Genomic DNA, 117,855 nt, shown 5'->3' on the forward strand with positions numbered 1-117,855 from the left:
CAAGGAAAATGCTTCAGGCTACTGCTGGCTCTCAGGCTAAAGCTAGCTGGACTCGCCCATCTGCTCCTTCGGGGAAAAGGAGCATTTTAGTTTATCTATCAAAATTATATTGGGCTCTATGCTCTAGGCTTAGGCATTGGAGCGTCAGCACGCTTGAGTCATATGCAGTCTCTTGTACTCTCGTTTTGGTAACTGTAAAGGTGTAGGCCTACTTTTCTCCACTCAGAAACTTGTTCAGGAATCAAAAGAAGAAATCCTAGACTCAGGCAGATAAGAGGAGTGGGTAATTGCATTGGTATTGGTAAAATCCCATTTCCATCCCTGTTACTGTGGTAATAAATCAAATGAGAACTGGGTAATTTTCTCTTAACAGTATTTTCTTGAGTTGCCTGCTCGTACATTTCTCAGAGCAGGCAGGAAGGCATGTCCACTTAATTTAGACAATCTAGGTTTCTAATATTTTTGCACATTGTGCAAATTGTTTATTGTGAATTAATTGTATACATCTGGACGCTGCTGTGTGTTATGCTGCACGCACACCAAAGGATAATTGGACCTATTTGGGCTCATATTCACCTCTCCCACATTCAGGCAGCGTTGGGGATTTGAGGCTGATTATCTGCTCCAATCAGGGGCGGTCCCAGTCAGCTATACTAGGGTGGGCTGGTAGAGGGTGGACAACTTGGGGAGTATATACAGCATGTAGCACACACCAATTAATAAACAGACAAAACAACATAGCCAACTATTAACTGTCACACAATTTAGCCATGTCAAGATAAGACTTGAAGACATGATGCAACACAACAGTGTGAATAACGAACACATGAGAATCAACGCAACAAAAACATAACGCATCATAGAAGTAATCTAGCGAGAATTTTTCAACTTCTAGAGCCAAAAAGAAATTCTCACGGCACGTTTCCAATTTCCAGTAATGTTAATGAGGAAATTCCTTTGTAGCTGCTTAGAACCCTGCTAGCTGTCGGTTAAAGAGGACGTGGTTCTCAGTTTTTTATGAAGAGTGCTGTGGATTTGGTGATAGAATCTGAGCCTGCAGAGGGAGACGTCTCTGCTACATGAGGGTCGAGGATTGTCATGCTGTCTGCCACAGCAATGTTTTCCATCTTCCTGGAAAACCTGGACTGAACCCATAATCGCTCTTTATGAATGTATGGCGAAATGTAGTATGGCTTCTTTTGTGAGAGCGGGAGAGCAGCAGCAGGCAGTACAGAGAGAGTGACCGGGGAAGGAGGACAGACAGCAAAACAAACTACCAACAACTGATGCCAGACATGAAGCCTGGGTATTCCTGTTTATTTGTATCGATACTCTGAGCAACAAAAACGGTCTGTCTGAGCTGATGCGGTGATATCTTACACACTGAGTCCAGAGAAATTGATACAAACTCAACTGGTTCTGTAAATAGAACATGACTACTACAAGAAGGTGAGCGACGCCCCAAGAGGGCTGTTGGCTGTCCCACTAATCAGAAGCTAGAAACTATGGCAATGTTCTATCCCATTTTCTCATTGACTGAAAAAAAATTAATTTCATTCAATTTTTTCTTTGCTTTTGATTTGACTGGCAAGGCATACATTTGGGTCCAAAAGATCCTGTGGTATAATGAGATTAAACAAAAAAATTAATGTTGGAGTCTCAAATGTTTGACTTACAACTTTTAAAATCCCGTAGTGTGGAAGGAACAGTGGTGATGGAATACTGAGCGTTATCTACTATGTTCCTCGAGCTGACTGACAGGTACAAGAGGTAGACGACAGATGTCAAGGGGAGGGGAGTTACAGATCGCCATTAGCCTTCACTTCCTGTCTGTGAGATTCTTTTGAGGGCTGAAGTGCTATAAAGGTCTAAGAACAAATATGTCTGCAAGAACATCTTATGAAAGACACCCTTTGTGCACATAACGTTAGCCTGTAGCAGTGGCTAGCATTACCCCCATCTGAGAGGAACAATCGAATCCCAATTCTATTCAACCTCGCGCTTCTAAATATGTCAGCCATGCTCCTTCCCTCTTCAGCCTCCATCATGACTTCAACAACATGTCCTCCTCTTTTTCCGCATTTCTAAGCAAAACACTGCACACACAAGCGCAACCACTTTACACCAAATGTCCATCTCCATTTCTTTAGATCCGCACCGGATCGTGTGAGATGAAGACTCTCTGGAGGAGCTTCTCAGAACAGCAAGTGTGTGCTCCTGCATCTTTGTACTGACTGACTGTGTGATTAAGAATCACTTTAAAACTGTTCTAATGTCTGTTGGCTCCCAGGTTTTTTAAAATCAGCAGAGATTTGTAAGTCCTCCAGAGTCAGCAGGCATTCAATGCAACTGTTTGCTGACGCACACACCGACATTTACCAACACATGTTAAGACATTGCTCATCAGTCCACACATTGTCTAAACCCCTCTGTCTTTTGTCTCCGTAAGACACATTAGCACATTCTCTCTCTCGCTCTTGCTGACACACACAAACACACACACACACACACACACACACACACACACACACCAGAGCCCCCCCCCCCCCCCCCCCTCGAGTTTGCTAATGCAAGCTAACCTCTAATGGCCGGTCAGTCTCCGTTTATCAAACACAAACAGAAACAAGAGCTCTCCCACTAATCACCTACTCCCAGGTATAAAATTAGCTCTTATCTCCTACAATGTTTCTCAGAACAAACACACTGGCAGGAGATCTGCTGGACCGGTGACACCGACAAGAATAAAAGAGGTGCTGATCCAACCTTAACAACCACACACCTACACAAACAACTGGTGTCAATAAAGGTCTGTCTCCGCTGGGCGCGCTCCTGAAAGCCCTCAGCTAGCAGCATCTGACAGTGTGGCTTTCATCAAGCACTTTAACACTTCGGTTGCAATGACACCAAATATCCACACAAGTAAAAATACCGGCACAAGCTAGAGCAGGCCTACTTCCTACTGGTCCTGTCTGGCTAAACTTAAAAGGCTTTGGGTGAATAATGGTGGGTCAGATTAGTTTAGTAGCAGCATAAGACTCCCCTACCGAATCATACATGCTTGACACTGAGGTCACATGGACTGAGTGCATCTTGAGCTTCAAAAGAAGAACCCTTCAGACTCTGGAGGCCTTACAGCAACATCTCAGCACCATGGAAGGACTTAAAAGGAACATTACACCATTTTGACTGTTACATGTTTGATTTTGGCAGCTGATGTTTGTCTTGTATGTTCCGCCTTTCCTCAGATATAAGTGGACAACGAAGTAAAGAAACAGGGAGCACTGGAAAGACGTTCAGCACCTCATCACCAAGCTGGCATTTGTGGCACAGTGTAAAAATGACACACACAACGTGCAAGTGTCCTTGAATAGGACTCTGAACCCAAACCCTGCCTGGCAGCCTCCACCACCATCTTTGTGTCAGAGGGGCAACTCTTTAAAGGAGCTAAAGTAGAGAGCAAGTAGAGTAGTGATGAAGCCATGACCCAGCAAAGATGCTGCGACGGTGTCACGAAGAACGAAGCACCTTAACTTGAATGTTCCAACCTCCAGGAGAGGGGAACCGCGGTTTCAACCCAGGGTTCTTAAAGTGGGGTCTTTAATGGGGCAGTTTAATTTAATCTTTATTTTGAAAGCCTCCCATAAGAATTTAAACAAGAAATGTTTCTGATTTATTTTCTCCTGATGAAGGTCTAGCACAGTAACATCATAAATAAATATTACATTGCAATGTGGACAGTTTTCAGGAGCCATTTTCGCAACTGTTTTGTCCAGAGCCTCTCTTCCGTACCTGTCTCACCTCATAGATGTCCAGAGTGTGCCTTGTTACCAAATACAAGAGACCAGCTACGGCATCACGGAGCTTACCTTTCCAGATATAATCTTAATTTTGTTTTTTAAATGTCCGTCTTTTGATATTTTTTTGTAATATTTACATCAACTTTTTTTTGTTTTGCCAATTTACATGTATTTTTTGGCGAAATAAAATCTTGAGAGTGAACAATGTGTATTTTTGCGGGTTGTGTGTGCGACGCTGCATCAGATTCCCTCAGTTTAAATGAACCTGAACTGAAACACATCTAGTTAATGATCCCTACATCTACGCAAACTCTAAAGCAACTCGAATAACTCTCAATAATTCCGACAGTGTGTTGCTTCCCAGGCGGGTAATGTTCAGGGATGGAACTGTTAACACCTTGATTGTCTAAGTAGATTGGAAGAAGCTTTATATCCGTCATTTCTGATGCTAATGAGTGTCTTTACCTCCGCGTTGAAGCCGGCGTCATCCTCCGCTCCACGCGCCCCGAGCGCGCACAGCCACAGCGCGAGGAGGGTCCGTCTCCAGAGCAACCGGAGGCAGCTGTCCCGCGAGGAGGAGGTGGCGGCGGCCATGGCTCCCTGTTTCACTCAAGTCCCGGTGTTACCAGCGAAGACGTTATGTCGTCCCTACGTTAGCGCAGCGTTGCTTTGTTTAAACAAAAAACAAAACAAAACAAAAAAACGGTAACAGACTAGAAGGATGCGCCCTCAGCAGCTCGCGCTCATCCCGGGCTCCAGTGTCGCATTACCGGTCAGAGCACCGTTAAAAACTCCATAAATGACAGCGACCTGCCTCCTCTCATCCGCCAGGTACTCTTTCGTTGCCTGGGCTCGTCGAATCAAAACCAGACCCGCTGCCTAGCTGGTCACCTTAAAAAGTAAAAAAGTAAACAATTAGCACGATCATCTAGCGATAATACCACCGAAGCGCAATTCAATTCACCCTGAGAAAGTTGGATAAACTACAAAAACCAACAACCCTGGAGCAGCGGCGAGCAATGAGGACAAAGTTCACCGCACTTGTCGACCTCATTCAGCGGGAGTCGCGTACACGCCGGCCGGTGGTTCCACGCACCGCGACGGTCAACGGAACGCAGCCCTCTGAATCCAGTTGTTCCGTTTCCCCCCGGGAGGATTTTCTTCCCGGAAGTCGCCGCTCAGAGATTTACTTATCTGTCCTGTCCCAAAGTCCGAGTGGCTCGGTGTTTTATCCTCCAGGAGCAGGACGGGTAGTGCTCGGCTGACTGTGTGTGTGTGTGTATGTGTGTGTGTGTGTGTGTGTGTCGATGTCTAACGTGGAGATGCTCGTGTCAAGTAGGGATTCACGGAAACCTCATGTTCCCGGTTGCCTTTCAAAATAAAGGCACGGTTGCGCTGCACAATGATCACATTAGGGCTGAGCAATTTGGGAACAACTTTAACTGATATTGCAATATCGATTATCGCCGTGTCATTATTGAATACATTTAAATTGATAAAAAAAAATGTTAGTTTGTGACAGTATTATTTTTACTCAAGTATTGAGGTGCAGTGTCAATGTATATAAGCTTCATCTGAGACTATTTCAGAGGCATTTGAACTTTGACCCCACTGAATTTATCTAAACCCAAAAGTTTGTGGTTACTTTGGAAAAAAGGGGAGTTTGCACACTGACGTGCTGAAACCTGATGATGTATGATGACAATTGAAGCCTGCCTGTATCGTTATCAGAGCACTCCACCTGAAAATGAACATGAGAGGTCAATGATTCTTCCTCTATTTCTCGCTCTTAACACAGAAACATCGCACATAAATGTGTATTTTTACTTTGCTGCTTAAGTAAACTCAAAATCAAATTCTTCTCTACTGATTTTATCAGCATATATTGCACCTCCTGCCATATGAATATTGCACTGGACCGTATTACAATTTTACTGACATTTTAATATGTTGCTGCACCTTAATGATTTAACTCAGTTTCTATGAATCAGATGTCAGAGATTCTGCTTTCATTCTCATTTAATATTTCCACATTGTCCTCTTAACAGTAAAAAAAAGAAAGAGAAAAAAAACATTAAAATATACGGTTATGAAACATTGCATAAAAGCCAAACTGAACAGATGTGTTTCCAACTGATTAATTGATTTGTAATTATTCGATCAATGTGTTAATTTAAAAGTAAAAACCAATGCCAAACTTACAAATTTATCTTTACATTTTATTTTGAAGGCGAAGCTTTGAAGGATCTGTATTGTCTTTCTGTGTCGACTTGATGGAGCTGATGGAGGTGGAGGTGAAGGTAGGGAAGGAGATGTCAAGTCAGCCCGGTCTCTCTCTCTCTCTCTCTCTCTCTCTCTCTCTCTCTCTCTCTCTCTCTCTCTCTCTCTCACACACACACACACACACACACACACACACACAGACGCACACACACACACACAGGAAGCATTAATAGGAAGTGAGATATTAAACTTGCAGAGTGTGTGAGAAGGTGAACATACACTCACTACTCATTAACCACAGTTTGCACTGTTAGTTCACTTTTGTGGCTGCAAGTTTTGTCCCGACACCCACACATGAACGCAGTGGTGTAAGGAAGAAGTGAGTAGGTTTATGTCAAGGTAGCTGTACCTGAGTGTTTTAGGGGACTTTACATTCACTCCACTACATTTCAAAGGAAAAAAAATATTTTTTCCCTCTTCATTTACTTGAACTCATCACGTGCTAGTGACTTTGAAGGGAAATACTTTGTCCTGAAAACATGGTTCAAACCTTGAATCCAAGCAACTCAGGAGGGGATCCTGATTATGAAAGAAAAAGCACACAACCATAACTGATACATAATCACACACTCAGACATTTGTTTTAAATTATATTAAACCAAATTTGCACTGTAAATTCTGCAACCAATGTTTTTCTTCTTTTCTGCTGTTATTATTGTTACTGTTGTTGGGGTTTTTTTTTTTGCTATTGTTATTTTTGTGTCGTCGTCCCCCCCGGTCTTCCCTATCCTGTCCCTGTTCTCTCTTCCTTTCCACTCCTGAGCCTCAGTCCGGTAGCTTAATCAATGAACCAATACCATTCCAAATAAAGTTAAACACAGATGGCGATAGGAGGAGTTTATCAGATTCCTCCTTTGCAGAGTAAAACTGCTTCAGTACAACAAGGCACCAGGAATGTCGATACTGCTGCTGAGCAGGACAGGTTTAAAAAGAAATGAAAGAAAGAAAACATGTGGATGTCTGGACAAAGTTCAGTGGACAATAGAAACGTAGCGGTGCTGATGGAGTACCTTGTTGACGAGCAAACAGCTGGCTCTTGGGAACCTGGGACTATTTCTTGCCCACATGTGTGTTGTTGGCAGTGGAGCTCAACCACCTGTTTTGTGTTTGCTTGAAAAGTGGATGGGAGCAGTGGTAAATACCTGTGACTGAACAACCCAGGAGGAGACACGGATGCTGGTTAAACTCCTTCCCAGATCCAAGCCTGATGTTAGCAAGCAGGTTGACGGACTGAGAACTGCTAGAAATCCCTGGATGTTTGAAGCTCTGGCTCTGAGATGGAATGATTGAGATGAGAGTGAATGTCAAAATGACAGCTAGATTGAGTGACAGAGACGGCGGTCAGGACTCTGCCTGTGACAGTCCAGTCCAGAATTCTTCCTCTGAGTTCTGGATTTGTGCTTTGACTTTGATCTGAGAATTGTGGTTTTGATCTCTGTGAAGCGCACAAACAACGATGACAGTTTCCAGCTCACGATGCCTTTACATGTTTGATCTCAGAATTGTGTCTTTCGTTTCTTTCATTCTGGCAATTCTGACATAGTATGACATATTCTGACAGGGTATATAGAGAACACTCAGGCTCACCATCTCGTCATTCAAGTGGACTTGACTGAACAGTGGAACTCTGCAATTCGACCAGTGACTTGAAGATGTCTCGATGGAACAGGAGAAAGAGGAGGAAGACTAGAGGGCCAACCCCCTCAACCCAGGAGCCAGGGCCTGTCGAGGTGTCCGGGCCTGGAGCTCACACTGAGGAGCCTCAGCTGACAGCCACACGTCAGCAGGCTGAGGCGGTTGAGGTTGAGAATGTTGAGCCTCAGCCAGAGGAGCCTCAGTTCATCGCCACACCACCACAACCTGAGACACCCCGTGTGCAGCTGCAGAATCTGGACCAGACTGAAGAGGTTCTGGTCCAGGTCACTGAGGAGGAGCTTGATGACCTTGTGGAAAAAGCAAAACAGGAACAGTTCCATCTGTTCTCACTGCAGGTGGCGGCCCTGAACCTGGAGATTGAGCAGTTGAATGAACAGATCTGCGAAGTGCAGCGAGAGGCTGACATCAGGCTGGAGAGGGAGCGCGAGGAAGCTGCCCTCAGACTGGCCCAGGTTCAGATGGACCTGGAGAACAAGCTGAACCAGGATGTGCAGGACAAAATCGCTATCCTGAAGGAAACAATGAGCGTCAAAGAAGCTATGGAGGATATAATTGATGAGAACAAGGACCTGCTCCTGAATGTGTCGCTGGAAAACGAGGCCTTGCTCTGCGAGGTGAACCTGCTGAAGCAGCAGACCGACAACTACAAAAAGGAGGTGGAGCTCCAGATAGAAGAGGCTCTGGAGTTCAAATTCGAGTTATCCCAGAAAATGGACCGGACTCTGGCCCAGTTCGTGCAGGACAATGATAACATGAAGGCGGCGCTGGAACAGACGAACAGGGAGCTAAAACAGGAGAGAGAGACAACGTCCCGGCTGCTGGAGCGTCTCAGTGAGACTGAGAGGCTACTCCAAGACGCCCGGAAGAAGAAGTCTTCCAAAGTCAGAGGGTTTTTTACACGTCTGGGCAGAGCTCTGTCCAGGCCCTTCAGGTCCGGGACCCGGCTCAACAACGGTGAAAACTAATCAGTCTGTCTGCCCTTCCAGCTTTTATCCTGCTGTTTTCGATCATTTTTGCATGGACTGACACTAATTCTTGATTGCCAGTAAATAATTTTTTTGTAGTGTTTGACAAAATCACAAACAAAATTACATTATGGTAAAAAATACATTTATATACAAATTACAAGGATATTTAAATGATTATAGACCCATCAGTTCTCTACAGGGAGTAATGTGATGGGAAAACCTCCTACCTGAAATAAGAGTTATCGATCATGGATACATGACTGGCATCATACCAAACCAAACCGCAAAAATCTCTTGAGGATTTCGTGAATTGTTGATGGACCTCATCTTCTGCGGACGCATCCTCCTGACCAGTATGGCTGCCACAGCAGCACATTGCTCCTGGGAAATTCTACCTGTGGCCTCCTCTCCCTCCTCGGCCTGGCAGACTGAGCTGGTGTCCTCCGACTGACTGCAGCCTTCAGTCATGTAAGTTCCAGCTTTGCTTTTCTTGCTGTGATGGTCAAAAAAGTACCACAACAACCTGAGACGCCCCCGGAGCAGTTGCAGAATCTGGACCAGAGCGAAGAGGTTCTGGTCCAGGTCAAAGAGCGGGAGCATTGTTGCCTTGTTGAAGAAGCAAAAAAGGAGCAGTTCTATGTGTCCTCACTGCAAGTGGCAGCCCTGACCCTGGAGATTGAGCAGTTAAATAAACGGATCCAAGATGTGCAGCGAGAGCCTGACATCGGGCTGGAGAGGGAGCGCGAGGAAGCTGCCCTCAGACTGGCCCAGGTTCAGCTGGACCCGGGGAACAAGCTGAACCAGGGTGTTAAGGAGAAAATCGCCATCCTGAAGGAAACAATGAGCATCAAAGGAGCCATCAGGGACATGATGGACGAGAACAAGGACCTGCTCGTGAATGTGTCGCTGGAAATTGAGGCCTTGCACTGGGAAGGGAACCTGCTGAAGCAACAGACGGACAACTACAAAAAGGGGGTGGAGCTCCAGATAGAAGAGGCTCTGGAGTTCAAATACAAGTTATCCCAGAAAAAGGAAAAGGATCATTTTTGCTGTGACTGATACTTCGTCTGTGCCACAAACAGTACCAGCAGATTCTGTGCCACAAACAGTACCAGCAGATATCCCATGATGCTCGAGCCTGAACGGCACCTTTGACCTTTTTCAACATGACCAGAACAAAGAAGTTCTGGTACAAATGACAGAGCGGGAGCTTTGTTGCCTTGTGGAAGTAGCAGAAAAGCAGCAGGTCCATCTGCTTCATTGCCTGTTACAAACCAAACCACCTATAAATCACTTGAAAATCCAGCGATCTCTTGACGTTTCTTGAATTGTTGATGGACCTCATCTTCTGCGGACGCATCCTCCTGACCAGTATGGCTGCCACAGCAGCACATTGCTCCTGGGAAATTCTACCTGTGGCCTCCTCTCCCTCCTCGGCCTGGCAGACTGAGCTGGTGTCCTCCGACTGACTGCAGCCTTCAGTCATGTAAGTTCCAGCTTTGCTTTTCTTGCTGTGATGGTCAAAAAAGTACCACAACAACCTGAGACGCCCCCGGAGCAGCTGCAGAATCTGGACCAGAGCGAAGAGGTTCTGGTCCAGGTCAAAGAGCGGGAGCATTGTTGCCTTGTTGAAGAAGCAAAAAAGGAGCAGTTCTATGTGTCCTCACTGCAAGTGGCAGCCCTGACCCTGGAGATTGAGCAGTTAAATAAACGGATCCAAGATGTGCAGCGAGAGCCTAACATCGGGCTGGAGAGGGAGCGCGAGGAAGCTGCCCTCAGACTGGCCCAGGTTCAGCTGGACCCGGGGAACAAGCTGAACCAGGGTGTTAAGGAGAAAATCGCCATCCTGAAGGAAACAATGAGCATCAAAGGAGCCATCAGGGACATGATGGACGAGAACAAGGACCTGCTCGTGAATGTGTCGCTGGAAATTGAGGCCTTGCACTGGGAAGGGAACCTGCTGAAGCAACAGACGGACAACTACAAAAAGGGGGTGGAGCTCCAGATAGAAGAGGCTCTGGAGTTCAAATACAAGTTATCCCAGAAAAAGGAAAAGGATCATTTTTGCTGTGACTGATACTTCGTCTGTGCCACAAACAGTACCAGCAGATTCTGTGCCACAAACAGTACCAGCAGATATCCCATGATGCTCGAGCCTGAACGGCGCCTTTGACCTTTTTCAACATGACCAGAACAAAGAAGTTCTGGTACAAATGACAGAGCGGGAGCTTTGTTGCAGAAAAGCAGCAGGTCCATCTGCTTCATTGCCTGTAACAAACCAAACCACCTATAAATCACTTGAAAATCCAGCGATCTCTTGACGTTTCTTGAATTGTTGATGGACCTCATCTTCTGCGGACGCATCCTCCTGACCAGTATGGCTGCCACAGCAGCACATTGCTCCTGGGAAATTCTACCTGTGGCCTCCTCTCCCTCCTCGGCCTGGCAGACTGAGCTGGTGTCCTCCGACTGACTGCAGCCTTCAGTCATGTAAGTTCCAGCTTTGCTTTTCTTGCTGTGATGGTCAAAAAAGTACCACAACAACCTGAGACGCCCCCGGAGCAGCTGCAGAATCTGGACCAGAGCGAAGAGGTTCTGGTCCAGGTCAAAGAGCGGGAGCATTGTTGCCTTGTTGAAGAAGCAAAAAAGGAGCAGTTCTATGTGTCCTCACTGCAAGTGGCAGCCCTGACCCTGGAGATTGAGCAGTTAAATAAACGGATCCAAGATGTGCAGCGAGAGCCTAACATCGGGCTGGAGAGGGAGCGCGAGGAAGCTGCCCTCAGACTGGCCCAGGTTCAGCTGGACCCGGGGAACAAGCTGAACCAGGGTGTTAAGGAGAAAATCGCCATCCTGAAGGAAACAATGAGCATCAAAGGAGCCATCAGGGACATGATGGACGAGAACAAGGACCTGCTCGTGAATGTGTCGCTGGAAATTAAGGCCTTGCACTGGGAGGGGAACCTGCTGAAGCAACAGACGGACAACTACAAAAAGGGGGTGGAGCTCCAGATAGAAGAGGCTCTGGAGTTCAAATACAAGTTATCCCAGAAAAAGGAAAAGGATCATTTTTGCTGTGACTGATACTTCGTCTGTGCCACAAACAGTACCAGCAGATTCTGTGCCACAAACAGTACCAGCAAATATCCCATGATGCTCGAGCCTGAACGGCACCTTTGACCTTTTTCAACATGACCAGAACAAAGAAGTTCTGGTACAAATGACAGAGCGGGAGCTTTGTTGCAGAAAAGCAGCAGGTCCATCTGCTTCATTGCCTGTAACAAACCAAACCACCTATAAATCACTTGAAAATCCAGCGATCTCTTGACGTTTCTTGAATTGTTGATGGACCTCATCTTCTGCGGACGCATCCTCCTGACTAATATGGCTGCCACAGCAGCACATTGCTCCTGGGAAATTCTACCTGTGGCCTCCTCTCCCTCCTCGGCCTGGCAGACTGAGCTGGTGTCCTCCGACTGACTGCAGTCTTCAGTTATGCGATTTCCAGCTTTGCTTTTCTTGCTGTGAAAATGGCGGCAATGAAAATGGCTTACGAATGACCCCCTGCTGCACCAATCACCTGACCTTCGATTTCTCCGGTGGCCGCCTGATTGGTCGTTGCCTGCTGCAAAGTTGCGAACTCATCTAAAGGATGACAAAAACCCTGCAGGAGCCGATTCTTCTCACGTTTACAGGTGGAGGACAAACAATCTCCAGGAGAGACGGGAGAACTGCCTCACCACTGAATGCATCCATGCAGTGTGTCATGTAATAAATTATCTGTCTGCTAAATCCTCTCTCAAACGTCCTTTCTGCAGTTTCAGTGTCACCATGAAATACACATTTATGATTCTAGTAAATCAGATAAAAATGGCTTGAATCCATTATTCAATCAATCTGTTTTTTTCATTCATTAAAAGTGGAATTTTGATAATTGAAAAAAAAAGGAAAGAAAAAGCACTGCTTGCGCCCCCTCCTTCCAATGACATCAGTTCTCAGCGTCAACTCATTCCAGGTGAGCCTGGTTTTTGCGGTAAATACGGCCAGTCTTCACAGCAGACAGACGGCGGAGGATGCTCCCACTTCCTGACAGCTCCTCTCATTTCCTGCGTCTGTGAGTGATGGAGGCTGCAGAGAGACATGTCAGGATAATTAGATTCCTATCTGGGTCTGATCTAAGGAAGTAGCTGCCGCTGAGTTTTGGGGTCAGCTCACTGAGTTCTGTGGCCTGAGGTCACTGCGGGGGCAGGGGTTGTCTGAACACACACAAAGCTTGTGGTAAAACCTCGACCCAGTTGGCTTCCAACCTTTCCAGTCTGGCTGAATTGAGGTTGAGACATCAGGTGAACAGATTCAATGCCCACAATTGGACATTAAACTGGTCTGAGGACATTTTATAAACGTCAGCATTCAGTGTCTTGCAAGTGTCACAAACATTTGAACCAGCAGCAAAGGTACCAGCCTTTTGTTGGTGCTGTGCTGAGCCCATCATTATTATTTTGAATTTTATCAATAAAAATTGGACTGTGTGAACAAGAAACTGAAGTCTGGTGCTAGCTGGTCATTTGTGCATCTGTGGGGTTATCCAGTTTGATCATTCCCAAATAGATGATGCCAGAAAGTGTGGAAAATTGATGAAAATGTGCCTTACAAACTTTTATATTCAAATAAACTGAGGAGGAAAAAAAACGTGGCGGATCTCCAGAACACAAATGTTTACATCTAATGTTTGACGATGGATAATATTCTATGGTAAATGTTAACAGCGCTGTTCTCGTCCTTGATGATCATGTCTTCATTTAGGGAACAAGAAGGCGGCATTTTTTGCTGAGCGTGCGAGGTTCATGCTGGAAATCCCCATCCCACTAATTTAGCATGTCGCTGCTTCTGCTGACATATGAAAATTCTACATTTGCAAAAAAAAAAATACAGAGGCCCTTTTTTATCACCCAGCTTTTCCCGCTTTGTCATCAACACCTGCTGTGAGTGAGTCATGGTGCCTCCAGGTGAGGCGTGTGCGATGGTTCATCTATGGTTGGATCAAACCCTGGAGGCTGACACTCATCACCACCTGCCCACAGACCCATCATCCCAGGTCAGGAACTCCCACGCTAACAAATCCCCTCTGCAGGGTTTCATTCTTATCCTAATATTACTCCACAGTAAAGGAGAATCCAAAAAATTAAGCGTGACACAGAGGTATAAATAATCTATAACATATCATAGATTGATCCCATCCTATTTAATTCTGTGTATTTCATTTTATTCAAGCAGTCTAGCAGGGCCTTGTTTAGTGTCAGTCTCAATATTCCATGTTGACCACCTGGCTGGTGGGCCACCTGTGTGCCCAGCTAGTAAACCTACTGATGGATAAAACACACGCGCACAGTGCCATGTGCAGGGTCATGAGCCACAGGTGGGTCCATAAAGACAAATGAGTGAAAGAGTTACTAATTAAACAGCTGGCATGAGGTGCGGTTGGTGTGATGGTGAAAGCTCCAAACACCACCAGCACCACTTTGACTCCGCAGACTCAGGCTTTTTGTTTCTCCCATAACGTCACAAAAGAAAAGTGATTTCATCAGCTAATTTTCGTGCAAGTCACAAAAGCAACGTTTGTGTGTACGAGGTGCGTGATGGGCGGTACAGATGTTCTTGAGCTGAAACAGCTGTCTGAGTTGCCCGGAGACTCTGTTCTGCCCTTTGTATGTTCATATCTGCCCTGGCTGAGTCCTCTGGAGTGGGTCATTTGCATTTTACTGTCAAGAGTTTCACTTGTGCGCTGCTTCCCCCAGCTGGTGGAACAAGTACAATGCAACCAAATGGTGGTTGCATACAAACCTTCCTACTTCAAAGTATAGATATGCTTTTCAGTTCTTTCCAGATATTAGCTAGAACCATCTTCTCTCAAAATGGGGTTTCAGGTGTCCAGCCTTTTGTCTGTTGCAGCTTCCTCATCACAACATACATGCTTTATATGCAACTTCCCATAAAGCTCTTCTACTTCAGGCACTCTCGTTTTGCACTGTCATTCCGGTCTCATGGGTCACAGCAACATGCAAAGGTAAGTGGATGCTGTAGCTTCTACCTCGTAGAGAAATAAGGTAACGCAAATTAGTCACATCATCCTTGTGAAGATGTTACCATAAACTTTATTATTTGGTGTAATGTATCGTTCAAAGTACAATAACAGGAAACTAGATGCAGAAGTTCTTGATTCATTTCAATGATCGAGTCAAGGAAGGGTGTGAGGGTCTTAATTGAGTCATTAAATACTAAAAGTCAGGAAGTCATTTGACTTGTTTATGAATAAACTGATAAGATTTGATTAACATGTCCCCAAAGACAGCTTCCATGTCTGGGGAAGAGACAGCCAAGACCACCACCACCTTGGTCTGCCACCCAAACTGGACCCCTCTGGTTCCTCCTGTGGGTGGTGGGTCCACAGGGGGACAAACTCATGTTTCCACTCCAGGCTGGGCCCCGTCAGACCCCATGGACCAAGGCCCGACCAGGCACTCACCAATGGGCCCCTACCCCAAGGCCTGGCTTCAGGGTGGGGCCCCACTAACCCTTCATGGCTGGGTACACAGTCCTTGCCATCTCTGCCATGAAGGGTCTTTTGAACTGTTCTGTCTGGCCCTTTGCCTAGGACCAGGTCTGCCTTGGGTGATCCTACCAGGGGCAAAGGCCCCCCGACAGCATAGCTCCTAGGGCCCTTGAGCTACACAATGAGGTGACAGCTCCAGAAGGAGATAGGGTGAGAAGCTCGGAAGCTCGGTCACTCGCAATGGACTCAGAACCACTCCATGTTGGGAGTCATTTGAGGTGGTTGAGGCACCTGTTACTTTCTAGGCAGCACGGTGGAGCAGTGGTCCTCACTGTGGCAGGTAGAAGGTTGTGGGTGGAGCCCCAGCTGGAGCACAGGGTCTTTGTGTGGAGTCTGCATGTTCTCCCTGTGCCTGCATGGGTTCTCTGGCTTCCTCCCACAGTCAGAGAGGAGAGGGAGAAAATGGACAGTTTATAAATCCTTACCAGATATACAAACACTGATCTTAATGTAGAAATATTAATGCATTTATGAACAATCTGATAAGACTCTAATCCATCTGTTTCTTGAACAATAAAAGGCCCACCTTTTGTGTTAGTGATTTTTACAAGTGCTCTGGCCACAGTCTGTAAGTGGGCAGGCCCCAAAATGCAGACATGTATAATATTGACTAGTCAAAAGTTACAGACACAGGAACCTCAACATACCAATGGAAGGAAAAAACATAAGCAGCAAATCAAAGAGGTCAACAGGCCCAAGTCCTGGACAAAATCCAAGTATTAACAAAAGACAAAGTGCAAAAACAAAACTTACTCAAACCCACAGAGGCAACACCTAGAAACAACATGACTAACGCTCCAACACCAGACCTGGGACCACAGAGGTTAAATATGCTGGGGGAAATGAGACACAGGTGGTGCAATGAACACAGGTGAGACACCTGAGGTCATCACGGGAGGGAGCACAGGAAGACAGGACACCAACTACAAAAGAAAACGGGAACAAGACAAGGATCGTGACAGCTCCTCCAGGCCTGGAGGCTCTGTAGTCACTGACAACGCGAAACCAATGTGAAGGCAACGAGCCTTTGTACCAAGGCCCGTTCACACATCCAAGTGGAGCTGGGTCCAAACGGAACCTGGGTCTAAAGTGGGCTGCGCTCTTCCCATATGATCCCAGTTTGCTCAGCATCGAGACATGTTGGCTGGGTCCTCTGAGATTTTTGCCCTGCTAAATGTGTTGCTAGTTTACATTCTTTAATACATACATTTTGAAATTTTGAAGCATTTATATATATATATATATATATATATATATATATATATATATATATATATATATATATATATATATATATATACATATTGTCTTTTCTAGAAATGTTCATCAACTTGCATCATCCCTCTAAAAACAAGATATACATTCAAGGACATCTAAATCTAAAGTTAAATAACCTAAAATCTCACAAGTAACCAGTGCTTTAAAATCTGCTGTCTGCCGTTTCACGTTCAAGTCAATAAATGTGGGATTTCTCCTCTTTCTATTCAGCGTGTGTGTGTTAACGTGGTCGTGCTGCTTTGCAACTTAAACTTGATTCATGTTTTCTTTTTGTATTTGGTTCACAATTCAAAGTCTGTTGGTGAGGGACATTTTTACAATATTACATTTTTACAATAATATTTACAATAACATTTTTTTCTGTCGCTGAATGAATTTTCTTAAACTCACAGGATGAACTGGTGGCTCCGTTTCTGGTTTGTTGCGTCTTTGGCGTCTCTGAATCATACGCGGAACACTGAGAAGAAAAATCCGCAGGGGGAGGGAGGAAAGGGTCAGAACCAGGGAGGACTGGCGGGTCTAAGATTGGGCCGTTGTGGTAAAACAGGTAGGACGTTCCAACACATATAATTGATCACACAATTGTATAGATGTCTTATCAAATCATGAATGTACTTTACAGGCGTTTGGAATTTCGACGGTTGTATGGAAAATGTAAACAAAATATTGAAAAATGGAAACCAGCAGAAAGCCTTTGAGTAAGTATTTTCTTTAAAAAAAAGAAAAAAAAACGAAAAGAAAAAGCAGGATATTGCAAGGAATTGCTGAGGGTGAGCAGCAGGCAGGCCAGACATTCCTTGGTCCCAAGTTAATGATAAGATCATCATCATTATGAGAACCATGTTTTTTTCAGTATTCTTTTTCTTCTTCCTGACAAGAGTGATTGAGGACCTAGAAAAGACTCTGGAGCAAATGGAGGTGGATGAGACGACGCCCCTGTTGGCCGAAAACATGGTCGCTGTCCTGCACAAACCCAGAGGCCCCTTCAGAGTCCTTGAGTTTCATGCCAGTGACAGCGAGGTAAGAATTTATCTCAAATGAGTCCAGACATGCAGAGAGATCACGCAGCCTCGTCTGCGCCTGACAAACGCTGCACTGGCCTGTGACAGCGGTTCTCTTCCTCTTTTTGTGTTTCTGTCTCTGATGCAGGCAAAGCCAAACACACCTGTACGCAACAGCAAAGTAACCGTTCAGCTGCCGAGTGAGTTGAACCCAGACAGGAACAGCACCATTGTGTTCTGCATGATGACCTGGCCTCAGACCGAAGGGGTCAGAGACTACTCTTACTCTTTTGATGCAAAGTTTAGAGACAGAATTGAGGAGCTTCAGTCAAGAACAGCTTGTTTTTTTTTAACTGATTAGGATTTTGAAACGTAAAGACTCAATAGAATTGACTTGGGCTCCATTCTGGTTCACACCCGCTTGCACCAGGGATTCAACCCAGCTGTGTTCAAGAAGCGCTCTAACTCTGTTCAGCTGATGCTGAGTTTGAAAGATAAAAAAATAAATAAAAATACAAAAATAAATCACATTGGAATACATTGGAAACACCGTCGCTGTCCTCCGTGCTGCCACAGCTACCAAAAGGTCGTATACAAGTACGAGACACTTCACACTGGTGCCGTCTGGACAAACAGGAGTGCTTCTTTCCCGTGTGGCATTGATGTTCATGACGCACAAGAGGGAAATGACGGAAAACTCCTCGTCTCCTCAGAAAACAGGATCAATCGGCTTTCATTAGCAAGTTTATGTGGTGTAAAATTATTCTAGACATGCGCCCCTCCCATCACGTAATAACACCCTGCACCCCCTGAGGTGAGACCCAGCCGCCCTGAGAACTCGCGTCAGCCGTCTGTGCCCGCACAGCCTGGTTCTACCTTCGGCACCTCCAGCTGGTATAACTGGAAAATTTAGAGCTTCGCTTTCAGTCCCATGCTAAGGAAGTTAGCATTTTCTTGTTTCTCGTGCTAGCGTTTGATGAGAGGCACTAGCTCGGTTTGGATGCTAATAAATTGCAACTGTGGCCCACCGACCCAAACCATTTACTTAGAAGTCAGAACAAAGGTGACAGGAAATTTTGATTTTAGTCAATTTAAGTACTGAATACTGTCAAAGCTCCTGCTGCCAATTCCAATCATACCATTGGTTAAGAAGTTGTTAACACAGACCTTCAGAGAACTCGTGTTTTATTTGATTGACGTAGTATTTTAAGGGTGTCGCCTTACTTCAGCAGCAGGTCGGCGCTGGAGCTGAACCAGAGTGGACAGCAACTTGAATGATGTCACCATTCGCCGGCATGAATTAAATGCTGAAATGTTCACATTGCACCCGTTTTTGTGACTTTATTCCTGAAAAATAGTTCTGTAACAAGAAACAATATTTTAATGATTTATACCATAATTTTTTGACGCCTCACAGCGAAAAAAGTAAATGTTATGAAATGACAAAAGTTTTTAAAAACTGCACGGATAAAAAAGAGGAAGTGATTTAATTCCTCACACATAATATCCTCTGATGCAATGGCGCATGTAAGGGGAACAAACCATTGTGGCTCTATATTTTACCTACAAGCTCCAGCACTTCACTCCAGCATGTAAAAAAAGAATACAATATTGTAAAAGAACTTCAAACACGCCAAGGAAACCTCGACCAATCGCTTTTGACATTTTCTTGAATAAATGGTCGTATTAGTGGACTGAGTGTGTTGTGTGTTGTAGCCCTCAGGGGGAGCCTCCCAGGGTGAACTGTACGAGCGCAGACTGGTCGGCCTGAGCGTGAGGAGCAGGAGGATTTCAGGGTTACAGCAGCGTGTGAACATCACCATGAAGCTCACTACCAAAGTGAAAGTAACAAAAATCACACAGAACATTTACTGAAACTACTTTTTTTTTGTTTTTGCACCCACCAAATAGATAAACCTGAACTAACGTGGATTAAATCACGACAATGTAACCCTGTAATCAAACTTATCGTTGCATCACAGGACTCCCCAAATCCTGAATGTGTGTTCTTGAATTTTTCATCAAAAGGTGAGAAACTTACAAAAGGATAACTGTGAAATTTAGACATTAAATTCCTGAAGAGTGAGACTGTGTAATTTATTCTCATTTGTTTGCTGAATACGTGGGTTTGTGTGTGTGTGTGTGTGTGTGTGTGTGTGTGTGTGTGTGTGTGTGTGTGTGTGTGTGTGTGTGTGTGTGTGTGTGTGTGTGTGTGTGTGTCTGACTGGTCAGAGTACAGTTCTGATGGCTGTGAAACGCTGTGGGAGCCCCATCAGGGTCGAGTCACCTGCTCCTGCGACCACCTCACATACTTCGGTGTGCTCATGGTAGGACGGGACTTTTTCATCAAATATTGTCTGAGTGTGGAGTGACAGTCCCTGATGCTTCCTGAGATGTTGTCCTCTATGTGGAGGGTGAGACGCACGTTCACTCCCCCAACCATGGTTCAGATGTGACACAATCAACCAGCCTCTGACTTGACTTCACCCCTGGAGGCTGAAGAGGCTAACAGTCTATTTATTAGTGTCACAGTTGTAACACCAGAAGTCCACGTGATGTCGCTCTGTTGCTGCTTAACTTGAATGGGGTTTTCCATGCAGGGTGTGTGCTTGTAAAAGAGGACCCACACTGGTGCCGTCCTGGTACTTTTACTTAAATCGAGGGTCTAATTTCATGACAGACAGCAAAAGCAGAGCCTGACATTGAATCAGTAAAGTAAAAGATATTTAAAACTAATAAGAATAAGAGTTGTGTGGCTGACTTCATGAAGACAAAACATAATCCTGAATATTCACTTTTTAGTCCGTATTTGTCGTCAACAATTAATATGAATAAACATAGAAGGATAAACCTCAAATGTAGAAGTGATCATTATAGACAACTTCTTCTTATTATTATTATTATTATTATTATTATTAATCATTATTCTTATAATTCTACAATTCTACAATTTCATTTAGCAGACGCTTTTGTCCAAAGCGACGTACAACACAAGCAAGATTTTAGACCGGAGGGAAAAACTTCAGTCAGAATGACAAAGTGCAGTGTTTGATCCAGTGGTTTAGGACTCTTGTCTTTTAACTGTTGAATACTCAGGGGCGTTACTCTTCATTCTACTTTGGTCAATTTTGCACACAAGTATTAATCATAAACTGGTCGTAACATCAGAGTGCAGTATTGCCCCTGAAATGAAGTAGGATAGAACAACAACACATGCCAGTCTGTAGATCTGATGTCAGGAGGGCGCCAGTGAGGAGAAACCTCTGCGTGTCCTTCACAGACCTCAGCTTCTCTTTCACGAGCAAACCTGGAGGTGATGACGTACATCAGCCTCGCGGGCTGCAGCCTCTCCCTCCTCGCCCTCGTCGTCACCGTGCTGCTCTTCATCACTAAAAGGTGCGTCACTCTTCTTCAGGTGAGTCCAGCTGGGAGTCATAGAATCGACGCAGGCTTGATAAATGACACAAAACGATGCACAACCAGTGGTGGAAGAAGTTCACACTTCCCGGATAGAACTGCATGGAACTTAAACATGAAAAAGTCAAAGTACACAGCATGGCTGAGTATTCATCAGTGTCATGTTAAAATGGCACGTGTGTTCCGGTTAGAGTTGGAAACTCTACAGGTTAAAGTCCATCATCTTCATCAAGTAACTAGTGAGTGTTCGAATAAATGTAATGGAGTAAAAAGCACAATATGGTCTTTGAAGTTTTGTGGAATAAAAGAGAAAAAGACCGAAATACTCCAGTAAACTACCTTGACATTGTACTTAAGATCAGTTCTTGAGTAAAAATACTCTTGTTACGTTCCACTCCTGTTTACATGTCTTGGTCTGGTGCATCTTTAACACACGTACAATAAACAACGTGTTAACATGCAGCGGAGGCGTGTTCATATCATGATATTATTTTCTACATGTATCACTGTGGTGCAGCAGGATCCAAGTATTCTCCCCCGACATGGACAACAACCTGCTCAGCTTGGTCGGCTCCAGATGTCGCCATTATATTTCTAATTTTCTGGCATTTAATTTCCAATTAAAATAAATCAATTAAATTATTCTTATTCTTATTCTTATTATTACCCTTGCTATGTAAATGTTGATAATAATAATAATAATGATTAAAAACAATAATGATATTATAATGATATATTATTTCTTGTAAAGTTTCCCTGTTCAGACTTATTACTACTTCACATAAACTGGAAATACAAGTGATCCTTGAGTTTAAGTTCATGACAGATTTGTATAAAGTTTCTCAACTTGTTGCCTGACCAACAGAAGCATCAAGGCAGACGTGTCCATGCGGGTCCACGTGAGCCTCGCCGTCGCCCTGATCCTCCTCAACCTGCACTTCCTCCCCAGTCAGGCGGTGGCAGCCGGGTCCTCCACGGCGTTTTGTTTTTACATGGCGCTCTCTCTTCACTACTCACTGCTGGCCAGCTTCAGCTGGATGGCTCTGGAGAGTTTCCACCTCTACCTTCTGTTGGTCAGGGTCTTCAACATCTACATCAGAAGATACATGCTCAAGCTCAGCCTGGTGGGATGGAGTGAGTAGAGGCAACAAAGTACCGCACTGAGCTCTTGTGTTGTCTCTCTGCTGTATCGTACTGGGTTTGTTTTCTTTCTGTAGCATATAAATGGGTATAAAAGGAAGTTCTGGTTGAGCCCGCTCCTGAGAGGATCCATCTCTTCCCTCAGGTGTCCCCGCAGTCGTGGTGTCCCTGGTGGTCCTCGTTGACAGAGACGCGTACGGCCGCACCCCTCTCAGCTCGTTTGACCCCAACAGCACCACAATGTAAGAGAGAGCATGAGCAATAGTCATGCTGATCATTCGAGGTACACCCAGGACGGATTATTGGCATAAACAGAAGATAATATTAATAACTACATGATCATTAGTGTGTTCTATTTGCTTAGCTCTGAATGAGGCCTTCATATCATTTTAAAAACACCTCCTCTGAGCACTCAAAGGGAAAATGTAGCTTCCCTGAAGCTAAATATAAGATATGATATGATGTTATTTTTTTGTTGACTCTTCTACCCCCACACATGTAAAGGATTAGACCAGGGGTGGGCAACCGTGTGCCATGGAGGGCCGTGTGTATGCAGGTTCTCCTTCCAACCCAACACTTCAACAGGTGATTCCACTGATGAACACACCTTCAGCCACAGAGGAGTGTTAATGAGTGAGGTCACCTGTTAAAGTGTTGGGTTGGAAGGAAAACCTGCATACACACGGCCCTCCATGGCACACGGTTGCCCACCCCTGGATGAGACCATCAGAGGGCGCGATCTTCAGCTTCACCTCTAGATGTTACTCGACCCGAGACACCTTCCCCTCACTGACTCCCTCTGTTGGTAGATGCTATATATCCGACTCCACTGTGAAGATGGTGACCACCGTGGGTGTTTTCTGCTTCGTTTTTGCCTTTAACATGATTATGTTAGCGGTGACAGTCCAACGTGTCCTCAGGCTCCGCCACAGGAAAGAGGTACGATCATTCTGCGCTCTGAACCACTCTTACCCTTCAGTCTTCAACTGGTTTGCTGATATGATGATTTTTTAAACAAGTTGAATGGACACTGAATGCTGTAATGTCATAGGAAGCAGCTTTAGTGTGTGACGGGCCATAATGGTCACTGTGTTTTGCCAGTTTGGGCAGAATGATTGTGCCCGAGCCAAGAAAGACATCTTCACCCTGCTGGGAGTCACCACTCTGCTCGGCATCCCCTGGGGCCTGATCTTCTTCTCGTTCGGGGACCTGAGTGTTCCAGGCCTCTACCTCTTCAGCATCTTCAACTCACTGCAAGGTCTCCACAACCTACGAGCTCTACTCTGTGCTGATGTTACTGCAAACATGACGAACAAAGTTAGAGGAGGCAAACATATGCCGCGTAAACACAAATCTGAGGTTCATAGTCATAAGCTCTTTTTTGTTGCAGATATAGAGTCCTGCACAAATAAGGCCTGAAGTTTGGCATTGTGTCTGGTTCCCTTTGTCTCAAAATCTAGTGAAAATTTGGGGTTTTACAGTCAAACCCCTTAGATGGCCTGTGGTTAACGCTAGCTTAGAGCGCTATATCACCCAAAAAGTGTTGTTTACCTTTCAAGTACAAATAGGTGTCAAACTCAAAAAGATGTTTTTCACCTCCTTCATCCCCTCCTTGTGGATCCAGAATGCAGAAAGAGCCAGCCACGTCTATTGAGCTCGAAGCTATGACGGCTGACTGCTCGCAACAGCTGAACTCTCCAAAAATGTCCATGAAGGCTTCAGCTGGTTTCTTTGTGGTTTCAGCTCGATGAACAATAAGATGCAGATTGTACCGAGCGACAGAGGAGTGTCAACTGATGTTTGAAGACAGTTTCGCTGTTGTTAGCCATCATTCAACATTAGCTTCACGCTAAATAAATGCAGCTGGCTCTTTCTGCATTCTGGAGTCACAAAGAAGTGACACAGGCAGGAAAAACTTCTTCATGAGCTCAAGACAGATATTTGTGAGTTCTTGAAAGGCAATAAAAACACTTTCTGGGGGGAGTTTTGCTTTGAATTGAGGTGAAGTGTTTATGGCACTGCTATAAAGCAACAGCATGAACTTTTCTCCTGTTTTCATGTCATAAAATGACTGAGTGGATGTGTTACTATTTTATTCTATGGAGTATAAATATTATAAATACTCTGTGTGCCTTTGGGACACCAGTTTCTTACAAGTGGCTCAGTGAGACGGTGCATGTCATCACACTGAAAGCAAGAGAAGGGGATGAAGTCATCTGTCACATAGTTCATTCCTAGCATGATGTTAGCTTAGTTCTTCTTTGTACTTCAAGAATCATAAAAGTGCAGTGTGAGTCAAAGTTTTGTTTGCCACAGAGCGTCATTTTGGTCATGATGGAAAACCCCCGTGTAAAAGTCCCATTGGCTTTGCTAAGGAACCCAGGGCTATGCTAACTTCCTGTTACTCTGCTGTGCTAACATGTCTTCTCATTCATGATTGCATTTGCACCATGGGGTCCCTCTCGCCAGCACTCAGTCTGTCTTTCCTTTGACACATGCAGGTTTCTTCATCTTCTTGTGGTTTGTGATGTCTTTGAAAAAGACTGGAGGTTCATCTGCCAGGACCAGCAGTGACATACGTAGCACCAACAGCGAACCAGCAACCCAAAATGACCCGCGTGACTTCACCAGAGCCCGCCACGGGGAGCCACGCCACTCTCCATCAATCCCCACTGTAACGAACTTGGTTGCAGTTCTACCGGAATGCCACTGGGGGTGATAGCGGGCGAATGCAGAATGAATTGGGGTTTTTGGAGCTAGAAGGCTAAATTTGTCTCTTTCACCTAACTGTCGCTGAAAAGTCACACATTTTATTGTAGTATCAGCAACTTCATATTTATCTCACATTAAAAGTGAAGTTAGTTAGTACTTTTGTCCTTTCGATTTCTTTCAGGTTGGGTCGATGTTGGCCGTAACACGCTAACATTCTGCTAATGAATGCTGATTGGTCAGTGACGGACTTGCGAGTGATTACGACCAGAGATCCCGCTTGATGGCATCTGAAACAAGACCAGAACAGAAACAGGATCTTAAGGACTGTCTCGTAGAATTTAATATTTGTGTTCAATGCTCATTGTGTCAATATACGTGGTGCAATATTAAGACCTTGAAGAATACAATAGCTTCATGTCCCGCTCAATAGCACCGAACGTCAATTTTTGCCTTTTGAAATCAAAGAGAGAGACAGGAAATGCAACTGCTCTGCAGCTGTTGTCTCCTGTACGGGTTAAGGGCTGCGCCTGGGAGGGAAATGTATTGAATTTTTTAAAGGTCTTTTCAGAACAGATAAGGGAACTTAAAAAATGCAATATTTGGCAAAGGAACTGAATGCGTGTGAATCCAAATTTTCAAATTACTTGACAAAAGATGATATGCGGAGAAAAGTGGTTTGATGAGGGTTCAGCCCCATCCATCCTTCCATACATCCCTCCATCCATCCATCTTCCCCCTCTTCTCCTGTTGAGGGTGGTGGGGGTGGAGCCTATCCCAGCAGCCTTCCCCCTGGACAGGTCACCAGTCCATGGCAGGGCCAACACATAGAGACAGACAACCATTGGCTCTCCCAGCCACGCCTACGGTCAATTTAGAGTCTGGATCAACCTGGTCCCTCTTGATGTCTTTGGACTGTGGAGGAAGCTGGAGTACCAGAGAGAACCCAGCAGGAACAGGGAGAACATGGAGACTCACACAGAAAGACCCCGTGCTGCAGCCGGGGCTCCACCCACAACCTTCTTGGTGGGGGGCCACAGGGAGGACCACTGCTCCACTGGGCCGCCCAGGAAGTAACTGGAGAGTGGCACTAGAAGACATTCTGAGACTTCACTCAGCTGGATTTGAAAGCTGGATGCTTTATGGGCTCTGACATGATTTGTAGAGTCAAAATACTGGACCCGACACATTTTTCACAGCTGTTTGAGGGTTGAGACTTGGTTTTAGAGTTGAGGTTAGATTTAGGTCAGGGCTGGGCATGTTTATTTCAATTTTTCAGATATATTGAAGTTATATTAGCTGGAATGAGTCATACAGTACAAAAATAAATGAATGAAGAGAGATAAGAAAAAATGTAAATATTAACATGAGGTTAAAACATTTGAGGCTCAGGTCATGTGGCTGAGGTTTCACTTCCTGTGGAAACAGTTTGTGCCAGTGCTTGTGGACCAAGTGTCTTAATTCTTTTATTTTCTTGAGTGAAAAAGCGTCACATTTGAAAACTTCCTCTTTCTATTTGCAGTCTTTGACTCCAGGGAATATGCCACTGTACAATAAAGGCATAGAAAATAAAGTGTGCACTTCATTTCTTATTTTCAGTTTCCATGAGATAAATGTGCTGTAGTTCCGTTGACCTTAATGTTTGGAACTTGCTGACCAAAAAGTTGAATTAAAGGCAGTGTTTTCTCACATTTTTCCATGTGTCATGAGTGATTCTGAACGATAAATATGGCGCTCGCTATCTCAGTCAGCTTGGCACGGCAAGGACATTTCCAAAACCTCTCCTACAGACTTCAGTCATGATAGAAACCCTGAAGCCCTCATCAGTGAATCACTTCCTTTATTCAGGTTTGACCACATCCACCCTGCTAGCAACATGTGACACTGCAGATGTGAAACTCACTAACCACCTCACCGAGCGAGCTTCAAACTCAGGGAATCAAGCAGTGTGACACACGATGTGGGTGACCGTCTGTCTCATGTTGCACGTCTGGTTTTCTACAACCAAAGCTGATGGTGAGTTTTCCTCCCGTGTTTATTAATTCGGTGTGAGGTGAATCCAACTTTCAACTGTTGAGTGTTGTTTTTAACGAGATCCGTTTTGCTTGCTTGTAAGCGGTTTGTCTTCAACTCTTTACAGAATGCAGCTCTATCCTCGAGAAATGTGTCCAAAATACCATCCTCTCAACCAAGTAACTCACTCACTTCTGCTTTTTTTTGAGGGCAAATATCCATCTTCACCCGACTAAGATCGTCACCTTCTTCAAATAATCACCTCAGTCATTTTTTTGACCAAAAATGATATTTTTGCCTAAAATAACTCCTTTTGATGTTTTTTTCCACTCCAGTTTTTTTTTGTGTTTTCTGAAAAACTTGGCGATGCTTTTAAGAAGGTGACGAGGTGTGAAGTCATGAACTGCTGCTGAATGAGTGCTGAGATGACCAGGGATGCGCTGATATGAAGATTGTTGGCCGATATTTACTGATAAAGTTTAGAAAAAAAAATCGTATGTTATTCACATCTGATACTGAAAAACACCTGTAAAAATTGTGAATCGGGAAAAGGTGATGTTCTGTTACCAAAACGTTTGGAGCAGCCAAAAATCAACGTGGCACAATTTGTTGTGAATGTTTGGTGGTCCTGAGGGTCAAACCTCGACCAGGTTTCACAAACACAATGACATTTCAGACCAAGGAAAGAGCGAGAAAACAGCTTGAGCGTGATTGGACCGGTGGACGCCGCGTCCTCTTTCTGCTGCTAGTTGCTCTCAACCATGTTTTTGGATGAATTTTAAACTTTGTTTGATAGAATGGAGTCCAGTCAAGTCAGTTTTATTTGTCAAACCCCAACCAAAGTTCTCTCATGGCACTTTCCAAGTGGAGCAGGTCCAGCACCTCACTCCTTCAATGAACCTCCACCCAACAATTCTCCATCAGCAAGCACATCCTGCACCAGCGTGGAGGTGGAGAGTTACACCATAAGGGATTATTTTAACCAAGGACGTTCCTGTGATCGGTGGCGCAGGACGTTCTCATCGTGCCCGGCAATCGTCACCTATCAACCTGATGCCCGCAGGCTCGTCGGTCTCCAGACAGCAAAACAACCAATTACAGCAGTGACATCTCTGAATTTACTGGGCTTCAGTCCAATCACAAGAAGTTGGAAGTCCGTGCACGACCGCTGTTGAGAGCGTGGACTGCATGTGAAAATGTTGAGTGTAACTAGCAGCAGAAACAGGAAGTGATTTACAGCTGTCGCCAGGGTCTCAGTCCAATCACAAGCAAGTCACCCTGTAGGTGCGATGTTCCAACTGAGCTCAAGGAAATCATTTTCAAAGTCAAGCTAGCTTTAAAAATACAAACGCAAAGCTTTGCGTGTGTACTATAATCAAAGTAACAATACTTGAATACACGAGCACCCGGTATATCATTTAATGAGAGTCCAGGTTAACGGACTTTTGTAAAAAGTCTGGCTCTTATCTCTAATTACACCATCAAGGCTTTATGATGAATCCATGCAGACACGAGTGTCTGCGGGTAAACTCTCTTTCCGTGGAAGATCTTTTCAGTCAGCCAGAGGAGAGAATTCAGAGAGAGAAGAAACTGTAAAAAGTTGAGTGATAATGTGAAAAAGTAACGTCTTAAACTCAGCAGCTCACAAACAGTGTTTTTTAAAATACTCAGCTGGCAAAAGGGACGTAGAGTTTTCTGAACGGTAACTTAAAGATCACTAAGACAGCAGCCAGTGTTATTATCACATCCACCTTCATTCAGTTATCAAGAATTCTGTATAACCACACGCTTGGATTGTCGGCTCCCGTTTTTAGGTGTTATGAGGACAATATGGCATCCTGTACAATAAAAACTCGCCTTTGGTCAACACCTGGCTTCGTCTACAGGAAACTGAACACGTCTCAACATGTGAGGACTTTCTTTCTTGTCTGCTTCTCTTGTCTAATCATCATTCTGAAGTTGTTGAGTAATGTTGGACACTGAGAAATTATAGTCCTCCTTCACAAGACAGTGACAAGCAAGCTCGTACCCAGCAGACGGGACGGACTTGGACTACAAGGCTTCAAGCTCTCTGTTTGGTGTTGCCGCTTACTTTTTCTGACAGTCATTTCCTCTGCAAATTTCATCTGTAGAACTTCATTGCTATTCTTGCGCTCCCTACACAAACCACGGATCAGAGTCAAAACTGCTGGTGCACAGCACGCACACTCTAACAGAGAGCAAAGAGCACCAATGTTTGTCACATGAAAGACCCAGAAAATCCTTTCTGAAAGAAAACTGCACTCTTTAGTTGACTTTGTGTCCTTCCTGCCTGTCAAGAGGTTCACTTCTGGCCTTTTGAAGAGCAGTGCTGTTCTTTTGAGGCAACTAATGTGCCTCTGAAGGAACATTCTCTAGAAGTGCATCTCTAAGAACAGAAATGTTCTTTTCTGGCTGCTCCATTTACGTGTGTGGAAGCGGGAATAGAAAGTTTTACTGCTGAAAAATGTAAAACCACAAGAACAAAGGTACAGATTTATGAAAGAAAAGAAGAAAATACTCTCATATGAAAAACATAATTACCTTGTCGGACCGGATGTCTTTTAGGCCATGGAGAGTCCCGATCCTGCTCTCCAGTTTTACATCCCGTCTTCGGCTCTCCAGAGAATCAGAGGAGCTGGAGCTCAGGAGGAGGAGGAGGTGGAGCTAAGAGCCACTGTGCTCAACAGCACTCTCTTCAAGGTCAGTCGCTGCCACAGTCCATCCATCCATCATCACCCGTTTGTCCTGTTCAGGGAAGTCTCCCAGCAGAGACAGAGAGACGGAGCAGAGAAGGAAGCCCAAGCGCTCACATTCCAACCTGCATGCGTCCAATTAACCTAACGAGGGTTTCTGGTGTGTGGGAGTCTTCAGTCCCAGGAGTGCTCACACTTGTGTCGTATCACATGGCGATATGTCCTGATACATATCATAATGAGGGTTCCCTGCCCAGTCCTATCCCGTATCCTATGATTCACAACCTGCAGTGTTAATGAGATAAGCCTCGTTTACTGTTCCTCCTACTTCATAATTACAGCGGACAAGAAAGCTAGAGGTGAATGGGGAAGTTTCTCTGGTCGGACTCCAGTGTTGGCTTCTAGTTTCCCAATTTATACGCTGAGTTAATATGAAAATAAAAGAAGAGTTCATGCTATATATTTAATGTGGGTGCAATTCCATGCATTTTTAAAACTTCACCTCAAAGCCAAAAAAGTGTATTTTGCCCCTCGAGCTCTCCCTGAGAGGAGCCCTGGGCTGCTGGCGATGTTCCTCCCTCCTCAGCCTCATTCCAGCATGTCTTCCTCCTTTGATTGTTGTCGCAGCCGAGTTCCTCTCAGGGGAGGGGACGGGCGAGGAAGATCCTTCCTCACGAACCTGAGCCTCAAGGCGACGTTATGGGGAGTCAAGTGCTGTTTGTGAAGGCTGGGACCCATCGGGTCACAGACCTGCCACAGCCCATCATATTAACCTTCCTCTGCAGCAAACAGGTAGAGCAAACATTTGTTGAGAATCACAAAGCGCCATCATCCTCTCTCCTGAAGTTGATGTGATCCATGTTCCAGGTGAGCAGCGGGACTTGTGTGTTCTGGGAGGAGTTGGACGATGGATCAGGTGGGCTCCGCGCTGCAGGCCACCCCAACATTCACGTACCAAACCCAAACGATTAACACGGTTGTGTTTTCAGCTCGCTGGAGCACAGGAGGCTGTGAGACCTCGTACAATGGGGGCACGTTCACCTGTAGCTGCAACCACCTGAGTTTTTTTGCTGTGCTTGTGGTAAATTCTCCTTTTCTATCCAAGTGTTTTTATTTATTTATTTTTTTTATAATGCCCCATTTCCTGAAAATGCTTTTTCACCAATCCCATCTCTCCCTACCCAGTGGGCTACATACTCTGCCTGTAAGAGGTGTTTTCAAGCGTTTCTGCAAGACTTGCTTAGTTTGAAACTGTGCGTGTGTGTGTGTGTGTGTGTGTGTGTGTGTGTGTGTGTGTGTGTGTGTGTGTGTGTGTGTGTGTGTGGTGGGAGGCGCCTCCATCGCCCTGCTGAGCTGTAAACAAGTTTACATTCCCTTCACTGTGTCCTGTCCTCCACCAGAACCCAGAACTCCCCGTGAGTGAACAAAACGCTGCCAACCTCAGCTACATCACCTACGTTGGTTCGGCGCTCTCCGTCGTCTTCGCAGTCATCAGCTTCATCATCTACACTTGTCTTCAGTGAGTTCTTTTTTTTTAAAGCAATCTGGCTGTGTGACTATCATCATTTATTGTTGTGTCCAGGTTTCGGTGGGTAGGTTATCCTGTTAAAAAAGAATCCCTCATTCATGAAAAATTTCTTACCCACAAATTTGTTCTTAAACTCAATAGGAAACCCTCAGTTTAGTCTCAGACTGATCTGTAACGTTTGATTCTTCCCAAGCCGGGGTGGTGGCCTGCCTGCACCACCACACTAGCAAGAGTCTTATCCTGCGTAAGAGCAACTTTTATGCTTCGGAGCGTTTCACGAACAAGCCCCAAAGTTATACGTCTTGTTTGTCTGTGTCCCAGAACTGTGGGTCAAAGGTAGGTAGAAACTAACTCTAAATGCATCCAGAGTGTGAAGAGGACACATATCTGGGACAACACCCTGACTGTTACACAGTGCTTTTTTTCATTTTTCAAAACCCCATGTCAGTTCCAGTGTGTGGGATGGGGTGACCTCTCCCTGATAAGAAAGAGCTTAACAGCAGATTTTCACTGTTTCTGAGATCCATGCAGTTCTTTCTCTTATCTGGGTGTCGAGAAAGAGATAAGATAAGGCCAAATTCTGGGGTGAACCCAAGTGCACGACTCTGCAGCGAGGAGCAAGATTAACAACATTTATTGGCAAAGTACAAATGGAAGGTCACTCGTGGCGAGGAAAAGGGGCGAAGCTACAAACTCAAAATCACTCACAAAGAGGAGGATCTAGCGAGACAAAGGATCAATGATTCACAAAACTCAACCAGACAAGGATGGAGGCATGGCCTGGCTACGGTTGGTCTGAGGCGACGGGCATGGCGAACTAGCACAAGACAAAGGGAAACGCAGACTATAAATACACGAGGTGAAGGGAAACAGGTGGACACAATCAGGGCGGGGAAGACAATCAGACCAGCGGGAAACACACCAGGGGGAAGGGGAAGTTACCTGAAACGGGAGGAGAGTTAGAGTTCAAAATAAAATGGGAAATCACAAGACAACATAGACACGAGGCAAACAAAGACCACCACCAAGATTGCTTGGATATGACAGTGCTACTAATCATGGCCGACTTAGTCAGAGAGCACGAGGAGGGTCCCTGCTGGACACACCAGCATCCTGAACCCGAGCTCGGTGATGACTGGTGGTGATGGAATGATATGTGGATGACACCTGCTGAGTAATAAAATATCATAAGCGCTGATTATGAAAGACAATTTTACACTGCATGTGTTTCCTCTTCCAGCCGGAGGCGTCCAGAGAAAGCCATCAGCGTGCACTTGCACCTGACTGGGGCGCTGCTCTGCCTCCACATCAGCTTCCTGCTGGGAAGCTTCTGGGTGTGGAAGCTGAAGCGGGACCAGGAGGACTGGGTTTGTCAAGGACTGGGTCTCCTTCTGCACTGGTCCCTACTGGCCACCATCAGCTGGACAGCTGTGGAAGGGTTCCACCTTTACCTCCTGCTGGTCAGAGTCTTCAACATCTATGTCAGGAGATACCTGCTCAAGCTCAGCCTGGTGGGATGGGGTGAGACCAGCTTTGCCAATTAAGGAACCCTGTAATCTCTAAATGGGCTCTGCCAACATCTGATGGGTCCCAGCAGGTCATGGGTTTGCTACTGTGGCTATTTGGTGGGCCGGCCCCTCTGATGCCTCCCAGAACTGCCAAATTAGCCGGTCTAGGGCTGTTTGTATAGAGCTTTGAAAGCTCAGGGGTCATGATGAGGGCAGATTGTCAATGTAATGAAGCAGACAACTGGGGGCCAACAAGCTGAGGACCGGTTGTTAGTAGTCACTTCTTTTTGCCTTTTTTTTTTTTTTACACATACAGCAGACTCACAGCAATACGAGAAGTAATTCAGCCACATTTCTGTCCACGATTAACATCGTCTTTCACTCTGTGTTTCTTCTGAAGGCCAAAGCTCCTCAAATCTGACCACTTTGGAGCCAGAAATGACCATATTTGGACATGAGAGTAGAGGAACCACAGTGTCTCATGACTTGTCAGTTGTGTCTTAAGTAAAAACCCCCAGCTTGTCTTCAAGTTCACTCTACATTGGACCATGATTTCCAAAACTATCAGCGTGCTGTATTAAGGAAGACTTTAATGTATTAAAGAAGACAAATATTTACTGGGGACATAAAATCAAGCCAGGCGTAGACTCTTGTTCTCAAAGGCTCCTAAATGAATAGATTTAGTTTTTCATGTCGCCACCTGCTGGCCAGTATGAAGAATGAAGTTTAAGTGACTCATGAACCCAGAGGCTGCGTTCGTCACATGGCTGCCCAAACAATTCATCCGCACTTGTACAGTCAAAATAAGTTGTTATAGCACGGTGGTGGGAAAAGTCAGATCTGCTAACTGGAATTTGAATTAATAATTTGATCGCATGGCTCATCTTTTGTATTCTGAGACATGTCACTGAACATTTTAAAACATTCATCAGCTGCTCCTTTACAGTCAGTGTCCGGGGCGGTGGTGGGGGGTCCTTGAAGCTACAACAGGGACTTCTATTAATAATCTGAGAAGGTTTTGTCATCGGATTAGTTCACACCTCTGAGTGCAGGATGAGTTATCAAACAAGAAGAGAAGAGACTGGGATTTAAATGTAAAAGAAAATATTTGGTTCTGATATCGAGAGATGAATAAACAGTTAAAACCCAGGAGGGGACATGGGAAGAAGTGTTCTCAATCCAACTGGACCTTTTGTTGATCTTTTTTTGTTTGTTTTTTTTGCACTGAGTAAAAACTGCTGATGGAAGGAACCTGTCTCTGGTCTTCGCTTAGGTCTTCCCACTCTGACTGTGCTGGTTTGTGGGATTTCTGGTGCTTATGGGAAATACATTCCGAAGGACAGCAGCAACCGTAGTTCAACAGCTGAGATGTGAGAAACTGGAAAAGCGCAATAACAACTTTGCATTCCCTGCTGGTGCATATCGTAACTGTTTCTCCACAATAACCTGCAGATGCTGGATCAGCAGCCAGTTCCCACACAGACTGTTGGTCAGCTACGCCACAGCGGTGGCCTTCCCATGCCTGGTGGTGCTGTATAATTCCTGCATGCTGGGCTTGGTGGTGTTTAAGCTCTGGGCGCTGCGGGGAGGCAACAGCAACTGGAAGAATGGGAGCAGAGAGAACTGGAGCAGGCTCTGGAAGGATTGTGTGAGTGTGCTGGGCCTCAGCTGTGTGCTGGGGTTGCCATGGGGCTTAGCCATCACCACCTACATCTCCCTCGCCGGGGTCTACATCTTCACCATACTCAACTCGCTGCAAGGTCAGTGCTCGCTGGATCCTCCTCGCTCAGCTGATGTTGGAGGAGGATTTCACCTCTCCTTTGTCTCCTTGCAGGCGTATTTGTGTTCCTGTGGTCTGTTGCTTTGACCTGCAAGCCTCAGACAGACAGCAACTTCTCCAGCAGAGACCCTTCCTCACAGAACATGATGACCACCAGTTTCAATAGCTGAAAGAGAGAACACATGTTAAACTTAAAACCTATATTAGGTGTTTGCTGACCTTTGGATTCCAGAGATACAGTTTGCAGTTTTAGAAACACGCCATTTGTTTGGAAATTAGTTTATTGTCTGGGTGACACAGTGGAGCAGAGGTCATCACCGTGGCCCCCCAGCAAGCAGGTTGTGGGCGGAGCCTCGGCTGGAGCACGGGGTCTTTCTGTGTGAGTCTCCATGTTCTCCCTGTTCCTGCGTGGTTCTCTCCGGTACTCCAGCTTCCTCCATAGTCCAAAGACATCAAGAGGGGACCAGGTTAATCCGGACTCTAAATTGACCGTAGGCGTGGCTGGGAGAGCCAATGGTTGTCTGTCTATTTATAGTTATTTCACAATGAATGTCAAGCACCACCCTACTTCTATCCATGTAGGCAAAGCTTGTTTTGAAGAAAAAATGTGTTTGATTACTGAGGGCAGAGCTATGCTAATACTACCCATCCACAATCGTTCATCGTGCTAAGCTAACTAGCAGTCACTGGTCTCAGTGGGGCTCAGTTCATGAATGCAGCAGGAGATGAGGGTAACATCTTTAAATGTAAATAAAACAAACATCTGTTATATCTGGCTTTTATTTCGTGTTTTATAATTTTATAGGTTTTAGCTTCATATTATTTTCAATGGTCTCAACTATTTTATCATTTCTTTTTATGATCAATGTTAATTTTAGAATAAATAATTTATTTGTTCTAAATTTAATAACTATTATAGCCTGTTTCATTTTCATGCGGCTATTTCTAGCCCCTTATGTATGTTTTAATCAGATTTTATTGTTTTATTTGATTCGAGTCTTGACAATTTCTTTCCCCCTCTTTAATTGTTCATTTGGCTCCAAATCTATAAATATATTTTCACTTTCAATCTCTCCTGTTTCTTTAATCACTCATAAAGCACTAATGAACGCTCTATTTTTCTGGGCCGGTGCAAAAGCTCTATTGAAATGCAAGGAATAATTATTATTATTATTTACATTGTATTTCATTTCATTTTCTCTCATTTGCTTGTATTTTTTCTGCCAATCCATCTACCGAGCTATACTCCAGTCCTTTAGGTGGCAGTAGAACGTTTACATGCTGGTTGTCAACCACTTGTGAACGATGAAGAGGTAGAAGTTCTCGCGAGATCCGGGCACGTATATCTTGTCACAACGTCTCATGCCAGACTAGCTAGATCGACCCAGACCGAAGCAAAACATGGATCCAAACACAACAATCCTGCGGGTTAAGCGAAAACGGGGGACCGACCCCGCGGATGCTCTGCTGCTGGCATGCAAGCGTATCCGACCGGAGACCTCCCCGAGCGCGGGTGAGACCGTCCCGGAGCCCAGTGAAGCCGAGGTGGAAAACTCTGTCTTCAAACTCGTGGCCACCGTAGCGACACAGGTAAGAGGCCCGCTACCGCGGCCACGGTTTTGGCTAGTTGGCGCTCCTGGCTAACATTCTAACGTTCTTTAGCGCAGCTGGCGGTGTTTTATAATTCAACCATCTAACAAAACTGACTAGCTGATAACATTCTGAGCTATACAAACTGAAGTGGATTCTGTTTTTGTAGTCAAACGCGCCGAGTGCTAACTGTTGTTAGCACACAGCGCTCTGGCTCGTCATCGCCGTTTGCCAAACAGAGGAAAAACAGGACTTAGCCTTTTAAATCGTTAGCCAATACTGTTGATGTTGCACGTTCTTGCTACGTACGTTCAGGCCATTGATATAAGTTGACGTCATCCAAAATGAAATTTGTTATGTTGTGGCACCTGAAAACCAACATGTCCAGTTTGCTGGTCATAACTATGAAGGCCTCCTCGGTGATGTGTTTCTGTTAAATGAATGGTTTAACAAACCAGATTGATCTTAAATGCTGTGTCGCAGCTAACTGGACCATTTGAGTTGACGACCACACACCAACTAAGAGCTCAGTTTCACTTGCTGAACAAATCCAATCAAAGTCTTGGCTCATTTATCTGTTATAGTATAGGTTTTAAGATTGTTAAGCAATCCAGGATTATTTCTATGAATAAAGAGTTCAAATGTCACTGGAAGTCTCACCTGTTTTCTTCACACTAGGATGCTCCGGTTCAGACGCAGGTTCGACAGGCCCTGACTCGGCCTCGCATGGCCCATGCGTTGCGCCCCTCTGCTGCCAGTTCACAACGGATCATTGGGGACCTGCGTAGCACAAAGTGGAGCACCCGGAGGGAGGAACGCTACAGAATACTCTCTAGCCACCGTACAGGCCTGGCGAGCCCTGCCGAGGCTCTGAGCCCCCAGACAGAGGCTTCTGAGTGTGTGGGGGAAAATGGGAAAGTCCAGGACAAATGTTGGGGTCTTGGTGAGATCCAGGTGGTGGATCTGGTACACGAGGAAGACCAAGACAAGCCTGCTGGCAAGGTGAGTTGAATGGGATTGTTGCTGAATGGTTGACTGGGTTTTGTCAGGACACCTGCAGCTGTGATTGGAGGAACTTCTAACACCGAGCGCCTCCATAAACTCCAGCATCGAAGCTGAGATCTCCTGGGTAGAAGGATGTGGCGTGATGATTTATCAGGTAGAGCGGTGATTACCCCCCACCTCGTCCTCCCGACGTATACACACATGAACAGAAGTGAAGATGCACACTGCACCCTCACATGCAGAGGGCGCTACAGCCTGATACCCCACAGGCGCGGTGGTGTTGTGCTCTGACTGCGACTCTGATCACGTCCGTCCTCCACGCAGCTGCAGCTACGACTGGCAGCGTTTAATCTGTTGCGTTTTCTCGCCCAGCGTTAACATGCTCAGGTTCTGCTGGTGTGGTTGTTGTCTCCTGGTTTGTGTGTTTCTGTCTTGTATGTATGTCGCGATTGGGTCCCTTTTTTCTGTCGTGGCCCAGCAGTGTCTGGCATGAATTGGGTAATGAGTAAAATGTCCTCCGCTGGTCACATCGGTCCTCCTCATAGTAGACAGCTGGTCTCCTGGTTTAGAGGCAGGAAGAGGGTCCTGGCCTCCGTCGTGTCTCATTGTGATACAAATTTTTACCCTGTGACCTCGTCAAGTCTTAATAGCTGGCTAACTGGTTAACATGCATGTCCCGAGTGGCTCGTGGGTTTTATTTGCAGCCCCGCCCCCTGGGATTGACCAAAAATAAAACCAGACTTTGAAGCAACTGGTGTAACAATGTCAACTCACCATGGGAATTCTACCTTCAAATGGTTTTGATTTCAGCGTCAGATTTAATGGCGGTGTTGTTGTGTTGAATCTGTTACGTTTCCTCACTTGGCTTTGCTAGAACATCCGCATCACTACTGACTCCTCCTCTCGCTCTTCTTCTGCTGCAGGCGGCGTCCTCCGAGCCCGACGTGATTCTGTGCAACAACACAAAGATGTTGCGGGAGCGTCTGAGCATATCTGGAGACCCGGCGCCGGAGGAGAGGCGGGAGCACGACGACGACTACGTCTACGATCTTTACTACCAGGAAACACCCGGGTGGATCCAGGACATCCTCTCTGTCAGGGCCTACGCTGATGAGGGAGAACTGGTGTGTGTGGATGGATGGACGGACAGATGAATGAGTGCTGACTTCAGAGTGAGTGAGTGAATGAATTAATGGCTGAAGCCCAGAGTAGACATGATGATGTGTTAGGAATTTGCGTTTGATGTTCACAAGGAACTTTTTTAAATGATATGCAAGCATTGGCAGCTTCTGTGCTTCCTGTCCTCAGGCTGCCACTGTTCTGCATTCAGCAGCCTTGAATATAAACCATTGAAATGAAAAACGTCCCGCTAATGTTGACCAGATTAAAATAGTCAGTTTGTGGTTACCTTTTTTATTAGTTGCTGTAGTTTAAAATTAACATTGAATAATAATTATAAATAACGTCACTCTCATAGTTGAGGTGTCCCAGGGAAGCGGTTAGCCCAGAGCCTCAAGAATGTCGGCCATATTTGCTCCAGAGCTCATTTATGGCGGTAATCTTTCTAGCGTGACAACAAGACTTGCAGATTAATGGGTTGGTTTTAATCTCAGGTGCCCGAGCTTGTAGTTCACGAAGAGGAGGTGTATGAAGACGAGGATGATGAGAATGAGGAGGGTAACTGGAGGAATGACTACCCTGACGAGGAGAGCGGCAGCGACAGCGACCGGGAGGAGCGCTACGGTGGTACGTCTGATTTCTTTGTACACTCAGTCGCCAACGTCACATGAACTGGTGCAGCCACGATCAAGCAGTCCTCCCTTCAGTCCAGATCATGAAACCATTGGTTGTTCTTGTAAGTGGATGAACACGCTTTGATCAAGCAGCATGCCAGAGTGAACAGAGTCGCTGGCTGAGGGCAATAGCAACTCTACTACCATTGATTTGGTTTGAATTAGTTATAGGTTGACTCAAATAGCATCAATGGAACCCATTAAGCCGCCTAAGTGTGGTCCAAGACACAGGACAGGATGAATGTAAACTGCATGGTTAAGTACAGTTGGAATAAAGGACTTCCATGTCGGGTGTAGTCCCGGTCCCAGACATGACGGTGGCGGCCATCTTCAACTCTGAACTCTGTTGTTCGCCCTGGGAGACCCGGTGGACAGGTTGACACGTCCACCTGAGTATCATCTAAGCCGGACCATGATGGTGTTGTGCTGCTAACGTGTGTGTGTGTGTGTGTGTGTGTGTGTTTAGGTTACTGGGAGGAGGAGCACTCGTACAGCCGCAGGAGCTGGGAGCGCTACCAGAGGGAAGTGCTGCGTGGTGAAGATGAAGACGACGACGAAGATGGGACCAGATACGATTCTGATTGATCGTTTCCTGAACAGATGACCTGTCATACCCTCGTTACTGCTCAGGCGTCTGTGTGGGCGAGAGACGAGGACGGTGGGAGCCGCACCTGATTCTGAAATCTCAACGTGTAGCACTCAGATATCAGAATGAATTCCAACATTCCCTCGTGTTTTACGTGCCAAAATAAATTAGTCAACTACAAAGCATTTAGATCCCTGCAAACCCATCATGAGTGGAAGCCCCGCCCCCTCTCACCTACACAGACGCGGGAGTAGATGTCATTTCCAGCCGTTTGTTTTTTTTTTAATCTGTGGTGGAGTGAATTTGTGTGTGGGTGTTTCCTCTATGTGGATGTGTGGTAGAAATGTTGCACATTAGTGTGATGCACCTCGTACGCTTTGTGCTGTTAACACTTCTGTTGTGAGACGTCTCGGCCGCCCGCGGCTGCAGTTTAGGGTGTTTGCATTTTGTGCATGGTAGTGTGTGTCCATACAGTCGGTGTGTCTTAGACTTTTGCCTAATTTTAAAGCGATGTGTGTGGGGGTGTGTGTGTGTGTGTGTTTTTTTTTGGTCCAGGAACCCCCCTCTCCCCCACCTTTGGAAGCTGTTTCTCTTGAATGCTTGTTGAATTAAAGACTGTAAATATGTAGATGTGTATAAAAAAAAGCTTTCAAAATAAATGTAAAACATGGTCATTTATTCCTGCATGATTACAGTCCGACTGCTTCATTTGAGCCCTGCAGCAGTGAAGGGCCCAGAGAACCAAGCTGCAGGGTCCGCAGGTGGACCAGGTGTGCTGGTGTGGGAGACGCTGGGCTCCGGGTCTCAGACCTTCAGGTGGTTCTGGACTGATTGACAACTCAGGATCTGGAGGTTATCCATTCATATCAGAACCGACCAGCGATAATTTAAAGGTTTGATTCATTGAACATGGAGCCAATAGTAAATGAGTTTTATCACCTGAACAGATTTTCCTGTCAGGCTTTGAAGTAAACTTCCTCCAACATGCAGGTATACGTATATTTAATACATGTATTTTTAATACATTTCCATGATAAATATTTCAAAAACTTTTCCAGGCCTTGAAAATGACCATTTCCAAATTCCACAGTTGGTCATGACTGCGTGAACTCTTAACCAGTGACTGAGGGCACCGTTACCATGGAAATGTTTACAGAACTCATCACTGTCAGCCATTTTGTGTTTCTGGTAGAAAAGAAAAATGGAATACTTGATGTACACTAGAATATTATATATTAGTAGAGTTTTCTGATACTTTTGTACCTTTGACTCTTTGTTTTCCTTGAATTTTTTTTTCTGGGTTTCTGAGTAGCAGTGAAGTCACAGACTCAGCCAGTGTTGCTGAACATCTGTTGGCATTTGCGTAATCCCGAACGCCACTGAACATCTGGGGCGGACGACATGCAAATGAACTCAGATTTATAAATAAAAACATCAGCAAACAGTTTCCACCTTCGCCTGAACGCCTGCTGACATGGCAGTGAACAGTTCGACTGATGCTCTGGACTGGACCAGTAGTGGTGATGACGATGACGACGAACTCAAACAATCAAATCACATCTGTCAGTTCTTGAAATGGTCTCAAAAATAATCTCAGGTTCAAACGTGGCAATGAGAACGAAGAAGAAAACCAGAAGATGGCACAAAGATGACATCATCACACAGCAGCAGACCAAAACAACAGACTGGACCAAGAGACAACCGATTGGTCGCCGTGAAGAGGAAGTGCTCCCTGATTGGTTGAAGTTTAAGGCTGTCGATCGCGTAAAACTTTCTTCACGAACCCCCTCCCCCAACCCCACTCATGTCATAAGGCTCTGATGATGTTTTGATTAAACTCGATTTTATGGACTAAACCCATTCTCCTGGAGGACATCCCTAACCTGATCATTTATTGCATTTTATTCCTTATTCAGGCCAAATGACTTTAGTCCATATAATACTACTAATAAGTATATATCTCTAACCATGTCTGTTAGCGGCAGAATAACACAGTACATCGTGTCAAAGAGTGAAGACTGACAGCATGGAGTGGAACAGTACTGCATCATTGTTGCTGATTCCCAGCGTGAACTGCAGGTGAGTGGCAGCATCGTCTGAGTGGTAAACAACTTCTTAAAGCTCCAACAGTACTAAAAAAACATTCCTTTGTCCTCACAGAAGAATCCCTTTATCTGGTCCCTGGTGACTGAGCTGCAGGGGCTGCTGGGTAATGGAGTGTCTGAGCTGCTATTCGCTCTTGTCCAGCTCTGTCAGGACGCAGTAGCAGGAGTACTGGGTGAAGCGAGTCAGAGACCCTGCAGGAACAGACAACGTGTCAGCACAGAGATTTCTCCTCGCTTGGCTGAGTGCGTTTGCTTGGGTGCGTCAGATACACCCAAACATGGATGATATTAGCTTAGAGTTTAAAACAATACAGACATGACACCATCAACAACAGCTTACCGTACCAGCCGTACGCTCAGGAATCCATGAACACTTTGATTTGAGCTAAAAACTCACGCAGCAGCTTGGCGATGATGGGCGGTCGTTTGTACTCGGGGAGATGGACGCCGAGGAAGTAGACGGGTATCCCTGACAGGGCGATGGCGATGCCAATCAAAGAGTTGACAGTGTCGCTGTAGAGCGGCACAGCCACCAGGAAGATGGTGCATAGACAGAAGACCACCGGGTACAACAAGGACAGCTGCAGAGAGAGAGAATCCAGACATCACGTCTCCATGAATGAGGTCATTTCTCTGATATAATTGGGGCTCGGGCCACACAATCAGTATTTCTAGGTTTTTATACTTCATAGTGCAATTGAAGCACCCTCATGAAACAAAGCAGTGCCTGCAGTTTCATTCTTGTCAATGTGATGATGATCTGATTTGTTTCCATTGTGTTTCGAACCACTGACTGTAAATAAATAAAGAAGCCATGAGAGGGGTTCTGTGCAGTCCCGGGTGGAAGTAGCCCCAAAACACTGAATCCTTATAAATATAAGTACTACAATTACTACAATCATACACCAGCGTAGGAGTGTGAAAACTGCTGCTCTGCTCTTCTGGTTCCTTCTCCAGCAAGGCGGCTGGTTTCACCTTGAGAGGTCTGTGTCGGTCCGGCTCCTTCCAGCGGAGGTAGATCTGCCCGGCGATGGACAAACCCATGAAGAACCAGTAGCTGAAGCTGTAGTAGTTGATGAGCTGGAAGATGTCCTCCACCGTCAGGTAGATCAGCGACATGACGCACTACAAGTCAGACCGATTTAGAAAAACACGCAGTGTTTCACAGCGTTAGAACAGCAGATACAAATGAAAACGTATATAAACGTAGAGCAACTACAAGCCAGCTAGATGAAGAGAAGATTCGTGAGGATGCAGGACTACAAAAAGTGATCATGTATTTAACACGAGGTGTGGAGGTACATTGAAGAGCAGCGCAGGGATGGGAGTGAATCTCTGTATGTGGATCATGGACAGGGCGTCTGGAAGGTGACCCTCACGAGAACCCACGAAGAACAACCTGGACACAGCAAGCAGGAGAATGTCTGCTGATCTTCTACTGCAGGCAAACACCTGAGGGGAGGGTCTTCACACAGCACCAGGAGGGTTCTACCTGGATGCAGCTATGATGGAGGCGTTGAGACCTCCGTAGCAGGACAGAGCCACGGCGATGGGGATGGTCCAGCTCATCACGCCCAGAGTGTGATCAGCAAACGTCTGGATCGGACACACAAACGGGTAAACAACCACAATTTCATCCCTCTCACATACATACACACACTCCTCTCTCTCCCTCTCTCTCTCACACACACACACACACACACACTTCTCCATTCCTATGTTCTCGTGTACAGAGGACTACCACGGCCATAATCATAAATACATCAGGCAAGACACGCCCCCTCATTATCATACAGCTGAAGAAAGGCCTTTGATCCTGTAGTGACGGTGGTCTTCCATTGTGTTCTCACCACGGCCACAGCGTCGCTGGCCAGTATGGCACTCATGTCCAGAACGGCGTAGTAGGCCACATTGGCGAGGATGTAGATGATGGTGACGATGGGCATTGAGATGGCGATGGCCAGAGGCAGGTTCCTGTAACACGGGGAGGACGGTTATCACCAGGACGACTGACATCAGGTCTTCTAACTTTAAGATCCTTTCTAGTTCAAAGGAAGGAAACCTTTCAGGGTTTTTGATCTCCTCAGTGACGAAGTTGAGGGTGTCCCAGCCGGAGTAGGAGAAGAGGGCGGAGTAGAGCGCCAGCGCTATGTCCCCAGGGTCTCTGGAAGATCCCTGGAAGGCCGCTTCAAAGTTCGTGGTGTAACCTGTTGGAGAAACAACAGTTGAAGATCAACAGAAACCCACTCAGCACTGACGCCATCACGTTTTAACAATGACGATGTTTTGTTTGGTGTCTGTCCACCTGCTGAATGTAAGAATGGAATATTCACTCTCTCAGTTCGCTCTCTTGTATCTCCTGAGGGGAAGAACAACAATATACCGGTTCATTATAGAGATTCCATTAGAAAACAGCTGCCAGCTTCAGAAATGGAACTGACAGACATTTCCCACTGACGAGGAACAGGTTTACCCGTCCGCAGACCTCAGTTTGAGCCATTCAGATCTACGATCAATTTGTTCCGAACCTCCACCCTTGTGTGAAGACACCTCCTTCTCACAGTGTGGAGCTGGATGTGAGTGACGAGTCCACCGAGGAGCGTGAGAGACTGAAATGACTTGCTCCTGTTTTCATTGTCTTCAGTTGCTCTCGTCTACATGGAGCACCTGAGTGTCTCGTTACCAGGAGAACTTGGCTGGGTTCAGGACGAGAGGCGTCTGCCCACCAGTGATGCGACGGTTCAGGTCTGTAGATAAACTTTTCTAGCATCATTTAGAGGAACTGATAGTCGTCTGAGTCAGCAGAAGTTCCCCCACGGCACCTGCAACAGTTATGAAGGAACCATGTGTAAGCAGCATCACTCACCCTGGCACAGTTTGACGATGCCGGTGACGATGATGACGATGAGGGCTGCCACCTTGGCGTAGGTGAAAATGTCCTGCACGCGGGTGCCCCACTTCACGTAGGCGGAGTTGATGAATGTCAGCAGGCCTGCGGAGAGAGGAAGGCTGCATGGGTGTCCTATAGGCACAGTGAGCGCCGGGGGGCCCGCCCTCAGAGACACTTACATATACATGCAGCAGCGATGAGTCTGGCTGCCGCGTAGGGGGGTTCACATGTCGGGAAGAGTGGCTGCACCAGGTAATTGGCGAATGTGATGGCTATGACCGCCTGGCTGGTGGGCTCGATGATCAGCAGAGACGTCCACAGACGAATGAAGGCGATGAAGCCACCAAAGGACTCCAGGATGTAGGCATAAGACGCCCCTGATTTAGTGATAGTGGTGCCCAGCTCAGCGTAGCAGAGGGCCCCCACCACAGAGAACATGCCTCCGATGGCCCAAATGACCAGCGACAGCCCGTAAGAGGCGCTGTAGATCAGGACTCCCTTGGGGGAGACGAAGATGCCCGAGCCAATCATGTTCCCCACGATCAGGCTGATGCCATTGAGCAGCGAGATCTCCTTCTTCAGCTGCATGCTCTCCTTGGGTGGCTCCATGTCCTGGGAGGAGGGGCTGCCATTCATCATCTTCGAGTCTTCCAGGTCGGCCGTGGCAGGGGGGACGGCGGTTCGGGGCTGAACCACAGGGAACTGAGGACCGGCTGTGGTCCCTCTCTGGGAACCTGTGGAACAACCTGTCCAACACAAGGACAGACACTGAGCCAGAGTCATGACTGCTATTCAAGCTCCGACACATCAAAGGTAGCAGGCAGAGCCACTAGGAAACAGACAGAACATGTGACGCGAGAGCCTGATCACCGAAAGACTTTTTGATTCATAAAATGGCGCTGTTACCACAACAACAACTTCTGCCAGCCTTTGCTGCCAAACTGCCAGAGGTCCCTAAACTCGCATCAGTTATCATGGATTCCAATGAATTATTTGGAGTTAAAATGACAAGGATTCCCAGCAGGGCTGCATCCTGGCCTTGGACCTGGGACTAATTCACAATAATTAGGAGGAATAATGAGCTTTGTATCAAGTAGTTTGCAGAGATCCGTAGCACACAGCGTCAGCAGGCGGGAGATCTCCACAGTACCATATACTTCATCCAGACTGGGATTCTGACACACATTTTGTCTCGGCATAAAGAAACATATCAGCCACATCACACATCATCATTGTTGCGGCATTTCACAGGTTCACACTTCAGACAGAAACCCTCCCACCTCCACCCCCACTGCCAAATAACCTTCGGGCGAAGTGAATCAACGTTGGCCCTGAATCCACTTCAATACCCAACTGGAAAAAAAAAAAACACACCAGTCATTGTTTTGCCGACAGTTCAACTTGTGCTGTCGTCTCGCGGCGAGCTTCAATGTCAAACTCGAGTGAAGCGACGTGATATTCGATAAGGTGGAGGTCAGCCTCGCTCCAGCAGCTTCAGTTTGCCATGATGGCCGACAAAGAAAAGCACAAAATCTTTCTTCTGTTGACTTCTCCACTGGTTGCTGCTTCTGTCAGCTTCACACAGCTTTTTTTTTTTTTTTTTGAAGTCCAGGTTTGAATTTGGCACACGGCAAAGTTTAGTCCCTAGTAAATGGTTAAAGGCTGGCTGGCCTCTCACAGAAAAATCAATCAAACTTTCTCTATAAAATGCTTTTTATACATTTCATGCAACTCATAGTACTTTACATAAAAGAATAAAAACATTCCCTCAAACCCACAGCCCCTCACAGTTCACACACACACACACACACACACACACTGTTTCACTCATACACAAACTAGAATAGAGCTGAACCAGCCAAGAGGGCGAGAGAGCGCCATCAGAGGAGCTGCCTGCACCAGGAGCAGAGATCCAGGCATCGCCACCGGACACCGTCGCAGGACCCAGAGGAGAGATGAGTCACAGCCAACCACACACACACACACACACACACACACACACCTCTGTCCATTCAAGAACAGAACTCAAATCAGTTTAGCAGCTCTGTTTCTTGCCTCTCTCACGCGGTCGCATCACCACCTTTGATGTGGGGTTTTTATTTGCTTGTTTGTTTTTTTTAGGTTTTGTGAACCTTTCAATTCCTGACTGCCAAACTGAAGCTTTTGTTCACCTGATCACTTTATTTACTCCAGAACCAACTGTAAATGCTGCACGTTACACATATTCAGTCAGGACCACATAGGAAGGAAGAAAGCAACAAGCGTGATGAATATCTTTGGGAGAACAGACGGAAATCACACGCGACTCACCGGGGGAACCCCTCTCTCTGCTGATAGGCCAATCGGTGAATTGAACAACCATTGATCGTGACTGGGTGCCATTTTAAAAACTAGTTCGAAACTCATTGAGTGGGAGTAGCCATGGCCAGGTAAACAAAACAGAGCTCCTGGACGGAATGACCGAACAACCCACCTGTACACTGTAGAGTCCACAAAACATCCTGTATTCACACACACACACACACACACACACACACACACACACACACAAAATCTTGCCAGTGACATTTTTTTCCCCCACAGTTTGGACTCCCAGCGTTCTGAATTGTCATTTTTTTGTTTTCACCCTACAAGTAAAACTCATCAAAATGATGAAGGTGCAATTTTTCTGGGTTTCTGTATCAAACACAGATTTTCTTCTAAGGTCTGTAGAAGACGACGTGCAGGCAGGACGCAGCGCCGCAACATTTACTCTAGAATTATATTTTAACACATCATTGGCCTTTAACAAGTGTTGTGCCTTTAAAACCTCAGTGGGCGAAATTTGCAATTGAATTATGACTGAATGTGTTCAGCTCGAATAATCGCCACGCTCTGAAGCCTCCATGTCATCAAACAAACGCAAATTTGTCACAGGCGGGCATCTTTACGGAGCTGCAACAGGTAACCTATCCAGGGAAAATGAAACGATGACGATTATTTCTCTCCTTTCCAAGCAAAAACGTCTGATACTTGCTGATTCCAATCAAGACTGAAAAAAACACCTTGAATGTGCAGATTTTTCAAATTTCATAGATTAAGATTTGTCTATTTATGACTCGTGAACATAAACACCAATTTCACTGAAAATAATCATAAATTTCAGCCCTGCATTTGTTGTATCAATAGGCATCCATGCATGTGGAATATTTAATGTTAGGAAGATGGGAAAAATCTCTTTGGGCCCAAGCAGCAGTGACAGCAAAGCTCTCCGTCAGGGTTGATGTTTCCTGAATGTTCATCTCAATGCACATGTTCAGATCTGGGGTCAGTCAGAGCCTGAGGTTTGAGTCAAGTTACAGACAAACAGCCGGCAATGAACACCTGCCTCCCCGAGTCTGAGGCAACCCGGGATGAGCCGGTTCACATCGGGACGAATCTGCATATTTACTGATATTAACTGATACTACACGTGTGGGGGGTTGCCAGTACATGTTAAGCGAGATTATACGAAATCAAACATCTTCTTCAAAGAACCCGTACAAAGTCACATTCAACTACACTACTTCACTTCCGTATGGGATTTCAAAATAAAAGGTAGCATGTGTCTGGAGAGTTCGTATTTAAGGGAGGGGGGGGGGGTGCACGTTTTCTCACCTCAAACAGATTTTAATGAAGATGTGACACCAGTTATACACGTATAGAGAATAAAACTTCAATATTGTCGGTAGGGGGAAGTTAAAAGCAGAGCTCCATATGACAGAAGGACAATAGCTAAATTTGTATGTTTGCAACAGCAAGTGTGAAATCATTTTCTTTTCTCTTTTTGCTGTTAACATACAATTTAAAGCGGTCATAATCGTGCTTTCGGCACCACTTTGTCGTGGCTTTTCCCAAAACTTGCTAGCATCTTGGGAGTGTGTCAGGAAACGCTAGCTTGATTTATGTTAGCTAGTTCTTTGTTCTGACCCGCTACAGACCGTGACGTCACCCAGAGGAAGACTCGTCCACTTATCTGTTGACATTAATTTACAATATTGAATTACGCAAAGCAAAGAGTTTAAAATTGTGGCTTTCATTTTGAATGTGAGAGCCGCTCACCTCCGGTGTCATGTCCGCTAGCTGCGGTTAGCTTGCCGCGGCTACAATTAAACGCCACTTCCCTTTTGTCCGGCTTCTGTACACCTCCTCCTCCTCTGAGAAAACACGAATATCACCCCCGCTGGGGGGGAGAAACTGGCCTCGCTTGGATGGAATGCTAAGTCCCGGTCTTACCTGCGGTGGCAGCCTCCTGCTCGGTGGGTTTGACAGCCGGATGACACCGCTGGACGGGAGCGCATCAGCACCTGTAAACAACCGCCGCTGCTACCGCTCCGCGGAGGCGTCATGTGACGCTGCTGCGGTCTGCGGTGCGTCGCATGACTAAACAAAAGCATGTTTTATCGTCTTCCTGGAGGAGCAATAATGGACGTTTCTTCTCAAGTCCCCTGACTAACACGCCATCGACACCTGGTGATAAAATGCAACCTGGATCCGTTGCGTGAAACAAGCCGCCAATTATGTTTTAAAATATATCATTATCGTCTAATAATCTAGCGCTGGCTTATTTTAAAATTTGAGTCTGTTATGGTCTTTAGTTATCATTATCTTTATAATAATAATAATAATAATAATAATAATAATAATAATAATAATAATAATTATTATTATTATTATTAAAATACCTGGGGAGCACCATACCGCTACACTTCACTAATCACCAGTGCTGGGTTTTAGTACATTTGTAAGAATAAAATAGCAACAACAGTTCTTTTATAACAAAGATGCCAGAGAAAGATAAAAATATAGTTTGTCAACAAACAGATGTAACTTTTTCTCTCAATATTTTTAAGCTACAAAATAATTAATTTCCTAAATTAGTATACAATCCCTTATTTTATATTTTTGACGAGTTTTAATGTTGTGCCCATGAACTAAATATATATATATATGTATTCCTCTCTCTGTAGCCACCTCGGGGCTCATTCATATATATGAGCTTGTATTACTTCTGTCTTTAGTATTTGGTTGATTACTGTTTATGAATGTAATTGTACTTGTATTTTTATACCTGCTATTGTAAAGTGTTTTAATATTACAAAAAGTGCTAAAAAATAAAATGCATTGTGATGGTTATTATTATTGAAGAAAGCGACTCAAGCACTGTTGGTTCAAATGTACCTGCCAGGGATTTTTAGTGTGAAACCCCTCAGACACCTCCAGCCCTGAGTTTATTTTTGCTCTTTTCATTTCCTGGATTCCTGTTGGATCATGACTGTGTTGTTATTCCAAACAAGGCCGGCTACCAGCGGCACTGCTGATCGAGCCCTTCAGACTCTGTATGCAATACACAAAAAACAAGATCTGTCCAGTTAGTTTCTGACTTTGAAAAAATAGGGGAGGAAAATAAAATTCAGACAATTTGAGAGAGTGGCCCAGTAAATTAATTTGGCAGCCCAACTGAAACGTCATGTAATTCACCTGTGGTTCTGACCCGGTCTGAGAGGCTCAAATAAACTGCATCTCTGTAACCATAATCACATCTTTGTCTATGATGAGGTCCTTCATCGCTGCTGTCAGCTCCGTTCACTGAACCCCCCCCCCCCCACCCCCAAACTGTCTGGAGCCCCGTCTTACTTTGAAAAGCTCTGTTGGAGTGCTAGCTGTTTTAATAGTGCTTAGAGTAATCTCAGCATCGTTGAAAATCATGAGTTTTGTGTGTCAGGCGTGTGAAAAGCAGGCATGTAATTAGTGTGGTCCTGCGAGGGGCCGGGGTCGGAGGTCGCGGGCCCTCCAGCCCAATGTTTCATTAACATCTTAGTGAGGTGTTGGGGATAACGGCACAACACGTTTATACGCAAACACGTGCAGAAGAAGATAAACAAAATGTTTGCAGAGGCAAAGCAAACACTCCGATGTGCTGCTAATTCTTCTCAGGCGACTGGAGGTGGGGGTGGCTTCTGAGGACGATTCCTCACAGGCATAAAAAAAGTGACACGAGAGGCTTGTCCTCTGTCACTTGGATGTTTGAGACCTTTATTGTGTTTCTTGAGAGCTGTTTGGTGACAGCACAGCTCACTTCTGGTTTCAGGTCGACTGTAATCACATCTGCGTTGGCCGGCGGTGCAGAATAAATCCACGTAAGAGAGTAAAAATAAACTGAGTTGAATTTTACCAAGAGACTGTCGAGTCAGATTCCTCTGATGGCGGGTGAGCAGACATAGACAAGTCATTAACAAAACAAGCGTCACACCGGAGAACAACAAAGCTCCAGGGAGGAAACACGCCAGTGCAGATAAGGAGGGATGGTGCAGGAAAACACTCCAAACTGCTTTGCTTCGCTTGCACCGCCACACACACACACACACACACACACACACACTATTACACAAATACATGCAGGCCTTAGCTGCTTTTATACAAGGTTCTTTTTTTTATTAGTTATACTTTATTTGCATCGACACACAAAAAAACTCAGATATACACAATAATTCCAGTGACATCAAAGTTCACAAGTGAAAACAGAAAAGTGCAAAAACATCACAGTCTCTAAAAATCCACTTGAGCTCAGCGGCGATCGTAGAGTGATCAATTATACCAGCAGGAATCTGAAATCAACATTTGATCAGCGCACACTGTTACAGTTTAAAGGTGAAGCTAGAGCGGGTCCATCGCATCTGGTAATACCACTTTGTACCACAAGGTGGTAGCACAAACAGAGCACTTCTCCATCCTCATGGCGTCATGGAGGAAACCCATCCTGGCTCTTTGATACCAGTCAAAGTAAAGTATATTCCAGTGGGTTTAAAGAGGCAGATTAATGGCACAATCATGCTGCCCCCTGCTGGTTTGGCCTGTCTCATATTGCAGACATCTTTAACTTTAACTTCAATCTACCTTTCAGCTGAAATTAATTTTGGTCCATTTTGAACATTATTTTCGACTTTGTTATAAAATCCTCTTTTACACAATATTCAACAATTATTTACAGTACATACAAGCTTGTGTCTTCTGTTGTGCATACAACAATAAACCATGACAATCTCTCTGAGGCTTGTAAAAAAAGCATAAAAAGCCCCTTTCCACTGAATGAGGTTTTACAGGCATTTTTATAAAAAGGCTGAAAATCTAAAGTGCTACTTCAAAAAGCTACACAACAAAAGTGTACACTGAAAAACAACAACAATAAAAAGCTTATCTACAGTCCAAAGAACAGACAGCTTTGGAAGTGACCTTTCTTAGTATCAAAGAACCAATATCATCATATTTCTCTGTTTGGAAATGAAGATTTATCTCGTCTCTATCTTTCATTTCGAAATACCTGATAAAACTACTTCCCTTCTGTGACTAGAGCCAGTCTAGGTATTGTACAAATACAAGCTCCAGGCCTGTTTGATGATTTCCTGAGTGATGGCGTCCGTCATGATTCTCTACAGGGGACCAACTGGGTGTCTTGTTCCAGACACCACTAGGAACCTAGGACACGACACGGAAGGTCCTCGTATAAATGTGTGAGCGCGTCTACAGTCCGCCTAGCTCCGCTCCTGGGCCTGGAGCATGTGCTGTCTGGTGGAGCCGCAGCTGGTGCTGCCGAGACCTGAACCGCTGGCCTGTTTCCGCATCCAATCCAGCATGTAGAAGCGCAGCATCAGGAGGAAACCTGGACAGGAGACATAAGAGGAGTTGTTTTCCTTTTCTAGTCCACATTATCGTGATCATGAGGGTGGCGGTCTGTTATCAGTGGGAGTCGTCATCCTGATGTCATTATATGTGGGGGGGGGGTTCTGTGGAGGTCTGTACCAGACAGGATGTCCTCTGGGGTCTAGGATGAGTGATTTGTGGGCCGTGATGTCTCTACAGCACCACAGTAGCGGTATTTTTATATTCAACTTGCCTCGAGGAAAGGCCAAAGGTAAGAAATATGAAGCGTTCACCAGCCCTGTCAGGTCTCCAATGACCAACACTCTCTGGACCTCTGTGACAAGTCCAGGAACGTACGCTGACCCCAGCCAACAGGAGGCTCTTTGCTCTGCAGTGCCTGAAGGAACTGGACGACCACGACACTATAAAGCACAAAGGCTACCTGCATCTAGGACTGGGATCTAGGACTCCTGTCTGGCCCACTTCATTAGCAGCAGACCAGCTTAAAGGACTGGAAAACACGCAGAACAGGGCTTGTAAAGTCATTCTCTGCTGGAGGGCTGGTCGAGGCTCACTGCAGCCCTGGACCGTGACCTCCAGCTGGGAGCAGCACTCAACTGTGTCTGGACTGAAACACAAACTGCTCCAGTTCAACCTCAGAGTCTCACTGTTGGTGCGCTTCAAATGAGAAATAAAGACCCACGGCACACAAGCAGAGAAAGACAAAAACACTCGTGTTAAATAAATGTACAACTATTTCAATCATTTTTTTCTTATTTAGAATGATTAAATTGTTCATCATTTATTTAACACACTGGCATTATACTCTATAATATTTGCATTATTTGTTGACATTTGACACCCACAGAGCTCTCGTATCCTGAACTGTCAGGTTCCATTCATCTGTATAAATCTGTGTCTGGTCCACCTCCATGCAGCCATGTCGGGGTTAATAAAGTGATTTACTTTTTTTCACTCAACCAGTGAGCTGCATTTGAGAGGAAGCAGCTTTTGTCCTGACAGGCGCCAGTAACAGAAGGCTTTAATTAACCACGGCCATTGTCTTTATTCCCACAATGGACCAGTAGCTCCATACCCAGTCATCAATCTCTGACTCAACAGTGGACACAAAGACTGACTTTATAGATTTGGACCTTCAGTGACGGAGGTCAAAATACTGTAAAAGCTGCTCTGGTTTATTTCAACTCTCTTCCTGAATGACTATATTTGGACAGTTGACAGAACACAAAGATACGTCAAACTTTTACCTTGAAAAGAGTTGAGGATGCAGGACAGGAAGAGAATGAAGTCAGAGAGAGGACCGAAGTCCAGGAAGGTGAGACCCCAAGTTGTCCCAAAGAGGCAGCTGAGGCCCCAGATACTGAGGAACGCCACACGGCTCTGCCTCCACTCTTCCCTGGTGCGGATCTCCCTGTAGACCAGGAAGAGTATCACAATGCCCGCACATATCAGGATTCCCAGGACCGTCACATTGGTGAAGTAGTGTGCCAACAAGGCCTTGTTGTTGTTCTTCATCCAGCACCTGAAACAAACGCAAAACAAATGAGAATGAGAGTATTTTCCTCAGAAGAACACAACCACTTTTTTGGGAAAAGTCCTTTATGGTCCATCGTCCCCAAAGTCAGACGATAAGACAGAGACCTTTCTCTCTTCTGTGGTGCATTAGGGAGCTGAGACTCATGCTAGTTAGCTTAGCACAATGAATGGTCGTGGATGACAAGTGTTAGCCTTCCTCCATCAAATGTCATCATTTACAATTTTCTGTCTTTGCCTGCATAGAAACTAAGGTTGAGTAAAACATTTGTGATGAAATAACATTGAATTATGAGACATTGAACATTTTGGAATCACAACAATGCTCATGAAAGGAGGCAGTGATCACTTCCCAATGACATCTTCATCATCCCTGGGGGGTGATGTGTTTCACAGCCAGCTGTGTTGTACGTCGCTTTGGACAAAAGCGTCTGCTAAATGAAATTGTAGAATTGTAGTAACAACAAATATTTAGAAGGGTGAGAAGCACCTGATACACAGAGGAGGAACTGCAGGCTTTGGAAGCTGAGCAGGCAAGACAGAGGTATGCTAACATGCCCATCCATGACTATTCATCATGCTAAGCGTACTAGCATGGGCTCTAGCTCCCCAACACTACAGAGGAGAGAAGGGGATCTACTCCCTTGTTGGACTCTGGGTGGGTTTGGGAGAATAAGTTGGTGTGTTCCTTGTCAGAGTTTAAACATTTTACCTATTAAATTGAATGCATAATTTACCTACATCTGGACTGACAGTATGGATTGTAATATTCTTGTTAAATCCCCAACAGTCATGGGAGAAAAACTTCTCAATGTGGAAAACCCTTTGAGCAGCCCGGTCATATTTCGTAGTCTTGCTTACATTAAATAAGGATTGGATTCATCGTCGCTTGGCACCACCTTCCTCTCACCGTAAATGTCACCGACTGAAACCAGGATGGCCACGGGAACAGCAGGGAGCACTGGGAAATAGAAGGTTTGGAAAAGCATGAATGGCATGTTTACCTAGAGTACACTGAAGTAACGTTACTTTGTTCCTTTTCAGGTCTGCACACATGTCCTGAATCGCCATTCCATCTATTCGTACCTCTGGCAGGCCGGGGCTCATGACACAGATCCCAGAATGTTTTGGCTAATCTGCTCTATTGCTACCTTTCAAATGTGTTCATGAAATCCAGCACCACCACTCACTGTTGCCCGGGAATCAAATAAATCAAACAGCAAAAACAATAATGAGAGAGTGCTTCCGGAACGTTCCCATCATCCACCGCGTCCTCATGTTAGCAGGGAGCTCCACAAACTGACCGTCTGAAATCAACGATGTTGCTTTAAGGAGGATTGTATATCATATTTTAGATTTATATTCTACCAAACCTAAAAGTTATTACCCTCAAGAAAAGGGAGCTTCAACAGGAGAACACTTAACAGCCCACAAGATGGCGTTCACGCCCCATCCATGGGCCTCAGGCCTGTGGTTGAGAAACACTGTGGAGGTGATTAGCTCCAACCCTACTCTGTTCACACTGGTTGGATCAAGAGACACACTCACAGAAGCCCAGCAGGTTCCACACACAAGGCTTCGGGAAAGGGCTGAAGACCATGTAGACCAACCAGAAGGTGTGAAAAACTTCTAAGCCCATCCAAGTGAAGGAGCTGAGAAGGAAGTAGTGGAGACCCGCCCCCACTAAGACACACAGATCGTTCCCTCCCACGTTAGCCAGGATGCCAGTGAAGAAGAAGAGGAGATTGAGGCAAGCGAGGGACAACGCTAAGCCCAGGTGGATGGGAACGGACTGCTCCTTAGCTCCCCTACAGAGAGAGAGAGAGAGAGAGAGAGAGAGAGAGAGAGAGAGAGAAAACATCCGTAAAAATGTGTCAGTAAAACAAAAGAATGTTGAACTTGGCTTCATCTCCAGGTGAAGCCTCAGCACGCAGCAGTGAGCAGTAACACATTGGTCAAACGCCAGCGTCATGTGTTGCACTGATTCATTGCATCTTTCACATTCTTGCTATTTTGTGCTGAAATATTCCCTGTTGGAGTGGCAGCGCCTCAGGACGTAGAGAATTAATCTAATCTGGAAGTTAATCTGAGAAAAAAAACTCAAGGAGCATCCAGAGTGTAATGCGTGGACAACATATACTTTCAGTTTTGTTCTTTCGAGATTCCTAAAAGTTGTATTTGGTTCCAGTCCTATATTAGTTGCATTTTTTCAGCAAAGAGAGCCTTACCTCTTCCTGCAGAGATGGACGATGAGAGCAACACAGCTGATTACAGACACAGCACATCCCAGACTTGTGATGGCAGTCAGCGCCAGGAGATGGCGCACTGGTCGAGGCTCCATTTGCTGTAAAGGGATGCGGAACAAAGAGCAACACAGAGAGCCGTCAACACCTGCTGGTCTTCATCTGATCAGGATCTGTTTGTGTATCAGCCTCGTGTCTCACCACCAGAACTGTGAAGTAAGTCAGATGGTTGCAGAGGCAGTCAGTGTGTTTTCCTCCTCTCCTCTGCGTCCTGCATCCAGCCTCCATCCACTTCACCTTATTGGGAGCTACACAAAGACCAGACAGGTTCCTCTTAGAGAGACACAAACATATTTTAAGAGTGTAACATTGCAGGATTTTCACAAGTGTGTGTTCCAACCTTGTCTAGTGTCCCACGACACACACTTCCTTGAGTGAGTTTCCTGAAATGAAAACAAGAGATGTAAAGCATTATTTCATATAAATATGCAGCACCATTTCTTTCATATCAACAAAGGAGTCTGCATCAGTGGATCCTTCAGGTCGAGCAGTGACAACGGTTGAATTAAAGATACCGTGGGATGCTAACCGAGGGGTTTACCACACTTCTGCAAAGCAGCATTGTCAGTGCTTCAACACCACCACCTCCACCACCACCACCAGCATCTGTTTCAGTGAGATGTGAGGTAAGAAAAGAACCCTTGTGGTGTCTGTTCTTGAAGGCAGCACCAAGTAGAAGCCGCACTTACGTAGGTTGAGGGTTGGACTCGTATTGTGTTTGACTTGTTGTGGCAACTGGTGAGGTTACATTTGCAAGCGTGTCCGTTCAACAGGAACTGAGTGGACTCGTCAGCAACACGGCAGAACCACAACTGTTAGTCTGCAGGACCTGAAAGTAGAAGGCTCCCTCTACCGTCTGTGTGATCGCTTCATGAACAGAATCGAGGGATCGATTGTGTCCCTTTCAGAACGACTTCTGTACAATAAATCCATAATGATGCTGAATGTCTTTGGTGATTCATCACTTGTTTTCTGCTTTGAAAGCAATCCTTGTGCTTAGCTTCGCAGTATCTTACCGAAGATGCTTTGCACTAAGGGTTGTAGATCCCAGTATTCTCTGTTTTGCCCTCCTCTATCCAGGCGCGTTCATTAACTTTAAGAGGAAACACTTCTGCTGTCATTTCAAGGAATCTGCATGTCATGCGTAGTAAAATATAGAAGTATTGTATCAAGTTTACTTGTATTTGTCAGCAAATTCACTCGACAGCAAATTCAAAAAGAATCAAATGATACCAGACTTTGGAACAGCCGGACCTCAGGTCCAAACCCCTATTTTTATGCAAAGGTTTATTCCACCTCCGAGCAGTTTTCATGCACTGACATCCACATTCTGTTGCTGTACATCTTATCATGCAGTTTTATGTGTTAACTACATTTTCAAGTCTATGTTCTTTCATTTTCAATTGTACAAGAAATTTTCGGAAGCGATGGAAACTCAACCATGCTGACAAAGATCAAAAGGAAAGAAAAACCCAGCAAACTCACACGTATGACATCATGGTGGAAGCTGATCCTGACTGGTTCGGGCAGATCTTTGATGACTTCGTTCTCTATGGTGATTTCCACCACGTCGTCAAGAACCCTGCCCTCCTTGTGACCCTCCTGAAACACACAGACACACACCTGTACCTCCACCATGTATATTTACACAGTGAGGAACAAACACATCTCTGTCGTCCAGTACTCCGTCAGTAGAACTGGTCATACGGCCTTTTCAGAGTAAAGTTCAAGTACTTTCAAGGTGCCTGAACCAACATATTTCCACACTTTTTAAGCTTTTATTATTATTCTCCTAACTGTTTCTATAAATTGAAAAGTTCAAGTTGACAGAATTCCTGAACAAACTTCTCAGTCAGTGGAAGTTGTGGCCATTTTAGAAGCAGTTACTTCAAACAAATATGGCAACAGGGTTGTTGCAGTGACAGCATTGATCAGGGGTTCCCAAACTTCTTGTCTGTGTACCACCATCAATTTTTCTCCATTCGATTGTGTCAAAGTGACTTTCTTAGCAGGGTGTCAATCTGCTGCCTGATCAAATGATGAGAAGCGGATCAGGGATATTTCTCGGGCATCTTACCTCACAAACAGAGTACAGTGATACAGTATACTGTTTTAAATATTTTATAATGCAGAGTTTATAATGTTTCCACTTTGCATCTGTCAGACCAAATTGTTCCTTATGTCAGGCCAAAGTTGGGCAGCCCTGGTAGAGGTGATTAACAAGCATGTGTTGCATTGATCACGTTCCTAAAAGGGATGTGCTTGAATAACCTTGAAAACATAACTGTTCAATTTAAGCATTGCCCAAACTTTCAAGACCCTGAGAGCTGTATTGTTATGAGGTCAAAGCTTGGATCAGAAATCGTTTGGGTCATGCCGCCATCTTTTCTCTGCCGTCCGAGTCTCACCTGGAACAGGGAGTTGTTTTTAAAGAAGGTGCAAACAACTTTGCTGTTGTTTTTTGCGGCGAGCTTCAGAGCTGGAGGCAGATGAACCGAGGTGGTGGACTCAGGTGGGGAGCCTTTGAGGGCCTGGAAAACAGTAGAGATACAGAGTAAACAAGATGGCACGGTTGTTTTTGGAACACCACAATTCCTTGAATACAAGCTGGAACTCATGTAGTGGCCAGGGGCATGGCGGACACATGAGAATACTAGATAATAGCCATCCCCAATTACTGGCCAGGAAAGAAGAGAGAGAGGTTCCTTGGGGAGAGGATCGACGGCGGGGGAGTCTCTCTTCTCGTGCTCGAGCCCTGGGGTGGTCAGACGGGCAAAGCTTCTTGGTAGAACATGAGCAAATACACTGTATTATCAAAGAGAGAGAGCTTGAAACAAAGGCCTGTCTCTAATATAACCCTGCCTCACATAATAGCTTGGTCTCCTTGGCACTAAAAAAAGGTTAAAAAAAACAACCAAAAAAACAAAGGCCAAAGTCAGTGTTTGACAAAAAATGAGAAAGTAAAAACAATCCGCTGGTCAACAAATGAACGTCCGTGAAATAAGATGTTAAATCTATAAAAAAAAACTAAAATCACCCAATAAAATACCTATAAGCAGTAATGGATGAAGTACATAACCCTTTATATTTGAGTTGAAGTTTAAATACTCCCTGTCAAACACAACCACGCGTCAAGTCAGGATATTGAAGTAAAATTCTTATTCAAGCGAAAGCAAAAAACAAAGACAAAAACACAACTCAAGTATTCAAAGTGGACTTTCTAAAGGAGGAACCAACTTTTGAACACTTTTGTATTGTAGTACAAAATTTAGTGTTATAAGAGGCTTTGAAAAAGTCTGAGGACGAAACCTGAGCAAGGGCACCACACACAGGCTGGCATCAACTGCTTCATTCTGTGTGTCCACATGTAAAATTTCAAGCGGGACCAATCAAACGGCGTGCACCGCCCGCTGCTGTGATTGTGAGAGCGCACTGTAATGAGTAGATGTACTTGTAGAGGGCTACTTAAGTCAGGGCAGTTACACAAATGGACCTATTTAAAGGTACTTTGGTGGGGGGAAAAAAAATGCCAGCGTTCCACATTCATCCTCCACTCGGCAGAGAAACGTGGCGATCAGTCACTTTCATGTGGCTAAGCTCTCATCTATTTTGCTCATCAAGCCACCACCCTCCTAGAAAGAGGACAGTAATTCACTCAGAGGGTTAAAAACTCCCTATAAAATAAGGCTTTGATTAAAAATGGATGCAGAGGAGCCGCAGAGGGGAGGTAAAGCATCGTAGTTTTGCCCGAGAGCGACTACAGGGCCGCTAATAGAGAGGAGCAGGCTGCCAGTCAGTGCAGCAGTTCCACCTTTTCTGGATTTATTAGGCACTTTGCATATTCATCATGAAGACCCAGTTACACCTGTTTCTGATGCCTGGTGAACGCTGGAGGATTTTTCAACTCTTTGATTTTACACACGTTTAGGACCAGTTTTTAGTCATAAGAGGGCACACGCTTGACGGTTCGAACAGGAAGGGCCACACACTCACTGCGCTCATCCTGTACAATCAGGATGGCGAGACTTGGGATCTCACAAACGCACAGGTGATCAAACCGCATTTTGGATTTAAGCTAACATGAGCCTGACCAGTGATCATGAGCTTGTATCAGTGAGGCTGACCAGCCTCCATCGCTGCACTGACAGGATGAATATTTGTGATGTGTAACCTGCTGGTGCTCTAACTTCCTCCCTAACTTCAGCCTGTTTGAGGACCTCCTGCATATTAAGATGTCATGGCAGATCTTGAATGATTTTCTCCACAAAAAAATACAATAATTTGAATAATATGTGTGCTTTCAACTGCTCAAATGGATGGATACCAGCCGTCTGTTAGCTATTAGCCAAGCGTCACCGCTGGTCTTAGTGTGTTTGACTTACCGGCGCAGTGATGTTAGAACCCCTGAAGTCCTCCTTCATCTCCACCTCAGAGGTGAAAGCACAGGGATGCTCAACATTCCCGTCAGCCTGGGAGCCCATCACGGTCTCTTCAATCCTAAACACACACACACACAAGAACACACACTACCTTTATCTGAGGTGACAACCGCGGTTTGAGATTCTAAAACAAGACGGGCTATTGCTCCCCTTTTTTTTTGGTCAAAAATCTTTGTTTCCACGTCAGGCGTGATTATATAAGCGCTAAAAACAGTGACTGCAAATGTTGAACAAAATCACACGTGGGAGAATGTTGATAAAAAAACTATAACACCCTGTAATGCTGCACCAAACACGATGGCACATGAGAGAATAAAGAGGGAGGAAATTACACATTGACTTGGGTGGATCCTGAACTCCCCTCCGTACAGAAGCTTTCTAAAACAAAGAGAGAGAAAGAAGAGTTTTTGACTTGACAACGTCAACACCAACAGGACTTGAAAGCATTTCTAACTTTTTTTTTTTTTTTTTTTAAACCAGTTGAACAGACTGAGACTCAAACTTGACTTGTTAAAAAGTCAAAGCCACCTACGTTCAGGGCTCCAGACCGACTATTTAGTACCACGTTGAAAATTTTAGCCCTAAATCCTAATATGCACCACACGTGCTCTGACTGTAGGAACCTTGAGATGTGGAACCATCACAACCGTTTCACAGCACCTTGGCTGAACGAGTACGCTGATAATTCTCCATGTTTCACTGTCACTGGTGTTCACGAGAGTTTTTCTGATGCCAATGATGCTTTTTTTTTCTTGATTATTCATTCTTTCTATCGTTTTGTGATGTACGTTTGTATGCCTCGTGCATGAAAGGTGCCACACAAATAAAAAAAACGCCTCGCCAAACATCACTCAGGATTTACACGTCAGGAATGTTAATTATTTTACTGGACTTTTCGATTTGTCATGAGATATTATGGAGTATAGATGGTGGTGACTTTGCTGCTGAAGTCATTACTGCTGGTTAGCGGCTTCATTTTGGCACTGAGGATTTTGTTAAAGGCAAACTGTGAGATCATTTGTAAAAATGGCAGGTGTTACTTTCTGGTATTGTGCTTCATGTGCTTCACATTTTTCTTGCTCCTGTACCAGAACAATATATTTTTAATTTTTTTTCCAAATATGGTAGTAATATTAAATATTACAATTGTTAAAATTTGCACAACAGACACTCTGTTACAAGTAAATATCCTCCTTTCAAAACCTCAAATCTATATAATATTCTGTACATACCAAAAATGCATGTAACTTTTTTGAATTTCACAAAGTGATTTTATTCTTCATTTCTAAAACATTTGGAAACGACCATAAACCATCCTGAAGATTACTGTTGTTCCCTCATCAATGACAACGAGCAAAAAAAGAGCAAAATAAATAAGGCGACCATCAGACTGGCCTCTGCTGGGACTGAAAATATGCTAGTTTTATTGCGCCTCCTTATTCACAGTAGCACGAGTAAGAGTTCAGAGAGTTACATTTTGGAAATATGTACATGTAAATGGATGAGAATTAGTGGTTCATTTTAAGGTTGTAATTTATGATTGAGGATCTTAATCTATTATAAATCAAGATTTATCAGCTATTGATTTCATATCAATAAAAAGACTTGGCAAGGAAGTACGGATGCATTCGTCAGTAATTCAGTGGAGATGAATGTGCTGTGCTGCTTGTCCTAGAATTGTTAATAAGGATCACCAGTGTAACCACAAGAAGGTGCTGGTCTGGAGCCCTGAATAACAGAACATTTTTGCACAACAAGCTGAACATCCATGCTGCCAAACATGCTCCATTTACAGATGAGGTCAACAAGATCAAGCCTCTCTCACCGCAGCTCATGGAGCTTCCACTGAACTTGTAGGCTGTCAGTGTTTTATGGGTGATGACATCGTTCTTGATCATTCCATGTGTGATGCCATAGGGTGCTTCGGGGGTGTTGGGACCATGAGACAGATAAGTACAGCAGGAGTCTGGCCGGGCGGTTGGCCAGCAGAGAGTGAGGTTCTCTCCTCCCACCTGTACAACAAAAACAATAACCTGTGTTATGATCTTCAAGGAAGAGGGAAGTTGGGCTGTCACTGCTATCAGAAGCCTCACAGATACATACGATTGTCCAGGGCAGCACAAACTACTTGCCTTGGCGGGCAAAGACTCAAACTAAATGGTGGACAAAAGCAAATTCATACTGCGCTGTTAAGGCCAGCACGGTGGAGCAGTGGTCAGCACCGTCGCCTCCCAGCAAGAAGGTTGTGGGTGGAGTCCCGGCTGCAGCACGGGGTCTTTCTGGGTGAGTCTCCATGTTCTCCCTGTTCCTGCTGGGTTCTCTCTGGTACTCCAGCTTCCTCCACAGTCCAAAGACATCAAGAGGGACCAGGTTAATCCAGACTCTAAATTGACCGTAGGCGTGGCTGGGAGAGCCAATGGTTGTCTGTCTCTATGTGTTGGCCCTGCCATGGACTGGTGACCTGTCCAGGGGGAAGGCTGCTGGGATAGGCTCCACCCCCACCACAATGGATGGATGGACTGTGCTGTTAAAATGCCTTTTATCAGTGTACCACCGCCTCGTGATGTATTTCTGATTTCAATCATGCAAAACTGACTGATTAAGTGAGAGAAAACAACTACTCACATTTACAGAGCATTTCTACATCACCCAAAAGAAAACGACATCAATACAGATGACATCAAACTATCCACCAAATGTTGTGTCCACCAAGACTTCATTTCCAATCGCACTGGTTTTGGAGCCACACCTTCTACGCCTCTGTGCACTCGTGTGCAGCTTTAGCTACTGTATGCTGCTGGTGCTAGAACGTATTTCCTCTGGCAAACACAGAGTACATTGTTGTTTGGAAGCAGTTTGAGGAAGCAATCCACTTACACAGGCCTAATTTGCCAGATATTTCAAAAAAATAACTTCAAATTAATACAGACGAGCTCTATTCATTTGCAGGTTTGAGTCAAACCAAAGCCAGCACGATGTTTGCTGCACTTGCGCTGTATCTCCACGGGCTTGGGCTCTTTAGAATGTTAATGTCAGATGATGCAGTCGCTGCTTCTACTGCAGGCGGCATTGATTAGAAGGACCAGGTCACATGCTGCCCAATCAGGCCTGACCAGGTTCAAACTTGAGCAAGGACGCTTTATAATCGTTGCATCTAATTAGTTCAAAACTCACAGCAAAGACACATAGATTAGTGGGTTACCTGTAATATCAGCTGGTCCTTCAGTGGCTCCCAGTACAGACAGAAGGGACTCTCCTCCTGTGAATCAAGTCCATTCTGGTTGAGTTGAAGCACGCCGGACCGTCTACACTGAGCTGTGATTTGCCCGTGAATGGACAGACTGCGCTCTTCTGCAGATATGGAGATTCCGTTACAGCCAGTAGAGAGGCTGAAGTTCAGGCTCAGGGAGCCTTCGCCATGTCGCCAGGTGCCACAGAAGTTCAAGTCCCAGTCGTTCTCACTTGAAACTGACAAACAGAAGGACAAAAGATGATGTGATGTTTGCTCCTTCCTCTACAAATGGGAAATAATTGGCACTAATGAACCGCAAGAAAAGCACTGCTTCCTCTCCTCTCACCCAGAATCAAGCCGATGTGGCCAATCATGAAGTAACATGAATGGTTTCGTTGACTCTGCTAGTAAGTTTATGGTAAGAAAGTACGCCAGAAGTTGTATATCACCCTCTATAAACTAGTGAAAACATTTTGCACAAGGACGTCTAGTTCAAGGTCACCTTTAATTTTAAAAGAGTTTCAGAGCTTTTTGCCAAGAAAAGAAATAAAACAAAACTTATCCTGACCCTCAGAGAAGAGAAACTGCAATAGCAGCAAATGTAATGTCAAACAATGGAAAACATGTTTCCTTGTTTCTGGAGAGTTCAAGTTCTCTTTGACTGGGTTTCCCTTTTTTCCCTTTTTTCCCTTGTTTCCATCAGCTCGGGAGGGGATACAATTATTGACACAATGCTGCCAGGAGATGGCGGTATAGGCAACATGGCACGTCGCTGAAGAGGAGTACAAGAAGAAGAGCCGATGACGCACTGCCTTCAGTTGAACAGCTGTAATTGTTCCAGAGTAACAGCACAAAATACAAAGTTGTGAATGTGTGAGGAGACGATGGAAGCTGCCCAGTGGTGTGAGTTCAAGATTGGCTACATCAGAGCTGAACTGCTATCAGGGTTTCCGTGCGCATTCACGCACGTTTGAAAAAGCAAGAAACTTTCTCCTCTAAAATTTCTAAGTTCACAGCAACCATTTTTAACGTGATATTTTAAAGCAACCTTTTTTTTTAGGCCTGCCTGTTGTCAGCAGGCGGTGGTCCATCTGGACCAGAACCTCAGCTTCCGTCTATCTGTTTGTCTCCCCAGCAACCTCACTGACAGACCCCTGATCCTCCTTGTAGACTCCACACTTCACATTAACCTGCGCTCCCCTATGTGCCTTCTATTAACAAAAGCTGGCGCCTCTGATCCAGATAAGCCAGGAAAACCCAGATAAAAGAAGAGCTCTCGGGGCAGCGTTTATCTAGAGTCAATCTCAACCCTACAATGCTATTAACAAAGACCATGGGGGGGGGGGTGCAGCATCATGAGCAAGCACTCTCAAGCACAGCATCTTTACACATGCCAAAAGGTTCCTCTACAGAAGCATCTTACCGCAACTCCACAGCTGCGACACAATTTAAATGAAGAGGCACAGCTACTTCAGATAGGAGTTGAGATTACATTACCTGCGGCGTGGAGGATGGCGAGGATCATCACAAGCCTCAGATTGTCTGTCAGTCGGGGCTCCATCGGCGTCAACTGGCAAGGGGAGAGAAATGTAAACAAGCAGAAACGCGATGTGCATGGTAGCAGGCGTGTGCTGCCTATAGAACACAAACTTAGAACAAGAAAAGGCACGCTGCAATCAAACACAAGTCTATCTTCCACATTCTTCCTGCGAGCCTATGTGCACATCCTATATAAAACAAAACGTCCTTATCAGAAGGCTGCACAGGTCTGACACACTCAGACATTTTCGTCATGGTTCTATTCTTCTCCAGCAATGTTATCGCTGCTCTCCTGCCCAGCCAATTCGAATGAGTTCAGACCCTTAACGCACAGAACGACCTTTCTGTGTTCTTATCAATGGAAACAGTCTTCCACTTAAACGCGTGCAAACACACCAAGAATTCACTGTTGGCTTTTTCAATCTACATGTTGGTTTTGAGTATTCTACGGAAACACTGACACTCCAATGAGTGCAGACAGGTTCCCTTTTGAAACCTCCACTTAGTAACATGTCACATTTGCTGAGAACCACAGGACAGACAGACGTGTCTCAACCAACCGCACATGCATACTTGTGTCTTCTGTTCCGTTTCTGTTCCAGCCTACTTGCAAGCCACTGTATCCTCAGTACGTATGACAGTGGAAACGGAAAGATACAGGTGCTAAAATGGAACCGACACAGTTTTCCACAGATAAGACGGACAAGGACTCCAGACAAAGAGACAGAGAGGCAGCAACATTACAAAAACAAAACTAGAAAAATGTACTGTATATCATATAGCATCGCCCGGGGCTGGGGTTATTTATAGCTCTGTGTGCTCAAACATGCACCTGATATTTGAGAAGCTTTGGAACAACCACACAGACAATGAGCACATAAACTGATACACACACACACACACAGGATGATTTGCAATAGCAACGACAAGGATTTGGTTCTAGACATGCTACAATTAATTTATTGCAATCACAATCGATTATTCATACATTTTTTAAAATGAAAATGACAAACACCTGGTGGCTCATTCAGGGAAAAATAAAGTGAGGAACTCTGGACTTTAATGGAACAAACCACATCTTTTTGGGCTCTGGCAGGTTGTGGTGAGCATTTATAAAAATGTTCTTAACATTTAATAAACGGAATCCCACAGCTCCGGTCAATTTAGAGTCTGGATTAACCTGGTCCCCTCTTGATGTCTTTGGACTGTGGAGGAAGCTGGCGTACCAGAGAGAACCCACGCAGGCACAGGGAGAACATGGAGACTCACCCAGAAAGACCCCGTTCTCCAGCCGGGGCCCCACCCACAACCTTCTTGCTGGGGGGCCACAGTGAGGACCGCTGCAGCACCGTGCCCCCATGTTCAATAATACTACCTGTAAATAATCTGTCTTAATCCTTTATTACCAATCATTTGATATTTCTGAATGATAATTTGATCCTTTTCCAACGACTCAATCACAACTTTTGACACACAGAACAGATCCTGCATTTCTGTGAGCGCGGAGAGAAGAGAGACACGTCTGAGTCCACACCACATGAAGCTGAAAAGGAGACTGTCTTCAGGTACAGACCCTTTCCTCGGACTGGTGACTTCTCATGAGCCTTTTAATTTGGTTCTGAACACTGAACCTGGTGCCAGCCTGGAGAGTAAAACTGCCAGTGGCGCTACAACCAAAGCTCTTAAACACGGGAAATATTTTCCAGGGTGACTAAACTCTGACAGTGAGATTTCCTGAACCTGCAAGAACTCACTTCCCCCGGAGTTTCTGTCTTCTCCAGCGAGCTCACGGATGCAGACTGGCCTCAACGGCCGAGTATGTCTGATGGACCGACAGCCTCCACTGGCGCAAAACAACCAGTTACCATGACCTCTGTTCGGCAGAACATGGAGCACACGGCAGGTCTTCATGTCATCATGGAGGATGTTCATGCTGTTGTTCCAGAAAAGCGTTCAAAACCAATCCAACTTCAGATGAAAGCATCATTCGACCAGACGTGTTCTAAAGAAGACTGAACCTGACTCTCAGGGTTACCTAAACCCTTCATCTGTTCAATCTCTCCTGAAAACTTTACTCAAACAGAATTCCCTGCTTTACCTTTTTATTTTCTTTAAAGATCTTTTTGCTTTTTTCTTGTCTTTTTTTTAACATTTTAATATATCCGTCATTACATTTTAGCTTCTTTTAAACATTTTCAGTTTTATTCTCTTCTTCCTCAGGCCTGTTTTTATTTATATATTGTGTATTTTCTTGCTTCGCGGGTGCTTTATATTGTTTTCACAAGCTTGTTGTACAGTACTTTAACGGTTTTGATAAGTACTATACAAATAAACATTAGCAGGAGTGCAGGCTCATAACTTGACATTGCTGCCACTGCGTCTTTAACCTCCAGCTGCAATATGATTCAGCCACTGGAAATTCACACATATTCACGTCTCACTTTGACACAGTCAGGTATTTGAAACTTTTTTTCTGGAGAAAAACCAACCAACTCTGGAGTTTGAAGCTGTGTTAAAAAGGGGACAGACTTGGTTCATAATATTATAAAGTGACGGAATCTGAGCCAAAAGGACTCGTGCATCAACTCTTGTTGCAATATTGTTTAAAAAAAAAAAGAACAGTATATTAAAATAAATTCAGAATGCTTTAATTTCAACTGAAGCGCATGAGAAGTGGCTGAAACTGCAACCTCTGTATCTTTTGAATGAAGTGAGTCATTGGCTTTGCGGTTTGGGACTTCCTATTTTTAATAGGCAAATGCAAAAAAGCTTCTTTCTTGTGATCAGACAGCAGTTTATGATGAGGAACTCTCACACACACACACACACACACACACACACACACACACACACACACTCTTGCCAGTGACATTACATTATTTCAGGCAGAGAACATTTTGATTAATGTACCAGGCAACACCTCGCTGATAACTCAGGGATGCAGGAGTGAAATAATAATTTGAATGCAGCTTTAATGCAGGATTAATTATTACAAAATATTTCACCACCAAAATTCAGGACAAGATAACGTTCATATAACTGCTAATAACTTATTTTTAACTTTCTGAATGCGATGAAATATTCACCTTTCTCCAAACAAACATTTTATCAAACGAAAAAAAATGTAACGTTTTCTCAGCCTCAGATATATAAGACGCTATGAATCAAAACGTCAATTTTCCAAACGTCCCAAAAATGTGTTCACCGGTGTAACTGGAGGGTTTGTGAAAAGTGTGTGTGTGTGTGTGTGTGTGTGTGTGTAAATGGGGAATTAATCTCCAACAGGATTAAATGTGAGTTAAATCTCTAAACAGAGAGCGCGTGTAGGCAACGATCCTCACTTCCTCGTGGAGAGATGTTACAGAAGGAATTCTCTAGTATTATGAGCCAAAATTTGTTTGTTGGTGACTTGCAGTTTCGATTCGACTCACTTCTTGGGGCGTTTTCACACTTTAACAAAGGCTCATATTTTTCTAACGCTGAATAAACGAGTTTTGGTTCCACAATGGAATTTCACATCTGCCTGAAGGAACTGTTGTCAACACCAACTTGTCACTGCATCTCTCTAAAGTGGACATGAGTTCAGTTTGATCAGGACCGGGACCAACTCTTTAGGTTAAGTCTAGCTTTGGTACTTTGTTTACATAAACTACAACTTTTTTACACCGAGACCAACAGAGGCAAATGGTGGTGGTGGTGCAGTGCTGAGGAAGCTTATTTTTCTCTTTTGTTCTGGTATTTTCGTGAACGTTATTCTAGATACATAAACTCGTGTATTTACTGTCACAGCGCTCTCACTCCTGATGCACGTTCTGAAAATGAATCCACATGGCTGAAACCCTGACACACAAAACCGCATACAAAAACTGGTTCAGGGGCCAAACAGCTCTTGACACAGTCTCAGGCTCAGAGGTGTACATGTGATGGAGGGCTCGTGTGACAGGACATGTCGCAACGTGCAGTGGTTAAACCGCGGCCAACTTAAAACAACATAAACACAACCACTTATCACGTAGAGGTGGGCACATTTTCAACACTGCATTTCCACTTTTTTTTGCAGGCCCGTGAGTCAAACTGCCATCATCATGCATTCTCTGAACCATTCACACATGAAAAAATAAAAAGAGACTCAAGTCAAGATTTACCAACATATCCTAAACTAATATTAATGGCACGCTATGTGGATGGGAAACATCAGGGAGGACGCAGGAGGAAAAACTAAAACATACGATTCTTGTCAAGGTATTAAAGCTGCAGCGACGTTTTCTGGACAGATTTGTTTCTCATGTCTTACTTCTAATAAGAGAGCGTACATTGACAGGTCTGAGGGAGCACAGTTGTGTTTTGGTGTGATGACACACCTCTGCCAGTCTCAGCCACTCAGCATCACACAAGTGGTGAGCACAGAATGAGTGTGTGACTCATGTCAGCGTCACGCAGCTCCCACTCACTCACTGTGACTATAGACAGTGTGTTGATGGGCAGGACATCCAGTGGCCCTGCAGAACACAGCGGCCCAGTCAGTGTCACTCCACCCCCAGTCAGCTGCACATGTGAACACACAGAGAGGCTCTCAACTCAGCGTGAAAACAACTCTGTTTGTCCTGCTTAAGTGAACAGGCCAACTGTCCATCATCCCCAGAGCCTGACAGTAAGACAGACACTCTTCTCTCCTCTGGGATCAATAGGGAGCCGAGACACTGCGGACTGCTGGTTAGCTTGGCACAGTCAATGGTAGCGGAAGGGCAACGTTCGCTAGCCTCAGTCAAAACCCATCAAAACGTACTGTCCTCTCTGAAGCAGTCTTCGCCTGCACCATTACCACCAAATACTTGGTGTGAAACTGTGAGTTATTGTACTTTTACTATCAGACACACGTGCGGAACTACTTTCCTGAGTGGGTGCAGTGACTTGATACAGAACCTTAAAACTTTTGCTGACAAAACAGAATGTTTGTTGAGGACTCGTAGAGCGACTGCAGCTACTGCTCATGGCTGAATTTGTAAGTGAGGATTAGGGGGATCACTTCAATCCCAAACCTGGATCTACCTGAACCGGAATACACGTTTTGGGAGCTGAATGCACAAGCTGAAGGTACGCTAACCTACCTAGCCACTACCATTCATTGTGCTAAGCTAACAAGCGCCTCGGCTCCCCAGTGCAGCGCAGAGGAGAAAGAGTATCCATCTTATTGTCTTGCTATGGGGATGATGGACAATAAACATACCTCGCAAAAAATGGGCATGTGTCTTCAACACAATCAACTGGTACATGTGCGTGCAAGTATATGAACATCTACCTCACTCTACTCAACGCTATTCAAACAGGAAACGTGGTGCATACTGTATAAGAGTGAAGCAAGTGCTTCATGACTTAACAACTATTGGCTCCGTCTCAGCTCCAACCACCACGCTGTTCCCCTCTCCCCTCATGTTTCAACGTGCTGAACTGGCATGACTTGTAAAATAGCTCTTGCTCTCCCCCCACGCCCTTTCTATTGTCGCTGCACGGCGCCCAGGCACCCATTCAGCCAAAGAATTTCCCCTCTTCTTTCACTTCTCAGCTTGTGTGTGTGTGTGTGTGTGTGTGTGTGTGTGTGTGTGTCAGCAAAGATGCTTACAATGGCCTCATTTGAATGCAGGCAAATGTGCGAGACAGAAAACCCCATACCTAAGTTGGACGTTGTGTTTCTCATCACTCATTCCAAAACTTCACTGCCTCCTCTCACATAAACACATAAACCAGACAACCACCACGAACATCTGACCTCCAGAACCCAGCATCTTTTTCCATCTTCCAGGAAATATTTCAAGTGCGTTCGCGCCCCTGCAACACGGAGGGATGAATCATGCCCTCTCTATCGTGACAGCTTGACTACATTATTCATCTCCACAGAACTCATTGCCGACAAGACAAAACTATCAATGGGACAGTCTGAAAACGATGTGACAGAGATAAAGAGAGAGCGAGTGGGATGGAAAGTGAGAGACTGAAGAATTGGAGTGATGATTCAACTCATTAAAGACAATGGGGAAAATAAGACATTTAAACTGCATGTTTAGGTCCACCATGCACCCCTGATCACTAGCGAATCAGCACTACGATGGTTTGGTTCAAGTGCTGGCTCTGTACTTGCCTTTCACATGACGTCGCAGACTTTCTCTGTCACTGTAGAAGACGAGACTTGATTCTATCAACGAGTTGCCTCAGAACTCAGAGCACCAAAAATACCACTTCTTGCCCTACGTACTGAATCACATTGATTGTTATGTTTAAAGTTGCTTTTTTAATGCATGTTTTTCTCCTTGCAAACATCTCAACTGTGGAAAAAAGTTAGTTAGGGGTTGGAAAATGGAGCCAAATATGGCTTACGAATACGGCCGATTTGGCGTTGGGGTCATTAGGCCTCCATGCTTGAGCACTACTTCAATAGGTGGCTTCCTCAACACGGAAACCTTCATCATATTTAAACCAAATTTGTGTCTGGGTGTCTTTCAGTGGGACAGCCTCGACCCTCAGAAACAGAAACCACCACAGAAACAGAGAATGTGGAGGAGTAATTCGGGCAACAAAAGCTGCTCTTTGTTGTTGTGGCTCAGAGCTGAAGTGACAGCTCGCGGTAATGACGGTCAAAGATCACGCGCTGGCTCGGAGGCTGGTTAAGACAGGAGTTAAAAGGCCTACACACACACACACACACACACACACACACACGCATGAACGCGCACGCGCACAGTTTGACTAGGACAGGCTGAGTGTGAAAAATTCAATCCTGTTCTAAGTTCTAGTCATTTTAATTCAGCAGAAGATTTGCACCTGTGCCTTCTATTGTTCACAAGGGCTTCATTATTTGAACAGCTTTTTTAAGACAAAGGACACAAAGTCAGAGTGACTGCAGAGTTCTAGAGGGCCACTGTTTCACTCAGGTGTGCCAGTTACAATGTTGAGCATGCAGAACCTCGTCTGCTGTCTAAGGCAAGGAAACGATAAATAAATAAATATATCAGGATTATGATGATTAGGAGAGAAAACATTATTTTCCATGCCTTCACGAAAATGTTCAGATTCAGAGATAATAAAACAGGTGAAAATGGATCAGAAAAGACGAGCAATTCCCATATGACTATAAATTTTGTATGATTCCCTCTTCATTTTTTCCATTTCCTGTGGTGACTTATTTAATTTAATTGTAGCATAGAGATGTATTTATGTTATGTCGGAACTACCTGGGCAGACAAGTGCTCTCTGAGAGAAAGTGGAGCCCAGTGGTGAAAGGTTAAAGTACAGCGAGGTCACAACTTCTCCTCCTGAGGTAAGCTCCCCTCGGCAGCGTTCCTGCTAACGATCCTGCTGTGAGAAATGCGCTGCAGAGTGTTCTGCATCGCTGCTGCAAACACACTCGTAAGATAAGATTTCCTGAGTCACACAAAACAGCTCGGGACTTGTGTGTGAAACCAGCAGGTCTGATTCATATCCTCCCAGAGACCCTCAGAAAGAACTGAAGACATTCGTCTTCTGACGGGTGACGGAGCAGGAACGAGCATCCGCGTCTCACGGGGAAGGAGAAGAGTTGACAAAAGATAAAAGATGGCTGATGTGGAATGTTTCCTAAGAACATCTGCATGTGAAGTCGACATTCTTTCTGACAGTGCCATAGTGACACTGCGTGTGTGTGTGTGTGTGTGTGTGTGTGTGTGTGCGTGCGTGCATGTGTGTGTGTGTGTATCCCTATCCTGAGGCCCCTGTAAGGAAATTGGAGCAGGTGGAATGCTGCAGATATTTCCTTTGGGGATATGAAGAAATCAATAAAACGACACATGCACAGACCAAAGGCTGCATATAATGAGTCTGAAATCACCCCCGGCGTGGCCTTAGGTGTAGGTCACATGGTTCAGCTCGCCGTCAGGGGCTTTCTTTTTACTCATGATTGAAAGTCTGCACAAAAGGCGAAGAGCTTCTGCAATGAGTCACACATCATCTGTAAAAATCTCGTCATTTGGTTACTTTCACACAGCTGATGTCTGAATTACTCATGTTTACACTGAGGTTTTTATTGGTTGATTTCACATTTAATTGGTACATTTTATTCACAGAATTGTCAAAAACTATTCTGTGAAAATTCTTTCTAAATATCAAAAAATACCTGAATATGTTTGAATAGGGGCGGCGCGGTGGTGCAGTGGTTAGCGCTGTCGCCTCACAGCAAGAAGGTTCCGCATTTGAGCCCCAGCTGGAGCACGGTGAGCTGAACCATGTGACTTACATCAAATTACACAGAGTTACCGACGCCAGATGAAAGGAGGAGAACATGACGCGTAGGACACGGTGCAATCGGACAAAACTGCAGCAAGACTGGCTTAATAAGTATATGCATTTTCTTTTCAGAAATGTACTTAATTGATGCATTTCTGGCCCTGATTATATCAACAGAAGAGAATTGTTAAATGCCTGATGCCTGAAATGATAGAAGATGTCTGCTAGGCCATCTGTGCCGGACAGAAATACACGAGATCGGCACAAATATCCACCAAATATAACAGGAAACACAGGGATGGTGGGCATTGCTTCTCTTTCCCGGATTTTGGGATAGTTTTATTTTGGTAAACACAGAAAATGCCAGTCTGCTGACTGACATCTCAACCACCACCGCATCTCACCCCAGACGAGTGAAGTCTTCTGATTGTGCTCAGAGGTGCTGAGAGGAAACCACATCCTTCAAAGTTACATGAAGAGCAAGGCCCGACGGGGGGGGGGCTCTAATATGACACCCGTCATGCAAATAATGTAAAGTTGCCTTCAGGATCCCACACAACGATCAGCCACAACCCCCACAAAGGAAAAAGCACGTACTGTAAACGAGGAACAATATTATTGTTATGTGCCATTTATTAGAAGCATATTTGTACAGCTGTCATGTTACTGAACTACGACTACACGCAGCAGCCCTAACGTCATGTTGAGAGTGCTCATAATTTCTGGCGTCCCTCCCTGAACTGTAACGCCCTGCTGTAACTTCCACGAGTTACAGTGTGATTTTATGCCAATATATTGCAATACAAAATCAACTGAGACTGTTTTAATTGCACAGCCCTACTCTGGTATATTTACAGTACTACTGTATTCCATGTACTTGGCAGCTGTCACTACATCAGCCCAGGGAATACATTTGATCATTAGCCAAAATGTCTAAACTGGCACATTCACAAAAATGTTTATTAATATGCACTGCCCCGCTTACTTTAAGAGGATGAACTCAACCGTGATAAAATAATATCAAACAACAACAAATAAACAAACATAAGTAAGTGATCTATATGGACGATTGAGGGGTTATGAGCAGGTTTTATTTCACTGATACCTGGGAAATGCAGTTGCCAGCTATTTTTAAACCACAGGCAGCATCAGGTTCACCTCAGTATCAATTTTATTCTGCAGGAGAAGCTTCAAAACAAGCCGCCTGCCCGAATTCCGTCAGGAAACTTCGGTCTAGTTCATAAAAGTGACCCCCCAAAAGTTTGTTTTGAAAGTTGAACACCAAAGGTGAGCAGCGGGCGAGCTGGGAATCATTCAGCAGCATAATAGAGCTTAGCTTGTTTCTCGCAAGGGTGTTCCTCGAGGTGTGTTTGATTACCTTCACTGGTTCTCCCGCTCACAGTCGACCTGCGAGGAACAGAGGACCCACAGATGCTTCCAGCCTCCAAACAAGCGGACTCCCTCGGTTCCACACGACCTGGGCCGGTGCGTTATGGAAAGGTAACCCCACGGCGGTGAACTTAGTCCGCTCAGATTTAAAACGGTTGGCTGGAGAGAGAAATTAATAATACTTTTTTAAAATAAACACACAGAAAATGATAAAATTTAAAGGAAACTAACGAACTAACCTCTGGTCTATCCAGCTCGTTTCTCGAGTCTTCGAAGTAACTGAGACTGTTCGTGGAAAATGGAAATTCCCCGGAGCGACACGCCGGGTTGATGTTGGCTGCTGAAGCCGTCACTCGGTGCCCCCTGCTCGAGTTCAGGCTGTCAGCGGGAATGAGGTGTTCGCCGCCGTAGGGATTGAAGCGTACTGGGAAAAGAGCATCAGCTTCCGGTAAGATTTTCATAATAATTGACCGACTGGACGTCGCATACAGAACAAGTCATTAAAAAAAACGTATCAATCCATTTGATGTTCAATTTGTTACCAGGAAACATCAAATTTGTTTTCCTTTTCCCTTCTATACAAGATTATACATAAAAATGATTATTATTACTATTATTATTAGTAGTAGTAGTAGTAGTAGTAGTAGTAGTAGTATTGCACTTAGTTTAATCTGGACTTTTTGAAATGAGATTCATCCTCATAAAATACTAAAATTGTATCTATAATGACAAATAAAATCATATCAACATACATAAACGCATTTTGTGGTCAAATAAGCTTTAGATTATAAGCCACCCATCTTTAACCGTTTTTGACTTAATAACGTTTTTTTCTAAGGGTGATGCTGAATAAAGGATATTAGTAGTTGGAGTAGTAGTAGTTGGAGGAGGAGTTTTTGTATTCTTGTTTTTTTTTTTTCCTGGAAATACTGCATTTCATTATGGAGAGGCACGATGTTGCCTCTTATTTTGAAAGAAACGTTTCCTGTTATCGTCCCTCTCGTGCCTGACTTGACCGCTGTCAGAGCAGCAAAGTCTGAAACGGAATACAGCCAATGATAAACTAAACCACCACGCTTTGTAAATTATATTATATCATACCACTGAATCATCCCTGTCCTGGAAAGCACATTGACTCAAGTACTCAAGTTTGAAGTACTTTTCTTGAGTATTTCCTTAGTTTACACTGCACCTGACTGCGTATATCAGGACCTCCCACTCCCTCTATTGTCATATACCCCATGATTTTAAGATCAAGATATTACACACCGGCTAATAATAATAATAATAATAATAATAATAATAATAATAATAATAATAATAATAATAATAATAATAACGAGTGTGACTTCGAAACATAATAGGGTCTTCGCCAGGGACTGGCTCAGGCCCTAATAATAAGTCTGGGCTGCACGGTGGTGCAGTGGTCAGCACTGTGGCCTCACAGCAAGAAGGTTCCGGGTTCGAGTCCCGGCTCGGGCATGGGGTCTTTCTGTGTGAGTCTCCATGTTCTCCCTGTTCCTGTGTGGGTTCTCTCTGGTACTCCAGCTTCCTCCAAAGACATCAATTTGGGGACGAGGCTGATTGATTCTCTAATTTGACCGTAGGTGTGAATGTGAGTGTGAATGGTTGTTCGTCTCTCTGTCGGCCCTGCGATGGACTGCCGACCTGAACCCCGTCTCTCACCGTTGACGCTGCGATAGGCTCCACCCCCCCCCCCCCCCCCCGCGACCCTTAATGTGTAGGAATAAGCGGAAGATGACGATAATAATTCTAAAATTTCCAACTTTTTTGTCCTTTGGCGTCTTACTAAAGCAGAATCATGTTGGTGTGTTCATGAGTTGTCAGCAGCTCCAGCAGTGAGCGATTCTGACCTCTTAACCTCCCACACGTCTCATCACTTCTGAAATGTTCAAATAATCTAATATATCACAATAAATCACAAATTACAGAAAATGTGTTTTTTTTCATGGAAAATGTGTTTTTTTTTTCATTGAAAAATGGCAAATAAGTTTGTTACGTGACCAGTCAGAGGCACAAAACTCATATTTTTAACTTAATACATTAACTACCTTTTGCTGTCAGTGCTTGCGTACTTTCACTCAAGTAGAACTTTTAATTTCAGGACACTCACATGACTGGACTGATACTTTTACATAAATAAAGACTCAAACTCCTCCTCTAACCAAGATACAGTCCTCTGTGGGGACCTTGTTTCGGACCTGTTTGTGTCCGCGCTGATGAGCTTGATGTGGTTTTTTTGTTGTTGGGTTTTTTTTTTGGTAATCTTCAAATTTACTGCCACTGACATCCGAGTGCCGCTGTACTGGGCTGGCACCAGTACAGATGTCACCGCAGACCTCAGCTCCGCCGTCAGGAGGCTTTGAAGCTTGACAGACAAAAACATTGATAGCAGCCTCCAAAAAAAAAAAGAAAAAAAGCTGAAGATAAAAATGACACTGACATCCATAAATCAGAGGAAGCATGACAAACTCAGCTGCTGCTCCTTTCACGATGAAAATCACTCCGATGCTGACATTTTTTTTCTGAATATGTGCTTGACATTTTCTTAGAGGATTTGTGATTTCCTTGGTAACAAACAGACTAAATGACATTTTCTCCATCTTATGTTTGGTTATTCAGCTTTTTCTGAATCGGTGTGAACTAAGATGTGGACAGACTGGATGAGTCTAGTCTAGTCTGGTCTAGATGAGTCCAGGCCAGACCAGAACGCTCATAAAGCGAGTTGTTTCTTTGTTATATGAGCTAGAAGCCAAGAATTTCCATCCTGCTGTGAATAAGAACGTTAATGCAGGGTTACCTGCTCCAGGTGCTTCAGCTGCACCTGCTCCAGCAGGTATCAAAGCAGGTTAATGTTTAAACCAGCAGCAATAACTGATCTCATTGTTCTTGTTGACTAATTCACCACTTGTGATCCGTTCAAACCTCCTCACTCAGATTCTGAAATCGAGGCCAACAAGTCGTTCACCTCCAGGAGAGAAAAAATAAAAATGAGACGGGAGTGAACTTGAAGCTGGATTCAGCAGCTGCTGGCACCATCTGCGTGTGTGTGTGTGTGTGTGTGTGTGTGTGTGTGTGTGCGCGCGCACACGCGTGCTTATCAGAAACAGGATTTTTCCATTGAATGTGTGGGCTTTGGTAATAAAGGGCCCTCTGTCCTGATGATAACAATGAAGGTAGACTCTCTCTCTCTGTCTCTCTCTCTTTCTCTCTCTCTCTCTCTCACACACACACACACACACACAGACACACACACACAAAAACAATGCATAGACTCAGAGACCAAATAAGGCTGATGACTCATTGATCTGCTTTCATATTTATTCTATCCGTGCAGACGGCGAGCGGGAGTGGGTGAAAGACAATGAAAGTGTGAGCAACCTGAGAAAAGAAACCAGGAAACAGAAAGATGAGGCGAGCAGGCTGGAGTCAGTCGAACTGAAGCCACAACACCAGGTTTATCTTATCATGCATCACCATGTTCCAGCACAGCAGAGCCTGAGTGACGCTTCCTCACTAGGAGCGTGAGGAGGTTGCGCGTGAATAGCGTGCAGCAGAGCGGTTCATGCAGGTTGTTTTTGAAACAGTCCAGTTCCGAGTTCCAACAATGTTTTGAGAACATTTCTGCAGGTACAAATGACATCATCTTGCATCATTCCTAGAATATTCCCAAACGGTCACAATGTGGAGTTTTTTGGGGGGGTTTGCAGTCGAACTAGAAGGAAAAAATGCCTTCTAAAGCCTTTTTGATTCGGTTCAGATCCCTGGTCACACAGGAACCAGGAACAAGTCCTAAAACCCAGAAAGACTGTAAGTTAACATCCTAGAACGTGCAGTTCCCTCGTCTCTAAGTGGGTTTTTGAGTGGATTTTTTTTTTGTAACATGCCTTAAATAAGTACAGGCATTGACATTAAACATCAATATGCTGAAAACGGAAGACAAATGAAGCCTGATTCTGGGGATGTTGAAGTCATGCATCTGCTGTATAGTTTGTTGGTAGCATCTCGTTAGCTTCACTCCAAACGCAGTGGTTCATTCGTGGGGATTATCTTGCAGAACCAAGCATGTAAACCGTTTGGTTTATTTCGGCTGTAATCCAAAATTCAAAGTAACAAACCCGCTGGCTTTCAGGAGAGGGAACACACAGAGATGCTAATTCACTGCTAATGCTATTGCTCGCAACAATATAAGCCAAAGATATTTCAGAATGGGATTTTTGCTATTATGACACACGCTTCCACACACATGGACCAGCCACTCTCAACCTGTAATGTCATGACCTCCACTTGACATCTTTGTCTTTGAGGATTTTGTTTAGGAGCTAACATGTCCAGTTAGCTACACATTAGCTAGCTGATAAAACAGGATGTCAATGAGGCTTCTCATAAAATGGATGTTATGACATGCTCTGGCCACGCCCACTTTTCAGTGTTCCAATCAAATTCCCTTCAACGTTACTTCCTGCCTACATCATCATCATCATCACGCACGCACACACACACACACACACACACACACACACACACACACACACAATATTGTTTCAGATGAACTTTAAAGGTTCGGAGAATGTTGTTAAATGGGCTTTAAGAGAGCATTCCGAATGTTCTGGGAATGTTTCGGAATCTTTTTTCATAGATGTAGTTTTACTGTCTCCCGTCCAAGTCTTCAAAGGTGGTTGAAAGAATCCCTGACTCTCTGGAGCCAAACGCCTTTGATGCCTGGAAACTTGATCTAACATCTGCAACTATCTCCCCCAACCATAAACCACTAAAGGGAACACAACAAAAGCAAACTTAAATGTGTCGTTCTGGCAAGAAAACCAACATGTTGTGACTGTGCAAGGAAGTCGCAGTGCGAGGGAGAAACCCTCGGTGGATCATTAACGAGGACACCTGAGGAGCACGACACACTTCACCACGTACAAGAAGTCAAAACACAGATTCTCACTGAACCGACTCCAAAGCAAGTTGTGTTGGACATGGCAGGTGTTTGCTGCTGGTTCAGGACTCTCTCAGCAGCCTCCTTCTGGTTAAGACTAGCCAACAATTGTCCCGGCGTCTTCCAGGGTCTCAAGTCCTCTAACTGTTTTTACGGCAGACTCGTGAAAGTGCTGCCGTTCCCTATGAAACCAACAGCTGTAACCCGCTCTGCACCTGCTAGCTCAGCTAACCGTCCTCACACTTTGGTGGTAACTTTTCAGCAGCATTGCTGGCTTTCTACCACGTTTATGATCATTATCGTCTGCAGCAGGTGGCTCCTACATTCAGTTATTTCAGCTGGCCCCGTTTCTACTGACCCCAGCACGGTACTCACCGTTACCATTTTGGTCCCTGCTCCACTGGGGTTCCAAGCGAGCTGAGCGGGGACTAAAATGTGATGTAAACACATAGCAGTGCACTGATTGGGCAACTTACCTGCTTTTGTCGTCTACTTGGTTTCATCTTGGCCTCGGCGGAAAGCTGGTCGATCGCTTGGTTCAGTGTTTTATACCTTTCTTGGGTGTTCTGTTTCCTGCAGACGCAGAATTTCATAGATTTCTGTCTGTTTTGTGTTGTTTTATTCAGTGTTTTATTGCTCCAGAAGGAAATAGTGATGTGTTAAATCAAAGAAGTTCCTTGTACTCGTACATGTACAATGATCAAGTTGAATAATTCCATAAAATCTTTTTTTTTTTCTGAAAACCGCAGCAACAAAGCGAGTCAAACTTGATATTCCCTGGTTTAAACAATCATTGTTCAAATGTAGCAAATATGAAGTTACAGCGATAATCAAATTATGATTGTTGATGTACTTTTTCTTGGCAAAGCTATAGAAAATCAGCTGCTTTGCAGTACTTCTAGTGAGAAATACACATTTTCAACGGATAATCATCAGCGGTAGAACAGATTTGGCAGAGAAAGGTATGCTAACTCGCCCATCCACTACCATTCACTCTGCTAAGCTAACTAGCGTGAGCCTCAGCATGTTCCTAAAGCAGTACAGATAAGGTTCCACGCAGCGTCCGGACGCACCAGGTGTTGGGGCCCCAGAGAGCTCATGAAGGGGGGTGAAAGTACCTCATGAAGGAGTTGATGAAAGAAAAGAATCCTTCAAGTCCACAAAAGAACCACGATTTACCACATTCTTCAGTGAGGCCCCTCAGGTGTGTGTGTGTGTGTGTGTGTGTGTGTGTGTGTGTCGTTGCTACTGTGTATGTTTGGAGTGTGTCTGTAAATATTTACCTCCATATAAAGAATTGTATTCTATTTTATATTGTATGGTCTGTCTGTCTTTTCTCCCCTCCTCACCCCTCCCTCTCCACCTCTTATTCTCTGTCACCCCCCTCATTTCTCCTCCCCTGATCCTCCCTTTTGTTGACGTCTGGAGAGCGGCGTCTTTACTGTTGCTGCAAAATACTGAAGATATAATCTGGTTTGAGGAGGATTGGAGTCTTGTAGCTGGTATCATTTCAGATGTGGAAACACAGAGAGGATTGTCTCTCATCTCTGCTGAGTCTCTTTGTCTGGGCTGAACACACACATACACACACATACACACACACACACACACACACACAGACGCCAGCCCTCATGGATTATTAAAAGGTTGTTAAACCAACATTACACGCACACGCAGTAAACCCCACATATGGGTCCTTGGCTTCGTCGCCATGGTGACCAGCTGGTGGACCCTGGCTGTGATGCAGTGACGGACAGCGTGACAAAGACACACCAGCGAGCTCTGAGAATTCGCCTATTGATTATTGCGTCTGTTTTTCAGGCTTTAATCAGGGAAGCAAGAAGAAAGAGAGAAACATTAGCATTCTGATTGCTGCATTGATTTCTGCTCTCACGTTGAGTTCATTCTCCTTTGTAACGTTGAGCAGTGTGTGTTCAGCCGTGGATTTAGAAGAGACAACTCACATGACATCAGCATCTCCACCAGTGGGACTCCAGCAGGTGCACCCTCATGACGCAACCGAACTCTCCTTAATTCAGAAATTCAAATACTGAACAGACTGACACAAGATTTATGAGGAACAGCACACAAACCAGCGCTGTGGTCAGTGATTGGTGAAGCCAGGAAAGGAAAATCATCCAGGTCTGTCTTTACTGGTTGAGGGAAAGTGTCCCACTGCTGCCATTTTTAAAATCTCCAATGTGGCGGTTGGTGAGTGTGAGGTCAAGGATCAGCCAGTGAGGGGGAACAAGGCGACCAGCCAGTGGAAGGTGAGAGCTGCTCTCCTCGGACCAGCTGAGTTCAACGTCACTCAACAATCGAAGGATGACGGTGAGCTGAAAGCCTCGTAAAACGTCCGCATCGCTCCCCTGCCGGCACAAATGCATTACATGGATTTGCAGCCTTTGTCATGACATCAATGTTTTGTTTACTGCACTGATGTCATTGTCGACCGACACGCTCTCTGCTTCACCCACCGACTGCTTTTATTGGAGATATTTCATCCCGATTCATTGTCTTGATTTTGAGATCATCTTATTTTCTCTGCGATTGTCAGGAAATCTCGAGACCATGGGGTGAATCACCTTGTTATCTTGAGAAATCTGTGACACAGACATGACAAAGATACACTTCTTTTATTTTCTTCTGGGCTTGGATATCAAATAAAGCTGAGTGCCTTGAATTTTTACATGAGAGTGACATGAAGTTAGCCAACAGCAACGTGAACGGCTGGAGGAGAGCATGGACGCACTGGAAATCAGGTTTATTCCACTAAATATGGATTTGTAAACTCTTCTCTTTCTGAGTTTGCTTTCAAACATTTTTATTTGGGAAAGTTTTCTGTTTCTGTGGTTTACAGAAGTACAGACAGCCAACGTCAGAGAAACTGCTAATCCAGCTAATGATGCAGTTGTAATTCATTCCAGCGCTGATCATCCCGCAGCGTCCCATCTGTTTCTAAACGCTCCCGCAGCAGCAAACGTGCAGAGACTCGTCTGTCTGTCTGTGTTTGTCTCCTTTAACGTGATTACAGTCTTTCAACAAACAAATCATGCTGCCGAGCCTCCATCCCATCATTCCATAGCTGCTTACTCACTCTCTCTGGTGACTTTCTTCTGTGCCTCCTCGTCCTCACTTGCACCTCAAAGTCGCCGGACGCAGAGCAATCAACCTGCAGCTGGAGGTGCTATGGAGGCAGAAGTTATGGTGATACAATGAGAAAACTACACCGTCACACCCTCCCGCTGCCGTCAGCCGCTCTCTGGGGGGGGGGGTCTTTAAATTTAGAACAAACATTTTGGTGGTAAAAAGATGACGATCAGGGCTGCCTTGACTATCATAACTCTAGAATTTACATGTGAATAATTATGTATTATCAATAATAATGCAACAATTTCACACAAACCCCTAAAAGCATGATACGGTGACATTTTATATCCAAAAGGTCAAAGGTCAATTTGAATGCGACACGATAAGGTTCACAAACACGGTTTTCTCTCCGTTTTCAAATTGAATTCTCTTAGATTGATGCCCACCCAGTCTGGAAAAACATTCATGGGAGCTGCAATTCTCTTCATTCTGTAATTATTTTTATTCCCTGTGTGATTTGAGAAAGGCGTGTGAGCGTGGACAGAACATCCGAGGATGTTAGAGGTGAGTCCCTTCACCTCAAAAGCTTTGGCTCTTGAACATCCATCATGTGAAGTGTTTGCACCATTTTAGTTATTTGTACCTGGCGTGTTCTTTCGTTCTGGGTAACTGTAAATCATTTACTACGGCTGTATTTTAACATGGACACCTGGAATCAGACGAGTGAAGGTTATAGTCGGCACTCGATCCCTGCTGAGTCGGAGCAGACGGCATTTCTAAGAGTGACGAAAAACACACACTTAAACACAGGGACAAATGCTATTGATCTTATTGCACTCCACACAGTTTTCATGAGCAAAGCTGAGAGAATATTAATGAAGAAGACATCATGAACGTGTGTGGACACTAAGAAATGACTCAGGAGCGTATTCATCGATTTGGATGAGAAAAGACGTGTGAGACAGCGTTCATGGGCTAGTTTGGCTCCATGTGAGACCACAGAACATCATAATGGTCCCATAACGGCATCCATAAACAAATAATCAATAATATAAGGGGGGGGGCAAGCTCTGCCTGAGGGGGCACCCCCCACCTCAGACTGGGAAACCTGTGATTTAGCCTGCAGACGTTGCGTCACTCACGTCAGACTGGCCATTTGATTGTGCTCTTATCTTTTACAAAGCATCATAGCCAAGACAAACACACCTGCAAACACGCAGGTGATAGAAGTAAAAGTACAATCTCCTGAACTCCAGGTACTGCAGCAGTATTTATTACTGTCTGGTGTTGTGCTTTTACTTCCAAACCTTCCGGGTAAATCAGTTTTAACTCGCTGCAAAGCTTCGCTGGCGTCCATGTGATTACCTTTTTGTAGTATCATGGCATTTATGCTCGCGAGTCCTCCGTACCCGTTTATCATCGACGGCGTATGTCAGCAACACGTGGAGGAAAAATTCAGCTTGGTTTTGGTTGGCAGGACTGTGCAGATGAAACACCAACTGTTTTTCAAGGGGAATCTCCCATTTTCAACCTTGAAGTCACAGCTTTTCCTAAACTCTCATGACTTTTGTTCAAACCCTGAATACAGAATGCGAACATCCTCATGGTGGCCTGAAATAAGGCAACGTCATTTTAATGGACTATTGTCTTCATTTTAGGTCAACAGGACACCAAATAAGAAGCAGAATAACTAAGGGGTATAAAATTAGGATGTAACTGGACATGATTTCTACGTCCACCCTCCATATAAGAGCATAGACTGTCCGTGGTAACAGATAAATATTTATTAAAAGGACGACAGGTAAAACATGAAATTTACAGTATTTTTAGTTTAAAAGAAAAAAACCCAAATCACAGGAATGTACATACAGGTTTGTCAAAGTGAGATACAAACTGTAAAATGAACTACAAAGACAGCAAATGCAGCTATAAGTGTCATTCTGAGTCTTTATTTACATGAATGCAACTTTACATTTAATTTTACTGTTACTAAAGCTTCACTGTACAGCCCACCAGAAAGCAGCAGTGGAAACAGAAGACCGAATGTTCATTGTTAGATTGAGGGTATTGGCAATGTATCGCCCCCTAGTGGCTCCCTCCCAGAAGAGCAGAGAAGGGAAAGAGTAAATCATGGAGGAGAAATGAAGGACCTTCACTAACAGTTGTGAATGTAACCAGCGTTTCCAGCAGAGGTGCAGCTGTCACCGTATCTAAACCTTCATCACCAGGAACAGGAGAATGTTTATAGGAGAGTAAACTCTTCGGACCCCGAGAGTCCAGAGGGGGGACGTCCACATCCGCCGGCGATGGAGGAGGGGAAGAGGAATCCCTTATTCTGGGCTACGTCGCTGCCTGTGCAGGACAAACCCAGCCTAGCTGTCGTCGGCCTGCAGCATCTCCTCGATCTCCTGATCCCACTGGTCGTCTTTGTTGTCCGACTCCGTCACCACCTCATACTCCTGAAGCTCCTGCTGCAGCTCCTTCTCCCAGTCAGCCGAGTCTTCTAGAGACGTCAGGAGGAAAAGATGCTGGTGGTCATTACTCGCATACAATAACATCTTGCAGGTGCTCAGCTAAAAAAGGCTAATAATGCCAACCGTCAGGAGAGGGGATGTCCTCCTTCTTATCCAGCACCAGCTGCTCCATCTCTTTCCTCAGGTCCTCCTGGTTGATGGCTGTTGAGTCAAAAGCGTCACTCACAAACTCGGACACTCCAGGACTCGTGGACATCTCCTCCTCTTCCTCCTGAGCTGGCTGGAATCAAACACAAACTCACTGCAACACTGAAAGCTACCCAGCCATGAACTCGTCTCAAACTCCTCCTCATAAGATAAGATAAGATAAGATAAGATAAGATAAGATAAGATAAGATAAGATAAGATAGTTACAGCAGCAAGAACAAAAGAGAATTTAATATAAATAGTAAGTGAAGATAAATATAAGGGGTGTGCAAATGTACAAAAATAAGTACTCTATAAAAGTAATACATAAAAGTAAAAGGGGAAGAAGTATGTACAGCAGTGGAGTATGTACAGTCTTAAATATATGTGTATGTGCATCTTACCTTCTGTTTGTCAGCGATGGAGACAGGTGGGGTTTTAGGTCTGACGTCTGCAAGGAGAAGACAGCTGTAGTTTTTTTTTATAGGTTTTAAATCACTTGTCGCTCAGCAGAATTCCTCTGAAACTACAGCTCTGTGTGGTGTGTAGAGTTCATATGGTTGTGATGCAAGCGTTTAAAATGTGGTGATAAATGGCGGCTGTGTAAAAAAGGCGCATCGCTTGCAGCACCCCCTTCAGCATCGACAGCGAGCTCTTGTTAAAGCAGGAACTGCACACCAACCTGTCAAGACAACATCCTCAGGTGAAACACTGCTCCCTCTGTCCTCGCCGGCCGTCTGCTGCTGCGCTGCCAGCGCTGTGAGCTGAGCTGACTGCTTGATCAGAGACACTCGGTAGAAGTAATTCCTCCAGAAAGCCTCCTCCTTCACGCTGTCCGACACACAAATCAACCTTAAGAGTTCACAGTGGGGGTCCGACTGTCACACTGACACAAACCCTCCTCCTGACTCACACCTCCAGACTCCTAAAGAGGCCCAACCAAGCTGGAGGCACCACAGGGAACCGAACCTGTGGCCCCCGTGTTGGTAGGAAACACAACAGATTAAATCCATCTAAGCGCTCATTGGCTTTTCCCACCAACATCATGACTGGTCAGGAAAACAGGGTAAACAAACAGAGCAGTGAAGGCACCAGGGAGTTGGCTCCTGCTTGGTCAGGCGTGGACACGTTTCCTGGTCACTGCACTAGCGCCTCCCCTGGTTGGCATGTGATGTAGAAAATGTGGTAGGCTATGATGCTCCCAGAGCAGCGGCGATGGGGGGGGACAGGAATATGACAAGGTACAGTTGAGGGATGAAAACAGGGAAAGACGCCACAAAAAAGATTTAAAAAGAAAGAATGCCTGGAGTTTGAGTTCATGTCACTGCCCTTCAGAGCCCATAAATGCCTGCATCTGACAGGCGTGAGTGGGATCTCAGCCAGGGGGAAGTGGCTTGACTGCAATCCACACACACGCACACACGCACACACACACACACACACACACACACACACACACACACACACACACACACACACACACACACACACACACACACACACACACACACACACACACACACACACACGTGTACTGACTGTTTGGGGACCAGGTCGAAGCGCATGCGATTGAGGAGCTGGTCTTCCTCCAGCATCACTGCTGCTAGGGGGTACATCTGCTCCATGTCAAAATGGAACTGGACCCCAGCAGGGGGGTCACGCAGGAAGTTCCTCTTGTCCTAGAGTCAAGCAAAATACCATCAGGGAAGTCGTCTCCCTCTAAATGACAGTAGAGAACATCAGTAGTACGTTTACAGTGAAGCCAACGTGCTCCACAGTATTTATACATGATCATGATGCTCACAGCTGACAGAGCCAGGATCTGCTGCTGGATCGTCTCCTCCTCTGTGTAGCCCACCCAGGGAGGCACTGCTGCCTCTACACACACACACACACGCACACACACACACACACACACACACACTTCAGTAACATGCTGTAAGAAGACACACTCCTGCAGAGGCTGTATGATGTCATCTGATCTGCATCAATTCCTCTAATCTCATCATTGACTACTAAATTTGATCATCCTGCTAAATTCAATCAAAATCCACCCACAACCATTTGAGTTCTGCTGCTGATAAACAGACAAAACCACCGCCGGCAACCATGTGACCTCCACGGTCGAGGTAACAGTACACGCTGTTTATCACTGTATCAATACTAGGGAATGGAATATCGATACAGTAAGATGAAAAAAAGTATTGCAATATACTGCTACAGCCCTGATATTCACCCTAAAGGTTATCTTTTGGGTTCCAAAGTCTCACCTCTGCAGGCGTTTGCTCGCTTCAGCTCACAGCAATTACAAAGGATTCCAACATCAACTGATGGATTTTTGAAGGAGTACTAGGAAGTACTTTTAGGAAAACGACAAATCCTCACCAAGAGCTGTATCACTTTCTGGTGTTTTTCATTCTCTTTCAGGAACACTTTTCCCAGTTGTGGCAGGTGGAGACTGAACTGTTTTATATCACTGTTCTGTTAAAACTCCTGGGACCTTTACAACAATCCATTCGCACAGTTTCATCACCAGAAACTCTTCTCAGTGGCTCCTCCCACTAACAGAGGAGGTCAAGTCCTGTTCTACTTACCTGATTTTTTTGCCTTTTTCTCTTGGACAAACTTCTCTTGCTCCTTCTGAAAGTCTCCAAGAAACGTCTGCAAGAGTGAGCATTTAGACATCAGAAGGAGGAAAAGACAAAAACACTCAACCCCGGTGATTCCACCTCATCCATCCTCAGAAGCTGCTAAACCTGTCCAACAAGCCAAACGTGCCTTGTCTATGATGCCGTCAATCTTCCCCTCTTCCACGCTCTTCTTGATGGTCTGAGCCGTCTCCACCATCGACTCAGAGATCTTCTTGGTGGCAGTGGAGGCAAAGCTGAAGATGTAGTCTTGAGAGGAGGAAGAGAAGGAGGAGGAGGAGGAGGAGGAGGAGGAGGAGGAAGGGAGAGCAGGTGGTCAAACACAGCGTGGCACTTCATGTCAACACTGTTTCAAGTTTGGAACAGAGACCAAAGAACTCACACTGAAGAGGTGAGACCTAACCGATCACGCCACTGTAACGCTGGCGAGCTGCATTCTCCGCCATTTTGGACTGAAGAACTTACCAAAAAGCAGGCAAGGAACTTAATGACATCCCTTTGACTCCACACTGGTTCTGAATGGACCAATACCACCACTAGTTTTGCCTCAGAACAGGAAGTGACGTAACACCCAAGTTGACCACGTTGGAACCCTCACTGGTGATGTCTCAGGCGTTTGCAACACCATCTCGTAACACAACGCCACACAAATGTTGTAGCAACATGTCAACAGAAGAAGATGACCAGGAAAACTGATGTCATGTGACACAATCCAACCGTTCTGACTTCCAGGTTCAACTGGGACGCAGCATCATCCTGCGCTCCATTCTGTCCTCTTTCCATCAATATATTCAGTCCAAAATGGCGGTAACAATTCACTGTAACCATATATGATGTTGGAAGCAATAAAATTTGATTTAAAAAGGTGTTAAAACAACACAAAATATCAAAGTCATTAAAGTCAAAGGTACTTCAATGTATTTCACCCGTGTGAATTAGTGATGAGTCTCGTGTTGTTAAAGCACGTTTGTGATCAAGTGTAACGCCAGGAGCTCAACTGCAACATTCCCAATCTGACTTTCCAGGGAGGATGTCATTTATCATCCATCTGTGAGCACAATCCCAGAGGAACCACTCTTCTTTGCTGGAGTTCCAGTATCTTATGCAACACTGAATTAGTCACATTCCTGTGTGTCTTCATGAAATGCGTGGTGAGTAAAAGTCATTCTTATTCCAGTGAAATCAGAACCCTGGCACCAAACTCAGAAATTAATGAGTGAGGTTTCGTGACGTCACAACCACCCATCATCCATCCATTTTCTATACTGCTTATCTATTAAGGGTGGGGGGTGGAGCCTATCCCAGCTGACATTGGGTGAGAGGCGGGGTTCACCCTGGACAGGTTGCCAGTCCGTCTCAGGGACATCAGGAGCAGTTAGGGTTCAGCATCTTGCTCAAGGACACTTGGACATGGTCACCAGGGGAAGCGGGGATCGAACCAGCAACCCTTCGCTTGCTAGAAGGCCCCTCTGCCACTAAGCCATGGCCCACACACACACACATAAGTTACAAAACCATTCCAATAAACTAGACATGTCAGGGAGGAATGACAGCACTCAGAGCCTGTGGCTGCTGCTCTGACGTGTTTGTTGTGTTTTTGTTGTCAGAACTGACGATGAAACCTTAGTTAACTTCCAGTGGAGGAGAATAAAACTTGGAAACATCTGGATGCAGCTGAGGTGATCAATTTTTAAAGTTCAGACTGACAGCTCTCAAACACAAGCTCCAGCTGCTGACACGTTTGCTCATTAGATAGTTGACGGCGCTATTTCGTAATAATGACAAAAAGAAAGAAAAGCGAACGAATCGAGAGGTGTGTGGTGTCAACATCGCCCACCTCCCAGTCCTTGGCCCAGCTCAGGGTTGTCCTGGTTCGCTTCTCCATCCTGCTCAGCTGGCTGCTGTTTGTTTACCTCGTTCTGAGCCTCCACCACCTTCTCTTCCGCTTCCACATGAGCGTCATCCGACGTCTTCGTGTACGGCGGGCTCTCCAGACCCAACCACGTCCCTAAACCTCGCAACATTTTAGACACGATCGACAAAACAGAGAATATTTCAGGACAGTGTGAACGGCAGAAGATTCCTGCCTGGATGCTATCAGGAACTAGCTCGACAGGTTTTCTTCTTCTCCGTATTATTTAATGTAAATGTGTGATGCTGCCACTCAGTGGTTGAAAGAGTACATGACGTATTCAAGCTAGACGTCTTTTTTCTATACTCGGAGTGGTTCAACTTTAAATTCTCACTTTAAATGAGTATGGTTTCATTTAATTAACATATTTAAATAATTTTCGTGGAATATGCTAAAACGTATGAGATCTTGATATGAGCTTCCGGTCGTGTGAAATATTTATATTTTTTCAAAATTTCTGCTACCTTTTTTTCGTTTTTTTCAGTGTTAAAAAATACCACCATTTTTTGCTTTTATTTAAGAATGAAACTGCCTTACTGAAGATCGTTCCCCCCTTTTTTTTTGGTAAAATCAAGTAAAGATACCTTTCTTTCATAGAGAAAACCGAGTACACATGGTCTGACACCTTCAGTAACATTCACAGCATTTCGATATAAATAAAAATCAACCTTATCAAGCTAAGGAATGGAGGTTTAAATGCAAATCTACTCTATGATATAGTTTTCGTTTTATTTATGTGTCTAATACAGTAAATCGTCGAGATATAACTGTTTCTAGCGAGACACCAGCGACACTTGACCAGCAGGTGGTGGTAGTGAGACTCATCGTTTCACATCTTGACACAATAAGATAACGACGAAGACGGAGCAATTGTCACCGGCGGACTCCGGCTACGAAGCGTTTAACCGGCGTCATACATCTGGTATTTTACGTTTCTGAACACCGGAGTTAGTTCGTATTTAAATTATTTTAATCCGTGTTTTTTCATCGGGAGGCTGTCTGGGATTGTTGGAGCTGAATTCAATGGAAGGATTAACCGGCGCTGCTCGAGTGTTTACGTTTAAGGAGACGCGTTTACACCGAACTTGATGTAAAAAAAAGTAAATTTTAAATCAGGTAATCAAAAACCTGATTAAATTGAAATTAATGGAAAACCTTTGAGGATTAACAGAATTCGTGTTTCAATCGGCATAGTGTTTGTGTCTATAGAAGCCGCTGGTGCAGCTCAACAGATTCTACGAGCAGATAATGTTGTTTATCACCTCATGGTCGCGCAATTTCTTTCTTTCTTTCTTTCTTTCTTTCTTTCTTTCTTTCTTTCTTTCTTTCTTTCTTATCCAGCATTGATTGCAAAATAATATGCTTCGGTATTTTTTAAACGTTGTTTTGAACCAAAAACATGTTTATTTTTCCAGGTCAAGAATGAAAACTTTGATGGTGTTCGATTTCGACCACACAGTGGTTGACGACAACAGCGACACCTGGGTGATCAGGTGAATGTCCTGCTGTCTGAATCAACAAGTGCACGAAAAGATAGATCACAAAACTTAAGTGTCAGAAAGATAAACGGCTGTCAACATCACCTCAAGTCATTCTTAACTGAGAGATTTAAAAAACAACAAATATGATTGTCGTTTTTGTTCCAGATGTCTTCCAGGTCAGACGCTTCCTGACAACGTGAAGAACTCCTACAGGAAAGGCCACTGGACTGAGTTCATGGGAAGAGTCATGAACTACATCGGTACGTTTACTTTGTTTTTCAAGCATTTCCAGGTCAGTGTATTGTTATATCATTCACAGGGAAGGTTTTAGCTCTGGGGAGTTAAAGTAAAAAAAAAAACACCTTAAAATGCAGGTTTTCTGAACGGAGTTTGTTGACGCGACTCAGTTCCTCCCTCATTTTTTTTTCTATTTTCCTTCTTCTCTGTCTTCTTTGTCCCGGTAAATGTTTCACTCTGTCCCTCCAGGAGACCAGGAGGTGAGTCCCGACAGAGTCCGCAGCGTGATGGAGACCATCCCCTTCACGGCTGGAATGGCCGACTTGTTGACGTTCATATCGGAGCAGAAAAACGCCATCGACTGCATCATCATCTCTGATGCTAACACCATGTTCATAGACTGGATCCTTCATGCCGCGGGGCTCCAGGCGGCGGTCGACCGCGTGTTCACCAACCCGGCGAAGTTCAATGACCTGGGCTACATGGAGGTACAGTGCTACCACTCCCACGACTGCGACCGGTGTCCCGTCAACCTGTGTAAGAGGAAAGTCCTGGAGTTGTACCTGTCGGAGCAGGTGGAGGGAGGTGTGGAGTATGAGCGGATATTTTACGTAGGGGACGGTGGGAACGATTTCTGCCCCACTTCCTGTCTGAGGGGGCACGATGTGGTGATGCCCAGGAGGGGCTACACCCTGGAGAAACTGCTGGCTAAGCTGAAGGGTCAAGAGGGTGAAGCCCCCCTGAGACCAAGAGTCCTGGCCTGGAGCAGCGGCACCGAAATCCTGGAGGAGCTGAGAGCAAGTATGCAGTCATAGGGGGGGCACGGGGTGGATTACCCCCCCCCCCATGGAGCCTCAGTATGGAATTTATTAGAATGAGTCTCAGCTCTAGAGAGCACCTCCTAAAAAAGTTTCATCCAGACAGTGTTCGTTTATTGATTCTTTCATTATTGACCAGGGTTTATTTGTCTGCAAGAGATTTTGTCTTTGGAAAACCCCCAAGCCCCTCAAACAAGGGCTGGGTGGGCGATTCCTTGGTTGGGGGGGGCTGGACCGTCTGGGCTAATTGAAATACAGCACTTGTGTTGGACGCCTGGTCGGTTAAAGGAACATGCCAGTGTGTGGGGAAATGCTCTCATCGCTCATCCTCTCTCCCTTCACTCCTCTGGGCTGCGTTAGCGAGCTGAGACCTACGCTAGTTAGCTTAGCACCACGAACTGGGGATGATGGACTACAAGTGTATTTTCCACATAGTTGATATGTTCCTTTAAGGTTTTATTCGGTGTCACAATGACGGTGTTGAGCCGTAGGTTGAACACCGGCAGGTTGACCTCCTAACTAGAAGGGCATTAGAAGAACAGACCAGGTGACCATCGGTAACCTCCTGGTGTTTGTGCACTGGAGCCAGCAGGCTTTAGCGCCCCTGTGTGGGCTCAGCTGCAGTCTAACAAGCTAGTTCTTGTTCAGTGTGATGGCTATAATGCCTTTACTGGTGAGGGCAAACATGGGATGACTTTAATAGTTGTTTGATTTGAAGCAAGGGAATGAAGGAACGCTGTGTTTGCCCAGTGGCCCATCGGTGCTGCCAGCAGTGGAGGAGGCATATTAACCACCTTGATAGACGAAAGGTCCTCACCTGTTAACACTTTCACTCGGCCCGTCTTCTTTTTTCTACAACCTCTTAAACAACTGGACAGAATTCCTGTGCTGTGGTTCGCGGCCTCACCTGAGTCAATCATGGCTTCCAGGTGTAGTTTTTATTTCTTTTTTTAAGCGTTTGATTGGCGCAGACTATTTATTTTTGTCAGAATTTTGAATTGGATGATTTGCAATGGGATAAAAATAAAACTCCAATTAAATTCTAACCCTTGAAGCGTAAAGACGTTCCAGCACATCGTAGCTGGTTAACACATCAGCAGTAATGTGCCGGTGTGACGTTCCCGGATTTAAACCTGCTCCGTCTTCGCCGCCGGGCGTCACCAGGGCACTACGACTCGCTCTGTTTCTTTGTTTCTCCCTCCAGTCTTGAAGCGATGCTTCGCCAAACGGCTCCTCCTGGTTGAAGCGCCAGACTTGGAGCATTTATTCAACGGAGATCAATCACAGTCGTTTCCTCTGAGAAAAGATTCGTCATTAAGAGCAGTGATGACAAACGTGTCATTAAGCCCTTAAACACACCATAAAACAAACGCCCTGATCCTCGCTCAGTTTCCTGTGTTCATGTGCAGCGTTTTCCATCAGCCGTCAAGTACGACTCTGCGCTGTCCTCGGTCAATGGAAAGAGCTCAAAGTCCATTTATCTTTGTCGGATTCATCAGTTCATCAGCTGCTTGCAGTTGAGGTGGGCGGGGCCTCAAAAGCGGTCCTTTTTTTTTCTTATCAGGACCATGCAGTCTGGTTCCAAATAAAGCCACCAGTCTAAGATGGCGGCCCCCGTATCTGGGATAGTCTGGCCTCATTATCTGCAGCGGAAGATGTTTTCCTCTGTTAATGGCTGCGACAGCAGCGAAATGGAATTCAGCCATCAGCAATGAACTGGACTGTTCCTTCGTCCACACGTCTGAGGTTTGTGTTCCTGTTTCCTGTGGAGGTCAGTCTGCAGTGACACAAATATAAGAAGCTGATGTGAGTGAACATGAAATGACGAAACATGTCGCCTGCTTTTCCTATGGAGTTACAACGCCACAAATTATGGTGAATATCTCATGAAATGATTTTAGAGAAATATGGAACCTTAAAACACGACATCATGGGGGAGCAGTGGTCCTCCCTGTGGCCCCCCAGTAAGAAGGTTGTGGGTGGAGCCCCGGCTGCAGCACAGGGTCTTTCTGTGGAGTCTCCATGTTCTCCCTGTTCCTGCTGGGTTCTCTCTGGTACTCCAGCTTCCTCCACAGTCCAAAGACATCAAGAGGGACCAGGTTGATCCAGACTCTAAATTGACCGTAGGCGTGGCTGGGAGAGCCAATGGTTGTCTGTCTCTATGTGTTGGCCCTGCCATGGACTGGTGACCTGTCCAGGGGGAAGGCTGCTGGGATAGGCTCCACCCCCACCACCCTGAACAGGAGAAGAGGGAGAAGATGGATGGAGGGATGGATGGAACCTTAAAGCCGCCAATACTGGAGGGAAAAAACAAGCACACATTGAACTGTTGTTATGTTTACAACCATCAGAAACATTTTAATTAATGTTGTGATGAAACGACATAGTGGGACTTGCATCGTCTGTGTTCAAACAAAAACAACAAAAACGTCTCTCTCCAGCCCCTTGGAGGCGCCGTAGCTTTGAACCTATCATCAGGTTTAAAGCAGGTTTGAGTGAGACCGATGACTGTGATGGGCTCAACTGCCACTCATCTTCTAAGTGAAAGGATCAAACAGTGCAGGTTCCCTCTGTTTCTCAGCGTCAGCGTCTCAACCAGGTACTCAGCACTGATCCTGCCTCGTGAAAAACAACACCTTCATATTCAAGGGAATTTTAACTTTTGTAATGAGTGCGAATTTGTTGAAATGTCTTTGTTGATTATGAATCTCGTAATGATGCCATTAAAACCAGGAACCTCTCCGGTCTGTCCCTGATTTCTTCACATATTTCCGGTCAAACACAACGCTGCCACTGGCATCGTCTGGTGTTTTGCTTTTTAGACGGGAGTGATCCAACCAAACATTAGAAACCTAAAGAGTTGTTTGAACCACCACAGCCCCGTCTGAGACCTCATCTGTTGGCGCTGGAACCAGTGAGGATGAAAAGACGTTACTTCCCGAGACTGACAGGGAAAACCTCACTGGATCGGCACAAACCATGCAGTTCTGGAAGCGGATTGAGATCTAAGATCTAACCCGGTGTTATTGTTCAAGACTGTGCAGGCCTTGTTTTCTCCATCATTCCCCTCTTCAGCTGGAAGAGGCTTTAGAGGCGGCTCGCCGAATCAGGGGAGGTGCTGAGCTGCATAATTGACAGTCAGGCTGCAGAGATCCAAGCGTCGGAGGTTTGGTTGACTTCTCTCAGACAGCTGAGTCTCCAGGCTCAGAAACACCAGGCGTCTCCATCTTATTAGAGACCCTTGCAGTCCGTTCATTACTGTGATATTAGTTTTAAAATCTGCTGTTCACATTTACAGCTGTTTAGTTTTGCAGGAGGAAGGAAGTTTTCTGGCAGAAGAGGTCTGTGAAACACGTTTCCATTTGAAGCCAAATCATGAAGTTACTTCAAGCAAAAGGGTTTTGTTGCCTACAGCCAAACAAACGATCCGAAAACTGCACTTGTGTGTCCCTGTGGCCTTGACCTTTGACCTTCAATATCCTTTCAGGTCATTTACGAGTTCCAGTGGACATTTGTGCCGAATTGGAGGAAATTCCCTCGAGGCAGCAGCTCCTTCACGGTCAGGACCAAAAGTCTCATACCAGGGAGAGGACAAGGTCGCGGTTCATGGGTTGACACAATAACGGACAGGAGGGCGCTCACATTCGACGGTCGGCCGCAGCCCATCAGCACTAACCCGCCTCGTCCATCCACGTGAACCTCATCAAGCACCGGTCACTTATTTACCTCGTCTCATTAAATGAGCAGTGCTTGATAACGAAGGTGGTGTGTTAATTTGCTCGGAGGAAGAGACAAAAACCCTCGGAGTATCATTCAATATATGTGTAAGACATTTAGACGCCAATCACCTGGAGAGCAGAGATGACAATGGACCGTAAACAATCTCGAAAACCTTTGAAAAAGGAACAGAAACGGAACAGCTGAGGGGTTTCGTGTTGAGCGTCAGCAGCTGGCAGCGGCTGGCAGGAGGGAGAGCAGCAGGGAGGGAGTTGTGTCATAAAGAATTTCCAAGGCTATTGTAATTTTTCCTTTTATATATCGTCACCTGCTATGAAATTAGAAGGCAACATGTGAATTACACTTAACTGGGTGGTTGTGGGAACAGCAGGTCTTTTCAACAGCAGACGCTTCAAAAGCCAAAGCGCTCCACTTTCTGTTTTCATGTGTCTTTACACACTGACAGCCGTGCTAAGCCTCATTTCTGTCAGGGCAACTCCACGTCAGTTTAACAATTTGCTGCTCCGGTCTCTGAACACGTGAGCAGGTGTGACGCAGCCTCCCAGAGCCGGAAACACACAGTTCTGATGAATGCATCCTCGACTCAAGGCGACCGTGAGCACAGCCGGCGGCTGCGGGGAGGTGGCAGCTTCTGGGGCTGGCAGCAGTGTAGCGGTGACGGTGCAGAGCTCAGTGTTCTTGGCTGAAGACAAATTGAGCGCCACATGCTAATGTTTCATGAGGGTTAGAGGACTTCCTGTCTGTATGGTTATTGGCTGTATCTCTGCAACCTGAAAACCTACTGTGTTCCTCCTGTAACTGTCAATCACCCAGGCTTGTAAAGACTTTACAGGTAGGAGGAGCATGAGGTGTGAGGGGGAGGAGTTACAGATTGCCCTCAGAGTTTACTTCCTGTCTGTCAGACTGACTCGGAAGTGTGAAAAGCTGCTGTGGTGGCTGGCGTGTGGCTGTTACTCTGTGAGAGGACTGAGTGGTTTGGTTGTTGGGTGAAGATCAGGTTCCTTCTTCCACCTCTGATGAGGAGCAGCACTGTTCTGTCTCGGACAGATGTGTGTGTCTGTGTGTTTTCTGGAAGTTGAGAAATGAATCAAAGAGGTTTCATGATTCCTCAGTCAGTCGCTTCATTCCAGCAAGTTTGATCGGTGTTTCCAAATGTTCGGAGAACCGTTGAGAGACTGAAACTTGTTAACTCTCCTCGGCTCTCGTTCCCTCCAGGCTGAGGTGGTGGACGTCTCGTCAGCCTCGGCGGACTGCATCTACTCGTCCAGACTCACCGTGACCCTGATGAAGACCCCTGACCCGCTGCAGTGGAGAGGATCTGTGTGGCCTTTTGAGTGCGTCTGCCCAACACACACTCCTGCCGTGCTGGCATCCTCCCAACTGCACGTTTGCCTGGCCCCGGAGAGGACCTGCGGGCTGCCAGCGGGCAGGTCAGAGGTCAGGTGTCTGCTTGGCTTCATGTGTATTTAGATAACTTTTGCAGCATGCTACTTTGAGAGTGAAGTGTAAAATAGAGCAACACTTTTACTTTATTACTGATGTTTTTCTTTTGATTTTAAAGTCAGTCATTAAGGGCAAGGTGAGACTTTTCAAGTCTAATCTTTTGAACATGAGGGATTTCTGCACTCTAGCAAATTGCAGTAATCCCTGCATTCATAGTTTTTGAACTTATTGCTAAGATTGGTGAAAGCTTGCAGAGGTTGTGCAGTTCTGTAGTTCCAATTCAGTCTCAGGGATGCTAATGGTGAGGCTAACCCTTCAACTGCAGACCAGAAGCCATGAGGTCGTTAATTACAAACGAGTATTTCTGACCTCTGATCAGACTTTGAGTTCCATCTTCCATCTGCTTGGGAAACTTCAAAGCTCCTGATGTTTATGAAGCCTTGTGATGTGCAGTTACATGAACACAGAGAAACACAGGAAAAATAGACGCTGGCTTACTGAATGATTGCAAAGACGTGTCAGTCACACGTCAACCGAGAGGAAATAGATGAGTTTAAAATGTTTGAAATCCAGGAAGTCTGAGAGCTCGAACCAACTGACTCTTACCAACGTCTGATTGCATCAGGAGGAAGTTTTTCCTGGTAAAAATGTCCACAGGGTAACAACAAAAATACACACAAAGATACACAGATTTCCGAGCTAGCGCTTTCTCTGCAGCTGCCCCCAACAGCCCGAAGAACCTTCTGCCTCCTCATTCTTCCTGCCCTGAGTACATAAACAGCCTGTAGGTTCTCAGCCCTCTGCAGGTACTGCAACTGTTCAGTCGCCTGCAGTGGCTGTTTGTCCATCACGGGACTGATGGGACTGTTTGATCCGCTGAAGAAGAGGGGGATTGAATGTAATCCCATCCTCCAGTTCTTCCGTTGTGAGACCTGTAATTGTTCCTACCTCTACCACGGAGGTCGTGGTTTGGTGCTGTTTCTTTGTTTGTTTATTCATTCTTGGGATGGATTGTTCCCCGGTACATGCCGACAGGGGTGGGTCACTGCTTCGGTCTGAATTCATCATGTTCAGTGCAGGAGGATGGTACAAATCCTTTTGTTGAACTTTAAGCACAGATGCAAAATGCTGAGCCATCGAAGTGACGTGATTGGACACCAGGGTCGAAGAATCCTCAGCAACAGTGAAAGAATGTTTATTCAGAAAGAGGCTTTATTGGTTATAGGGTGGACCGGCAACCACGGCGCCCATCCAGGTAACAATCAATACTCAGCATCTCAGCGATGCGCCACAAAAACACAAAACCAATCACAATTCACACGTCCGTGAATCTACACTTGCATACAAGCGCTTTGATGGATACGCTGGTAGTGTGAAGGCGTTGCTCCCTGTGGGGTCTGGGATGTGCCTGCTGTCTCTGAGCAGCAGCCTTTACCTGGCGGGGGGGCCAGACCACCTTCTGAGACCACTTGGACCTGGACCCAGAGGTGTGGATCCCACATGCCAGTGTGAGGGAGAGGAGGGTGGAGTGTGGGTATTGGTCATGCTGGGCGGTGTGTATGTTCCTGGGGGCAACGTTTGTTCTAGAGGGAGCTTCCTGCCGAGCACTGAGATACCGGGCCCTCACACAGATATGTGGGAGTAGTCAGGGATCTGCCTGTGGAAGCACGCTTGCAGGGGTGTGGAGGGAAGAGGAAGCTACTGCTGCATCATGACCTGCAGGCTGAATGCACTCAGGATCAGCTGGATGTTTGTGGAGTCAAGCTCTGTGTCACATGAACACGCGTGCATCACATGTGTGCACTATGGTTTCATAGGTTTTAATAACCCATCCGCAGGGGAAATCCCATTTTCCCAGTTTGCAGGGCTGCGTTTTGATCCCTGTGTCCTCCACTACATCCAACATCTGATACGTTAATCTGAGTCCGTTAGGCGGTTGCAGTTATCTCCATGAATCCCCCTGCCTCCTGGGGTGAGATGAGATGGGTGTCACGCAGACGATGCGTCCGTCCTATGGATGCTGCCGGCGTGGGAGCAAAAACATAAACCACCATCTGCAGTTATTGACGTCATGCTAATATTATCATGCATCATTCTCCGTTCATGTTAACAGGTTCAGCAAATGAAGGAGCTTTAGCGGAACTGCTCGGTGTCCCTGTGATAGGAGAGAGGCAGCGGTGTCCAGCTCAGACCGAGCTGTCGTAACCCGCTGCTGTTCATAACCACACTGATATTTGTCAAGAGGGCGGTATCAACCATCTCATTAACTTTCTGTGTGTATTTCCCCAAATGTCAAACACTTGCTTCACTAATATTGCAGTTTGTGGCAACAGGAGACTGGAGGTCTTAATCAGGCAGCTGACATATATATTCATTGTTCTTTGGGGACAGCAAACACAGCGTTGGCTGTAATAAAGCAAGTATGCCTTTGTAATTTGTGTGAAAGCCTATTAGGTATGCAGGGGGCCCAGCCTGAACCAACATGACAAATGCTTACCCTTTTCTACCAATTACCCCCAAGTCTATGCTCATTGTTCTCTTTGACAATAATGGCCCAGATCTAAATCTCCTTGACCCATTTCATTTGAAGTTCCAGTGTTGTGCTCTGAAGGCCGACTACCAGGCCGGCACGTTGCTGCTCCTTCTTTCAAGTTTGGTGCTCTCTTCAGCACAAAGCCCGACTCGTTACCCACAGCAGCCAGGGGATGGCAGTGTTGCTCTGTGGTGGGTGTGGGAGCGGACCTGGCCACAGATGAAGAGAGAACAAGACATGCTCTTTTCAGTTTTCTAACATTTTGAAATCAAACTCAGAGGAGCTTTGCTCTTGACAAGCAAGGACACCAACAATCATAAAATCAATGGAAGAGCTGATGGACAAGAGAATGCTGGTGAATTACCTCTGGCTGCAGCCGGGGTGAGTGCTCACCCTTCATCAGGTTGCCTCCTTCTCCAGGCTGGTGCATCATCCCAGGCTGGTCAAATACAGATGTTCTGTCCGGGGCTGTGGGGTCTCCTCGGGTCCAGGTCTGGACATGCAGGCCCTCTAGTGGCCATAAAAACAAAGTGACGGTAGTTTGAAAGTCTGATACTGCAGGTGTGGGTTCAGGATATTTAATCACAATGCAAAGAGGTCCAGCTGGAGAACATGTTCTCCAGCTGTGTGTCTATGATGTTCCAAGTCTGGATCATAAATTATAAAAACAAAATCAAGAACATTTCGACATTATTCAAAGTCTGCTTTTACATTGAACAAGAGACAAGCAAGTATCCTACACTAATCAAGATTTCTTTTCACCCATCCGTCCGTTTTCTGTGCTGATTATCTGTGAAGGGTGGAGCCTCTCCCACCTGACATTGGGTGAGAGGCAGGGCCTGGACAGGGCCATCAGGAGCAATTAGGGGTTCAGTTTCTTGCTCAAGGACACTTGGACATGGTGGAGGTGAGGATCGAACCGGCGACCCTTCGGTTGCTAGACGACCACTCTACCTCTGAGTCACGCCGCCCCCAAGATTTCTTTTCAATTCAAGTAAAAACAATGGTGGCATTTAAAAATCAAATACAAAAGACTTTTTAAAAATACTGTCGAGAACTGTAGTTTAGCAGCTTGAATTCCATCTTATTGTTCACTGCATTTCACATCTTCATCTCACCAGTGTTATAATAAACATATATTAGGCTTTTAGCTCGTTTATGTTCTGTGCTCTGAGTTCAGGCTTAAACAGAAACGATGGCTCAGAGCTTTGTGTTGTTCTTCAAGTGGCGCTTCATGTTGCTGCCTTGCTGAAAATCAGCTTTGAGGCACAACAAAAGTTGATGAGAGTTACTTGTTTTGTTCAGCATAATCATCTTCACCAATGAACACCACTTCTGTGACAATTGAAGCGTAAATGAAATTGCTGGAGGTGCAAAGCTGAAGGTTTGCTATGAACAAGCATGGCGAACACGCGACTCGAACGTACCACAGCTGAGCTCCTGGCGTCTGTTTTCACCTTGGTGAAGTTTCAAGTCCTCCACGACCTCCGTGGTCCTGGTCAGGCACTGAGACACATACACACCTTCAAATGCAACTAACTGACATATTTTATGTTGTTGAATATGTGCCGAAATATCTTAAGTCGTGTGAATCGCTGACCTGAGGCTGAGGCTGAGAGGTCACGTGCTCTTTGGCGGTACCTTTACAGCTGGCGGCAGCAGCTCGTCTACCAGGAGCCTTCCAGGCTGGTTCTCTGGAGAAGCGCTAGCAGCTGGTTTGCTACCTGGTTACTGTCTCGTTTAGCTCCCTACACACTTGGTATTCAGCTTGGTCCTGTTCCGGTTCACTCTTGGCTTTAAAATGCATCTCAATGCCTCTGCTGTTATAAGACCTCACTTAACCGCTCGCCATGCAGATACACACATACATTACTTCCCTTTGCATCGTTCTTAATCCCAGTATTTACCGGCAATGATTTATGTATCCAGGGCAGCAAGGCTCAGACACTGAACCCCTAATTTGCTCCTGATGAGTAGCTTGGCTCTTTGCACAGCAGCCTCCAACATCAGCCAGTACAGTTAGCATGAGGGTTAGGGCTGCGCAGAAGAGTGCTAAAATAACAAGTACATTTATCTTATTTAGCTCAAGTGGCACATGCCAGTATGTTGTCTGTTTACATTCTTATCAGTGTGGATTTCTGCTGATACAAAGGACATCAGCTGATCCTTCAATGTGGCCCAGGACACACTTGCATACACACCGATGAGAGAGCGTGGTGATGGCAACCTATCCAGGACACACAAGTGTGGGCAGACCTGGCCGCTTGTGACTGGATCACTCAGGACAGACCTTAATACCAGCTGTGCACAGGGCCGATGGTAACTGTTGCAGTATTCCTCTGTGAGCGCACAAGTCCAGGTACACAAGTTCAGCTGCTGTGCACCGCCAAGCTCACGTTCACACGGCGGAGGATCTTCTGTCCATGAAGCTCTTGCCTGCTTCTGCACCGTCTCTCTCGCCCACCGGCTCGCTCCTTTCTTGATTGTTTCGTAAATTATCCTCACGTTGGAGAACTTGGCTGCTACCGGAGGAGGTGCAGAGTTACAACTCGCCACCTCTCTTTCAGCAGCAGCTGTGCCCATAAATTATACAGTGTCACATTGTCACTTTACTTAAAAAAAAGATGAACCATATTAATGATACACCCCAGCCACACATGCAATTAGGTATAATCCTATTCCATGTAATAAATAATACTATTCCCACCTCACAACAACATATTTAATTAAAAGGCCCCATGATCACATGCATCAGTTTGAGTTTAGTTTTGTAGATAAATAAATCATAATATAAAATATAATATAAAAAAAAATTAGCTTCGAGCTAAACATGCGTGGCTGGCTCTTTCTGCATTCTGGAGTCATAAAGAAGTATTATTACAGCAGAGAAAACACTTCTCAGTCAGCTCAAGACACGTAGTTTTGAGAACTTGAAAGGAAAATACACTTTTTGGATGAAGTATTACTTGAACAAACAAAGTAGTTCAGATTCTTCGCCCTTGCAGAGAACCAGAGGTCGCAATATCTACCTCCTATAACCTTAGCGCCATTAACTTTATATATATAATGAGTAGTTAGGAGTTGAATGATTAATGCTTCAGGACACTTGATTATTCCAGACAAGCAGTGCAGAGGCTTTTTATGGTTCTATTATTTTGAAGTGGTAGTATCTGTTCATTTCTATTCTTCGGGTGATTACTGCAACTCCAGCGGCGTTTTGTGTACTAAAAAACATCACCTGACTTTCCATCAGCGTGACAGAGAGTAGATAATGACGGAATTTTCAATTTAGGGGTGTTGCAGCTCCTGCTGGTTGTCAGTATGAAAGTCAAACAGTGTTAATTGTCACACACAGAGGGCCATTAGTTGTCTATACTTCTTGTACACCCGATATATTTCTCTCACACGTCTTCGTCTCATCTCCTCGCAGCTCTGCTCGGTGCCCTGATCCTTGTTGTTTTCGCCCACTTAAAGCTGATAATGAAATGTATGCACTAGGCGAAGCAGGCGATTAATCAGAGCAGATGTGTATCTAGGTGAGTGCCAGAGCCGGTCTCTGGAGCGCAGCAGCCTGACGGATCAAACTCCACACTGGCTTTAGTAGGGAAGCCGAGCCCTCGCCTCTCACCCCGTGGCTGTCAGCGCCAACGTATGTGCCAGCCAGCCTTATTACAATTAATTAGCCAAGCCCGAAATGTCCTCACACTTCACAAGTGATCACGTCTGTTCTGAGCCAGCGAGAAGGCTGCTGGTGGGCTGTTGTCATGTTTGCTGGCCTGAAAAATATGGGATGACAATTTAGTAGCTCAGCCGTGTGGTTTTCTCCTCAAAGAAATATCACCTGTAATTTAAAGAGTTGTCCGCCCACGGTAATTAGTAGAGGCTGGACGGTGGCTCAGCATGTCTCCTGACTCTCCAAGATATTATTTCTTTACTATAATCACTATTGTTCATTTGTTTGTTTCCACAACTTCCACAAGAGTTTCTGATACATTTATTAGATGTTACATGACTCATGGGTTTGTTTGCAGCAGTTCATCTTCTCAAAGGCTGAACCATTCAGACTGGTAATGCTAGACCAATTATTCTGCTGAAGTTTGTTGCACTTGTTACACTCCAAGATGAATCGCTGTTGGCTCTCGCTGTCGTTCCGTCCACTCCACTCATCGCACAGACTCAAAACTGGGAAGCTGCCACAGCGTCATTGGTAAGTTAAGATAGAAATGGCGTTAAACTTTGTTTCCAAGGGATGTTTCATGAAATATAAGCTCACACGCACAAAACTGGGGAGCCCTGGAGAGAAAATATACAGAGTTTATATATTTGAGGCCACAAGTTATAAGATGCTAACTATCATTTTATATCTTGTGGCCACTAATAAGTTAAATTGAGGGAACAGGCTATATCTTATGACCTCAAAATAATTAAGTTGCTGCCTCAAAATAATGAAGTAAAAGGAGCAAGTCAGATCTCATGGCCTCAGAATATGTATATTTTTTCTCTCTATGTCACCAAAAACAAAAACTATGAATGGCCCCTCCAGGCTTCCGTAGACCAGCCTTTGCTCGCTGAGCAGCAGCCGGAGGTGTCGGCCAGTTTTGTATGGAAACACAAAGCTATTCTGAGGTAACAATTAAGCGCTGTTCATCTGATGTCCCCTATCCTGTGATAATAAGTAAATTAAGGTCCTAGCAATCTTCCGTTTTCCTTCATTTCCTTCTCTGCAGGCTGTCATTTATTCTCTCCTCATCTGCTCCTTTGTGAACTCATCATCACTGTCACTCAACACCCCCCCCCCACACACACACACACACACTGCAATGATCTGAGTTTACTCTAAATAATACCATGTTTTGATGAAGGCGTTTCTTTGCCATTATTCCTTTCAGACTCCTGTTTATATGCTCCAGAGTGAGTCTGGCTGTTGCCTGAACACGCCTGACCATGTTACATCCCGACATTCTAATTCGACTTGAAACTTTTCTGTCACGTTGCTGCATTTGGAGTGTGTTCTTGTTGATAATCCAACACTGAGTGAGAGTTTGCAGCATTCTCTGGGAGATGGGCTGTGATTCATACGTGCCACGAAGAGTTTGTGAGACTCCAGTAGGATTTATTGGCGGGATTAAGGTGTATACATGTCAACAACACACTTAAGTTATACAGCTAGGATTGTATGACGAATAGAAAGTCATGTTTCCACGGCAGCACCTTATCCAGATTATTGTCTTTATCGGGTCATTATCAGCTGTTCATGTCGACAGACCCAGAGACCCATAAACTAACTTTACCAGCCCCTTAAATATCATCATTTACAATGTAATGATGTGAAGGCGAGTCCCCCCCCCCCCACACACACACACACACTCACACACACTCACACACACACACACTCACACACACTCACACACACACACACACACACACACACACACACACACACACACACACACACACACACACACACACACACACTATTATACCTATGTCATTTGCGTTTGCAATGCAAAAGATGAACCCAAATCAGACACGCTCCGTTGGCGCGGGCATCCACCCCATGATTCAAGCTGCTCAACACTGACACCACAAAAATTTCACAAAATCCATCAAGACAAGTGAGAGATGTTTACTATTAGGAAAAGAAATTCCACAATCCAAAATGGATGACACAGGAAGTTGCAACAGTGAGCATAAAAACTTGCAGGAATGCAGTTGAGGCCACACTCACAACCTGTAGTTTCATGAAGTCGCTGACGCAGTTCTTCGGTGCGGGCCCTGACGGCGAGCTGTGGCGCCGATTACAGGTCCAGTTTACCAGTTTAATGTGTTTTTGATGAACTCAGACAAACGCTGTGAAGTCAGGAATGAGAGATGTGACAAAGGTGGCTGTGGTTGGGATGGAAATGTGTTTTACACCTAAATCTTTCCAGCGGCTGCAGTGTCTATGTTTCTTACTGCAGATGACATTTGATATCAACTTATTGTTACAATTTATGTGGCCTCATACAGGTCTCGCGCCACGTTGAACCCGTCTGATGACATGGTAGCAGCCTTCTATTACCAGCAGTAGCGAGGATCAGGCTTCCGTTTTTGTTTCTTGCTCTAAAAATGTGTTTTTCTTGTTTTTCAGGCTCTCTCGGTGGTGTGGATGTGAGAGTTTGACACTTGAAGGCTGCTGAGACGTTGGTCTGTGCTCACAAACAATCTGAGTTGAAGAGGTTGCAACATTTGAAATCTAATCCTGGTCCAGGATGCAGTGCTTCGGATCTCCTGTGAGATTTGACTTCCTAAGTGAGATGGAAACAATATTTGCATATTCTTGAGTTTGGGATTTTTCAGTGAGGGAGGAGATGAAGTATTTCAATTAGATATTTTATGGGGATTACATAAGTATTTCATATATTTTAAAATGTGACTGCTGGGGTTCTTTAAATTATTCTTTAGGTAAAGTCGTGCTTATCGTTTGCTGAAAAGTGAAGAAACCCTCAGTGTTTGCTGCATTAGAAGAAACTGTCAAATAAAAGTTGACAGTAAAGAAGAAAGTGTCCAACTCTCTTCAGTCTCCTGATGTAGTTATTAAAGCCATGCTCTCAGTTAAAGGGACTCTGGTGAGGGTTCCCTGTCAGTGCTCATTTTAAAATGATCCAGCCTTCAAATCAAGCTGTGTGCTGATGCCTCCTGTGAGACTGGTGGGCGCTTCCTTCATGGGAAATTAATTTCAAGAGGAGGAAGAAAATCTTTATGGTCATAGTGCAGAATACAACTAAATTTATCGTCTGCACGTGATCCACATCTGACACATCATGTGCGGTTCAGTGGGCAACAGCAGAGCAGCTCTGGTGCGCTGGGTGCTTTAAAATTTGGGTCACCTTTTTTTTTTTTTTTGTGGCTACAAATCATTAATATGGACAGGAAAGATTGGTAATGACAGTAAAGAAAAGGAAATCTGCAGTGACAGAGAATATTTATATGCTGATATGGGAGCCAGCGTGAGCAGAAAATACTGCTTTGAGTGATAACTGACTGCAAAGAGCGTGGGACGCCTGGAACACACTGGCGGCACGCGCCAAGCGAACGTTAAGAGCCAGCCGCAGTGTCACTGCTGCGCCGCTGCACAAGCACAGCCGCTTCTATGGAGACTCCATTGTTACAGGACTGCGCGGTCAATGGTGGCGTGCTTGTCTCACGCCACCGACGTGGTCAGTGTGGCTGCTCCCTCTGGTTATAGCGATTAAAGACAGCAGCGGCCGTCACAGCGCTCACGTTAGGTGCAGTGTACCTATGAGTTGAACCCAGATTTGGCAAATATCATCAACGATGTATCCGTTTGTTTTAGACAGGAAGAGGGAGGACTCAGTGTTCATGAGAGGGAACGTACAGGAACGTCGTGCGTGTTCATGTTTCAATTTGGCGCCATTTTCTGACAGACGTGCTCTGTCACCTGTTCCTGCTAAGCTGGCTACCTGCTTATTTCTATATTTATTTGGCTACAAGACATTTAAATCCATAGTTGCTGGTGTTTTCACACGACTGAAAGCCCTTCACATCCGCGCCCTTGCCCAACAAGCTGTGTTGTGACGACGCTCATGAAGCTCATCGCCGCCAGGTGAATCTCTCAGCGTTTCATTGAATATCCGGCTCTGCCAGGTGGACCCGTACTGAGCTTAGCTCAGGTCCCAAAGTAACAAATCCCTCCATGTGTTTAAGATCTGGTGATTAACTGACTATTGGGGAACTGGAGCGGCGCCGTCTCACAGGTGGAGGTGATCCAAACACAAAAGTTTGGAACTCCTGCTGACAATTTACAAGCTTCCATTGTGATATAGAGATACACTCAAATGTTCTGCGGTCCCTTTCTTCAGTAATTAACAGGACAATTTTCATTACTGAACAGCGTGTAGCTGTTGCCATAGCAACCGAGGAGGCACACGGTTGGACTCTGCCGGCTCTCATCAGCCGTACAGGTGGAGTTTCACTGATACTGTCTGGGTTGGGACTCGGCGAGAGCAGTCGCACTCCTCCCCCGCCTCTGCCCTCTCCACCTCCCTTGGGGTGGCAGCGCCTGTTGGCTGCAGCCTGCCCCGCCCGGGCTTGGTTGGCGCGGCTCTTGCTGCGACGCCTCACTCTCACTTGCCTCCATTGGGTCAACGGACAGCTCAAGTTTATCGTACATACACAACAAATGCACATGTGCTGTTGTTAAGTTTCTGAAGTGTACCATTATTACTTTCAATCTGTAATAATTGTGACGGCTTGTGATCGTTGTATCAGGCTTTGAGTTGTGTAATTAATTGCCCCTCGGGGATAAAGAAAGTCATCTGAATCTGAATCTGAATCTGAACCCATCAGTGAGCTCATAACTCACTGTGAACGGCCCTGAGGGTGGACAAGTTCTTGCTCATTTTAACGTTTACTCTTTACGCAAAAGAAACAAACGCCTTTTTAACAGAATGTAGTGTTTTGTTTTCAACTCGATTGAATGCAGTACTTCAAAATACACTTCAAAATACAATCACAGTAACCTCACTAATAATTAGAACAATTCTTGTGCGTCCCCTAACCAAGCACTCGCCACGGCCTGACTCCGAGTGTGCAGCCAACGTCAAGGAGACACTTGCCAATGGCACCTGATGTGAGTTCATATCACAATTAACCATCTATAAGGTCTCATTAGATGCAGACAAGAGGATGAGGTTGAATATTTTAAAATAAAATTTCATTTTGGCAAGTTTGAAATCGCGTGAAGTGATTGCATTAATAATGTATGCCCTATACAGTATGTAAGCTCCAGGATAATCACTGTTTCATTTACCAGACAAAATATTATTCATGTCGTGTGTCTGAAGTGTAGCTTCATCACCAGTCGGAGGCATATTTAATAATTTTCCAACATTACCATTTAAATTCATTCCAACTGATCATGTTGTCGCTAACGTTGTGGAAACATTTAAAGCCAAAGTTTTCTTCAACTTTATTTACATGCTGAAGAAGAAAACAGAGCACAAACGTCTGTGCCGACCTGCTGCCGTGACCATTTATTTATTTCAGAAATAACACACCGCTGGACTGAGAGAAACGTCTTCATTCAAGTCCCGTTAGCCCCGATTCAACTTGAAGAAATTGCACAAATGTGTAAATAAAGAAGATATCATGAAAAGGTCGGATTTCTTGAGGGAACACCTGACATTTATTCAGCACCAAACATACCTGGCGGTTTTCCATCTAGTCTCAGTATTTCTCTGTTGATTCAGTCACATTTGGCTGTTCGTCTGTTGACTCACTACAGAAAACACTAACAGGGTTCCCCCTCTTTTTTAAGAAATCATTTTCCAGGATATTTCCAGGAATTTTCCTTGGCGATACAGGACAACACTTGCTCAGTAGCAGTCCAGTGAACCAAGCGTTGACCTGTGAAGCCCCATTTTACCCCAGCTAGACGTTGCCTTCAGCTGAAGAGGATTCCAAAGGAGCTGGGAAGGAAATAAGGACGAGCAAAGCCTCCTCCCTGTGGTAGCTGAAGGAAGACCTCCGACAAAACATCGCACGAGACGTGTAGAGGGGCCTGACTACAGTCCCTGGTCCCAACAGAGCCAGTGGAAGAAGCCCAGAACCTGGAGACTGGTGATGAGCAAATGAACTGAATATGTTTTTGAACCAATTTGATTCTGCTCCGTGGTTAACACTGTGGCCCCCCAGCAAGAAGGTTGTGGGTGGAGCAGTGGTCCTCACTGTGGCCCCCCAGCAAGAAGGTTGTGGGTGGAGCCCCGGCTGCAGCACGGGGTCTTTCTGGGTGAGTCTCCATGTTCTCTCTGTTCCTGCTGGGTTCTCTCTGGTACTCCAGCTTCCTCCACAGTCCAAAGACATCAAGAGGGACCAGGTTAATCCAGACTCTAAATTGACCGTAGGCGTGGCTGGGAGAGCCAATGGTTGTCTGTCTCTATGTGTTGGCCCTGCCATGGACTGGTGACCTGTCCAGGGGGAAGGCTGCTGGGATAGGCTCCACCCCCACCACCCTCAACAGGAGAAGAGGGAGAAGATGGATGGATGGATTCTGCTCCATCTCCCTCCCCTGCCCACTTGAGGCCAAGCCAGCTAGCCAGAAGATGGTGGAGGGAGACACTCGGAAGCTTCTACCTCGCCCCCAAGCAACTGAAGGAGATCAGTCAGTCAATCAAATTTGATTTTTAAAGCCTAAATTCAGAATCAGAAATTGCCTTGAAAGGCTTTAGAACCAATGCAGCTGCCCCTCCTTAAATCCGTGATCAAACTTGGAAAAAAAAAAAAACCTTTTAAGAGGGAAAAAAAAGCAGGACAAAGACAGGTTGGCTACGGATGCCATGAAAATCATTTTCAGCTTCATTTCTAAGATAAACACAAACTTGTTTATGCAATACAACTGCTTTTTTAAATGTGAGGGGGGAAAAACAATAAGTGAATTAAAAACAAACCTTGGCGGAAGCTTCTTGGTCCTGACCACATCACCGTCATGCTCAATATTCATTAAATGGACCTGGAGGGGCAAGATGGATGTGCCAGTCTCCGAGTTTGTTTACAAGCTTGTGTGTGTGTGTGTGTGTGTGTGTGTGTGTGTGTGTGTGTGTGTGTGTGTGTGCGTGTGTGAGGTGACTACAAGAAGAGGCAAGACAAGTCAGGAAAATCGTAGCATTCAATGCTGATTTTTTTTCAAGAAGTGCATCCACGCCATGGCTACAAATAAAGGTTAATGTTATTTAAAAAAAAAACAGTATATTTAAGAATTATTTCATTAAACGCCATCCTCGTTTCAGTTTAAGTGTGAATACCCCCCCACCGGCAGTGACATATTTAAGATCCATCGCTCGCACTTTAGTTTGATGGCACCTTCAACTGCTTGTATGTAAAGTCACAGCTGAAGATGGAGGCTTTTATCTGGACTTCTAGACTGGTCGTAAGCGTGGGTGCTACTGGTGCTGGTGCTGGTGCTGGTGCTGGAGGTGTTGGTTATGGGAGAAGAAAGTCTTGCACCCGTTCAAGCTAAAACAATCCTTTTAAAGCACACAATAGTTGATATAAGAAATGAAATAACCAAATTCCAGAGAGAGAACGTTGTGTAAATTGCAAGACCCAACCAACCAGGTTTGAAATCAATGTCCTCAGACAGAATGCCATGGAACTTGACATCAAGCAGGACGAAACCCCCTGGGAACTCGGCTACCGCGAGAACTCTGCCACAAGTGGAGGTGACCAAGCGGAACCAAGGAACAGGTTGGTGAGATTGTTCCCCTTGAACAGTTCTGTTTCTTGCTGTCACTTGAGGCCAACCTATGGGTCAAGGAACATGATCAGAAAATATCTCACAAAGTTTCAAACAGGGCGCAAGACAAGAAAGGAAGATCTGTGAGGCCCAGCCGAGCCCCCAGAGGAAAACCCTGCAGGTGTGTGGTGCCATGTGATGCCATTTTAGCCAGAATCAAAGTAGAGCAACGCCGCCAGAAGGCAGAAGTGCTTCAACTCAGTGTTTTTATTCCTGCAGGCAGGAGGTATACTTTGTGACAGCAGAGAAGTCAAGGCTGTCTGCCTGTGTGCTTAATAAAGCTGGGTGGTTGTGTTAGAGCAGCAAAAGGCAAAGATCTAAGTGCTTTATGTGAACGTAATGATATAACTGCTGAGGTTGTGTGAGGACTGCGAGACAGAGCAGCTTTCATTTTCAGTTTAACAGAATGTGCCTTAGCAGCAAAGTGCCCATGGGGTCCCAAACGTAGGCTCAGTGTCAGACTGGAGTTCAGAGGAGGGACACGTCTTCAGGTCAGGTATCGAACCTTGTTCGCAGTCAGGAGGAGCAAGTTGCCTGTGTCGCTTTGTGCTTCCTCAGGAGACGACTGTGTCATAGATGGCACTGGATGGAAATGGAGAGGGCATGCTGAGTCGCTGAGAGACAGACAGAGAGAGCGGGAGGGAGAAGAATTGTAAAACACAATCCTGCCACAGCCAATTATATGAGCGAGCCAGTCAAAGTTTACTGCAACAACTAATTTTGTGGTTTATTAAAATTTGGTTTCATTTTAATGTCACAGCTGGTGAAAACTTTAATAATGTGCACATTGGTGGCAAGCGATCACCTGTAGTGCCTTCGGAACCAATCAGTCATGAAAACAGAAAGTCACACTAGCCTCACGAGCTGAAGCACAACTTCCCAAAAACACTTTTAGGGTTCAAATCATGTCAGCTTTAGGTGCCAAAATCTTTAATGTAGGTTTTTATGTCACTAACTTTACTTAAATCTGTGATACATGGAGGTAAATGTGCGTTTCCATGCATTTGGCTCCTAAAACGTTGAAAAAAATTAGCATTGTAGCTTAAAATCTGGGCTTCCTGATTGGCTTTTCAGCTGAGTGAACCACCGTTCCCCAATAAATATCACATTTGTATCTACAGATGCTTCACTATTTTGTCCTCAAACGCTGGTTGCTGACATGTAGCTAAATATGACTAAAGAGGTTGTTGCAGACGTCAGACGCCATCATGCCAAACAACAGAAGTGGCAAAGTCACAAGTGCATTCCTAGCATAACGTTAGCTCTGTACAAGTAGCGATTTTACTCATGCACCAAAACTCATACCAGTGGTGTTGATGATGATCTTGATGAACAAAACTGGTCAGTCTGGAGCTCCCGCTTTCCTCAGAGATAAGTTATAGCGCTCATAAACCAACACAGTGAGAGATTTCATCCGACGAGTCTTCAAATGGAAAGAAGAGGAAACACTTTGGTGAGCTCAAGACATTTGTTTGTGAGTACCTGAGAGGCATAAAGTTTTTGGACTGCGTACTGCCTTTTCCAGATATAAAAGTACAGGAGAAGTGGCTTTAAACTAGGTTTTTGTCCATCATTGGCACAAACACTGTGATGTTACTGCAGCAGAATTTCTTGGTGGAAGACAAACAAAGCTCATCTAATTTGTCAAATTGCTGTGCAAACAAATGAGATATGTGTCTGCTGAGATCACGTTTCTCTTCACTGACCCGTTTGAACTTGGCCAGCATCTTGGCAACGTATTTGACTGTCGGGGTGACGCCATTTGCCTTTGTTTGGTTCTTTTTACTTAACAAATAGATGAAAAGACTGGTGAGAGCAGTGAGGGACATACAGCTGGTCTTCAGCTACAGCAGAGAGACTGAGGTCCTGCAGTTGATTCCTGCTGTATTCACCCATAACAAACGTTTCATCACCAGCAACAGTAAAATCCTGCTTGTTACCTGTTCGTGTATGAAATGTAGCAAACATGAAAGGAGCCATTTTGCCTGGAAATAAATACTTTAAATGAATTTGAAGGACTCGCAGGTTAATCTTCCTTTATTGGAGGGTGTGTGTGCGTGTGCGCGTGTGTGTAAATCGTCTCATATTAAAGTTGGAGACTTGCTGAAGTTTCCTGCTGAGGCTGTCAGGGGAGTGACAATGGGAGTGTCTGAGGGAATTTGGGGCTTCTTCATTGGTGACCTCCCTGCCAAGCCTGAGCTGGTGCATGCTTTATGTTATTTAACCACGGCGATGAGCACCGTGACACAGACATTAAAGCTGCGGCACGAGAGAGACAATCCGCCTCTGTAGAAGATGTGGCTGAGGAGCAAGCCCTGGATGTTCTCGGTCATCATTCTCACCTTCATTCTGCCTGCTAGGGTGCAGGCCGCTCACTTTGTGAGGGATTTTATTTTAAAAGAAAGTGAACTGAACTGGTTCCAAGCCCAGGCATACTGCAGGAAGCACCACACTGACTTGGCCTCTATCAGACACACTTCTGAGCTCAAAAGAGCGAGTCCAAGTCGTGGAAGTGTGGTTTGGATTGGTCTCAGTAAGGACCAAAATAATGTCTGGAGTTGGTCTGATGGAGAGAAGTTCACATTCAAGGCATGGGCTCCTTCAGAACCGGACAATTTTGGTGGAAAACAGAAATGTGCTGGCTTGAAAGATGTGGTGTGGTTTGATGAGTACTGTTACTCTCGTTATGGATTTCTGTGTTACGATGACAAGATAATTTTGGTGAAAGAGAACAAGACATGGGAAGAGGCTCTGGAGCACTGCAGGTCCATTGAAAGGAACCCAAATTCAAATAACCTGCTCTTCAATCATCTCTATGACCTCCCCAGCATTCATTTTGATTCTGGGAATTGGAACACCAGACAATATATCAGAGAGGCTCAGACGGACGAGGTGTGGATAGGTCTCCGTTTCCTGGCAGGAAACTGGCTCTGGGTCAATGGGGACCCTCAGGTGAAACAACTTCCTACTTGTCCGGCCGCAGGGATGTACTGTGGGACAATGTCGAAGGCAGGGGTCGCTTTGGCCTACAAGGACTGTTCTGAGAAAAGGAATTTCATTTGCGCTAAAGAATAGTGTGCGTGCCCTCAGAAGTAGGTGTGTATGTGTGTGTGTGTGTACACACACACACACACACACACACATATATATATATATATATATATATAAAAATTTTGTAGTTCAGTCTGGTTCGTTGTACCTGTTCCTGTTGTGGGAGACATGCACCTGGAGCACAAATATGAGAGATGTGACTTTTCTTGATCTAACAATTCCAAATAATCAGATCACTCTGAATGAGAGTGTGAACCGTAGACAGAGACGTAAAATGTTTCCATAATTATTTATCACACTGTCTATCTAATCGTTGCTCTAAAATTTGAAGCAGAAAGAGATGATGCTGATTAAAAAAAACTCAACTTTGACTCACCTTTTTGCTTTATTTTTTTTTTCAGCGTGAATTAAAAAAAAAAAAAATTTCATGTTAAGTATAATTTGCCTGAGGGTCTGAGGGTTCTGTGTCTTGAATTCTTGAAGACAGTTTTGCTAAGTGATGCTTTGGACGGTTCTGCTGTTTGTAGTTGGGCTCAAAAATGCAGGGATTTATCAGGCGTCGAGCTCGGTGAGAGTTATGTGGCCGTTTTTGGTGAGCGCTTGGGTGTAAGAGACGTTCATGATATTAAACATGATGCATTTAGAGCTTTGATAATAAATCTGTGTTAGAACATACATTAGGGTCTCAGACAGACCCTGTAGGTCTGAGCTCTCTCTTTATGTGTTTCTCTGTCTGGGTTTTTTCTGTGGATCATCTCTTTTTTTTCTCTCCTGTGTGCCCATTTCCTTATCTAAACTTAGCATGTTAAAAAGGTGTCGTGAACCTTGCTACAAAAGCCATCATTTATACTATTTGTGCAAGCAGGAAAGAAAAAAGCATTTACTAATTGAACTGAGAGTTGACGTAAGACTAAAAACGCTCCTTCCTCAGAGAAGGATTCAGGAGTTATTCATTAGACGTCCTACGCTGACTTTCAGCGAGGAGAGGGACCGATTCAAGGAGAGTGTGTGACATCACTGTTACTCCATTTTACAGCTGGTGTCAAGACAGGAGTGCTAACAGGTTGGACAGTCATGCATTGAAGGACAGCGCTTTGTATTTCTAGCCTGTCTTGGGTAAGTAACTCTGGATTAGAGACGTTCATTGTCCACATGTGGAAATTTAGCTTGTATAAGTCAGCTTTAAACATTATATCTGCTCAACATGGATGGAATGCATCTCAGCGATGAGAGGAAATGATCTCAGTGAGACACAAAACTGAGTGAAACAGGCAAATAGATTCTCTCGTCTCCTCTGTGCAGCATTAGAGCGCTGAGACCCACAGAGACCAGCTGGCTGCTAGTTAGCTTAGTGCAATGAATGGTGGTGGATGGGAAGTGTTAGCATAACTCCATCTTGCCCGCTAAGCTTCCAGAACCTGTAGTTCCTCCTCTGCGTTCTGGTTTTAAGCAGATCAGGATGTTGCTTTATCCTGCCGTGCATCTTCCTCGTCCTCTCTCGGCCATGGTTAGTTGCAGAAGTTGCTCTTCTAGTTTTCAACAAACGTTTCTTCTGTTAGCCAAAGTTACAATTTGAGCCACTGCATCAAATGACTGCGCCCAGTCAGGAAAGTACTTCGAACGGATTTTCTGACTCTGAAATTGTAATGTCTCACATTCTAAATAGTTATTTCATCGTGAATGTTGCACAACACTAGTTATAGAAATACAGGCAAAAGCTGTTTCGGAGAAAAGTTATTTTGATGATGTTTACCAGAGGTATGCTAAAATGCCCATCCACTACCATTCATTGTGCTAAGCTAACTAGCATGAGTCCTAGCTCTTTAATGCAGCACTGAGGAGAAACAGTTTTTAATCTTTTTGTCTGGTTCTGGGGAGGATGGACGATAAGTGTATTTCTACAAAAGGTGGTGTGTCCCATTAAGTCCAGATTCCTAAAGGAACCGAGCCAAGGGAACTTGCATTATGATCATGCAGCGCTACACTGAGTCAGCAGCCTGGAGCAGAATTTCTCTGGAAAGCTGGAAAGCTTTCTTGCTGTAAGGCAGAGATTTGTGTATATTATCAGCCCAACAAAATGTCCCAAGTAGTTAGGGCAGGAGCGAGTGCCTGGCAGTCGAGGTTGTTTCTAATGGAACAATGTATTAGTTCCATAATTAGCTATGACACCAAACACGTAAGCTGTATTAAGATTGAATGCATGGCAAAGACCACACACTGACACATGCATGCTTATAAATGAGGGGCATTTTATCTCAGTAAGAGCTGAATACGATCTTACACTTGGCTTGAAATATAACCAGAGTTAGCATCATTGTATGCTATCAGCGTTGGGAGCTCCACCACGTTTGGCCAGACTGAATTTTCTCAAGAATCACACTTGATGGATTGAAATTTTGCTGACATTATTGTTCCTTTAGCGGGGAACTTTGGTGACCTTTCCTTCTCCTGTGAGCAGCCCAGGTTTCACTCATCCAGTGAAATATCTTCACACATAACAAATGGATTGTGAACTTGGACTGATATGCAATGATCTCAGAGGATTAATCCGACTTTGGGGGTCTCTGGTCAGTGGTAGGAATTCCCATCACTCTACCCACCTGGATGAAAGGGAAGCAGCCAACACTGCAGGCAAGCAAATTCAGAGCAACCGCCAGCCGTCCATGGCCTCATTCACTAGAATTTTCCTCCAATTTTTCGTCAAGAGCCTCAATTGCCGTTCAGTATTTTTGCTTGTCTGGTTTGCACTTTTATATCAGCCAATGATCATGATACCAATGATCAGGTCCAGGAATGTAAATCAGCCTCATTAATACGGTGCCTTTCTTACCTTTACTGCTGAGAATTCAGTTGTTCTCATTAAGATCCAGTTATCAGTTACGATTCATTGCAAGATTGAAATACAAGTATTTAGTTGCATTTGGATGGAGATCTGAATTTAATGTGTGGTATTAGAAACAAATGCATGAAAACTGGTTAGAGGAATGAATTTTTAGACTTTTATGAATAATAACTCAGCTCTTCTAATCCCTTAATCAGATCTCTAAATTTGCTAAGTAAAAAAAGTCAGGGTATTTGTGGTTAAATATGCAAATTCAGATGTGACATCACTTTATGTCGGCGTGCTCTTCTTCAGGCTCCACCTACCATTCGTTAAAGTGGAGTGAGTGACACTTTGTCTTCTTGATGTGAGCATTTCCAGTGCTCAGCATCTGTTTGTCGTTAACATACCAAGCACTCACCAATGTCAGA

At 45.0% G+C, this 117,855-nt stretch overlaps 8 protein-coding genes across 20 annotated transcripts in view; 4 read left to right on the plus strand and 4 right to left on the minus strand.

Annotated features, from left to right (window-relative positions):
* mmp15b (matrix metallopeptidase 15b) overlaps window positions 1-5,105 on the minus strand; it is a 35,907-nt gene extending 30,802 nt beyond the window's left edge. The window contains exons 1-2 of one of the 3 annotated variants that reach the window (XM_086190575.1): window positions 4,798-5,105; window positions 4,263-4,688 (exon numbers count right to left, since the gene is read on the minus strand). In XM_086190575.1, coding sequence (XP_086046701.1) covers window positions 4,263-4,391 — 129 coding nt within the window. In that variant the 5' untranslated portion in view covers window positions 4,392-4,688; window positions 4,798-5,105. Of the gene's footprint in view, window positions 1-4,262 lie in introns of all 3 variants that reach the window. The other 2 variants (XM_086190591.1, XM_086190581.1) reach the window with 2 other exon arrangements.
* Window positions 5,106-17,119: 12,014 nt separating this feature from the next.
* Window positions 17,120-25,839, plus strand: LOC147269771 (adhesion G protein-coupled receptor G2). The gene is made up of 11 exons (XM_086196335.1): window positions 17,120-17,609; window positions 17,739-17,885; window positions 19,307-19,435; window positions 19,573-19,618; window positions 19,823-19,917; window positions 20,871-20,986; window positions 21,873-22,141; window positions 22,293-22,389; window positions 22,957-23,086; window positions 23,249-23,405; window positions 24,649-25,839. The coding sequence occupies exons 1-11, from the start codon at window positions 17,421-17,423 to the stop codon at window positions 24,864-24,866; spliced, it is 1,593 nt and encodes a 530-aa protein (XP_086052461.1). The 5' UTR covers window positions 17,120-17,420; the 3' UTR covers window positions 24,867-25,839.
* Window positions 25,840-26,753: 914 nt separating this feature from the next.
* On the plus strand, window positions 26,754-35,411 carry LOC147269772 (adhesion G protein-coupled receptor G3-like). Of its 3 annotated transcripts, XM_086190652.1 has the most exons (12): window positions 26,781-26,872; window positions 26,997-27,048; window positions 28,684-28,777; window positions 29,456-29,590; window positions 30,211-30,375; window positions 30,451-30,499; window positions 30,573-30,664; window positions 30,984-31,102; window positions 32,352-32,632; window positions 33,893-33,989; window positions 34,072-34,379; window positions 34,454-35,411. In XM_086190652.1, exons 1-12 carry the CDS (start codon window positions 26,815-26,817, stop codon window positions 34,567-34,569), a joined length of 1,566 nt encoding a protein of 521 aa, XP_086046778.1. In that variant the 5' UTR covers window positions 26,781-26,814; the 3' UTR covers window positions 34,570-35,411. The 3 variants fall into 3 exon arrangements, with proteins under 3 accessions (XP_086046779.1, XP_086046778.1, XP_086046780.1); XM_086190653.1 differs by lacking the exon at window positions 26,997-27,048 and having other exon boundaries at window positions 26,754-26,872; XM_086190654.1 differs by lacking the exon at window positions 28,684-28,777 and having other exon boundaries at window positions 26,830-26,872.
* Window positions 35,412-35,719: 308 nt separating this feature from the next.
* On the plus strand, window positions 35,720-40,059 carry slc7a6os (solute carrier family 7 member 6 opposite strand). Its single transcript, XM_086190660.1, has 5 exons — window positions 35,720-35,989; window positions 36,668-36,991; window positions 37,918-38,118; window positions 38,608-38,740; window positions 39,254-40,059. Exons 1-5 carry the CDS (start codon window positions 35,801-35,803, stop codon window positions 39,370-39,372), a joined length of 966 nt encoding a protein of 321 aa, XP_086046786.1. The 5' UTR covers window positions 35,720-35,800; the 3' UTR covers window positions 39,373-40,059.
* On the minus strand, window positions 40,013-48,754 carry slc7a6 (solute carrier family 7 member 6). 3 transcript variants are annotated; one of them, XM_086190657.1, is made up of 10 exons: window positions 48,623-48,754; window positions 44,548-45,114; window positions 44,345-44,470; window positions 43,541-43,685; window positions 43,329-43,452; window positions 42,971-43,074; window positions 42,781-42,877; window positions 42,454-42,603; window positions 41,876-42,059; window positions 40,013-41,670 (listed from the first exon to the last, which is right to left on the minus strand). In XM_086190657.1, the coding sequence occupies exons 2-10, from the start codon at window positions 45,005-45,007 to the stop codon at window positions 41,603-41,605; spliced, it is 1,458 nt and encodes a 485-aa protein (XP_086046783.1). In that variant the 5' UTR covers window positions 45,008-45,114; window positions 48,623-48,754; the 3' UTR covers window positions 40,013-41,602. The 3 variants fall into 3 exon arrangements, with proteins under 3 accessions (XP_086046783.1, XP_086046785.1, XP_086046784.1); XM_086190659.1 differs by having other exon boundaries at window positions 44,548-45,102; window positions 48,623-48,715; XM_086190658.1 differs by lacking the exon at window positions 48,623-48,754 and adding an exon at window positions 48,449-48,597.
* A 2,048-nt stretch (window positions 48,755-50,802) lies between these two features.
* Window positions 50,803-75,156, minus strand: adgrg1 (adhesion G protein-coupled receptor G1). Its single transcript, XM_086190655.1, has 16 exons — window positions 74,976-75,156; window positions 74,726-74,895; window positions 65,053-65,125; window positions 63,526-63,791; window positions 62,149-62,335; window positions 60,656-60,701; window positions 60,267-60,381; window positions 58,293-58,415; window positions 57,370-57,486; window positions 56,225-56,267; window positions 56,026-56,132; window positions 55,810-55,925; window positions 55,130-55,389; window positions 54,443-54,542; window positions 53,296-53,570; window positions 50,803-52,046 (listed from the first exon to the last, which is right to left on the minus strand). Exons 3-16 carry the CDS (start codon window positions 65,114-65,116, stop codon window positions 51,919-51,921), a joined length of 1,947 nt encoding a protein of 648 aa, XP_086046781.1. The 5' UTR covers window positions 65,117-65,125; window positions 74,726-74,895; window positions 74,976-75,156; the 3' UTR covers window positions 50,803-51,918.
* A 9,393-nt stretch (window positions 75,157-84,549) lies between these two features.
* LOC147269776 (synapse-associated protein 1-like) lies at window positions 84,550-90,226 on the minus strand. The gene is made up of 9 exons (XM_086195848.1): window positions 89,935-90,226; window positions 88,228-88,346; window positions 88,044-88,110; window positions 87,254-87,327; window positions 86,989-87,128; window positions 86,132-86,280; window positions 85,854-85,900; window positions 85,387-85,543; window positions 84,550-85,292 (listed from the first exon to the last, which is right to left on the minus strand). The coding sequence occupies exons 1-9, from the start codon at window positions 90,119-90,121 to the stop codon at window positions 85,162-85,164; spliced, it is 1,071 nt and encodes a 356-aa protein (XP_086051974.1). The 5' UTR covers window positions 90,122-90,226; the 3' UTR covers window positions 84,550-85,161.
* Window positions 90,227-90,829: 603 nt separating this feature from the next.
* On the plus strand, window positions 90,830-108,947 carry phospho2 (phosphatase, orphan 2). Of its 7 annotated transcripts, none has more exons than XM_086190666.1 (6): window positions 90,830-90,931; window positions 91,425-91,502; window positions 91,656-91,750; window positions 91,977-92,215; window positions 97,499-97,720; window positions 106,390-108,947. In XM_086190666.1, the coding sequence occupies exons 2-6, from the start codon at window positions 91,432-91,434 to the stop codon at window positions 106,411-106,413; spliced, it is 651 nt and encodes a 216-aa protein (XP_086046792.1). In that variant the 5' UTR covers window positions 90,830-90,931; window positions 91,425-91,431; the 3' UTR covers window positions 106,414-108,947. The 7 variants fall into 7 exon arrangements, with proteins under 7 accessions (XP_086046792.1, XP_086046791.1, XP_086046793.1 ...); XM_086190665.1 differs by having other exon boundaries at window positions 97,499-97,713; XM_086190667.1 differs by lacking the exons at window positions 97,499-97,720; window positions 106,390-108,947 and adding an exon at window positions 96,033-96,393.
* Window positions 108,948-117,855: the final 8,908 nt, after the last annotated feature.

Source organism: Aulostomus chinensis, chromosome 2 (assembly GCF_037954235.1).
Source record: "Aulostomus chinensis isolate RoL2024-O1b breed Wild chromosome 2, RoL_Achi_v1.0, whole genome shotgun sequence".
NCBI lineage: Eukaryota > Metazoa > Chordata > Actinopteri > Syngnathiformes > Aulostomidae > Aulostomus > Aulostomus chinensis.

Excerpts from the sequence above, each read along its gene's own strand:
- LOC147269771 (XM_086196335.1), top strand. The coding sequence starts at position 17,421 with ATGAGAACCATGTTTTTTTCAGTATTCTTTTTCTTCTTCCTGACAAGA. Across the intron at positions 22,142-22,292 it reads GCTCAGCCTGGTGGGATGGA|GTGTCCCCGCAGTCGTGGTG; the intron begins GTGAGTAGAGGC and ends CTCTTCCCTCAG. Across the intron at positions 23,406-24,648 it reads CATCTTCAACTCACTGCAAG|GTTTCTTCATCTTCTTGTGG; the intron begins GTCTCCACAACC and ends TGACACATGCAG.
- LOC147269772 (XM_086190652.1), top strand. The coding sequence starts at position 26,815 with ATGTGGGTGACCGTCTGTCTCATGTTGCACGTCTGGTTTTCTACAACC. Across the intron at positions 27,049-28,683 it reads AATACCATCCTCTCAACCAA|GTGTTATGAGGACAATATGG; the intron begins GTAACTCACTCA and ends TCCCGTTTTTAG. Across the intron at positions 30,665-30,983 it reads GTTTTTTTGCTGTGCTTGTG|AACCCAGAACTCCCCGTGAG; the intron begins GTAAATTCTCCT and ends GTCCTCCACCAG.
- slc7a6os (XM_086190660.1), top strand. The coding sequence starts at position 35,801 with ATGGATCCAAACACAACAATCCTGCGGGTTAAGCGAAAACGGGGGACC. Across the intron at positions 36,992-37,917 it reads AAGACAAGCCTGCTGGCAAG|GCGGCGTCCTCCGAGCCCGA; the intron begins GTGAGTTGAATG and ends CTTCTGCTGCAG. Across the intron at positions 38,119-38,607 it reads ACGCTGATGAGGGAGAACTG|GTGCCCGAGCTTGTAGTTCA; the intron begins GTGTGTGTGGAT and ends TTTTAATCTCAG.
- slc7a6 (XM_086190657.1), bottom strand. The coding sequence starts at position 45,007 with ATGATGAATGGCAGCCCCTCCTCCCAGGACATGGAGCCACCCAAGGAG. Across the intron at positions 44,471-44,547 it reads CATCGCTGCTGCATGTATAT|GCCTGCTGACATTCATCAAC; the intron begins GTAAGTGTCTCT and ends CTCTCTCCGCAG. Across the intron at positions 42,060-42,453 it reads ACCGACACAGACCTCTCAAG|CTGTCCTTGTTGTACCCGGT; the intron begins GTGAAACCAGCC and ends CTCTCTCTGCAG.
- adgrg1 (XM_086190655.1), bottom strand. The coding sequence starts at position 65,116 with ATGGAGCCCCGACTGACAGACAATCTGAGGCTTGTGATGATCCTCGCC. Across the intron at positions 57,487-58,292 it reads AAAACAACTCCCTGTTCCAG|GAGGGTCACAAGGAGGGCAG; the intron begins GTGAGACTCGGA and ends TGTGTGTTTCAG. Across the intron at positions 53,571-54,442 it reads GAATCCAATCCTTATTTAAT|GTGCTGGATGAAGAACAACA; the intron begins GTAAGCAAGACT and ends CGTTTGTTTCAG.
- LOC147269776 (XM_086195848.1), bottom strand. The coding sequence starts at position 90,121 with ATGTTGCGAGGTTTAGGGACGTGGTTGGGTCTGGAGAGCCCGCCGTAC. Across the intron at positions 88,347-89,934 it reads GCTGGGCCAAGGACTGGGAG|ACTACATCTTCAGCTTTGCC; the intron begins GTGGGCGATGTT and ends CCTCCTCTCAAG. Across the intron at positions 85,544-85,853 it reads CCATCGCTGACAAACAGAAG|CCAGCTCAGGAGGAAGAGGA; the intron begins GTAAGATGCACA and ends GTTTGATTCCAG.
- phospho2 (XM_086190661.1), top strand. The coding sequence starts at position 91,432 with ATGAAAACTTTGATGGTGTTCGATTTCGACCACACAGTGGTTGACGAC. Across the intron at positions 91,503-91,655 it reads AGCGACACCTGGGTGATCAG|ATGTCTTCCAGGTCAGACGC; the intron begins GTGAATGTCCTG and ends TTTTTGTTCCAG. Across the intron at positions 91,751-91,976 it reads AAGAGTCATGAACTACATCG|GAGACCAGGAGGTGAGTCCC; the intron begins GTACGTTTACTT and ends CTGTCCCTCCAG.